Here is a 144,179-nt window from a genome sequence, read left to right as displayed (position 1 = left end):
AGACTCCAAACAGAAAAATGGCACTTCCTGAGAACTACAACACAGAATATCAGTAGGACACTCCATAAATTGAATTAGGCTTATTAAGTAAGTCAGCAACGTCAAACCCTGATTACTTCAGAGTCCACATTTCCTTCCTGTCCACCCTACAGAGCGTGGTACAGTAAAGCTCTCTGAGAGGGATGTGATGCGCTCAGGCTTCACCACCGTGGGACCAGAGCAGCCTTTAGTGCCTAATGACCTGTCTGTATGGCAGAGATAGAAAAGGAGAGCCACAACAGGCACCCGCTGCTGCGATTCATCTTCATTTTAATTGGGAACATTTTGTTGCTCTCTTCTCTACATTAATAAACCAGGACCCCGCAGCAGTTTCTTTAAAACTCATTAATGTGCAAGAAGCAGTCCAATCCGCAGGTGCTCCTGAACAGAGGGCACATCAGAAAAGCCATTTTCCTCCTTCTCCGTTTTATTTGCTGTCAGATTTTCGTTTCACAATCAGAAATGCCATAATTTTTCTCTCGTCGTTTCCATTTCTGCTGCTGCACCGTTAGCTGCGCTGACACGTGAAGAGACAATTTACTTTGGACGTTATTACCGAGTAAAAAAAAGTCTTGTTAATGACTTCTGAGAAACAATCAAATACTCCTTTTCAGATCAGGTTAAGCTCTTGCAGGATTTATTGACATACAGTATCCACTCAATAAATTTCTCCCCCAGAGCTGAGCAATGGGTGTGTGAAGCGGCACACAGTGAGGGAGAAGCAACCGACAAAGGGTCAGCTGCTGCTGCAAACGCTGGTGCTGCTTTGGGAAAGCGAGTAGTGATTCATGCTGGCAAATTGATTCATTTCTTGTGCTGATAAGCACCTTTTTTTTTTCTTTGTACCCTCATGCTGCAACAGCTTTGAAAAGAGCCGCTGAGAAACACGTCTCCATCGCCACAGCGTAAAGGAACAGGGTGGGCACACAATGACAGCAACATCTTACAATGTGCAGTGGTGCAGTCCAGGTCAACGTCACAAACTACAGCTTCGACAGTCGGCGTTTGGTACGAACTGCACCTTTCTGAATGCTGGAAACTTTGCTGCAGAGCTTTTTGTGTTGGGCTTTCACTGTGTTCTACATCTATTTACATTGTAGTTTCTATTTTATGCCGTGATCTCAGCAGTTTATTGCTGTGATTGCAGCTGCATGACAATCTGTGCGTGCACCTGTGTGTGTGTGTGCAGCAAGTACACAGCAGGTATGTCTCTGCTTTGAGGAAATGGAAGCTTTGACCAGCCCTTATCAGTACTAAGCAGTCCATAGCAACAAACCAGGCAGCAAAATCCATCCTACGAGAGCCCACTGGACAGCCAGCACTACACATCTTAGCTCTGCTTCTCCGCAGGAGATCACCTGTGATGCAAGCAGCTGGACTTCTCACCCAGCGCTCAGCATCAGAGGTAGGCGAGCACATGTCAGCCGACACAGGGAGTTAGATCAGCGCAGCAGTGGTATGTCTGTGGGAGCAACTGAAGGCAGATATAGACAGGTAATATATCAAAGGGCAAATCTGTACCCTTGATCGCTGCAGTGAGAGGAGCCCTTTTATGCAATGGAGTGGGAAGGGTGCCTTGCAAATCAATACAAAGTTATTTTGTTTAGACTTTTTCTATAATGAAGCATCCTAATAGGAATGGTCTCTTTCAGGACATCCATACAGCACGAGGGGTCAATAAATGATTTGATGAATGTAAATGAAATCGAGTCATATACTTCAAATCAAATTCAAATTCAAATTTTATTTGTCACACACACACAACCATACACAGTATGACATGGGGGTGAAATGCTTGTAGCTGTACAATGCCCGACCATTAAATGACAGAAAAAAAGTTTTACAATATTTACAATTTACTACAAAAATTTACAAATTAACTTAGGAATTTACAATAAAGAATGTGCAAATAGCAGAAGAGATTATAAAGATAAGGATTATAAATTATAGGAATTATAGGATTATAGGAAATGTGTGGTGGTGCGTGTGGTGACGTGTGTGAGAGTCCAGTCTTATAGTGACGTGTTTGGGAGAGTCCAGTCCTACACCTGGTTCAGGGCCCGAATAGCCTGGGGGAAGAAGCTCCTCCTCATTCTCTCTGTTTTGGCCTTAAGGGAGCGGAAGCGCTTCCCAGACTTCAACAGTGAGAAGAGTCCATTGTTGGGATGGGAGAGGTCCATCATAATCTTCCTAGCTTTGGACTTGCACCGCTTGGTGTAGATGGACAGCAGGTCAGGGAGCTCTGATTGAATGATGCGTTCTGCCGAGCGCACCAAGCAGGACAGATCTCGTCTGTCCTGCTTGGTGCTGTTCCCAAACCAGGTGCAGATGTTTGCCGTCAGGACGCTCTCGATGGTGCAGGAGTAGAAGTTCTTGAGCACCTTCAGTGGCAGATGGAAGTCTCTAAGTCTTCTGAGGAAGAAGAGACGCTGACGGGCTTTCTTAACCAGGGTGTTGATGTGACAGGACCATGACAGGTCCTGAGTGATGTGGACACCCAGGTATCGGAAACTGTCCACTCTCTCCACTGGCGTGCCACTGATGATGAGGGGTTTGTAATTCCTCGCCTGCTTTGTAGTGAAGTCCACGATCAGCTCCTTAGTCTTGCTGATGTTTAGGAGGAGGTTATTCTCCTGGCACCAGGTCTCCAGGTTCCTAATCTCCTCCAGGTAGGCCGTCTCGATGTTGTCAGAGATCAGGCCCACAACAGCAGTGTCGTCAGCAAACTTGACAATGGAGGTGGTGTCGGATGTGGCTACACAGTCATAAGTGTACAGTGAGTACAGCAGGGGGATTAAAACACAGCCCTGAGGCACTCCAGTGCTGAGTGAGATGGAGGGGGAGACTTGTTTTCCTACCCTCACTGATTGGGGTCTGTCTGTGAGGAAGTTGAGGATCCACTGACACAGTGATGAGCTGAGTCCTAGATCCGTCAACCTCTCCAACTAAAAGATTCCAACCAAGTTGGATATATACAGTTTGTTTTTTACCTGTTTACTGAAACAGATTCCTGTTATAGTTATATAATAAGCTTGGACATAATGTGTAGACTCTCAGCTTTCATTTGAGGGTATCCACATTCAAATTAAAAGAAGGGTTTAGGAGTTTCAGCTCCTTAGCATGTGCCACCCTCTTTTTAAAGGGTTCAAAAGTAATTGGAAAATTGACTCAAAGGCTATTTCATGGGCAGGTGTAGGTAATTCATTTGTTACAATTAAGCAGATAAAAGCCCTGGAGCTCATTTAAGGTGTGGTGCTTGCATGTGGAAGATTTTGCTGTGAATAGGCAACATGCAGTCAAAGGAGCTCTTCATGCAGATGAAACGAGCCATCCTTAATCTGTGAAAACAGAAAAAAAAAACATCTGAGAAAATACTACAATATTAGGGGTGGCAAAATTTACAGTTTGTTACATCCCAAGAAAGAAAGAAAGCACTGGTGGACTCAACTGAAGACAACAGTGGTGGATGATCGCAGAATCATTTCCATAGTGATGAGAAACCCCTTCACAACAGCCAAAGTGAACGACACTCTCCAGGAGGTAGATGTATCCATATCCAAGTCTACCATAAAGAGAAGACTGCATGAAAGTAAATACAAAGAGTTGACTGCAAGATGCAAGCAATGCATAAGCCTCAAGAATAGAAAGGCTAGATTGGACTAAAAAAAAAATCTTTAAAAAAAAAAGCCAGCACAGTTCTGGAAAAACATTTTGGACAGATGAAACCAAGATCAACCTCCACCAGAACGATGACAAGAAAAAAGTATGGAGAAGTCGTGGAACAGCTCATGATCCAAAGCATGCCACATCATCTGTAAAACACGGTGGAGGCAGTGCGATGGCTTGAGCATGCATGGCTGCAGGTGGCGCTGGGACACTAGTGTTTACTGATGATGTGACACAGGACAGAAGCAGCCGAGTGAACTCTGAGGTGTTCAGAGACATACTGTCTGCTCAAATGCAGTCAAACTGATTGGGCGGCGTTTCATAATACAGATGGACAACGACCCAAAACATGCAGCCATAGAAACCAAGGAGTTTATTAAAGCAAAGAAGTTGAATATTATTGAACGGCCAAGTGAGTCACCTGATCTTAACCCAACTGAGCATGCATTTCACTTGTCGAAGACTAAACTTTGGACAGAAAGGCCCACAAACAAACAGCAACGGAAAGCTGCCGCAGTAGAGGCCTGTCAGAGTAATGAAAAGGAGCAAACTCAGCATCTGGTGAAGTCCATGAGTTCAAGACTTCAGGCTGTCATTGCCAGCAAAGAGTTTTCAACCAAGTATTGGAGATGAACATTTTATTTTCACTTATTTAATTTGTCCAATTACCACTGAGCCCCTGAAATGAAGGGATTGTGGGGTTTTTTAAATGCTTTTCCCCCTCACCTTTTATGCAATCTTTTTGTTCAACCCACTGAGTTAAAGCTGAAAGTCTGCACTTTAACTTCATTTGAGTTGTTTCATTTAAAATTCATTGTAGTAATGTATGAAAACAAATATTTATGGACCTAGCAGTATGAGGTATTTTTACCTCACTACCACACTATCATCAAAACTCTAAATAGGAAAAAGAATGGGGTTACGTACCACCAATACATTTCCACAAACTTGTAGAATCAATGCCAAGGTGCACTGAAGTAGTTCTGGTGGGACATAGTAGCCCAACACCTTACTAAGACATTTAGGTTGTGTTTTTTCTTTTTCCTTTGCCTCCTGTCTGTTTGCCACCTGAGATTTACATACACAAATCCTTCATTATGAGTAAAGGGTGTAAGGTCCTGGCTTCCCCCCTGTTGTTATATCCTTCATTTCTCAGCAAGGCCAACTTTTGGAAGCTTCGCCCACACACTCCCACAGGAATCAGTTTTAAATGTCAGCCATGTAAAATTGGTTCTGTCCCAAAAATTGGACCTCATTCTGTGAGCTCATGTGATGGATTCAAGTCAGTCATTGCAGCTTGCTGAGGTAGGAATAAAGTTCATTTTTTCCTTTTTTAAAAGACTTACTAAGATAAAAGGTAGAATAACTGCCTAAGGCCAACAGAAGCCTTTCTTCAAGTCCTGCAGAGCCGCTGCAAAGTTCCCATCAATCCTGCACACTGACTGTAAAATGCATGTAGAGGATAAGAAAAGCACAGTGTTGTAATAATGTGGTATAGTGTGTTTTCTGACTTCAACACTGGTCGTTTGGCAATTAAATATTTGTATAAATTATTACATTAATTTAGAAAGTCGTTTTCTTGTACTAACACGTCTGAAAATGCTCATCACATGGGCACTCACATACACTGGGAATCCCTTGCCCCTGTCCTGGAGTTTTCAAACTACGAGAGTCTATGTGCGACCTGAAAGGCTGTACTCACATAACAGTTTCTCTCACAGTAGCCTTTCAGTTTTATGCAGGGTGCCGGTGGTTTCAGTGTCTCACTTTTTTAGGGTTTAGAGGTCTGATGGAATTGAACCTAACATTTTCATCCCTAACACAATGGCAGTGCTTTTAACAGACAGGTTCACTATTTACCATCACAACTAAGTGTTTAAACTGCTTTAGTTTAATCCTAACCCTAGCTCCAAAATCTCCTCAAACTGGTTCTCAGAAAGCCAGGCACAGAGGTTGTCTGCAGATATACTGACACACAGATGCACAAGCACATGCGCACCCAGACATACCCCGCCTACCCCGCCCGTCTCACATACGCACGCTTGAAAATGTCAAGCCGTCTGGATGAAACAGTCACCTGAGCCACAGCACCGGTCTCACCCTCCTTTGGACAGCCATTATCAGGCGCAGTGCGAGGTTGTGTGTGCATCCCCATTTGTGTGTGTTAGAATTACATTTCTCTTAAATGTGCTCCAATGTATCCCTTTTTGTTAAATATGTATGCTGCGTGTACAGTTTAGTGGAGAAATGGTGACTGAATGTTTGTGGATGCGGGCTGTCACGGACTAATAAGGAGCTGCTTTGGTTGTGGCAGTCAGATGGACAGATGAGGCGACTATGATCTAACCATGTGAAGCCTGATCTACTGTCAGCTGTCGAATCTGCATTTTCAGAAGGACAACAGGTGAACGTTTGGTCCTTTGTTGATGTGACACCAGTGTTCACAAAGGAATTTTTGCAGTCTGTTTCTTAGACACACACAAACTCAGACACACACGCTGCTCGGTGAAAATGAGCGGTGTGTGTGCCAATCCAATGCAAATCCTGCAGGTTTTTTTCTGCAGGTAACAGCAGACGTGTGATTGACGCCTGTGAGACCTTATTTGTCTTGGTGACAGAGCCTCACAACGCTGCACGGAGAAAACGCATCACGCAGACAGACACGGCGGCTCACTCTGGACATATCTGTGAAGGTCCCTGTTATAGTTGCTGGTTCTCTTGTGCTTCTCTGTGTTTCTAGTTCCTCCTGCCCAGCTCTGCTGTCATGCTATTGTTACTCTTCATGTTTCAGGATTAGTTACATGTCTTTTGGTTGCTTTCTGTCTTATTTTGAAGGTTTATTTTCTTACACCTGTTGTAGTTTATTTCTAGATGTCGGCTTTTGGTCTATCTTTTTGTAACTGAGCTTTGTGTCTGCATTCGGGTCCTTACTCATGTCCATGAGTCCACTCTGGTCAAAGAGTGTCATGATCCTGAGTCTTTGAACCCATATTTTGAGTTTTGTGTTCTTTATCCTATGTTTTATGTTATTATGTTTTGGATTTTGTGTGGGGTTACAGTTTCTGGATAGGTTATGTCGGTCCATGAGCTGGTTTCCCCTGTGTCTAGTTGTTAAGTCCCCATTAGTGTTCGTCAGTTTCATGTTTTATTTTTTCCCTGTTTTATTTCACCAGTCATTCGTTTTGTGTGCTTTTGATCACTTTTGTGTCTCATTAGTATTATGTTCAGCTGTCTCATTTTCCCCCAGCTGTGTCTGCTTTCCCTAATGTGTGTATTTAAACCCTGTTTCCTAGGGTTGATACTTTGTTTCTATTGCGCTAGTATCAATCTGAAACCAATATCATCATTGGTATCCATTCTATCGATATTTAGATCCACCGATCTCTAATACTGGGTGCAAAACCTGCCTGCTGCACAGTGAATAGTGACCCAAAGAAAGAAGGAAGAACAGGAATGTGTGTTTAGAGGTTTTTTAATATTAACTATAAAAAAAAGTCCACTTCCTCCACCAGATTCTACATAAAATAATTCACTGTCACCAAATTAGAGGTTTCACAATTCTGAAAAATAGTTACCTACCACACACAGTAGCTCAAACACACAGTTTACATCCTGTTGGTCAACAATGTTTAAAAAAAATACAGCAGTAACACGGAAGTTATCATGTACAGTAGAATTACTTTTCTTTGAGGGCATCATCAAAGATGTAAAAATATAGCTGCCACATCTGAAAAATGTAGCAGAGTCAAGATCAAAACACTTTATATACAGTCAACAAAAAAGCAGCTGGAACCACCACTGTGAGCTGATATTAGCTTCAAAGTCATTAAAGTCACGGGCATTTTCCACTCGTCATAAAATGAGGCACACAGAGCAGAACTCAAACACACGATTAATATCATAAAAGGTTGGTTTAATATTCTTTTCCACACGGCTTTGTTTGGTGTCAGTAATTCTCACAGACTGTAGATAAAAGAAGGACGTAGTGAAGTCATCCATTGGTTTCTGGACTTCAAATGGATCCTATATTGGTCGGGTTTATTACCATTTACTCGCTTTTAGAGCCTCAAGTGGCTGTTAGAGAAACTGCAGTTTAAAGCACTTGCATGTTGGATAAACTTCTTCGGACGGCTGTTTGGATTACAACGATGTTGTGGAAACACAATAATCGTGTTTCCACAACATGCTATCACAATAACCATTACATATTATAAGAATTAAGTATCTCCAAAGACAAGAATTACCAGCTTGGATAATACTTTATTTTTTAATTATGCAAATTATATAAATTGTATAAATTGACTGTTAATGTAGTGAAATTACTGAATATTTTTTTAGTTTCTCCCAAATCCAAATTTTTCAAAATATACAAGGCAAAAATATAAAAACAGAGAGTTGTTTTGCTAATACATAAAAGCCAACAAAGGACTTAATGTGGTTCCAGCTGACTTGCACTGACACACAGTTTTGTCAAAATGAGGCATCACCTGCTGAGTTTATTCATTTATTTATTTTTACCTTTTACCATCTTTAACTTTATAAAATAAGTTCACAAAACAATCAACTCTCTGAGTGGTGATGATTTTAACACAGAGCATGAATTGTGTTTGGAGTTGACAGAAATATTGAGCAGAGTTGGAAGAAACTGGTGTTTGACAACTTCAAGTACAGAAACCTGCTTTTCTCTAGCTTACCGTATGCGAACTGGACATTTAAAAGTCAAGCTAAGAGAGCTATCTCCTGCTGTGTTTTTGAAAAAAAACCGAACGATACACATTAACATGGGACGTGACATTTATTTTTCAGGTCTTTGTCTTTACTCTGGAGCGCTCCTCCTCTCAGTGAGCCCACTCTGTTTTGCTGGCTAGCTTCCAGTAGCTGGCAGCTCTGGAGGCTAAAACAACAATAGCATTTCGCATCCTGTTCTTTGCGCAATATGTTAACTCCTTAAATACATTCATCTGCCAAAAGCCCAGTGAACAAAAACCACAGAAATGATGGATGTCTGTGGCCTTGTCTGAACAATTCGACAGCAAGTAGAGGTAATTTGTTGCCAGTGGCACGACGAAGCTTGTGAGGGAGCATTTTTGAATCACAAAGTCCAAGATGTCCTCTTTAAGTACCTAAACCAGCTTTAGCAGATTCTTTTGGACGCTCTGGGCATAATATTAAGCAAACAGTTGGCTATTTTTGCATCATAAGAGCACAATAGGAGCCGGTCAGGATTTAGAGTCTCTGACAGATGGATTCCCAACGCGAAACTGCTTTACAGAAAACACTTTAATTAGTGTTTGACTAAAAAACTGCAAGTTTGTTAGTTAAAAGAGAAGATGAGAAGTTAAAAAAAACTGAAAAAAGTGAATCTAAACAAACCTCAATACTTTTAAACTTTCCTTCATCTGGTTTTTGGAGTTTATACAGTTTATACAATTTTTACTTCAGTCCAGATTCACTCCAACATATAGTCTGTAGTTTCTTTCCACATTTATATCATTTAATGATTTAAATGATGGGGCGATCGTGGCTCAAGAGTTGGGCGTTCGTCTTGTAATCGGAAGGTTGCTGGTTCGAGCCCCGGCTCCGACAGTCTCGGTCGTTGTGTCCTTGGGCGAGACACTTCACCCGTTGCCTACTGGTGGTGGTCAGAGGGCCCGGTGGCGCCAGTGTCCGGCAGCCTCGCCTCTGTCAGTGCGCCCCAGGGTGGCTGTGGCTACATGTAGCTTGCCATCACCAGTGTGTGAATGGGTGGATGATTGTGTATAGTGTAAAGCGCTTTGGGGTCCTTAGGACCAAGTAAAGCGCTATACAAATACAGACCATTTACCATTTAAGAGCAACTTACGGCCACTAAAGTCAAAAGTACGTCTATATTGCTGTCACGGCTGACTCAACAGGTGGCAGTTGCAGATTTGATGGCAACTGTGCTGAACAGATGTGTTGAATACAGATAACATGAAAGAAATACTGGCAGTGAAAGATAACTGTAATCAATAGGGATTTTGGCACGCCGGCGGATGTTTTTCAGAAACAATGAAGGACAGCGCTGTGACAACAATCGCCCACATTCAGGGCATCTAATAAAAAAAAGAGTGCAGTAGTTCGTAACTCATATTGCCCATACAGCTCATAACAGTAACGCTTTGTGTTTACAGTTTGCGTTGGAGTGTGCATTGGCTTCTACGGTGCCTGAATGGGACTGGAAGATACACATAAAGCCCTTAAAATGTGTGACAGTGGTGTTGCATTCGTGTGTGGCCCCATCTCCACTTGTAAAAGTCATTACTCTGTTAATGGCGGCACAGCACTTCATAGCATCTCTGCTCCCGCTTCAATTATGGCTCAATTCAGTCGCGGCATGACCCGAACGCCTCTTCATCTTAGAAAAAGAAACATCAAATTGGGCAAAAAAGCTGCAAGCTGAGAGAAAGGAGAGAGTTTACTGGCTCCTCGTCATGTGTTTCAAATACTTCCTGAACAGAAGAAGGGGATGAGAGTAAAGTTGTGATAGTCGTGGTGATGAAAGGAAAGTGCTTTCAATCTCCACTTGCGCCTTAATTAAAATGAAGAATGAGAGGAGGACGAGGGGCACAAAAATATTAAGCCTGATGTTCTGACTTCTGCAATTTAGAAGGAATTTTATGTGGAAAAGAGAAATCCCATTTTGGCTTTCACTCATACAAGTAAAATGTCCACAAAGAGACACGAACCATCTTTCCTCCTGGCTTTCATTGCCTGGTAAAAGTTCAGATGATCCCATAGTCCCTTAGAGACTTGAGCAGCACGGTGTCCTTCACGTCGCTGAAGACCCTGCGGATGTTGTTGGTGTCCGTGGCACAGGTGAAGTGGGGGTACAGAGTCTTCCACGTCTCCCGGTTGTTGTGGGTGACGGCCTGCTGCTCGTACATCTTGCGGATAAACTTCATAGCGTCTTCGGGGTCATGTTTCCTGCCTGTTGAAAAGTGGAGGTGAAAGATGGAAGTGGACAACAAAGAGATGAATTTGGGTGGAATAAACCGACTGATGGAGAAGAACAAAGACATCAGAGAATTTTAGATTTACTTGTCACTAAGCATGAGATGGAAATTAGATTAATCAACATGGCAAAACATTTTCAATTTCGAATTTAGAGGTGGCTAAAGTTGCATAGAAGGATATCAGCAGAGCGATCACAATGGCATGCAGAGCTTGACTCCAAGGTCTGCCTGAACTAACACTATGTTCGACTTTATTCTATCAGCAGATGAAAAAACCTCCCTGCAAATAATATATTTGAAAAACCGTAAACGGCGATCATTTAGAATACTTTCTTGATGATAATAATACCATTTCTAAACATTTCACTGCAAGTTCAAATCAGCTTTAAAAACAGTAGAAGACTGCAGGGATTATTAACAGGTATAGCCTTCAGAAGTAGTCACTGTAGCAGTAATAAGGACCACACAGTGCCTGCACTGGAACACAGCCACATTAGCGGCAAATAGCAGCCAGTGCTAGGAGCTGTTCACAGTTGTCATTAAGGTTAAATTGACATCAAAGAGCTTGACCCTGTGTGAGTCATTATTTTACCTCGCTAATGCTAGTGGTAAAACAAAGTGTGTGCACCGCACATACACATGTGCAAATTTTCACTTTCAGTCACTCATTTCAATCTTCCACACACACACACACTTGTACACCTGGGGGTATTCAGGTGGGGGTGCAGGAAGGCCAGTATCTGTCTGTGGTTGCCGTTGGTTACAGAGAGAGAGCGGAGGTGTGTGGGGGTGAGGGGGGCACCCTACTGCCTCTAACAGCAGCAGAGTTAAAGGCTGCAACCTCGTCATTAAGCACAGAGTACCTGAAGTGACTCATCTACAAGAAAGACATAAAGAAGGAAGGAAGGAAGGAAGAAGAGACGGAAGAAGTAGGAAGAATGGACGGAAAGATAGAAGGAAAGAAGCAAGGATGAGGGCAAAGATGGTGAGCAATAAGGAAGGGGGGCATGAAGAGGGTAAAGATGGGAGAAAAAAAAGGAAGAGGCCAAGGAAGAAAGAAAGGAAGACAGGAAGAGGGTAAAGATATCCGAAAGGGGGAGGAAGAGGAGAAAGATGGTGAGAAAGGAGGGAGAAAGGAAGAAAGAACAGAAGGAACAGAATAAAGAAAGCAACAAGGAAATGCGAAAGACTGCAAAGATGCTAAGAAGGAAGGAACGAATGAAGTAAGTAAAGAAAGAAGATGATAAGAAAGTAGAAAGGGAAGGAGCAGTGAAAGAAAAGAAAAAAGCAAGAAGATGTCTGGTGGCCGTGGTGAGGGCGACAGAGGGAGAGACTTTCAAGCTTGGAATTAGAAAATGAAATCACTTTGCACACACGTTTTTGGAAATGACACATTTTGTGCCAGGTGTAGAAGGGCGTGATGAAATTGTTGCATGCTCAAAGCAAATTGGCTGAAGCAAAATAACATCACAGCCCTCGTGTCTCGGACATGATTGTGTCCACGCTGCGATGGGAATAAACGCTTGCAAACAATGAGCTGCAATTGTAATTGTTGATGGCAGTGAAATCTGGCTGCTGACTTGGCTCAGTCTGCATTCGATGCTGCTGTGATTTCTTATTTGAATGTCTGAAACCTCCACGTTGAGGCTGAGTGTCGGACTGATTCACAAATATCAAACCCTTGGTGCTCTCAGTGCTCCCCGCCATTATTAAATCCACCGCAACTTCAGCACAGGCACTCGCAGACATCTTACAGTCTGACCAAATCTTCACAAAAAGCCTTCAAATCACCTAAAATACTTGGAATATGGTTTTTTCTTTCTTTTTTTACAAATTGTTTGATCAGTTGTCCGATAGTTGCTAGCAAAACTACAACACACCCTCACCCTAAATGCAAACAAACAGAAGACCAGCTGACCTGTGAAACCGGGGAAGTATTTCTGCAGGTCTGATGTTTTCATTTTATCAGTCAGGATGTCAGTCTTGTTGAGGAAGAGGATGATGGAGGTGTTGAGGAACCACTGGGAGTGAATGGTGGTGTAGAACAGAGCCAGACTCTCTTGCATGCGGTTCTGGGGAGGACACAGAGCATTATCACAGAGGCAGGGAGAAAACAGTCCTTCAAAGAGAGGAAATAGGTTGTTTATGGGCAGCATATGGACCACAGTGGAGGTTAATAAATGCGATGGCAGACCAGAAAGTGTCTGGGAGAGATAAACGGATCAGTGACAGGATGGGAGGGAAGAAGAAGGCGATAGGGGGCTGCAGAGGCTGAGAGGAGATAAGAGAGAGGCTTTGTTGTACAAGAGCGAGACCTGCTGGTGAAACGATGGAATGACTGTAGTGAGAGACACATTTATGACTCTGGTACATATATATATACTTTGTTCTTTATTAACAAATTACAAAACCTCCAAACATAAGCTAAACAACCCAGTGTATGCTGTGTGTAAATGTACATGTGCTGTGTATTTTGCACAATCTATGTCCAGAGTGAACGGCCATCTTTAAACTGAGGTGGTGTCTGCCACCTACAGTGCAGGCTTGAGATCCCTTCAACCTCCGATCAGACCTTGCCTCAGGGGACCACAATAGGTCACATGATGGGTTGGGGCAAGGTCTCTCTGTGCTTTCACCCTTAAGCCGTTTTTTTGTTTTTTTTGGCTGAGCAGAAGTCTGCCTGCAGTGAGCTCTGATGTCAGATGGAGGCAGTGTACAAAGCATGTGGTACAACCGGTCTGTGGGCCACTGTTGCTTGTGTTTTTGTTGGGTCACCAGCCAGCCGAGGAGAAGAGCGACGTTACAACATATAAGGAGCTAAAGTGAAAACAGAGTGTTGCAAACTCCCAAGTTCTGACTCAGGTAACCGAAACACGGCATTGCGACACCATCCGTCAGCCACCTACAACGCAGCCTCGATAACCCTTTCCAGGACCTTCAACCCCCGATCACACCTCGACTCAGGTGACCTCGATAGGTCACATGGTGCGCTGGAGCAAAGTCTACGAGTGTTTTCAACCTTCAACATTCTCATTGAAGGTAATAACCCACGCCTTTTTTTTTCATGTGATGCTACAGATGATCAATCGTGGGTCAACAACCCTCAGAAGACAACCCCTCATAAGGCTAAATACTTGGAACTCCTCTCTTAAATACCTGGGATGAGAGGTGAAGCATCTTTGCAAACCTAAAGAAGTCCTGTTACCTGGATGGCTGAGCACCTACATATAAATATTCCAAGCACCTTAGAATAGCTGGTAAACTATCCGGTAGATAAATCTGCACAGATCCTATGATTGTGTTCATTTTCTGCAGCTGTACACTGAATGAGAGTCACAGGAGTTCTTACAGTCGTGTCTTTCTCCTCCAGGACTTGGTCATACTCGCTGAGCGACGCAAGGAAGATGAGGGAGGTGACGTTTTCAAAGCAGTGGATCCACTTCCGCCGCTCCGACTTCTGACCGCCAACGTCCACAATCCTATCAAGGATCAGAGGAAGGAAACGTGTAAAAGAACAAACAAACGACAAATTGCCAAATGACCGTGAGCTGCTGAAGCGGCAAACGCGAGATCGAGCAGGGATGTGCTTACTTCTCCTGCCCAACAAAGTAACACTGTAATGCCAACAATGATAGTGATCGAGACAGTGAGGCATCTGGCACACCTAGGAAAAATGCAAAAACTATGACAGAACCCTGCACGAGCAAATCACACAAGAGGCATTCATTAACGTGCAGGTTTTCCTGTGTCCCTGCGTACTTGATGTGAGCTAATTCCTTTGTTAATATTAAATCAATTAAGTACTAAAATTAGCAAATGAAGCAAATGAATATAACAAGTATCCACATTGGAACAGGTCCCTGCGAGAGGTGAAGTATGGCATCCAATTTATTCAACAAAGATGTTCACTGCATAAAATAGTATTCATTATTACAGCATGTCTTAATGGATACTAATTTATTTAATCAGGCCTTTTTATAACTAGCCATTTTGTGTCCACCTTTTGAAAAACTACGTCACACCTAGCAACGGGGTCAGCCACACCTCGTCACTGAGCTCAAGGTTCCCTTCCATTGCTCCGAGCATTTCCCAAACCACTTACAGCTGTACCCAAGATGCACTACAAATTAAGAAAACCTTCGTGAACGCCAATGTGCTTATGTACAAATGCACGAAAAACAAGCCCTTCCCACCATTTCAGTGCTTACACGGTGCCCTCACATCAGTAATGTGCTAATAAGCTGCGATGTGAAGTGGAGATGTCCTTCTTAGAACATGACGCACTTTATTAAAGGACAAAAATGCCTCTTTGCCTTTCATTCACTTTTTTATTTTGCCATTAATTTATCCAGATGTATTTTCTCTTTAGTTTAAAGTGCATCATTATTTTCATTTCCAGCTCCATATTTGTATTCTTAGAGTCTAGCAGAAGAGCTCTGCATGATTCACAGTTTTAAATAAAGCTTATTTTGGTCACCTGCTTGTTGGGATTGCTGTGCTGAAAGCCAAGGATGCCCTCCCTCTGTGACATCATAAAGATTCAAGAGTAAAAATAACTGCCTGACACAAAGTGTGTGATCTTTTGGCTCATAGGGATTACTTGTACACGCACAGTGAAACTTTGGCCATGTTTAATATCAGCACTCCCCCTCTGTAACAGTATACATGTGAAAGAAAGTGAAGAAAGGCTTTTACTAGGTCAACTTTAAATGCTTTTAAGAGTTATTATTTTAAGATAATATGTTGGAACACAATGTCCTTTAGAAATAAGCTTTGGATCTGTTGTCAAAGCTTAGTCTGACTGCCTACACATTTTCAAAATAAAACCCACATGAAGTCTGCACAGAGGCAATCAGAAATGCGATCCTATTGCGTCCAAGCAGGCGTGAGCAGACAAAGCCTCTGCAAGAGTCAATAGTATTTTTTTCACAGTGCAGTGAATAGTGAAGGTATTGGATTTGCCCCTGTGAGAGGTTAGAAATCCGAGGATTGGTCACCTTAGTGTGATGGTATTGACGGTAAAGGAGTAGTCGTGGATGCCCGTGGTGGGGAATCGAACTCTCAGCACGTCCTGTTCCGTGGGGATGTAGTCCTGGGAGGTGATGCGGTCCAGATTATTCATGTAGCTGAAAGAGAGACGCGATGGGGCCGAAGAGAGAAAAAATATTACAACGGCAAAAAAAAAAAATCTGTTTCTCACACTAGAGGATATTTCTACTGAAACATATTGCCTCTGTTTACTTTGCATCCGGCAATGACAGGTGAACCGGTGATGACAGAAAAGAAAAAAACTGATTAAAAATGCAAGAAGGGAATGGAGCAAGTCCACATCAACCTGTGTACAGACCACAGCTTTATGGCTCATGTTGATACAAGCTGTCATTAGCTAATGTTGACTGCCTGTCCCTTATCAAGCACGCACCGCGATGACTGAACTGCCGGGTAAACACAGACCAGAACAGCAGTATAAAAGAGAGAAAACATGCAGGCTGAGCCCACACTTTGTTCTGTGACACTTGAGATACTTTTAGCGTAAGGCTCACACCTACTGTGTCTTTCCCCATTGATAATAAAAAGCCTGTCTGAGGTTAGCTCTACACTGTGGCTTAAAATGGTTTTTGTGATGTAGCTATAAAACCTGAAGACTCCTCCGTGAGCGCGACGTACAATTTCAGTGAGTAAAGCAGAGGTGGAAAATGGAAAAAATGACACAGTTAGGGCATAAATCTGAAGGGATCCTAGAACTTATCAAACTGGAAAAAGTTGGTCGATAAAATATCCAAAAATGCTCGAGACATTGTCCGTGAAGGTTCTCAGTCATCCAGGTCATCATAGTCTAAGGAGCTTGGAAAGAAAAGCGTCTGGACTCCTTTAAGTTGCTTGAAGACGTTTAACCTCTCATCCGAGAACTGAAATAGCTTCTCGGATGAGAGGTGAAACGTCTTCAAGCAACTTAAAGAAGTCCAGACGCTTTTCTTTTCTTTCCAAGCTCCTTAGACTGCTCAACTCATTGTTTTAGCCAACATAAAAACCTTCAAATAACATCTTTGGTATTTAAATGAATACCAAAGATGTTATTATATCGTGACAACGTTAAAAAAACAGCAAAAATGGAAACCCCAAACAGCGTAGAAGGAGCACTTTAATCTCTTCCTGTCTAAATGTAGCACATTCACTGAAGAGGACAGCTGTTATTAGTATGACTACAACGGATGACGGGTTTGTTGTGCTCATCTTTTGTTGCATCATTTGTGTAACAGCTTTAACAGAATCAGCATCACCGACTCTGTTTTGTGGGTGTGATGTTACACCTTTATGTATTACTTATTTATTAAGACTTTTTCAGACTGATAATAAGCAACGGCACACTGACTGAATGCCATGCCGTGTCTCTTGTTGAAAGAAATGAAGGTTGTTCATTTTGAACTGAAGGTTTTGTAGCCATTTCTGTTTTAAGTTGGATTTTTTTCCCCAAACAACAGCCTAAAATAAGGAGTTCGAATTATTTACTTTGTGATTTGAGTGTTTTTCTTGGCTCTGGGATGTTAAAAAATTAGCAGCTCGATCAATAATGATGATAACAAAATCTGAATAGTTACAAAATTACCAGGCTACCTACACATTACACCAACAGGACCTGCTCAGCCATTGAAACCATGCTATGAAGCTCCAGGCACACAGTTTTTGTCCATTACATGGTTTGAGACTTTATGGCTGAGTTGCTCTGGTTCCTAAATGCTTCCACGCTGCCACTTACAGTGGATCGTGGAATATGCACAAGGGAAAAAACTTCACAGACTGACTTGTTGCAGTGGTGGCATCCTATCCGGTCGTTCAGTCTGACGTCACTAGCCGTGTCTGGGCCTAAACTCCGCTGCAGGTCCATATATCAAACGATCACTGTGGCATTACTGAGAGTTGAAAAACTGTCTAAAGTCTTTCATCTTTAATAAAATTATCAGCGTTCTGCTCTACCAGGTGTAACAATTGTGTTTAACATCCAGGCATCCATGAAAACGGAATTTATGACATTTAACGGAGTTAGAAGTTAGCAGGGAGTTAGCTCGCTAGCTTCAATCTAAATACAATATAGCATGTCCTGACTGCGGGGTTTTGGAAACAAATTTAAACGTACAGCTCTGTTATCACTTCCAACATAAATGAAGACAGAAAACTAAACAGCAGCGACGTTTGTAGGGTTACTGAAGTTGGGCTAGCTGGTTTAAAATGATGTGCTACGTGACCGCTAGCGACACAGCTATGTTAGCATAATATAAACAAGCTAACTTTTTTTCCACTCGATAAAAGTTAACGTGAGTGTTCTCGGTGGTCAGGAACAAATGTAATCGCATGGCAGGATGCTGTAAAAGGACCAAACTTCAGCCAGGAGAACAACTGAGATAATCCATCCACAATACGAGGTTAGTCATTCATATACTGCTGCATGGGCTGGGCTGTAGTTACATCCTAAGGTTTTAAAAACTGAGCTTAAATAAACGATTAGTGGTAATAAAAGCCGAGGGAGGTCAACAGTGATCACTGACTGTTTTAGGAGCTTTTTGAGATCAAATAGAAGAAAATACAAAACATTAAACATGTTAACAACACAAAAGCCATATTAAACGCAGACTACTTTAGGCCCGGAAGTAGGATTGGTCACGTCATCACTTAACGACCGGATTAAAACACCACGCTTGGATTCGGTAAGCTCTTAAGAACGACCAGTTCCTTCACAAATGTTTATAAAGGCTGACTTCAAGCCTACTGTAGGTGCCTGATTTTATGCCCTTGTGGCAATGAGGCTAAAAGCACCTGAATTCAAAGATTAAGAGGAGGTGGCGGCCACTACGTTTTGTCTATATATGGTTATCCCCTTTTCCCCACAGATATCGACGTGCACTTTCTTCCAAACTTGCCGTCTATCATCATTTCCCATATCCTGATATTGTTGTTGGTGCTTTGTTGTGACAGCATTTCATCATGTGATACTGCGTCCCAGCCCTCACAGAGGGTGTGGTGCAGCTTTGACTTCTAGCAAAGCACAGCTACTCACTACTCTGTAGAGTCCAGGAGTTGGTACTCGCAGCGGCGGCTGTAACAGGCACGTATTCCCGAGTCTGCCCAGAGGCGGCGGATTGCGTCAACATGGCCCCGTTCCAGTTGGGTGACCTGTACTATGCTCACGTCCTCCAGCCTCTTGGCGTAAATCTGGAGGACAGCACAAGATTCTCAGTGTGAGGAGATTTCATGATGAATGCTTAAAAAACATTGAATACAAAGCTTTTTAACATCCTGTGTAATTAATCCTTCAACAGATGCTTTGCACCAAGGATTTGTGCATGTTTATAGTAAAACCACCAGCTATTTATAGGCTGCAGAACGCTATGCACGTATATTGGTGTCAGCGTGTTTCATGCTTCTTCTTCAATGTGGGCGTAATCCCACAAATCCTGGGAGTGCACTTCTGGTCAGACGCCTGCACACCTGCGCTGGCGCCCGTGTTTATGAATAAGCGTTGATGTGTAACTGGGTGTGTCCGTGTGTGTTTATGCTGCATCTACCTCGTTCTGTGGGTTGGAGTAGGGAATTCTGAGCGTGGCCATCGCTCCTGTCATTGCAGTCATGGCAGTTAAGATATTCTGGTAGATGCATTTGGCGAAAGCCTTCCTCTCCTCCTCTGAGTAGCCTCGTCCGTGAATGATCCTCATCTGTCGGATGAAGGTGGTTTTTCCACTCTCCCCAGTCCCTGAGGCAGCAAACAGAACAGCTAATAATTTACATTTAAAGCAGAAATCCTTCATTCAGGTTTCCTCAGAGCAAAGATGAGATCGAGTTAACTGAAAATAACGGTGCTTTAAAAATGGCCAGATATGCACTGCATTCCCATGGAAAAAAATGGAGACGCTGTAATTGTGAGAGAAGGTTAAAGCACTTATCTGTGAGCAGTATATTTAAGAGGATGGGACGATGGTGCTACCTGAGTTAATGTAATTCATACATTCATACATGAACACAACTCCCGTTCATTTCCAAGAATACTTCAGCACCTTTCAGACAAAAAAGGCTGCAGAGCTCTTCTCCCTCAGACTGATATAAAACCACATAATAACTCCTCGTTCTGTGACAGGTGAACACACCTGTCAGGCATAAGATTCTACAAATACTTCTGTATTGCACCTCCACGCAAATGTTGTTCTTAGATTTAGAGTGTACATGTTATTTATTAATGGAACGTGCACTACTCTTACACAACGTCAGTCTCACTTTTACAGTTTACAGTTACAAAGTTTTTTCTTTGTTTTTTATCACTGTTGCATGTGTATATTTTTGCAGGCTCTCATAGTGTTTTTGCAATATCTGTGCTTACTAAACATTTAACACAACATCTTTAAAAGGTATGCTGGTGTTTGCATCATATTCTACTATCCTTAAGCCCTTCCCACACACACACAGGTATTTTGGAAAACAGTTTTTTATATCGGTTTTTGGCCTTTTGTCCACAACCATGTTTTAGGTCACTGAAAAGAAGTCTTGATGCATATGCTCAATCATCCAGGTAAAGAAATCTCAAGAAGCTACGTCCACATGAACAGAATCAACTTTTTAGGGTCACTGAAAAGCGTGGATGTTTCATGTGGATGGGATGGTCTCTTAAAACAAAAGCAGAAGCTCCTAGTTTAAAAAAATATTCTCATAGATGTGGGTGTAGATGTGGTCAGAAAAGCAGCTTTAAAACAACACGTAATCATTCTCTTTTGCATCCAAGGCTATGGTAAGTTCCTCCTGTAGCCTCAGGGAGATCAAAGTGTTAACCTTAAGCTTTTTTGTGAATATAAACTATAAAGTAGCGTGATGAGGAGACTTTATTCCACAGGAAGCTGAAAAACGAGCACTCAATTCAAAACACAAAAGGCCTGATATACAGCTTGCAGGTACCTTCTCTGCAGACTAGAATCAAAGATACTCTGTTAAAGATACACCGAACGAGAGGGGGAAAAGTTGATTTATGTTCTGTTACACCTCGGTTTATTGTTAACATTTTATGCCCCTCTTGTTTTATTGTTTTGTATCCACATCATTCTGTGTGGTGACTGTATTTCATAACGAGCGCCCTGGATTTACGCTGCTTCTCACACGGTTACAGTCCCAGGGTTTTAAGTCGTGTTTATTATTTTAGGGTTCTGTTTGCTTTCGCTGATGTTTTAGTGCTCTGTGTGTTTTGTATTACTGTTGGTTGAGTTCTTCATTCCTATTTTTCATTTCTTTATTATTTCAGTCTCAGTTCTTATTTTATTCTAGTGCTGAATGCGTTGATTTTTAATAGTTTTATTTCTGTTCCTCCCCTCATATCTTGTTGTTCTCACCTGTGCTAAGCGCGCTAACCTGTGCCTTGTTTCCCACCTGTTTCCTGTGTAATCAACCCTCTGTGTATAAATAGTTCTGTCTTTTCCTCTGTCTAATTTTCAGGTATCTGTTATGGTTCCTGTGTTGCCTCTGTGATTGCATTTATACTTTTTTATGGCCTAAATCTTTTAAGTCTGCATCCTGCACTCAGACAAGGAGTGCAGAGGACTGAACAGACTTCAGTAAACGCTCCTGAAATCCTAACTTAACCACTCAGACGAAAGAGTGAGTGGTCTTTGGATGTATTTGTTTTATTCAGTTGTCAGCTAGAGGAAACGAAACTCTTGAAACTTTTTATTCTGGGAATCAAGACGACTTTTGAAGGAAAATCATAAAGCAGCGTTTGTGTGAGACGTGCTGAAGATGTTTTCCTGACAGTCCAGTTTTTGCAAAACAGAAATTTTTGTACAAGACGTAAGAAAAACTGGCCCCCGTGTATCACGTCTCATTATCGTCTTAGTCTGCTGAAAACATCCCAAAAAACGACACGCTCATTTACTGTGTGTTATTTACTGGGTATCTGCTGCTCTTTCACAGTGCCACAAAGCAGCAGCATAGCTATCATAAAAGATACTGTGGTTCACGCATAGCTGCAGAGACAGATAGTTGATTAACTAATACAGTATTAGACATTTTTAGAAAAATTGGATTTGGTTTTGTGTTATTCTTTTGGTTCTGATGCAAAAAAGACGCAGACCTACAGCCAGTTAACCAAACACAGGTCTCTGAACTCCACGAGGGACCCGGGAGTACCGAGAGAGAACCCACAAAGATACAAGGAGAACATGCAAACTTGACACAGAAAGGCCCCAGCATGGAGCGACAGCGCTAACTCCTGCAACACTGCACTGCCCACTTATTCAATATATGTCAATAAAGTGGACCTATGATGTTCTACCTCATGTTTCAATCGTATATGTATATTACGAGAAATGAACGTCCAAGCATTCTCCGGCGAGGGATCTCTTGTTTATGATCTTTTGATTCATCATAAACTTGATTTTCTGTTTAACGGAGACCTGGCAGCGGCCCAGTGACTTCTTCGAATTTGTTTACACCTGTCAAGCCCGCGTATCTAGATGTGAGGGTGGCGCCGTCTGTTCCTACCCATTCAAAATATGAAATCACGATGATACAAATCAATGGACTAATTCCCACAACCTCAGCTGCTTTTTACTGCTTTGCTAACCCTAACCCTACCTAAGCCCAACGCTGACCTTTTAAATGATTTTTCTGATTAGAAAATCGTGGGCGTTTATATTAAATATGACCAAAGATTCAAATAATGAGGACATTGTATGTAAAGTAATTCCTGTGAGCTCTGTCTTCAATCTGCTCTACAGATTAGGTTAATTATGAACCATGACTAAGACTCTATTAAAGTACAAGCATGAAAGTATGGATCTGAAAAGAGGATCATGCATTGATAATTACAAGGGTGTCAACCTTTCTGGTCTTTGTGTTATAGTGGTTGCTGTTTGACACAAGCACTAAAAAGAAAAGTGTATATATTCAAATGACTTGGTTTTGTCTAACAAACAGCAGAGAAGCTGCAGAAACGAGACAAAATAAAGTCAGCACATAGAGATATTCAAATTCAAACGATTGAAAAATCAACTTGTCAGTTGAGTTTCTGTCAGCTAGACTATTTATCATGTAAATATTTCACCTATGACACCAGCCCAGGGTATCTCTGCCAGGAAGGTGAAATTATCTTAAAATCAGATAATCCGAAACTTGTCAGACTAACTGTAAGAAAACCCAAACAAAGCTGGGCTTGTATGTTTCTGGGCCGTGTGCCACAGGTGGTTTTCAGGTGGCATAACCAATCCCTACTTTCATCGTTCATTCTTCACATACTCACATGGTGACACATGCCTTACATAGCTTATACACTCATGTGCAGAGGCCACCAAACAGTCTTGATTTGTATGCAGGGTGTACCTTAGGGTATCTTGTCAAATTTTAAATGCAGTTTAATGTCTGTTTAGCCTGTTTTTTGTGGGGGGGGGTTTATTTTGTTGCATGAACCAACAGGTGTGTGTGGTGCTCTACTGACCCAGCAAAAGGATTTTAATCTCCCTCCTCTCCTTCTTCTTCTGTTGCTTCAGGATCCTCTTGATCTCTTTGTCCACAGCAATGGTGTTCTTCTCCTCCTCGGACAGACAGCACACGCAGGTGCTGTAGCACCACCGCCCGCAGCCGGCCATGGCCAAAAACACTGAAATCAAACTGTTAATGCATTATTAAGTAGCCAAGCACCCGCAATAATAAACTCACTGTTAGGCAGCTTGATGTCTGTTTGCTCTTCAGTGGTTTTTACTTGCTCACTGACACGCCAGTGGTCTTTATTTGCAAGTATGCCGACCGAAGGTTAACTTTAAAGGGTGTTTCATACTTTTATGTACGCTTCATTTAACCACCTTTATGAAACTCGCCGGTCAGTTCGGTGAGTAAACACTACAGCACCTTTGTCACTAAGAACTTTTCCTTTTCGTCTTTTACAAGAGAAACAAAATTAATCTCTCACCTCCAATCAGTCTGTCACACTCCCTGAAGACGAGCAGGTACAGGTTCAGATTTCTTTTCCCGGGCCATTTTTCCCCTCCCTCAGCTCTGCACCTGCTGACAGCGGCTAACAGCTGCCGTGGCCCACCAGCAGCTTCATTAGCTCCCACTGACTTTAAACGCCTTTTTTTCCAGCCCACACGGAACAACGTCCAGTTCGGGAAAGTCCACCGCGCCTACGCAGGAATGTGCCGCCTCCCCGAGCCGCTCCAAACACCGCGACTGGAATGCTGCCCGAACGACGCCGCCACAAGACAGCGGCAAACGACGGCAGAAGCGCCGGAAGATAGAGGTTTGGACGTACAAAATAAAAGCATGTCGTCACAAGTTGCATTCAAACGTGAAAGATTAAATTGAAACCCGAATTTTTTTTATATTTTCCTGCTTCATGCATGTGATTTCTTCTTCACTCATCTTTTTTTTCCACTCATTTTACCAGTACACTACTCTGCATTTAATAATTAGTTATTGCTAACGTCTGACTCTTTTGTCTGTCTGCCAAAGGTCTCTTCCTGTTAGAAGTAAGTTTTTCCTTCCGACTGTCGTCGAGTGCTTTCTCATAGGAGGTCATTTGATTGTTGGGGGTTCTTTACCTTATAATGTAAAGTCACCCAAGTAGACTGTTGTTGTGATTTGGCGCTATATACATAAAATTGAATTGAACTGATTCCAGTGTTATTCATTTGTTTTGTAGCTGTTACAATTATGTGTGATTAATACTGAAGAAAGATCTGTAAAAACTACATATGTGAAATATTTGGGAGTTTGTAACACCATTACCACCATGGTCTCCTGAGATGCATCACATTTTGATATTTCGCATACAACATATGCATCGTCACTGGGTACAGTGTAAAAATGATGTTTGCACATTAATGCATTAATACTAATAATAACACTAACATTATACATAATAATACAGCTTTGAACATTTTCTACATTTAATGCATTTAATGATATGTAATGTCTGCAGTTAATAATTGATTGGTGTCTATTGTTAAAAAATAAAAACAAAAAAGTATTCTTGTATTCTTAGCTCCTCACTGGATTTCCAAACTTCTCACCTGATTAGTAAATCCATCCACCCTGCAAAGGAAACTTCTGGTCATTAGACAAATTTCACAACCACAGGTAAATGCAGGAATGTAGGCTGACTGGTATATCAAGAGTTTTACCTTTGCCTGGCTCTCTTATCATGTCCAAGGTATTGTAGAGTGACTTTGCAGTGGATTTCATGGTCGCTTTGTTACTCATAAAAAGTACCATGAAGTACTTGAACTCCTTCTCTTCTCCTTCATGGAGCAAGCCGTTGTTTTCCAGAGGAGCAGAGTGACCTAAGATTTAGGGATGCTGCTCAGCATTCCAGCTGCAATCCCAAAAATCACGTTCATAATTCACGTTCAGTTCCAAGATCAGGACCCATGTTAAACATCTGTCCACAACACCTGTGGTTGTGGTGACAACACTGATGACCATGAAATTGTGAGCTTGGGATGCTGACTCCACACATGGCAAAACAGCCAAACTTATTCTGTGCTCTGCTTCACCTGATTCATTGCTGATACTGACCACTCCTTGGGTATATTGTTCTAGAGTAAACAACTTTGTCACGAGCCTCACAGTTTGGATCATGCATGACATTTACACCTGTGACAGAGTACACAGTATGACAAATGCTTCCAAAAACCAATGCATGTGATAACAAAGAAGTGCAATGTAAAAATGTTTGCCTATCGTTTAATTACACCAGCTGAGGTTGATTTAATGTTCTTTTAATGCAGGCATAAAAATGCTTTGCGTGAAAAATACCCCACACACTGATATTCTTACTCTTTTATTTTTACTCTATTTACTCTATTTCTTTTATGTGTATTTATTATAATTTTATTTTTACAGTGTAGTATGGTTTCATGTAATTGAAAGTTGTAAATCTTCTCTATGCAATGTGGATTTAAAAGCCCAGCAAGGGACAAGGGTTTGAAATAAGCAATGGCTATAAACTCTGGCAGCACATCCTTATCATGCTCCATATAGGAACTATGCTAAACTGCATTGCCCCTTTTGAATATATAAACTGAAATAGAACTTTAGAAAAGCAGGATGAGGAATGGGCTAACAGTTATAAACAATAAAATTCTTTTTTTTAAATTTTTTATTCGACATTTTTATTTAAAACTGCAGGAGAACCTTTGAGCTTGTTGTGCAGACGCTATTATTATGAAAATACATAACCGGAAGTTAGCTCTTCTTTTTCATGTCTGTTTTGACTGTTTTCAAAGAGTCCGCGGATAAAGTTTCAGCTACCGCAGAGGCTCCACGGCTTCATGTTTCACCTGAGCTGGGGGCAATCACTGACTCACAGACTTTTACTTTTTACTCATTTATTTTTAATAACCAGATGTTATATTTTTTTTAAAAAAAAGCTTGTTTTACACTTCTACATTTCAAAATGATTTAGAGAACTTTTCATTAAATTCATTCATTAAAACAACCAAATCCAAGCATTTTCTTTTTATCAGGTTATGAAAAAACGAGAATATTATTGTGAAAATTTAACATCTAAATTATGACATGTAATAAAATGGTTACAGGTCTAGTACAATACAAAAGCACACACCCAAAGTACTCCAACCGTCAGGAATCCGTGTAAGGCTCAGTGATTCAGTGATTTTTCACCGTGCAAAGGTTTTTCAGAGTAAAGATGAAGAGGGCAGCAGGTTTGTCACTCCTCTTCTTGGCTGCTGTTTGGATGTCCAACTTTTGTCTCACCTGGCAGAACCGGTTTGTCCAGCTTTCACGGTTTCATATATTGAGATCACCTGAGCCCCACGTTGCCATGGCAACGAGGTGAGGCGAATATTGGGTCTTTAGTGTATATGTGTGTGCGTGTGTTTTCAATTACAGCAAGTAATTAAAGCTTTAATATATGTAATGCATTTTATTTGCTTCTAATAGGCTGGACTTCTACAGAGGTGTTACTCTGTAAACAAAGCCCTGCCATACTTGTCATCTTTTGTGTGTATTGTGCGACTGTGTTGTAGCTCTTCTTCTTGACATTTGTGTGTTTATTAAGATGATGGAGCAAATATTGTGTTTTGAAGAACGCCTTTCGTAGGCTTTTCCCCCCCTTTTCATTCCCCTTCCTTTATATAATTCTCTAAAATCTTTGCCAACAAAGATGTGTTTAGTGAGAATTTAGGGAGAGAAAAAAAAGGAAAGGAAGACAGAACAGAGGAGCAAGGAACAAGAGAGAGAGAACACAAGAGAAATGAGGAAAGAAAGCGGAAAAGGTAAAACCGTGGGGAATCATGCGCAAAAAGTGGGCGTTGAATGACAGTAACAGGAAAACAAAACAAAAAAACCCTTCCTCGTGCTTCCCGTTACAGGGATTTAGACATCTGTAGTGTTTACCTGCTGGCAGAGATGGATCCAGATCTCTTAGTACAATGGAACACTTTGTGTAGAACCTGTATTATTTATGTGCTTGCTTGTTTGTTGTACATGCAGCGGCAGTAACACAGACTCTATCCCCATGTCACCGGCTGCTGAGGGAAACACGAGATGATCAATGATTAATCTGACAGCATCTATCAGACAGTGTGTCACACCAGAAACAATAGAGCACCGCAGGCAGCTTCTCATCAGGTTAACATCACTCCAAACAGGAGTCTCTGCACACAGCGTGGCGTATTATTGTTTATGGGGTTAAAAAAAGCTTATCTTCATTGGTTCCCTATAAAATACAGTGTGAAGTTTTAAATCCATCCACATACAAACTTTTGAATAATTAGGTCCTGTCATATTTTAAAGACCTCATGGTTATCCTAACAGGCCACTTTCCTCTCAGACTGCAAGCTTACTTGTGGTATTTGAGGCTTCAACTGTCATCAGACTCCTCTTCTGTAAAACCAGCTCCCAGTTTGGATTTAAGAGACAGTCACCCCCTCTACTTTTAAGATTAGGCTTAAAACCTTTTGGTAAAACATATGGTTCAGGCTGGATCAGGAGACCCTGAACCATGCTGCTAGGAGACTTCCCATTATGCACACCGATCTCTTCATCTCCACTCCCTTCTATTCACTTTTATTTTATTTGCCACTGCACGTCATTAACTCTTGTCTTCTTCCTTCCATAGTTTGTGTTTTGTCCTTTGTCTTTCTGTGTTCTCCTTTTTTCTCTTCTCTTTCCCTTCACTTCCAGTCAGCTGTGGCAGATGGCCGCCCCTCCCTGAGCCTCGTTCTGCTGGAGGTCTTTACTTGCTAAATGGGAGTTTTTCCTCCAAGTGCTGCTCATGGGGGATTTTCTGATTGTTGGGGCTTTCTCTCTAATGTTGTAAAGTTTTTACCTTGCAGTATAAACCACTTCAAGGGGACGCTTGTTGTGATGTAGCGCTATGGAAATAAAGCTGAACTGAATATTTTTTATATTTAATATACTTTATTTATTATGTCTTACACTCCTACTGAACATCATGCAGATTTTTTTAAGGATGGTGCAAATATATACTAATTTCTGGGACTACATATTTACTCCTTCAGTCTGCATGCTAAAGTATCCTTGGGCAAGTTAGTTACTCGTGTGTGTGTGTGTGCGCGTGTGTGTGTGTGTGTGTGTGTGTGTGTGTGTGTGTGTGTGTGTGTGTGTGTGATTATGTAATAAGACAGTCAGCTGAATAGAAAGGCACTATAGTACCAGACCATTCACCCTCAATAGAGATGAAGCAATGATTTTAAGTTAAATAACCTTAAATGTTATTAGTAAAAGTCAGGAATTTGGGCATATTTTTTTAAGGTACTATTTGCAAGAGTAATGAAGATAAAGATTTTTTTTCACACTGAGATGAAAAGTATGTGCTGTCCTTATATGCTCCTACCCCTCATACACAATAATAGCCAACCACAAACTGATAATGAAACGGCAAACAGTATTTCACAATAAAATGAATGTCAAATAAATGAAATAACTACGTATTTCCTAATTTAAAAAAATATTCAGAGTTGACTTAAGTGCCACATAACAGAATGAAAAGCTGTGTAGTGGAATAATAATAATTGCTTTCTTTTCTAATTGAAATATTTGGTTGGTGATTATTTTCTCCTCATTCTTCTGCTCCGTCAGTCAAGTGTGGGACAATGAGAGAGCAATGCCGTGTATAAAGAGAATCCAGACTTAATTATCTTTGGCTTTGTGGAATAATGTGATCATCTTGGAAAAATTTTTAATGTGTTTTTTAAAGAACAAACAAACAAACAAAAAATACCCAGTGCATTACTGGTGAAAATGACCCTAAATTGGTGAACGGCTGTAATTATCTGACTGAGTTCATAGTGAATGAACAGGGTTGGTAGTAATTTCAGTAGGTGGAGGATTTTGGCAGGAGGCACAGCTCATTAAAGATGTGGGCGGCCAGGTCGGGCTGTAATGTCATGAGTCACGTCTGAAGATTTTCCTGATAATACTGGGCATACCAAGTGTGCTGATATCCCACACATTTCATTCTTTAGTCTTAGATCAGAACATCAGATTTGCCATCTTTCTCGGCACGAAGCTTGCCGTACACAACATGCAATTAGTCACCCAGGTTAAAGATAGTTGTTGAATTTTTAAGGGATAGCTTCTCATCTGTAGTCATACCCAATGTCTATGACTCAGATTTCAGTGTCATTGGCCTCTTAATTTATTCTCTCTGTCAAAGTTAGATTAAACCTAACAAGGTCTAAAGAGGTTAAACATGTCGAACCCACAGTCGGAAGAAATGAAAAATACTGCTGCGTTATGTGAAATGAGTTTGAAAGTTGTTGACTCTTGCAAATACATCTAATGTCCACAAGATGTCACTTGGCTCTAGAAAATTGTCTGTCAGCTCATTGCTTGTTGCAGCTGAGCAGGTGACGACTCTAAGCAGTGAAGAAGGATTGTTCTTTGTTTCAGTGTCCTCATCCCGGCACACCCAGTATTACCCGAAACAGAAACAACAAAAATGGCTAAAACAAAGGTGTTTCCCTTTGGGATACATTTATCAAAGTAAACTTGATTTAATTGACAACAAAACCTCTACATTGTAGACAAGCATAACTGTTTTTTCCCCATCTTCATATGAGTATTTCACAAAATTTTGGAGTTGCTTTCCTTTATTAGCCCAGACATCTATTTTAAGATAAAGTTGGAATGAAGATCTTATACACCTGTGGTATATTTAAAAGATTAAATAATTGACTATTATTATTTAAAGTTAGTTTAACTAGAAGTTCATATATATAGATATATATACACGTTTCATTAACATCTATTTTTTTTGTTACAAACTAGGAGAACCGTAATATTATAATATATTCAGTATATTATTATATTCATTTAATATCAATTCAACTCAGTTTTATTTGTCTAGCACTCTTTCATACCTCTGGGAAGTCCCCCAGCAGCCTGAGCCTGTCCCAGCATAACTAAAGGATGGTTTAGGGTCACCTGATCCAGCCCTAACTGTAAGCTTAGTCAAATACGTTTTATGCTTAATCTTCAAAGCAGAGAGGGTGTCTATGTCTCGAATCCAAACAGGGAGCTGGTTTAATGATGTGATGTGAATACTTCTCCACCTTTACTGCAATGAACTGACTCTTTAATTTAAGTTGTGGCATTCTTACTGTTACTTAAGTTTGCTCCATTGTTGGTCTGTATGGAACATATAGATGTGGACAAAATCACACCAGCTAAAACAGTCTGTCACACACTGGGCATGTTGTGTTGTGGAAATGCAAACCTGTGAAACTCACAACGAAGTAAATAATGAGGTTATTTCTGCTACATTGTCCCAGATTTTGTCGCAATTTCATGACTTTTAGAGGAAAATATTGCACATTTCACTCAAATATAGTTCTTTTTCATATGTTTTGTAATTATTAGCAATAACTGAAATTTATTTGTGATCAGTCGTAACAGCACATATAAGACAACATTAGAATATAAGCCTTTAAAATGAGAAAACAAACCTGTGTTTTGACATTTGACTCTTTCATAACATTAGTTTTGTTTACTTGCTTTAATTTTGACAAACTATTGTCACCATTTTTTGTAAGACCTTGAGTATTTTTTTTAATCTCTCACACTCATAAACTCAAGTACAAAACTTAACACGTTAATAACCGTTCTAAGAGGCAAGTATACCGACAGTGAGTCAGGGGTTTGAAAAGCAAAGTGAATATGTGATTATGAATAGATTCCCACAGCTGGTACTCGATGACTCAGAGTCAATTTGTTCTGTTAATTTGTATGTGATGTGCAAGTTGCTGAACTTGGCCTTGTACATGTGTCACTTTCTTAAGTATATGTGAAACTTTGTTTTATAATTCCTGTATGACTTGTTTGTTTCCTTTGTTTGTTGGCATGATAGTACATGCAGCTGATTTTGCAAACAGGATGGAAATGGCTGGTAAACATGCACTTTAAGAAGGGGGAGGAGCATAGGGTAATCTATGAGAGGGGAGGGAGGTACAGTCTGACAGAGCAAGGAGACTGAAAGGGGGTGGCAGGAGAGAATGTAGCTCAGCAGCTTTAGATGGTAATCTGCAGGATGACTCTGGATGTCAAGAAGAGGAAGCGTGTGCAGAGAGAGGGGAGGATTAAATGGTGGAAGTTGAACAATTAAGAATATTCAGAGTTCAGTGAAGAGTTGAGACAAGCTGTGAGTGGGATGGAAGAGTCACTAGATGTTTGGGAAAGTACAGCTGTGGTGCTGCAGGAAAGTGCCAATAAGGGGTTTGCTGTATCCTCTGGACAGAGGAAAGGGGACAGGGAGACTTGGTGGTAGAATGAGGAAGTACAGGAAGGCATTCAAAGCAAGTTTAGTCCAGATACCTGTGCAGGCGTGGAGATGTTTTATTTAACTTGGATTTCATTTACAGGTAGTCCCACTGAGTCCCATTGTCTCCTTTACAACAGAGACCTGTTTCGTATAAGTGTAATAAAATCAGAACGATAAAATAGTGAATAAATTTCCAAGTCATTAAAAACAAGAAAAAGTTTCAAATGACGGTTTCACAAAATCGTTTATATGTCCTTTTGAAGCCTATGAGCGAAATGAGTCACGTCAGAAGGAGCTGCACTGTGTCTTGTTTGCAATGTGATGGACAGGTTGAAAGATGGAGTCAGGCAGGAGTTTTTGTGGACTATGATGTTTGCAAATGGAATAATGATCTGTAATGACAGTAGGCAGAAGGTGGAAGAGACACTGGAAAGGTGGAGGTATGCTCTGGAGAAAAGACAAATGAAAGTCAGGATAAGCAAGACAGAATACATGGGCGCGAATGAGAGGGAGTCAGGTGGAAAGGTGAGCGTGCAGAGAAGGTAAATGGAGAGAAGGTGGAGATGAGTGTCAGGGGTGATTTGTGACAGAGGGATGGCAGGATGGCTGAAAGGGAAGACAAAGTTAGAGAGAAATGTGCAGAGGAAAGATGGTGGATATACTGGATAATAATACTGAGTATGGAGCTGTAATGCAGGAGGAAAAGATGAAGACCACAGTGAAGATTCATGGATCTAATGAAGTAGGGCATGCAGAGGGTTGGTGTGACAGCGGAGGATGCCAGGGATAGGCTGGAGGAAGTGGCAAGTCTTGCATTCAATATCACACAAATGTTAAACTTCAAATATCAGATAAATGAGATATTATAAAGTTTCAAGCTGGGAAAGGGGGTTGTTATACAGAATGTGAGCGGCATATATTACATCTTATTGGGAAGGTAGTAGTACTAATGAAAAGTGCTTTAGAACGAAAGTGCAAGGAGAAGTAGCTCATCTCAAAACTGCACAGCACTCAGTTACTGCACTTAAATAGAAGGCCGCTTAGTTTATTTCCACTGCCTGCAGCTCGTTGTTTGAGTAGTCTCGGAAATGACCTGGTGAAACTCTTGTAGTGGACTGCACAACACAGACAGGCTGTATGTGAGTGCGCTGCTCTTTGACAGGAGATGGGCGTTGCCCATCCAGTCAAATGTCAGTCGCTTCCTCCGACACGCCTCCAAAGAGGATGACTTTTTCCTCTCAAGCAAACTTGGGAAGTTAACCGTGCTGGAAAGACCCGCCTGAAACACCCACACGCCTCGTGTTGATTCGCTCTTCCTCTTATCAATCACTTATATCCCAAGTGACGAAATCGACAGCGCCACACCGGAGCTGAGGAGTGGGTGATGAGGAGCGATCAGCACCACCAGGAAAAGGAAAAAAAAAAAATACCAGGAGCGATAAAATGCACGGAGGACAAGGGTCAATTTGACTGCCAGTAAGACGTTTTGGCACTTTGGGGAGGGGGGTTTGGTGTTTGCGAGTTTATTTTGGGGAACGCTAGTTTAATGCAGTCAGGATTCTCTGTCAGTAGGAGTTGGCTGTTTTTTGGGCTGCAATTCCAGGGAAGGCTCTCTGAGCTAACCTAGCTAGCTAACAATTAGCCTTCCCATTTAGCCCCCTATCCTGGTTACTTGGTGCCTCCGCCTGCGAGACATACCTGCTCTGAGCGCGCACTTTCTCTGATCGGCACAGGTGCATGCGGTTCGTGGAGGACTCGAGGCAGTAAACCAACCTTTCTGGATGGACAGACTGGGGCTCGTTGTCACTGCGCGGGCGTAACTTGGAGCGCTGATTTCGGGGCGGCTAGGCTTGCACTCGGCCGGGCAGCCAGCAGAGGGGATTGGACAAATGTGGTGGCCGCGCCAGGCAGTTGTGTCCCGCTGTGTGTGGGACCGTAGTAGTTTAGTATAAGAAAAATATATATGTCTATATATTTTTAAATTGACTGGGCTAAGCAAGAAAACAAAGTGCGCTGAAGATAAAATTCAACCTGTTAGCTTGGTTATAACGTTAGCAGCGTTTAGCTTTCAGGCTAGTTAACAAACTAATACCGGTCCATGAAATCAAAATGGTTATTCGCACCCTCGGTAGTTCCTCGGGATATTTGCAGACATGTTTAGTTTCTTTTTTTCTGATGAGCTCACAGTCACTGTAGCCTGAGGTTTTACTGGAGACTTTGACTAACGTTAAGCTGTCAAATATTTAACACTTGACAGCAGCTTTGCCATCAACAAGGGAGGCCAGAGTCTGCACCAAGCAACGAGACTATCGAGCTCCATTATCAGTGTCTGGATATAACCTGTTGGGATCGGACTGTTGTGCACACAGGAGGCCTTCTTCTTCTTTCTTTTTTTTTTATCTGGTACTTTGTGTGAGGTGTAAGCCCGACACCTCTCCTCAAACGGGCTTTCTTCCCCCCCGCTCATGCGGTGATGACTTTAGACTCCATGATGGCTTGTTGCCTGAGTGAGGAGGCGAAGGAGTCCAAACGAATCAACGCTGAGATCGAGAAGCAGCTCCGACGAGACAAGAGAGATGCGAGAAGGGAGCTGAAGCTGCTCCTGCTGGGTAAGTCTGCAGGTTCCTGTCTCACACTGCTTTGCTTCGGGATGCACCCACACTACACACAAACCATCTGGCTCGAAAAACCACTGGTGTGATTGTGTTGTTTTACAGCAATCGCATGCAAAACTACACCCACGATTGCTCGAGCTAAATTGCTCCGATCACCACAGGATTTGCGTGTGATGTGATATGCAAAGCAAAATGCACTCGTGTGGTTCAGGTTGTGTTTTTAGTCTAACGGTGGAATAGCTGGAAGCAGCCACTCACCCAGGAATTTAAACCAGCGACTGAATTAAAATCCGCAGTCTGTAATCTTTACTGTGTTTCTTCAAAGCTTCCGTAGTCTTGCATCTTTGGCCACAAGGATTCATGAGAAACGTCTCCCCTGCTGATTTTCTTTTTGTTAGAAGACCACCCATAAGACAGCAGAGGGAGGAGACTGGCCAAGGTCGGTGGATGTAAGCAGTTCTGGGTTGTAAATGATGGAGGAGGTTATTTGAGAATTAAATCTTGCCAGCGAGCTTCTCTCTTGCCCTTCACACAGACTCTTGAAAGTGAATGGCCAGTATTACTTGAACTACAGTCAGAAACTGGAACGCTTCCACTACTAAATATTTTGTCCCTGAGTAGATTCTGCCTGTTCCTGTGCACACACACCTCGGAGTGAAGTGTGGCTTCAGTGATGAGCAAGGGCTGCATTTTAATTAAGTCTAGAAAAGGCCTGCACTGAGGTGGCTTGCTGTGGGAAATGAGTCCTCTCCAGAGAGCTGGAAATGCTATTCAGGTGTGCGTTAAAGGTAGATTAGCAGAGCCATTATGCCTTTGAATGCCATTTGGTGTTTGTGTCTTGCGTTGTAACCTGAAATAGAGTTTAAGTAAACTTCACAGTAAGTCGCACAAATTCATTGACATGCCAGAGGATATTTGAGAGACTGTGTAGTTTGTCACAGGTAACTGAATCCTGACTTCCTGATGCTAAAGGTGTTCTCACAAACCGCCGCATCAGCATCTAACACTAAAAATAAGCGGATTAAAAAGTAACTGTTTTCTTGTGGTATCAAAAATGACTAGATTGTAAGAAAGATCGTGTGTAATTTATACAGTTTAAAATAATTTTTTTGTTAATCAAATGTTCTTGTAGAGAACTATTCTGAGTGCCTTTTTTCTTTTTAATGCTCCCAAAAATGTCAAGTTCCTAACCTTGGATGAGATTTCCAAGTTCTAAAAAGGACATGGCAAAATGCCTTTCTATAATAATCAAATACTGAGATGCAGCCCTACTAGAACCAACAATTGTTTTTTCTTTTCTCCTCCTCTCTTTATATTCGGATGCTAAAACTGATACCTGTGTCACTCTGATCTACTGGAGTCGATGCTTCATGGTAACCAGAAGTAAATGGGGGTTGGGAGGAAGGAAAACAGAAAATGGTGAAAAAGAGCTAATTAAAGGATTATTATTGTGTATTGCACAGACATCATGAAATTTCATAGATGCTTGTCTTCCAGTATAAAGACTGCATAAATCCCTCACCTCCCAGTGTAATAAGCTCAACTGAAACAAAATGGCAATGGTGTAATTGGGTATCTACTCAAAAATATATATATTTTTTTGTACAAGATGGTCAGAAATAATTGTATGAAATAAGTGTGGTGATTTCTGTTAATTAGGGTAACACGGACTCATTGCCTTCTACTGTATGCAGCCTGATCGTGCTCGCTGTTATAAAGGCCCTCTCAGAACAAGAAATGGCCTGTTTACTTAAGCCTATGTGAAAAAGACCCAAGCGCTATCTAGCTACAGCGTCGGTTTTAGCTCCGTCTGGTTGTCTCTCTTCATGTGGAGCCTATTATGGACCTCTTTCATCCCTTTTATAGATTGTCATGCTTAGTGTAGCTTTTATTATGTTTTTGACTGCATGTATAATAGCCCTTAGATCTTTTATCTCCACTGGCTTGTAACCTCTTAGATTTGCTGTTAGATTTGGGATTTTTGTGACTTATAAGAAGGAAGAAAGTGACACTTGGAATTTGCTTGCTTTTGCTTGAACGTTTGTGCCAAATTGAATATGAAGCTCAAAAGTAGTTAATCGTACAGTATGCTTATAGTTCTCCTAAGTTGGGTTTGATATAGCGGTAAAATGGCTGTTGCCTTTTAGTGTTGCTGTTTTATTGAAAGGCAATTATTCCAGCTGTTTATCAGCAACAGGCCTGATTTCTTCTGTAAGTACACGGTGTAAAAGTCAGGGTCAGAGGAGTGCTCGCTGCCTGCTCTGTAGCTAATGAAAGTCACAAGTAATTAAATGTGTACAGTTTGTTTGCTCTCCTTACTGAATACAGAGTTTTAGTACAAATGCTTGTGATAATTATAAGTGATATACAGGCTGTGATTAATTGGCTTCCCGAACAATGATGAAGCTTTGACAGATATTGGTAATAGGGTGGATAATTTTCCTTTCATTTTAAATTTGAAAGTAAATGTGAAGTTGCGTTCAGAAATATAACAATAAATCATGAGCAGAGAGTTGCGTTGTGATGGGTTAAGTAACAGTGTCCTTTAGCAGTGAACATAAGAAAAGGCAGTTTAGGATATGCATCACTGCAGTGTGCAAACAATAACTGGAGACATTCAGGCATTTATGTTGATCGACTGTTGACTCAAGGTTAAATGAGTCATGTGACTGAAAAACTTGCCTATAAACCTACCTGTTTTCTCATGCAATACTGCTCATATTGTGCAAACGTCTTTAAAACGGTCAAAACTGCTTGCATCCGTTTTTGTTCGTGTTTAAGAAATAGAAAACCAAACGTTTTCATACTGCTGAAGTGTTTTTGTAATGGTCTTACACACTTGGTAGCCTGCTTAATATAAGCCCAGGGCTTTATTTAATTTTTTGTATGACAAAAGCAGCAACCATCAGTTTAGTTAATGTATGTCAGCAGCCGACTCTGCTGTCCTTGAAAGAGTTAGAACTATACGGAAGCCACAGAGATAAAATTCTGCATGTGGGAAATAAACGCATGTTTTTTGCTTGGCGCTCCCATAACTTCTCATTCATCTATGTAGAACTGCTGTTTTGTCTTACTGCACCGTTGTAATATATAAATAGTGCTACAGGAATAAAGTACAACAGTAAATTGTACTAAACTAAACTTCTTTTATTGCTCCTAATTATCCTTTAACACCACAGGAGTCAAAAGTTTGCTTATCTCTAAAATAAATCCTACGTGTTTAACTTTAAACACTCTTTGAAATATTTTGATAAGTTGGTTTCTGACTTCCTGGGGTTAAAATGTCTTTTACTGATTGACTTTGTGGTGATGGGTTTTTATAGTGACTGTTGGCTTAGGCAGCAATAATTATTACAATTGTTTTGATCGATATTGTGATCTTGAATATTAAACATTATGGGGCTGAGTATTCATACACCTATAGATGAGGCAGTTTTTGAAGTTTTCATAGGGTATTCTCTATTACTTTAAATCTAATTCAGAGGGAAGGCAAATTAATAAAGTGTTGGCCATTGTATGGGACACTGGGTCATCCTGTAGAGAGCGGATTCATAATTAGAACTTGCAAGTCCTGCAAAGAAATGCTGACCTGCTCTTAGCCTGCATCCTAAACTGTGGGAAGTCTGCACATGTGGATGTGGGCAAAAAGAAGCCCAGGCAGCACTGAACTTGCATGCCTTGGCCATACTTTCAGAGTAGCCACAGGGCAAGCAGCACCACCGTGATCCAACTGCTGCTCACTGCAGAAAGTGGACCGCGTGAGAAATCCCAAGCAATTGTCAGACCAAAGCGGCTGCAGACATATTAGTTAGTGGTCATGCTATCAGCTCACCTACTGAAAGCCTGTTTTCTTCCTTTAGATGGCTCGTGTTTACTAAGGGCTTCCTTTTAATCACGTTGGCTCAAGTTGCATAAACGGCAAGTGAGCTTGAACTTTTCGGGAAAGGTGAAAATGCGCTGCTGCAAAGAAAATGAATGTACTTCATTTAGAAAACAAGAAAACAGTGCTTATTAGCAGAAGTGCAAAAAAAGTATCCTTATTTTAATTTTCATTAGTATTAAAATGCGATCAATCAAGCCCTGCCGTCGGCTATGTAAAGTTCTTATGACTGCTTTGGCAACAATGGCAAACGTATTTTGAACCATTCCTCTTGTTTTGTCACTATCCCAGCTATGTTTGCTCTGCAACTCTCCTGCAAACACACAGTGCCCCACTGTAGCACATCAGCATAAATCATGGGAAACACAACTCTTATAAAAGCATTTTTTTTATAATAACCATAACATTCAGAGTAAGATGACAAGCTACCACATTTCTAGTATTGGTAGACCCTGCAGTAAAACGCTCAGCTCATCGGCTAGTCCTTAACGGCTTGTGGCTGTTGTTTGGTGTTGAGATCGTATTCAGTGAAACCTGGATAATAAAGCACATTTTGTACGCTCAAACGCTAAGGCCCCGATACTCACCTGAACACTTACCTGAAATGGGATTCAGGACACTTTATGTATGCATGTATGCACATACACTGAACACACACTTCATCTGTCAATGCACGCACTGCACAAACAGGTTGGTAGTATCTGGGTTAATGAGTATTTGTTTTTTGGCAACACCCAAGGATGTTTCATGTATACAGCCTACCTACGCCTATTATGGTTTCTCTTAGTAAGGCTTACAGTAAGCCAAGCAGATAAGCCCTTTGTTAGCCATATTTATTTGTATCCCTGTTAGCTGCTGCCAAGGTAACGGCTGGCATGGCTGGGTTTGGTAGAAATAACAAAACTGCAGACAGTACAGATGAACAACCCACACACAGGATAAAATGACCCAAAAGAGAGATCTGTGTGTTTATACAGTTGTGGGCCATGGTAGGGGATGCCCTCTGGTTTATCAGCTATAGTCAAAGCCATAATAGCATTGCTGAAGGCAGTGTTTCCTTCCTGGATTCTCAAATACTGCAAATGTATGTCTAGCAGTACTGAATGGTGGTTAAGTCATCCGTATCAGCTTAATTTCTGGAAATGTGGCATAACAGTATCAACTACCAGTCATTCTTTTGTTTGTTTTTAACATTCACCCACCTAGAATTTGGATCTACTTACAGTTCACTTGCACTTGGCAGTCAGCTGTGATAAAACCAGCTTCCCTGACAGCATGTCACAGCTGTTAGCAGGATATAGACAGTTGTTACAGCGAGGACTTGTATGTGGAGCTGAGTATTCAGATACTCGTACTGGTTAATCAGTTTTGAGTTTGTCTTTGAATTGTGGAAATGTAAACAGCAGTGGTCACACTGCAGTAAACCTCATTTTTATCAACTTTGAATTAAGATGAAAGTAAATGATTTTGGTTGCAACTTACTCTTTTAATTTTTGATGAATTTGCAGTGCTTAATTCACTGCTGAGACAATGAAATGTTAAGAAATGTACTTTTGGCCGACTATAAGGGCATTCATTTGTGTTTTTGTTTTTTGTTTTTAATAAAAACCAAAAGTTCTAAACCCCAACTATGTTTTCCAAGTTTTACATTGCCATTTTTACTTGGTGCATGTGTGCATTAGCATTTTGATCAAAATGCTGAGCCAAGTGTCTCTTTGCTCATCTCATTATCACATTGTCAGATTATTATCTTCTCTGTTGTCATAAAGGGAGAACGTATTGGGAAAGCAAAGCTCCTGATACTGGTTGATCTACATTCCCACCCTCAACTATGGTGTTGAGTTGTAGGTAGCTCATTATGTGGGAGTAATTTGAAGTATAGCCTCTACTGATCTGCACTGAAGGGATGCAGTGAAATCTCATATCCCGATTTTAAACATTTATCGTTCCGACAGCGATATATATCACAAACATTTTACATTCTCAGTAAATTCTGTGAATCTCAGGCAACTTGACTTGCGTGAAGTGTTTTCAGCTGGTCGTCGTGTACCTGGAGTAACGTGTTTTGACCGTTGCGTGAAACTATACACTTTTAGACACAAGTTGTAATGGCTGCCATTTTCTTTATTTGTATTTATTACATGGCGTGCTGCGGGGAAAAGCCTAAGGTTTATTTGTTTCCAGCACCTGACGGCTCTCTTTTGCTTCTCATCCGTAAACTCTCCCCGTACTCTCACGTGATTCTTGCGTAGGTAGCAGAAGAGGTTTGTCGTGTTTGAGTCTGAGGTGGGGACCGGTTTCCTGCATAATTTGCATAGTACAGTTTTCTGGTCCGTGTCAGACTTTTCATAACCAACCATGTCCATGCTAGCCCCTCGTTTAGAAATAAGGTCCTCGATTTTCTTTGACTGGTCCTTCTGTTTGTCATCATTTCAGTTTATTTTGAAAAATCTCAACAGGATCTTCAGCTTTATTTTGAAAGGTTTATGTGGAAAATAAACAAGCGGACGGCAGAGCCACATGCTGGGTTTACCGTCGCTGTTTCTAACGACAGCACGTAAAAACAGTCGCTGGTCCATCTGATATCACTCCTTATTTGCTTGGACTAGTTCCTCACACTCTGGACTCTTGACTCAGTTCTGCCATGGTTCCCCCGCTGCTCTGTACAGCCAGCAACCCTCCCAGTTTTCCATTTGATCACAGTCTGAGCTGCCACAGTTTGATATTCCATCCATGACTATAGTCTGCCGACCGCTGCGTTAATGATAACTGGTGGCTAATGTAGCCAATGGGTCATTGGTAACTATTAGCAATTACCCTGCTAACTATGTGTGTTGGCCAGGTTAACATTTATAAACTGTTTATTACTTCAATGTTGTTGAAATAAGAACTTTACTGATCTCTTAAAATTTCTCTTAAAGTAGTGTTCATTGTGATGAACATTGAGTGTTTTGGTTGTTGGTGAGAGGAAGGTCTGCCATGGTACAGTGTAGTGGTGCAACGGATCACGGTTGATCCGTAATCCGAACCGATCCCACTCCACGGTTCGGCACGCACGTGATTCGAAGATTCAAAAAAGAAGGGAAAAAAGTGTGTGTATGGTGCGCGTGGTAGGTCTGTCAAGCGATAGTTATGGTCAGCGCTAGCGATCCAAGTGGAGGAGCAGAGGAGTTTGCGGTATTTAAGCAGCCCTTTGCTGCCCAGTCCGACCGGGCTAAAGCTATTACAAAAGCTACTGGGGTGTTTAGCTGCAGACGGGAGGCCGTATTTCCTTGTGCAAAACAAGGGATTTAAACTGTGATGAACGTGCTTGAGCCACGCTATGGTATCCTGTTGCGCGTCCACTTCAGTGACAAGATCGTTCCAAGCATATATGAGCAGGAAAAGTTATGGCTGAACTGTCCCAGGCATCTTTTGTTGCCCAACTACAAACGGGTGGACCTCCAGGTCAGCGGAAAGCTGCGTGACTGCTCATTATATCACAGCGGAGTGGTAGATACAAAGCCCTGTACTGCCCTATATTGCACCTTAATTTGTTTTTATATAATTGGGTGGAATGAGTCTTGAGTTGAATGTTTTTAATAGGCAAAACATACTTAAGTTGTCTGTCTTTTTTTTTCTTTTTTGCTGATCCGAAAATTGATCCGATTCATGACTTAAAACCGTGATCCGGTCCGAACCATTAGATTTTTGATTCGTTGCACCACTAGTACCGTGTAAAATTATGTGCCACCTGGCAAAGAGAGCACTGTTTGTATCACTATTGTTGAACATTTTTTAGTATTAATATCTTAGGGTTTTTCTTTCTGGCAACTCTACCCAGGACACACTGGAGAGATTGTGTCTTTGTGAAAACTGCAGTCCAGTAGATGAGGTTAAATCCATACTTGAAAGCTATTTAAACCATTGATCACATTCTTTAATCAAATTGTATTTCAAATTTTGCTTGAATCTGTCGTACTTTGCGTTAGGGCAGGGCCATATTATATAGTTCACGGTAATACCGGTATAATGTTAGGCAATGATAAGAAAATGAAATATCGCGATAGAATGTGGGTAAAACGCGCATGCGCAGTGCCTTATCGCAAATTTTCAAATGTATATCGTGATAAATATTTTTGGCCATATTGCGCTGCCCTACTTTGCATACATAATGTCCGATTTGTTTGCTGAGTGTTGTCAACATTATCAGTGCTTGTGCCAGCAGGTTAACGTCCACACACCTGTGCAGAAAGTGGTTGCACATTGCTCCGGTCAAATGGCTATGCTCCAGTTTACTTGGACACAACAAAATACAGGAGAGAACTGCAGATTTCCATCGCTGTCACTGGACGATCTTATTTAGATCTTGCCATCATAGAAGTAAGGAAGAGTGCTCCCATCTGCTGGGAGAACACTGCTAAGATTTGGCTGTGTAATATCATAGACCCAACAGTTACCTGGCCCTCTGCTTAGTAAAATTTGAATAATTACTTTAACAAGCATTTCTAGGCTGGACCTTTTGGTAAGCAGCGTCTGTAGTCCGTCACAGACGACCATAATAGACCCAATGATCCATGTGTTCTGTTGTAAAAGGATTTATTAGTCCACTTTATGTCATGAGTGCTGCTATGCCTGTACTTCATCAGCCATCCTGCTTAGCTTTTTTCCCCCAGATGTGTACATATGCAGTCCTAAGCTCTTGTACCTGGTAGAAGGAAGCTTGAGTTTCACAGTGTAGTTCAAAGACACAACAGGTAGGTGTTAGTAGTTCTGCACTGTTTGTCTGGCAGCTTTGTTAGTTTAGCAAACTGATGTTGGCACACCCAGAGTTTCGGCAGTTATGTGGCATTCAGGCCTGTGAAAGACCGCCCAGTCCTTCTGGCCCCGCCTACCTGCCTTATAGAACCATTAAATTATGTCAGACACATAGCAATCAAAATATTGATCATTTTCAATAGAGCACATCATTGTTGGGCACGGTTATGAATGGTTTGTATTTCATGAGCAGCTGTGGCACTTACACAAAGAACTAGTTTCAGTTTGCTGACGTTCTTGAGAAATCACTAGAATTAAGTAAATATCTGTAGGTAGCACTTTCTACATAACTACCTCCTTGTTCCTTTTGGTATTTATGCACACATGTAATGCTTGTGCAGCTACTTAAAAAGACAAGCTTTTTTTGCATGTTTACACAGCAACAAATTTGCTGTAGACAAGTTCCTGACAAAGTCTTGGCCTAGGAAGAAGGAAGTGAAGTTGAAGATGAATCACAATTACTTGAGTGATTGTGAACTACGAAACCTCTGTCTAGTGAGAAATGCTGCTCTTCCAGTACAACAAGTGTTTTGATTAAATGGGAACCAAAATAGGCAGAATGATTAAATTGACATGCAAGTCCTTTAGAAGGAAAAGTATGCCAGGAATTTTCTCAAAACTGGAATAGAGATCCTGAGCTTGCTGCCCCTCTCCTTTTCTGTCTCTTTCTCATTCTTTCTCTCAGCGAAGATCTTGATGTGCTTTTACAGTCCACTTGTTTTATGCAGACACATTTCAACCCTACAAACGGAGGACGGGAGACTCGGGTTCCCTTTCCCCTTACCCATTCCTTCCAGTCAGCCTCTTATTTGGAAGGCATGTGAAAAATGACGGTCACTGGAACAGTCTTTGAAGTACACATGTAGCTGTAAATGTATTAGCAGTTGGTTAGAGGAATGGCCTGGCAGGTGTCTGGTATGTGGTGCCCACAAGTCTGTCTGCATTTTTAACTAGGGCATGGTGGGTTTATTTATTTTTCCTATTATTATTATTATTTTTTTTTTTTAAAGTGTAAGGAAAATTTAAGGTTGTTTCTTCTTCTTTCCTGTGGTTAATGAGATGTGACACACCAGAGGCAGAACATATGCATGCTTACATTGCTTTTTGTTTTTATTGTTAGTGGAAGCAAACAACTGGTTTCTGAGTTCTAGATGTGCAAAACTCCAGGTGCACTGCTGTCACTCACTGTGCAATGCTGCTATCTAAAACTACAGAGCCACAGTATCTGTTTGATTTGGACTGGCGCTAAAATCAGCTCTGGACTGGACACGAGCAGCATCATCATGAACTTCAGATAATTCCTTATTTATTTTGTACTCATCCTTGATGCAGCGCCTCAGTTTATCCATTGTTTGAAATGAACCATTTTAGCTATGGCAACTCGGATACTGTAGTGACACCTTAAGTCAGCCGGCTAAAGTTGGGTAAATGGTATTTTATTGTGTAAATTCTGAATCAGCTCGTGTTTCAGTTAAACTTATACTTGTAGCAATGCATTCTCAAGATGTAAAAATGATTTGGTACATTTTATTTATTGCTGTCACAACTCAAGAATCAAATCAAATCACTTTTATTGTCACATCACATGTGCAGGTACATTGGTACAGCACATGTGAGTGAAATTCTTGTGTGCGAGCTTCACAAGCAACAGAGTTGTGCAATCAAGTTAATTAAGAAAGGATTAGCAGCCTTGTCTTCTGAGTATTTTATGTGCACCTGCAAGGGCAATGCACCTGTTCACTTTAGGATCTACTGTACTCTCCCTTTAACGGTCTACCTAACTGCATTCAATCAGAACAAGTTATAGGGAAACATCTGGATATTTCAGTTGGGAAGTTATATTGGTCAATATTAGCCATTTGTCACTCTTTTAGTATTGACATTTATGACTGTAGGGCTGCAACTAAAGATTATTTCGATCGTTTCAGTAACATTTATCTGTTTCCTGTGGGCAAACCTCCTGTTTTAGGCTCAATTCTGCCCACCTGTGAATATTGCCCTGTTTTCTCGTCCCACAGCAAATTACAGTAATTACCCAGGAAGTGTATGAATTTGAAAATATCAAATGTATTTTTAACATTGCTCAATAGGACCGTCAGAATAAAAAATGTAATGTATAAAAATATTAAGTAATATTGGGTAAGTGCTAGAATTGTTTTAAATGAGAAAATAATGTGCAAATAGGAAACTAAAAATGGCTTCTGTCCATAAGTTCAACTAAAGCTGAATTTTTATTTATTTATTTTTTTTTATTCCCCCCCCCCCCCCCCCCCCCCCAAGTCCAAAATAAGAAGTTTATAGATGATTCAGTTCATGAATTCACGATTACAGTGAACATCCTCTGAAGTGAGGCTCGCTCTCATCTTTGAGATGATGCTCCTAGCTTCTGATAACCATGCTAAAGATGCTCACTGTCATGACTTTATCCATTTGAGAGGTGCAAGAGTCTCTTTTCAGGACAAACTCACTGATATGCCTACTAGTTAAACAGAACAAAACAGAATTGGAAACGATGTAGCATTCACTATATATTAGTCCCACCCAGATTAACTACCTAATATTAACTATTAGTTAGCTACTTCTGTTTAATGTTTTACTGTCACATTTCAGCTAATGAAACTGAAATGGTGTTAGCTTAGCAAGCATCACCCTGAGACGTTTGACAGGTAAGCTAACATAAACATTACTGTACAAATGCAAACATTAACATTGCTGTTCAAACATTACCGTAGAAACACAAACATTACTATACTAACATAAACAAGATATCAATGCGACGCACAAACTCCCTAAAAGTGACCCATTGAGAATTGATGTCACAACAATAAAATTCTGCGTAATCATAGTCAACGTCATCGACTGTGTCGAAGAATCGTTGCAGCCCTAAATGACTCATACATGGAGATTTTTTTTTCTTTAATTATTATTATTTATTTATTTATTTTTTTAGAGTAAAGATGGGATAAACGTCCCTCAGTATATGAGGGATGTTGAATAGTTTGTTCACCAGTGAGTGCTCTGTGCAGCCATGATGTAAGAAACTCTCCTAGTTTGTCCAGATTAAAGCTTGGTGTATGGTTGAAATGTTGTGGGTGTTTCAGTCTTCGGTCACGTTAAATGAAGTGTGTCATGTGCTGCCCAACTGAATTGTGTATCTGTTGCTCTGCTTTGCGCTGCCAAGTTCAACTTTGCAAGCACCGATGCACGAGTCAGCCAGTCGAATTTTGTTTTATTCATATTGCTCCAGCATGGCTGCTACCACATTATAAAAAATATCCTGGGAACAGTGTTGGTGTCTGTGCAGTTTAATCTCAAACTGAAGATGATCACTGAGTAATCTGTTTACAGTGTACAGGCATTAAGCTGGCTAATGCTAACTGTTAGTTGTGTTAAATGTAATGAATGAATGTTGTCAGTGTGATGATCGCACCAACAGTGATCCCCGACCACTGTCTAGCATTGAAGCAATATCTGTGTGAATCTTGCCTAAGAGGTATGGGGTAACAAAATATAAATTCTCAAGTAAATATGAGTACTTTTTGCTCTTGTATTTTAATGAATGGTGACCTTAACTAGACTGCCTTTTGACTCTACAGGAGGAAAAAGCCAAAACATGGCTGCACTGGTCATCAGGTTAGGTTCTTAAATTCCTTCAAGGTGAATACGGCCACTTGACAGTTACTCATTCAGTTCCTGTACAGTAACTACAGCCTCCAGCGTTTTAGTCTTTCCCAGCACTGAGCTTAAGTGGATATAGCTTCCTTTTTGATGTGCTCAGAGAAATTTTAAGGAATCATTTACTCTGCATGCACTTGGCACATCTTGTCTTTTTGACTAAATGCAAAGCTGTTAGTTAATGCAAGGTAAAGCCTTGCATTCAACTAAATAAGATGGATCAGTAGCTACTCCACCCCCCACCTCTCTCATGTTCCTTGTGAGTTAATGGTTATTTGGCTAAATGACTAATACCTTGGTTAGAGCATGTTGTTGGCAGAGTGAGATGGTTCTGCTTCAGTTAACGATCAAAAGTGAGTTACTGGGCTTTTCCACTCTGGTTTTGCTGTGTTGGGGGTTTCAAAATTGTTAAAGGTCACCAGTGCATTCATTTTTGCATACAAAACCTTTACTTTTGGACCTTATTAGAATATAGCAAGTCAAATTTTGCAGAAAGCAACAAAGGGCAACTTGCAAATACACAATCTTATAGTCTCTACACAGTTTTCCTGCTGAAGTCTACTTATCTGTTTAATAACTCAAATTCTAAGGATGCACTGCCTGTAAAAGGACAGATGTGGATCAAGTGTTTTTGTATTTTGTTTCACATTTTGTCATTTAAAAAAAACAACAACGAAGTCTTCATGAAAAAGTGGATGGGTAGGTCTTTCATAGGGCTGGGCCATATTATACCGTTCGCGGTAATACCGGTATAATGTTGGGCAACGATAAGAAAATGAAATATAGCGATAGAATATGGGTAAAACGCGCATGCGCAGTGCCTTTGTTTTCATACGCACATGGCAGAAAAAGCATGGCAGAGAATGTCAGCAAGGAATTTTCATTGTTACATTTTTATATAACTTTAATACACATAAAAAAACAGCTGCTTGTTTAAGTGAAAATACATTGATTTTTTGTTTTTTTGCACTAATAAAGTTGTGCATCGGTCACAGCCTTCAGTGAAATGGGTACAACCAAATTCTTTGGCCAGTTCAGTGTAATTATAATACAAAATTAAAATATTACAGCTCTACTCTGCCATTTCTATAGTATAGACTTTCAATAATTTGAACCCCACAAATTTAAAAAAAGAAAAAAAAAAAGAGAGAGAAACAAACAAACTTGACATTCAGCAAGCTGTGGGCTGCTTATGGCGAAATGGGGGGAAATGGATGAAGAAAAAATAAGTTAAAAACACTAGAAGTGAAGTAGTGTCTCAATGAAGTGAGGCTCGTCTGAATCCAATGTGACTTGACCTCAAATTGATGCGGTAGTTAAGTGTTACACTGTCTCTATTCACTCTGTGTAGATGGGAAAGTGCCGTCTGAGAGAAATGTATATGGACAGAATTGGTAATGAGGGTGAGCTACGTTAATCCGCTACTTAAGTCTGACATTTTGACTGTGCTTGCTGGCAGAATTCCTTTTCTTTTCTACACTGTCCTCGTGTTTTGAGCCTTGGGCTGTGTGCATTGGTGTGTTATGTTCAGTAAGGCTACTCAACATTTTGGTCATTTTGTCACTGATCTCAGTCGCGCCCGTAACGTGCTGGTGCGTATGGTGCAGTAGCCCAGACATTAGCACGTGCCCTGCTAGCTCTCCCTCATATACTCTGTGCGAGAACCTAACCCAACGTGGCTCCAGCTATAATCCAACCGCACGATTGGTTTGGCACAACGCTACTATTGTCTTTTGGTTTTTATGGTGTCTGTTAAAATATGGATGGTGTGAGTTCTATTGACTCACACAGTCTCATTTCTAATGAAGTTATTTAGCACCAATTATCTTTTTCATTTCGTTGCCAAGCCCTAGCTGTAAGATTAGAAAAAATGTTTTAAAGTTGCATGTTTGACTGGGCTCTCTGAATACACACTGAAGCCTATCAGCTGCTGTTTTCAGCCGTGTATTTAGAGGTCCAGTGTAGGAGTTGCCATGGGAACTAGCATTACCCCTCAGGAGTAGCTCCAGTGAGTGTACAGTTGCTTGTCCGTGAGAAACGCTTCGGCTGGGTTTTCCAGTTAAGCGGGAGAACAGTAGGAACTGTTGAATTAAGCTGATCATGCCTGCAAGACATGCTTTTCTCCTCTGGCTGTTTGGGAAAGGCAAATACGCTGGAACACACACACACACCAAATTCATAGGATAGCTGCACCTTTTCTCAGCTGTTGCTTTTAAACTTACCGTATTGCTGGTTAGGAGGTAAGAAAGAAAATGTGTACAGTACTGTCCCTCACAACCCACCAACACACTTCCCTTCTGTTCAACTCTTCAGTCAATAGGAGAGTGAACTCTCCAGGGCTGTCTTAACAATTGCTATTTATGTCCCTCTCTCAAAGACTTACTCTGTCTGAAGGGGAAACTCCAATGTTGCCTGACCTGTTTTCTGCAGTGAAAGATCCTCTCTGGTTAGAAGGCAGGCAGTGCTCAGGGCACTCCTTCGCTGTACGCGCGACTGTGCTCTTCATTCAGCGAGAGCAAAACTTGTCTCTCGGCATCCTTGGAAGGCATTTCAGCTACTATGTCTTGGGAATACGAGCTGTGCCTCAAAACGCAAAGTGCTTTCCATTATCTAATCAGCAACTACAGTTATGATTCAACATTGTAGCTGTAAATATCAATGTAGGCCTTTACACACAGCCTGCCTTCAGCCACTTGTGCTGAATGGTAGTGTAATTGTTAAGTTCTACTTTGACCCCATATTGAAATATTTTAACAGCTATCAAACTTTCTATTTGATCTTGTCATTTATGGCTTTAAGTTGAATGTTTTATTAAACTAACAATATTCCGGTACTGTGAAAATAAAGGTCACCTTACAGCCTGCTCTCTTGAGTTGTAGCTTTCCTTTACAGAAATCTGTAAATTAACTATAATGACGTAAGCTCAGAAATGTACAATATATCTTATAGCTGAAGCCCTTTGGAATAGGAGGATAAAGACGGACCATGCAGTGTCGCGATTTGTGCACATCGTAACTGTAACAACATCTGGTTAAGCAGACTTGTGGACAAACCTGTAAAATTCTATAAGCTAAAGACTTGGTTAACACATGCTATCAGTTGCAGCTTTAGTTGAGATAAAGCAAAAATGAGACTGAAAGGTAGAGACCTGATAGAGCGTGTGCAGCTAAAACTGCAGTGACTCAGACTTGAGTGCTGGGAGAAGTGAGATGGAGAGATGAGCGGTGGAGATCTCCATCAGGGTTGTAGAGGAAGAAAATAGATGGTGGAATGGGGGTGGAAGAGACGATTGCGCTGGAGAAAGCGCTGCATGGTAATACTGGAGGGTTAGTTTCGGTTAGGCTGCTAACTGCCTTGTCTTTTTAAATCGTACTCTTTGGGTTATGTCCGCAGCATACAAACCCTGATGCTTTCAGTCTGACTCCAAGCCCAGAGTGGTAGTTTGCTCACAGAATATGTCCATATAAAGATACAGAACCTGCTGTGGACGGTCTTGTGGGGAAGTTAAAGTGTGTGTGTGTGAGTGAGTGAGAGAGGGGGATCTGTGGGGTTATGTGTAGTTCCTTCTCTGCATGTGCAAGCAGGTTTTCTTGTCTGTGACTTGGTCTTTTTGTGTGTTTATGCACATGTGCATATGCATGATGAGTGATACAAAATTGGAGAAGTGAACTCGCTGTACCCAGCTCTTTGTTGAGCTGAGGTGAGCCATGCAGCCCTCGTGTGGTCAGTCGGGCCTTTTTGGGAACCACTGCCAAAACAACCATTGCACTGCATTGTTACATTGCACATTTCTGGACTGGAGGGAAGAAGACAATAGCTTGACCATAATTAACCCCAGAAACTTCTATGTAGTTTAAGCTTTGTTTTTTTAGAGCTGGAGAGTTATTTACAGTGAGTTATATAATGCTCAAATATCTCACCAGAAATGCATACACCCTGAACTGGTGAAGCAGAGAAGGGCTTGACATTGAGGTCTGGATTATTGCCTGTGGACACGATGGTGCACATTTCTTCTTGACCTCATGCATCAATGCTAAGATGTAGGTGGACAGACGAGGCCAGCCTGTTGCAGAGACAGACCAATTTATTGCCACAGAAACGAGTTATATTAAAAAAGGCTACTTTTAAACTAGTTTCTGGAATGCTTGGTTGACCTGTTGAAAACTGATTTGTACCCACAAGTCTTTTATTTTACTTCTTGCTTAGTTTGCTCTCGGCAAAAATACATTTTCAGGCTACATTACTATAAAATGGCAAGTGCAGAAGTGTTACATGGATGGGTTACAAATCATGTGTTATGGTTGATATTTGTATTTATTTGAATGGTTGCTTCCTCTAGATTTCAATTTGTGTAAATTAACGACTATCTCATTTGAATCTGTCTTTTCTTTTTTTTCTTCTTCTTTTGTTAAATGTTTGCAAGAAAATAATAATGCTGCTGTAACTTTTGTTCCTAGAGCACACACGGCACACTGAAAGATACCTTTTACACCAGTTTGTCCATTCATAACAGTTGCTTTCAGCAGTTTGCTTACTGCTCCCATCTATTTTCCAGGTACTGGAGAAAGTGGAAAGAGCACTTTCATCAAGCAGATGAGAATAATCCATGGCTCAGGCTATACAGATGAAGACAAGAAGGGCTTCACCAAACTGGTCTACCAGAACATCTTCACCTCGATGCAGGCCATGATCCGTGCAACTGAGAACCTTAAGATCCCCTTCAAGTATGAACAGAACAAGGTGTGTATTATTAGGAGGCAGAAATGTATTGTTATAGCATTTGGATGGCATCGGTGCATCAAGTACTTGTACTGGCTAATTTGCTGGGAACATGTGTGGGAAGATCTTAGTGTACATCAAATATTGTGTATAACAGTTAATGTACCCATTAGTTTGTGAACACCTTTTGACGTTAAAGCCTCTGTTAGCTTTATTCTTTATTTATATATATTTTTTGAAATGGCATTTTATAGTATGTCATACCATGTCATCAATAATGTTAGCTAGCTTCATTAGCAAGCTGCATCCATAAACTGTGTGGCTGCATCACGCAGATACCTGCTAAGAAGTAATGACTAAGAAAATACTAGGTTTTCACTCAGGAAAACTGCAGCAGAGACTTCTTGGGTGGGGTTTTACCACACAGCAAGCCATATTATTTGGAAATGGACTGGTATTTTATATAGCACTTTTGTAGTCTTACTGACCAGTCAAAGGGCTTTTACACTGCAAGCCACAGTTAGTCATACATTCCATCTCATATCCACGGCCAATTTAGAATAAACACTAAACCCAACATGCTCCGTCTAAGCTGCGCGCGTGCGCAATTGCGCACTGCTGGGACGGTCTCTGCGCACAAAGTCTGTGTTGCGCACAAATAAATCTAACCTGAATTTAAATTAAAATAAATACATTAACAATTCTGTTTTGTAGTGTTAGTCAGTAAGTGGCTGGCTGCTCCAGTATGGGATTATAACGATGCCACCTTATCCCATAGTCCAGCCAATAATGCGATTCACATATACGGCTGATGTGGAGTGAAGCCACGTTAATGACAACGTGTACAACCACTGGAGATGTGAACAGGACAGACGGAACAATTGATGGAAAAAGTGTGGACCAGTTTTTAAATGTGTTGATAGGCCACGTAAAACCAGTTATAATTAAAAAAATATATGCAATGTTTTGGGGTTTTTTTTCCTGATTACTATAGTTGTTCATATTTACTGCGGGAAGAAACGGTAAAAACTGTGTTTTCTAAGGAAAGTGCTGGAAAGCGCTCTCCACCTGTGAGTAAAAACAACATTTTAATAAACCATGTAACTTGGATGGATTCGATGCTGGCGTGACCACAGTGCACACGTCTGCTGTTGCTCACAGTGGTCTAAGGGACCGCTCAGGGAGTTTGTGTGTTCGCTCCGACACTTAAAAAATTACAGGGAACATTGCCAAGATGTCTTTGGACTGTGGGAAGAAGCCAGGGCATGCAGAGGAAAGCCATACAGGCGCAGTAAGAACATGCAAATGCCACACAGAAGGCCAGCGAGACCATTTAAATCGGGAACCTTTTTGCTGTAAAGCAACATTGCTAACAATCCAAGAGCTAATTCCATCCTGCATTTATTTGGCAAATAATGGCGTTGAAATTGCTCCAGAACACACAAACGCCACGAAGTGGCGAGGCCCAGTTAAGTGTCTCAGATCAGCCTAGTGGACGGATCAGCTACAGTTATCTGTGTCTGCTTAATAGGCCATGCTGTAAGCCTTTATAAAAACCCAGATGGGTTTAAAAAATTCAACCTCTGTATAGTGATGAGAGGAGGAATGGGCTGAAACCAAAACGCTTTTTGTACCAGGCTCTAAACATGCTAATATCATTCTTAAAGTTGAGCATTTTACCATGGAAGCCTGTAGGGATGGACCTACTTATGGTGCCAGTCTTAGGTGGCCATTTAACGAACTTCAGGTTTTGGTGTTGTGTTGGCTTAAGAGTTTTCCAGCGGTGGAAAATAAATCCACAGTATTCTCCTGTCTGTTAACTCCACATGTGTTTAGGTACTTCAAATCATGAACTTTAATATGAAATAATTATTAGAACTGCTGTGAAGCATTGCTTAAACGTCTTTTTGTATGTTTTTGTTTTGTTCTTCCAGAACAATGCCCTGGTGGTGCGTGACGTGGACGTAGAGAAGGTTGCATCGTTCGAGCAGCCGTACATTAGCGCGATAAAGATGCTGTGGGCTGACCCTGGCATCCAGGAAGCGTATGATCGCAGGAGAGAGTACCAGCTCTCTGACTCGACCAAGTAGTACGTCTGACATTTCATAATTTACTGAATGACTATTTGCCTTATGTTTAAGCAGTGTGTAAGAATGCATGTTAGAATTTATATTTTTGTTTTCTAAAAATGACACAAAAGTATTGGGGGGGCAGACGGACGACATCCATTCGGTTGAAGCAAGAGAACAGAATTCAGCAGATGGCATGAGGAGCTCTTGGCAGGTTTATAAATGACGGTAGTAATATATATAGAGCCAATTCCAACCTGCATTAATCTATTTGAGCCAAATGTGGCTCCTTTGAACAGTTGAAGATTGGGATGAAACTGAAGCTTTGCATGATGCATTTATAGTGTAAGTGTTTTGTTAAGAAACAAACTTGTCATCCCCTTTCAGGGTTTCCATATTTTATGTTTCGGACTCATCTTAATATGGATTCTATTCATTTTTACACATGAATCAACACAAATGGGCAAAACAAAAGGTTTCTTTACACTTAATAAAACCGAAATGTCAATTTGCATGCATACTTGGAGCATTTGCTATGGCAGGGGTCTACCTGTGGCTACTTCATTTCATTGGATAATTGTTTTAAAGTTTTAAAGAACTGTGTAGACCTGTAAGAAATGATTGTCAGAGTACAGTTCTGGACAATGAAAATCAAGAAAATTGTAAATGTCAAAGAGCAAAGTAACCTTTGGAAACCAGTCACTTAGTTGGGCCACTCGCTCAAGCTGAGGAGTCTGGGACAAAGAACTATCTTTACTAGCTTCTTTGTACATGTACAACCATCACTTTAGTGTTTTACCACGCAGGCCTTTATGGTACAACGGCCAGATCAAAGCTACTCATCTTTAGAAAGATGCTGGACTGTAGGAACTGAAACCTGTGGACACAAATGGGGTCATAAGGACGTGGGTTCAGACCTGAAGCTAAATGCTTAAAAGGATGAAAACATCTTCTAAATGCGCGCTAAGCTTGGACAATCTAAGTGAGAGATCTGTACTGGAACAAAGGGGAAATGTGTATATTTTTTTTTTTTAATTAAATGGCAAGGTTAAATTTACTGCATTTATATCGTGTTACTTTCATGTGCACATCTACCCAGCACTTTAAGTGCTTTGGTGCGTGAATGTGCATAACAACGTATGCATTGGTCCCAGGTGGAGCTCAGCATGCTGGATGCTTCGCTCTGCACCTCAGAAAAACAAGAACAAAAGAATTATTGAATCCATTTTAAAATGAATTGAGCAACTTGACAATGAAAGCACTGTTCATGTGCATGTTGTCTTTTACTTGACAGTTGTGTCTCTGTGCATACATGTGCATCTGTTATGTTCCCTCCCCCTTCGCAGCTACCTTAACTATTTAGAACGAATATCAACACCAGGGTATGTACCCACTCAGCAAGATGTGCTGCGGGTCCGAGTGCCCACCACCGGCATCATTGAGTACCCATTTAACCTGGAGAATATTATATTCAGGTACTGGTGTCTAGTGCTCCTGCTGGTGTTACTGGTTGGCTAGCAGCAGAAAAGTTGGTCAGCCAGTTGGAAACCGTCGATGCCGCTATCTCAATCTACACTGTGTTGCACAGCAAGGCTCAGCACATTCCTGATGGTACACTCTCAAAGACTAGTCTTGAGTTTAAGCCTTAAGCTACAAGACTTTACACACATTTGTTTTTAATTTAACTTTAGAGGATACTGCTTATCTTTTTAGAAACCTACAAGCCTTCACTTTGAGCTCTTTGACAGTGCGAAAAGTTAAAACTGACAATTATGTCTTTTAGAGCTGCCATCACGGATATAGCTCAATTTCATTTGGAGGGGCGCTAGCGTGAAATGTCCCCCATCCACGCCTTCCCCTCGGAAATCTTTGGTTGCATCTGGACTGATGCACTTGCTTTTGGATGGAATATGCTTTATCTGCTGTATGCTTCACTTTCTTTCCTCCCTCTGTCTTTTGTTGTCCTTCTTGTCTCTAGCTATCTAAGTGATCTGGATCGTATTGCTGACCCGTCCTATCTACCAACCCAACAGGATGTGCTTAGGGTTCGAATCCCAACCACTGGGATCATAGAATACCCTTTCGACTTGCAAAGCATCATTTTCAGGTAGAAGACGACATCCATTATCTTGACACAGATTTTAAAGGGATTGGGTATACACAATTTGGGTTAAAGTGTTTTGTCTCTATTTGTAAGTTGGCGCTCAAAGTTGGATTATAACCATGATCTATCCTACGGTGCATTATCCTGATATCATTATCAATTAATAAGTCAACAGAAACTTGATCTGCTAGTATATCTACAGCTGATGATCTAAAGATTTAGTCGTTATGGTAAAGTTTATTTTGCAACATTTAATATTAAGTCAAAAATTGTACACTTTCTATCATATCATTAGCAATCCCAGTCTACTTTCATACTATCCATGTGTGGAAATGTGTGATCAGAACCAACTGGACCACCTGCAGCTGACTGATCTGCTTCAGGGTGCAGTTTCTGGTGCATGTCAAGGATAATCGCAGATAATTTGAGCTTCATCTAAACAGCTTTCTCTCCATGACCTCTCGCTCATTGTAAATGTGAAAGTATTCAGTGCGGGATTTCCATCTGCAGTCTAAAGTAAAGGATCACAAGAAGATGTCATCGAACGGGACTGATTCTAAATCGTTGTTTCTATCACTTGCTGTATGTGCTCCATCGTTTCATTACTTCCTTGAGAAATCCTCATGCACTGAAAGACCAGTGCTGAAGATCCTCTTTCAGTTAACAGTCACATTCTCTAACCTCCATGACAAGCATTTTACATTTACTGCAGCTTCTTTACAGTAAAAGGCACGCAATCTCAAATCGAATATTTTAAACACAAAGAAACAACAATAAAAAGTTGTTTGTATGCAGTTTAAAATTGTGATTTCTGGATTGTATGCATACAATAACTTTGCATACGTTATTAATGCTTTTTATTTAAATAAGACTTCAGAGTGGAGATGGAAAGGAAATGGGAAACGGGCATGTAGCAAACTGGCTGGCTGGTAGTGGGACTGGGTACTTGGTTGTTGAGAGCATTTAAGCCTAACTAAATGAAGTATAATTTGTAATAAAAATGGCTCGAGATAAATGAGTCACAGGGAAAAAAATGCTGACAAATGACATTTCTCTAGCTGTTTTTTTTTTTTTTTTTTTTTTAAACGTCTCAGGCTCCAAGGCTGTATTTTTACATCTTAGTCCTCTTCTGTTTCTCTGTAGTCCTGACGTGGAACCTGGAAAACAGGACATAAAAACTAAATGTCTTAGGACCTGCCACCAATACGTACAAGCGCTTCCCTTCCTCCTCCTGTTAAAAAAGGATGAGCAGATTGATGGACCCAGGAAACGCAAGTGATTACAGAAGAGTGCAAATCGATAGGAAGCCATCATGTCAGCCCCCTCCTACGCTTGGCAAGGCTAGAAATAACTCTGCTTGCAATGAGGCTGTGTTGAAGAGGTTCCCAGCAGCCCTATTGCAGATAGCCAATAGGCTCTACTCTGCTTGGCTGTGCTGATGATGGTGAATCACTGCATGTTCTCAGTGACATCAGGTTTTTTGCTGAGATTGAAGAAGCATATTAAAAATATATATATATATATATATATGCATAAGAAAAATGCATGTGAAGAGGCAATAAATGTCAGGTTTTAATGGAAGAATAATGCAATAACAAATTGCTAATTTGGTGATTTCTGCAGTGGAGCATGCAGCGCACTTGATGCAAGACAAGTTCCTCAGCTCAGTTTGTTGTAAATGTGATTATATTCTTCACACCTGTGTGTGGAGGTCTGCTTTTGTCCAAGTGATGAATTCTCTCATCAGTGGGTGAATAGGAGGCTCACTGAAGACGCAGCGTGCCCCTCAACGTTACACAACAATGCAACAGTTATGTCACCAGGTGGACTCTAAGCTGACTTGCTGCTTGGGAGGACTAACTACTCATCCATAGTGCTCACATGTGCATCTGTAAGCAATAATCGCACGTAGGACTCCAAGGATACTTGCAGCTGACAGGGGTGCTGCTGCAACAAGGAGTGCTTTCATGATGGACCTCTCCATGAGGCCCGTTTCTTTTCTTTTTTTTCATCATAATTGGCTTTTGAAGTAATATCCAGCATAGGAGAGCTTATGGAACTAAGTAGGTCACTCATCCTTGCTAGAGGAAAACAAAGGAGGTCATTTAATATAAAGGAGTTTTATTTTAGGCTTGCTTTTGGAGGGCCCCATTTATCAATGCCGTCATTTCTTCTGGCAGACTTGCTCAGTTCACCTTTGTCTCATCAAACTTTCACTGTGTCATATGTTATTTAAATGGAGCTGAGACTTAACTTTCTGGCCCACTTTCATTCTTACAGTGCCGGTCAAAAGTTTGGACACACCCACCCATTCTTGTGTGTCCAAACTTTTGACCGGCACTGTATCGAGCACCAAAGGTTCTTCAGTGTTTCTACATTTTCATTTTCTTGATTTTTATTTATTTATTTTTTGGACGAGCCCAGAGCCAAACAGAAGTGCTTTTTAATCCATGATCCAGATCTCCTGACCTTAGATTTAAAGCCAACACGATGAGCCTTAAAGAAATTTCCTCCATCTTCTTACTTTTTCCCCTTCCTGATTATTTAAAATAATTATTTCCTAATTCTGCATTCTTGTTCCTCCCCACTCTCTGTGCTCCTCTTATATGCCTTCACATTTAGCACCTTATTGGCAGCACAACTTTAGTTATACTGCATGGATTCTATTGCATTGCGCTTTTCAGAGGAAGATGGTGTTGTTTGTATGTGTGCATAAACTTCCCTATGCTTCTTTTGGTTCACCTTGGAACATTTCCCCTGTCATTAGACAGTGCAAATTCATTTCTTTTTATATTGGGTTGCTTGGCTTGAAATGCATTACTACAATTTTTATTTTGAAATAGGCTTCCGTTGTAACCACCTGACCACACAGTCCTTGAAATCTATTGACTGGCCACTGAAAATGACAAATTAAGAATCCTCTTTGCACAGATCCATTTTCTGAAATGTATTTCTGTCCTGACGTGCTTCAGATCTGTGTCTTGTTCCTGGCTGAATCACTTCAGGATTGAATATTAATATTTAATTTATTTGTAACGCATGTGCTGAACACGTTTTCAGGGCATGCGTACCCCTGGCGTTCTGTGGTTCAGGTCTTATTTGATTAAAGTAGCTCAAAGATTTAACGAATGTTAAAGTGGATGCTGAGTATAATATTTAGTGAGTTAGAAAACTTTACCCAGTAAAGACTCGCAGCTAATTAAAGTTTTTCTTTCCCCTCTGCCCTTCATCCCATCATGTTCCAATCAGGATGGTGGATGTTGGGGGTCAGAGGTCGGAGAGGAGGAAGTGGATCCACTGCTTTGAGAACGTCACCTCCATCATGTTTTTGGTTGCTCTCAGCGAATATGACCAGGTCCTGGTGGAGTCGGACAATGAGGTGAGACAGAGACTTGTAATTTCACACAACAGTTTGATGCTGTGCTCTTAATAAACTTTAAAGTTCGTTTTGATATCAACATATTTCCAGAATTTTGCAATTGTGAGCAAGCTCGGGTTTGTGTACTTAAATTATTAGGGTGCTTGAATAGTAAGCAGAGCGTATAGTCTTACTTTAAAGTCCACTGAGGTGCCAGTGATGCGAATTTCATCATCAGAAGTTAGTGCGAGAGTTCATGTGGACATCACGTGCCTGTCCATTTTTGTCCCCGCACACACTCGTCCAGAGAAATTATTAGTTATTATTTAATTAAATAAACATGCTCCCTAGGCAGTGTGCCTCAAGCGCATACATAAGGCTGCTTTTATGCTTACCCCTGTCGAAAACACGGAGTTGCGCATGCTGAAAATTGCAATTTCTCTTTCTAACCTGCGGCGTTACGCTGCGGCCGCTGCCGCAGCTGGGTTGAAGCCACCATCCGCCATTCTAATGATATTGGTAGACAAGCTCAAAGTCAGAGTAGACAGAGGGAGATGTTACAAAAATGAGACTTTGTGAGGTTCCAGTTTTGACTTCTTCCAATATCATGTGGCGGTTATTGTCCGAGTAGTGAAACCTGTTGTTCAGGAGAACATTGGAGCCACCTGTGGCTTAATAGCAGGCATAAATAGAACTGACTGTGTGATGTTGTGACTGTGCATGAAGTGACAAATACTGAGGGTATACTGGCACCTTAAGTATAACAAGAATGACTTTTTAGCCATCGGGTCTCCAGCTGTGCATGTCCACGATGGAGTGCAAGTGCATTTATTTAGATTTTTGCAGCTCACAGCTGTAGGTTTAACTTTTTTGTTTACTCCTGCTGCACTCATCAACTGCTTTCCAGTAAAACACCTCTGCAGCTGTACTATGCAGCGCCAGTTAGCTTGTTTTAACAGCAATAGTTGAGCAGTAACAATGCAAATGAACAATTATTCAATGACTCCTTTTGAATTGGAGAAAGTTTAGTAGGTAGTGGCTCCATCGTGTTGTGGTTAATACATTTACCTAATGTGCAAAGCTTCAGGAAGGGCATCTTTTGTTTAAAAGAAGAAAAACTATCAAATCAAACATCTTCTGTGGTGACACCATATGAACATGGGAGCAATCAAAGAAGCTTTCGAGAGAGCACTAAGCAGGTCATCAGACTAACGTCGTATGTCCGCATGAATGAGACACAATTTATCAAATCTCTCACAACAAACTGGACGCAGGTCTTCTGTTTATTTCAGGGATATTTTGCCCGTGTCGTCAGCTTTGGCTTCTGACTGTTCAGATAGAATTATCGCTAATAAAGCTAATGTGATCAGCCTCTGTGTGCCCTCTGCTCCTCTCTGACAACAAACCCTTTCTCTGACCTGGTCATATGATAAACCAAACCCAGCTGCCAGCTGTGACGCTGTACATCAGTACAGCAGCTGCTGCAAGTCAAGTATCGCAGGGTCCAGTCGTCTGGCTGCTCTGTTACCAGTTTAACTGCACACGCGTATGGTGCCAGCTCAGGCACCTCGCTGGACAGACGGATCTGGTTTAATTTTTACAGTCATTTTTCCCCCCTTTAATGTTCAGACTCTAAGAGGTAATAGCAAACACCAGACAATCATGATGCTATTGTTAAACTCGTTTAATGAAAGGTTACCAGCTAAGACAAAGCTTGGCAGACTTCAGTGTGCAGAGATTATCCTGCTGTGATGACAAGCTCAAGACTGAGACTTTGACCCTTGTGGACCAGTTCAAGCCTGACGGGAGTTTTCTTTGCCTTTGATTTCATCAAGTCTGTCCAGGATTGTCTCGCCATGATGTAATGAATGACCCCGCATGAGTAACGCTGGCAAGGATTTTTAAATTTAAAGTTTTGTTGTTGTTTTTTTGTTGGTTTGTTTTTAATCTGAGAGAGCCAGACGATGTCTAATTTTTCGTGTGTGTGCTTCCACCAGTATTACCAATTTGAAAGGATCTTGAGAAAGTGTGGAGAACGTTATGCTGCCTGTAACATTGATCAGCATGGCTGGTTTAGTGGTGGGAGATGATCTGGGGAGGCACATCCATAGAGGGGTGTACACACCTCTGCAGTCTAGTCATCTGCACCCCGACTGCCATTAGGTATCAGCATGAAATCTTTGGACCTACTGTCAGATCCTATGCTGGTGAAGTGGCTCCTGGGTTCCTCCTGGTGCACGACAGTAGCTGGCCCTGTGTGGAGAGACTAAGCAGGCAGTTCCTGGAAGATGAAGGATTTGATACCGCTGGCCTGCCCCCACACTCGCCTGCTTTGAATCCCACAGAACTCCTCTGGGACATTGTGTTTCGATCCGTCTGACTCTGTCAAGTCGCCACGATGTTGTCAGGCATGCATACAAGAATGTGAGGGCCATACAAACTGCTGAGTACCGTTTTTGAGTTGATGCGTCAGGCTAGTGCATTTTACCAAAATTTCATTGCAGCATTTTTACTCCTTAGGCATGAAAGACTGATGTAGGGTATTGTTGTCACCTGGTTGGCTGGACAGCACGGACGCTGAATTTTGAGCACAAGAACTCAAACAAATTGATGTAGGATTTTCAAGTTGATACCATGAGTACATCTGCTAAACTCAAAGCAAGTTCAAATATTGGTGAAGGTCAGAGGTCACCGTAAATATTCTGTCTCTAGCTCTAAAGATGAGACCTGTTTTTCAATTGAAATAATAAGTGCATCTACTAAAAATCTCAGATTACAAAGCCACTGTTGCCAAAAGCACTTGCAAGTTACACTGTCATCGTTACTGACCTGTATTAGAAAGAAACAGAAATGCCATATAATTGCAGGTTTTGGATAAATGGTCTGCTTTACAATTTGGTTGCTTTCAGTGTCGAGTGAAGCTGAAAGTGAAGCGTTCTGAACACATCGCTCTCTTTAACGTCCTTGTTTCGTTGTTAGAACCGCATGGAGGAGAGTAAAGCTCTGTTCAGGACCATCATCACATATCCCTGGTTCCAGAACTCCTCTGTGATCCTGTTCCTTAACAAGAAGGACCTGCTGGAAGAGAAGATCATGTATTCTCACCTGGTTGATTACTTCCCAGAGTTTGATGGTAAGGAGTTGACTTGTAAACAAGAGTGTTTCAAAGAGTGAAGGATGTGATGTGCACGCTTGAGGTTTTTTTTACTTTATATAGGAACCTTGCTTTTGCAGTTGTTGTTTTTTGTTTTTTTTATTGTAGACTGACACCTTATGGCCATGATGCTGTACTACAATACAAACTAATATATTCCTGTAAAATGTCACATCGCTCTCTTATTGAGCAACCTGTCACCCAAGTGTCTTTTATTTTTGTTTTAGTGAATCCTTTCCTCCTCGCTCATTCATAGCGAATACATTTAACTACACCACTCTGTCCTCCTTCCAGGTCCTCAGCGGGACGCGCAGGCAGGTCGGGAGTTCATCTTGAAGATGTTTGTGGACTTGAACCCAGATAGTGACAAGATAATCTACTCCCATTTCACGTGCGCCACCGACACGGAGAACATCCGTTTCGTCTTTGCGGCCGTCAAAGACACCATCCTGCAGCTCAACCTCAAAGAATACAACCTGGTGTGAAGGAAAATTGGAAAGACAGATGGTTAGAGTGCAAGCAAGACACCCACAGCCCCCACACTCAATGCAGTGTCCACATCTGCATGAAATGCACTCGTAAAGAGATGAGCATTGCTTTGTGCTTTTACCAGACCAACACTATCCATATTCTGCCCTCTCTTCACTCAGACCCTTGGTTGCTGTTTTGCCCAGTTTTAAGGACTCTGTTTTTTTTTTTTGGTTTTATTAACTGCTTGTCTTGCACAATCACACATGAAACACATTCAGATATAACACTCCCTCCATTTGTCACCTCTTGGGAGGTTGTTCTCTACTCCGGCGCTCCTCGTTCGGCTCTTGCCGTGGCTCACGTTTTTCTTTCTCTACACTACAGTCTCACTTGCGCTCGTGTGGGTAGAGGACCATCTCCCGGTAGACTAAGCTTTTACGGACAAAGGGCTCTCTCCCATAGTTATTTAACCCATGCATGCTATACACTACAGCCTGAGGGCTTGAGGCCAGGTGGCACACACTGGACTCTGCTCATCTGCAGAGGGTAACGAATTAATCAGACAGTGCTGGGGTGCAGAGAGGTACTTGGTTCTCCTGGGTCTTGAATTGTCCATGATGTGTTCTTTTAACTCTTTCTGGGGGGTTACGTGCCCTAAATGAGAGCATAGAAGCTCTGTTGAATGTAAATAAAGTTTTCATGCTGCTCACACAGAGTGAGGGCTACACAGAGATGACTACATGTTCTCTTTTGACTTTCAATATTTTCATCTATATTAACGTCATTAATTCTTCTGTTGTTCGCTAATTAAACCGATCGACGGCGACTACTCAAAGGAACCCTTTCAGGAGTGGTCAGGTTCTGTTTATTATTCAGTGCCCCTGATTTTATACTGAGACAACACTACCAGTATTTTACGTACTGTACACCAGCTCCCCTGTAATTCTCTATCACTTTGCTAAATTAAAACCACCTACATTTTTCTGTAAATACAGTAACATTGCCAGTATCGTTTTAATCCCTTAACTAGTTCAGATACTAAGAAACATATTTGGGAGCTGGTTTTTGCCAAAAACTAAGTGAAGGTTTTCTCCCGAGTTGGATCGTTCCAGATGTTTAACAGCGTAACACCTCACTTTGTGTGGCATTTCTTTATGTTGTCTCAATCACACGTGTAACAGTACTGTGATTTTTATTTGTGTGAGGATAACTTTCTTGTGCACAATGTGTGAATGATGGCATCAGATTAAACTGGTGCAGCAGTCATGTTTTGGATGAAATAAAGCTTTTGCGCTGCCAGTTTGCTTCAGTCACAACTTTGGTTATGATCATGCAAATGGCTTTTTCCTCTCCTGTAATCGCCTTCATTTTTACCATATTAATCAGCCAACATTTGATTAAACTGTCACAATCATAAATTTTTCTTCTTTTTTTTTTTTTTGTATGTCTAATTTATCAATTGGATCTATTTGTTATTGATATAGTAAATGAGACGTTGTCCCTAGTTTCAGCTCAAGTTTTGTTTTTTCAACATCAAAGTTGGGAGTAGATTTTATACTGCTGTAAAATATCAAACTATTTTATGGTCAAGTGTTCTGTTTCTAATGATACTTCATATATTTAGTTGTTGCAGTTCTGTTTTTGAAGTGCTTGACATAGGAAAAAGGAAAAAAAAAAAGGTTTCTGTGTCAGGTTTGTGCTTTATGCAAATAGGAAAATGAAAAACAGACAAAAAATTACTTGGTGGTTAAATATTTACTGTTCAGAGATGCTTGTACTTTTTGTAATCTTTAAGGATATGCGTTTGCTCTTGGTACCAATCCCATATTGTGCGTCTTGCCCGATAGTAGTTTAAATATTCCATTAAGCCGAGAGTTGATATGTGGCTTTTTTGTTTTTGTCTTCACTATGTAATTCAGGTAATTTTTCATGACTTTCTCATCACAAGGGCTACTCTTAGCAGCTTTGGTAGAAATGAAAGGAATCTGAATGGTGTAGCGCAAAAGGCGCAATTAATTAGCCTCGGGAGGGTGCCTGAATCAGGAGCGTGTTGACATCCTTTTGAGAGCAGCAGTCCACAGAAGCCTGATAGACGGCTGGTGGCCGTTTAGGTACCCCCCGCCCTCCCCCTGTTTTTTTTTTTTTTTGTTTTTTTGTTTTTTTTGTTTTTTTACCTTCAAGAGAATAACTAAAGGAAGTTGGGTTTCTTAAGTTGCAATAGGATGTTTTTAGTGTCTTTTCTATTCGACCTTATCACCCAGGTGATCCCATTATGAATTATGTGCTGAAATCAGCGATGCAAAGTTTTCCTCTGTGCTTTTACATATTTGCCTCTTCATTGGTAGTGTTTTCATGCTTGACTTTGACACTGGCTGCATGGGGACGGGAGGGGGAGAGAGAATGCTGGGATATTTTGACCTTAAGTGCACATTGAACGAGGCGGCAGGGTCAGATTAAACTTACCCTGCTGGACTGTAATCTTTACTTTGTTTTAGATGGTAAATGGTTAATCTTTGGTGCTTCACGAAACATTTCAAAGCCTTTATTTTTGACCCACTTGCCCATGTGATGCTGACTGACTGAAGCTGGCCTTTTGGATGCCACAGAAAGGCACGTTCAGGAAACGCTGTTCCCTTGAGCCGTGGCTTGCAACCTTGAGAAAATACTGTCCTGCAGACGGTAAAAACACAAAACAAAGGTTGCGTTCAGCCTCTGGTGTCAGCACGGTGGCGTCGGTTTCCACTCGCTGACGACGTGGATTTTTACGCTAACACAGAGTCCCATGGTTACACTACCAATGACCAGAGCCGTCAGAAAAGCCGGTTCGGTTATTTTTAATAATCCTTTTCTTTTATATCTACTTTGCTTCATTCTACACACAATGCATTTTAACAAAGACTCACATGACAATCCAGTACAAAATGGTGTGCCAAGCAAATTCTGTGTTAAGCAAAGGCTTCAAAAACCTGTTTAACTTGACCCAGGCCTGTGCAGTGAAAGTTATTGCAGCATTTAATTGAGTCTTACTTGTGGTTTTAGTTTGCAAATGAAGCTTGCATGTTGAGCCTCATTTCTTTCTTTCTTTTTTTTTTTTTTTTTTTTTTTTCCTTTTTAAATTGTATTTATTGAAAAACTTGCCAAATGAAGGTACTGAAATGGCCATTGTGTTTTTGGTGGTTGAATATGCTGCGTGTTTACATCTGCCATTCTGCGCTCTCTCTTATCTCCTTTATTTGATTGGACTGTCTATTGTTTCCCTGGGTCAAAGGCACTGAAAATACACCGCTGCAATGGGCCTGCGTTCATGCAACTTGTCCATTCAAGCACGCTCGTTGGTACTCTGAGGTGTGTGTGTGTGTGTGTGTGAGTGTGTGTGTGTGTGAGAGAGAGAGAGAACACTTTGATGGGTGTTGCTTATGCTTGAGGTCCATTCTGGTTTCAGGGATGGATATAGTGATATTAAAAAGCTCTTTGCATCTTTTTTTTTTTCTCCCCTTTTGTAAGGTTGACACACCGTATTTAGGACCACTTGACATGATTTTTCTTTTCAGACAATTCAAATTTTGTGTAGTGGTGTACAAATTGAAAGTAATGTATTTTTTTTTTTTTTTTTTTTTTTTTTTGTTTTAAAGTATACCAAATGTAAATTCTGTACAATGAGTGTGCCAATCCCCTTTTCTTTGTAAAGCCAGACTCTTAACAAGTGCCAATGTTGTGGAAAAAATTCAGAGGACCTGTGGATTTCGTGGTCCAGTTTTTAAAGCAAACACTAAGTGTGTGATTAATTAACAAAAAGGACAGTTTTATTCTATATTTAAGATTAATGATGAACTGCTGTTTTTAAAAATAAGTGTCATTTTAACTGCATGCGTTTTGTCAGGTTGGGGGAGGGAGTGGGGGGTGAGATACTCTATTCATGCAACGCCCTCGAGAAAAGGGTCCTAATGGTTATTGATTTACAGTATTTTAGCCATATTTCTCTATTTGTATGTTTCATTTCAACCACTGTTGCCTGAACCTCATTCATACATGATGATTTTTACATAGCCTTCTCCTTTAAATGTTTTAAATTGGAATAAAATATGTTCCTATACTCTCTTCTTGCATCCCTGTACTTTTATTCAAGTATTTTTTTTATTTTTATTTATTTTTTTATAAATAGTGACTTGAAGATTCCACCATTTAAGGTCATGTGTAATTTCTGAATGCATTTTATCCACATGGATTGGAAAATGATTTGTTGTATAAATACTGCTGCCCTTTGGAAAGCAGCGACCTCTCTCTGCAGTCTTAAGGTAGGATACTGTTTAGTGAAAATGGATATTAACAAACAAGTGCTCAAGTGACTGGGTAACAAATCATTTTGACTCTTGAAGGTAATCGCACACTACTTTTCACAAAACTATTTTGATAACGCAGCGCACATATTTATTTTTTACTTTTAGCGCCTTTTAAATCTGAGATTAAGACGTCCTAAAATGGGTTTTGAAGTATGGAAATCCCAACTTGTGAAATGCATATAAATATATACATTCAGTATGTGGTTCAGCCTCATTTACCGTGAGTTACCCCAAATTGATGCAGTGGATATGATCAGCATGTGCCGCTGCGGAGGTGTTGCTGAACCAAAGTTAGATTTTTCTTATCCTCCTCTCTGTGGGGTTTGAGTCAGGTGTGTGAGCTGGCCAATCAAGTACAGTAACAAGATGGTCAGCAAACCATTTGGTGGTGGTTTTAGCACTGCGGGCAGGTGCTGTGTCCTGCAAAAAAGGAATTTAGCATCACCGTAAAGTGCTCTAAAATATTGTCATACGCTGTGTTGACTTTGGACTTGGTAAAATGCAGCAAGCGCCAACACAAGCAGATGGCATGACACCTCAAATCATCAGACTGGAAAACGTTCACTGGACTTCAGACACTTGGATTCTGAGCCTCGCCTTTATTTTCCAAGAGACAATGTGCTAACTGAACAGTTCTTGTTGTCTTTAGCCCAGGTGAGATGCTGTATAGACGCTGTCACTGGCTCAGGCGTGGTTTGATATTAGGAAAGTACATGAACGAGGTGCTTGATGCTTATTTTGTTTCTAAGGAGCCAGACTTTATTGTAATTTTTAAAGTGGTCTTGAACAGTTTCTACAGCTGATCTAAGAGTTTTTCAAATTTTTTCTTTAGGCATCGGATGCTTTTTCAGTCTTGTCCTTGACCATTTTCAGAGGAATATTATTTTTTGTTTTGTTATGCCACTTAACACTGACCTATGAATCATTCAAGCATACAAAAGGCCCCTAACTGAAGACACAGTTGTCTACACATAACAGACAACTTGGCAAATAATCAGTTTTAAAGTGTATCTTTGAGCACTTTGTTGCCACCAGTCTGACGCAAAAACAAATAAACTGTTTGAATTTTAAGATGACAGTTTGACAGCTATAAGTGTTTTGCCCTAAAAGGTGATTCAAAGAAAGCCAAAGAGGCTTCACACTGTTGAAGAACAAAGGTGGTCAAACTACAGACTGAATTTCAAGCATCCAGACTGTTTTTGCCTCACATACGGTATTTCCATGCATGTTTCCACTTCGGTGCAGTCATTTATTGAATTGTCCCATTTTTCCTAACAAAACTAAGCAACGAGGGGTGATTCAGAACTTTTGCATCTTACCGTAGAGTTAAGGAATTTTCATAACTTCACTCTTAAAAGTATAAAACACTCACTGTGGTTCTATTAAGTTCTATGCCCATAACTGTGAATTTAAAGGTAAATAACAGTCATTTGCTCCCAGTAGAGTAGAGAGTTCACATAAAAGATTTCTTCAGTTCAGCTCTCTACAACAGGGATGTCCATTTTACATCGTTTACTTTGATATTAAGTGGGCCGAACCAGTGAAACTTCTGTTTCTGTCAGTGCAAAGCAGTTTAACTACACATTTAATCCCTGAGATATCTTAATTTAAGAAAAAGAAGTGCAATTTAAGCACTTAAAATTCTCAGCTTTTCTAACTCTGTCAAGTATGACTGCTTGATGTATGAATTGTAAGTGTGGACCTACTTTTAAAAAAGTTTCTGTAGTAGTTTAAAAAAAAAAAAAGAAATTTCAGTTACGTTATTGTCTGTGTACTTTGGTGTAGTGCGAGCAGTTCTGTAAGTCTAAATTTGATTCCCTCATTCAAATGTTTCAAAGCCATTGATGGGCTGGATTAGTGGTTCTCGGACTGATTCTGATGTTTGTCTAACAACTAAAACCTATTTTTAAAATATATATTTTTAATGTATTAATATTATATTTTTTTAATGTAATAATTACTCGTTATTCTTGGCGATAAACTATGGCACACAAACCTCCAGTGGTGAGTGGGGAGAGCCTGTGTGTGCTGACCTGTCCGCATGAGGCGCTGCTTGCTCAGACTTGGGCCTGCTGCTGTAGATCCGCGGGGTGTAGAGCTGCTCTCCGCGCATCTATCCGTGGTGTTTCTGTGTGGGGCGTTCAGCCCAGCAGCGTCGCCTTTGCCTACCCACCAGCTTCGGGAAGGGGCTGACTTTCTGGCTCCGCTGCCGATCCTCCCGCACTCCCTCCGTTCAAGAGGGGATAAACACAGAGTTAAAGTCCAAGCCGGGCAGCGTTGCAGTTTCAGCGTTAGCGGCGATTTTAATTTATTTTTTATCCCCCCTATCTCTCTGGCTCCCTCCACTCACGCGACTCAATTGTTGCCGTTGGACCAAACGGGATTGAACTTGAAACGAACCCGCAGACATTTTGTTATTTCTGAGATTTCTTCTTCACTTTTTTCATCCCTGTGGCGGCTGCGGGGAGCGAGCCGCGAGCTGTAAGGGGGCCAACGGCACGAGGCGAAACACGGTCGGCGTTCACCTTCCGCTCCGCTCGCGGGCTGCATCCAAACATTTAGTGCACGCACGGCGTTATTAATTTACCTGCGCTGAGCTCGCGACGCTGCCGCTCGTGCGCTAAAGCGGAAAGCTTACGACGGCGATGAATCATTTTGACTGACAGCTTTTGAAGAATTAGCTAGCTTTAGCCAGCACTGATGGTGCTTTCCTGCTCACGCTAAAGCAGTAAATACGGGGTCGGGACAACCCAGATAGGACACAGACTCTTTTGCCTCTCTAACGGCCGCAAAGTGCATCACTTATAATCGGCTTAATTTTATATTTATTTATTTTGTTTAAAAGAGGTGGTGGGGTGGGGGGAGTCCCCTAGCTACTGTTAGCTAGTCATCCTGCTAACGCTGGACAGCTCCTGTGTACGGCTGGGCTAGCTTTGGACAAAAGAAAGAGCAACGCAAGGGGAAATATAAACATCGTGTTTGGGAAGGAGAGCAACAAACAAGGAACTGACATGATGTTTCCACAATCAAGGCACTCAGTAAGTGGCTTTTCATTTCAGCACTGTTGTCTGCTACGTGTTTACGCATGCAGGTTGAGTCGGGGAGAGAGGAGATTACGCATGTGACTTGTTTCTTGGCTGCAATTAAACAGAGTTGCGTTTTTGTTTTGTTTTTTAGTAAGAAGAAGCAGTGTTTGTGGGGCAGTAGCACAGTGTTGGTTTCTAACTGGCACCGTTTAGTTCTGTAGAGGACGTGTGGACTCGACATGGCAGTATTTGTAATATTTGCATTGAAAAGCTGTTAAACTTTTTTTTTTCTCCCAGATGATTGCACTGAAAATCATCCAAATCAAACCTCAGTTGAATGCTGTCACGTTTCATAACCACACGCTGCTTTCACTCCCTTGTGCCGTTTAGTTTCATTCTCCAAAATGCCAAAAAGCAGGCATTTAGGCAAATTGAGCTGTGCACTGTTACATGCAGGTGGGTGATTTTTTTTTTCCTATTTTATTTATTTATTTATTTATTTTTATGAGTGGAAAATGCACATCTCTGTTCTCCTAAATTCCAAGTTTCCATGGTAACAGATACTAGTCCAGGGCATGCATTCATCAGTGAGGAAGACTCTCAGCCCTTTGGTCAAACATTTATGTTTAGTGACTGGCAGAACTGTGTCACCTGTCACTGCATGGCTTTAGAGCCCTGATTCTATTAGCTAGAAAATTAAATTAAATAAGTATGTTTTTTCAATCTTTCTGGGCTTACATGTGACTTAAAATTACATTGGAAACCTTCTCCATTGTGTTATGAGAAACCTTTTGATGGCCTCCAGTTTTTGCCCTCTGCAAAGGTGAAAGTAACAGAGTGATAGATCCAGGTAAACACAACAAACCGCAAAAAGACTTTTGCTTTGCTGTTATGAATCATGCCCTCTGTTTTTCTCTGGCAACATTTTGTTGCCACCGCTAGTTCTCTTACTGTTGAAAGGGTAAGGGTTGTTTGCTGAAGCCGAAACCAGAATGTCTTCTGACACGAATGCTTTGCCCTTTGGCAGTCTGTGTGGCAGCCTGATTATGCTGCACTGTGCTGCTGCTGCCACTGATGTGAGTCTTCAGAAGTAGGATGGAAGGATTTGGGAACCTCTGGTTGCAGTCTGGCTTGTCAAATCGGTGAAACCCTTCATAAGCACAGAGTCCCAAGAAACCTCAGCTAAATTATGTTATTTTCAATGCCATCTGCAAATCCGAGAATACATAAGTCTCTGTTTATCCTTATGAATATCTCCTAAAGTAGAGAGTTTATCAGAGGTATGAAAGCAAGAGGAAAAAAATTTATTTGTCTACAACCATTTTATTAGCATAATAACCAAATCAGATACAATTACAGCCTCTTACATTTTGTTTGTCTTTGTGCTAATTAATATGCTTCAGTTACAAACAGACCTTTCACAGTTGTTGAGGTTTGTGTAGCTACAACGTGTAGTTACATATTTTGGAAAGTGCAGGTCCAGCATGGCGTATGGAGCTCTCTGAGGTCTACCCTGTAGATTAAACACAGTACTACAAATCAAACATTAGACAGGACACAAATCCGTTATTCTTTATGTGTATTTAAAACTGCTGAATTTCATGTGAGAGAAAGCAGATTTGAATTATTGCTTCACTAACAAACTGCAGTTCAAGGTGGCTCTCATGAGCTTGGGAGACCACTCCCCCTTTCCCTCGTAATCCATTCCCAAACCCTGCATTTATTGCAGATGTACTAAATTGAACCCTAATGCATAGAAAACACCTTGTTCTTAGTAGCAGAGCAATCCAGTTTAAACAGTTACGCAACTTTAGAGCCAGTGTAATCTACACCAATACTTGCATCAAACAGAAAACCGATAGCTGCCAAGAGGCTCGATGGATTCAAATGCAGTGTAGCGCTACTCCTGTTCTGACAAGATGTTTTGGACTTCCTCTTCATAACGTGCACTGTCAAGCGGCAAGAATGGGTTGACATTAAAGTTCTGCCTGCATATGAGGATTTCCTCGGGTCACAGGGTGGCAGCGTACTTGACTGCTTGCTTTAAATGTGTTCACTGAACTGATCATGGTGATTTTATCTTTATCCTCACCCCGCAGTTCTAAATTAAATTCATCGAGCAGGCCGGTCAGATCTGTCAGGAACGCTAAGTCCAAAAGCTACTGGCAGTCCTCTAGTTTTGCATGTTTTCAAGCTTCAGAAAACCAACTCTTTTAGGTTGTGTTCATACCTCTGAAAATTTCCTTAGTAAGAACAAATGGGCTTAGAATTTGACAACGTTTGCATACAAGTACTTTTGTGCCATCTGGTTACAATTTAGTTATTTCCTTACTGTGAAAAATTGCAAGTGTGTATGTGAGAGACACTGGGGAGTTTTTATTTGTCACTTTCACCATGAAGACAGTAACATGTTGAACTTGTTTACAGATAGAGATGAATACTTGAGTCTACCTTGATTAGAGGACAGAAGTGGATAGATATCAGGTACAGAAACAGGAAAAACTGTAAAGTCATAACATTTAGTAGCATTTAAAAAAAAATACTGAAAGTTAATGTTAAGTGTTTGTTCTGTGTAACAGTCAATTGAGTCTGTTAGGTTACCTAATTTTTGTAGTGGCTGTCTAAAAGAAAACAAGTACCACCTGTGCATAGTCCCAGCAGTGTTGCAACTTGAGTCTCCTGATAGAAAAGAACATTTAGTCATTATAGTTATTCATATAAACACTGGTGTACATTTTTGTGTAAGGTGTGTTGTGTAAACCACAACACTGTGGAGCTACTGCAATAACGCAGCTGCCAGCACCTTGTTTACTTAGTTGTTTACTTGCACTTACTGCAAGCATCAATAAAACATTGTTCGGTACTTTTTTTTTTTTTTTGCATTGTCATTTACGCAAATTTTATTGAAAAATTGTGATGTCATTTTGAGGCTATATCGCCCACTCCTAATTGTGCATGACTATCTCTGGAAGAGAAAGTTATTATTGTAGCTTTTGTCTTTGTCTTTGCCAGAGTGCTGGTTACCACAACACTGTGTATATCCTCCCAGATACTCTTAACATTTGAGTGAATAACAACCTCTGCATTTTGTTTGCTTCCAGTGGATCTCTGTGGATCCTAAAGAAAACCTTTTATCAGAGAGTACAGTAAAGGTACTTATGTCAGACAGTTGTTTTTATTGTATTATTAATATTAAAACCTGCACCTCACATTGGGTAATTACTGGGACGAGATGCCATCTTCGGTCTTCTCTCGTCTCTGGTTGAAGTTATAAACCAGTCACCTCCTGATGGAGTGAGTCCTCAGTCACCTTTTCCAAGGTGAGAGCAGCTGGGCCACTCCACTCCTGCCTGTCTACTTATCTAGGAGGTTATTTTTCTAATCCAATTGAGTGCTCTTTACGCTTTATTGGAGTATTAAGACCAAACTCACAGGATTAGACGTGGGGTTTGGGAATTTAACGTCTTTTCACCGGAGCTGCAGCTGGTTCAGTCTTAACCGACTACAGTCGGTCACGCCTAACCTTTCACATACACACCGCCCTCCACTGTGATTTTTCACATAAATAAACTGTACAAACACACACATTCCCTGTTCAGATCCTCTCTTCAGTTGCTGCTGTTGTCATAAAGGTTCAGGGATGGGAAGTATATGTGACACCCATATAGATATGAGTGTCACCGATAAGGACCTGGCGGATGAGAGAAGTGGCACCGCGATATAGCAAACTGATGGGTCTCGCAAACAAATTTAGTTACATACACATTCAACAATCCTCTCATGTCAGATTTTCAGGGGAAGCTTTTATTGGTTGGGATGGTTATTAAAATATTTAGGTATTTTTTAAAGCTGTTGACTTTACTGAGACACTTGAGGCACATTTCCTCAATGCAAAGTGTATCTAAAAGACATATTTGCAGAGGCCGGTAGGCTTTTAGCTGTTTCATAATTGTACACAAGTGACAGATTTTCCCGTCTCCGTACTTTTTGCTGTTTGGATAGTTGCTTCTTTCCACGGATATCTGAACCCATGGACCATATCAGCTAAGTCCGATAACATTACAATTTTAGCAAACATTTAAGTGCAATTTATTTGCTTCATTGTATTTTCAGTCCACTCTACCTTTGTTGAGGCTACAGATTTAAATATACTGATTCTAATTTTTTTTTATAGGTTTCATATACACTGAAGCAAACGCTATCATATTGTCTGACGCTGGGAATACAACGGGCAGCTGGGTCTTGGAAGCAGTTTTGTTCCATACTTGGCATGGCTTTAGATCAGACTGGGAGCATTTCAGAAGCAGTGTTCAGTCTGTATAAGGTCTTTTAATTTGAAAATTGATTAGATTCTCTTTGCTATTCCTGTGGCTTGATTTCCTGCCCTCCTCAAGTGTTCTGTGCAACTTGACTGCTTCGGTTAAAAGCAGCACAGAGTGGAGAACTGCTGCAGGAACGCTTCTGAAATATCTGCTGGAATTACAAGTTGTTTTAGGTGAGAATAAAAAATGTGACCTCAATGACAAAGAAGAGGCTATCTTCAGCTGCTCTGTTATTCACAAGGGGTCTTCACAGTAGGTAGCTCGGCATGTTTGATTTGGCAGAGTTTTTACGCTGGATGCCCTTCCTGATGCAACCCAATAAGGACTTGTGTCTCCTCCGGGATCCACTCGGGACACGATCAGTTGGCGAATATGTAAACACTGAACTCGACCTTGACCTTAAGCACAGTTTGGGTGAACACCCATTAGTTTATCAGTAATATTTTAGGAAAAATAGAGATTCTTGTGAATTTTGGTCAGTGCATCCCTTGCTGTGAGCTTATTGGTCATTTTACCGTTTAAGCTATTCATACATGATTTTTGTTAAGTGAGTAGGCCAGTTCATTGCATGCTGCTTGGTTATTACATTTGTTTGCTATACTATGAAGCACTTTGAAAACAGCCACAGCAGATAGAACATGCTGTTGAAAAAGTGAGTAATTACGTTGAAAATGATAAAAGTCCAAAAACAACAAAAGTAAGAACAACTATAATACAATAAAAACAAATAAGATCACTGTTTCTGTATAAATTGGCATTGCTAGTCAGATGACTGGTGAGCTAGTGTAACAGTAATCGAGCCAAGACTATAATAAATGCATTTATTACTGTCTAAATTCTGCCTATGGAGGAAAGGTTTCACCATTGCCAATTACCTTAAATGAAAGAAGCTAGATTTCACTAGTGCACCAATTTAACTGGCCATCTAAGCGATGATGCCACCAAATACTTACAAAAGCAGGAGATAGAGTTGACTATCATCAGCATACCAGTGAAAGGAGGTTCCAATTTTTTTGAACGGATCCCAGTGGAAGCCCTTAAATTGAGCCCTGTGGAACTCCGCATTGCAGGGATCAGAATCAGTGAGACAGAAAATAGTTGGAAAATATACCTAAAGAAGTGCCACAAGATGCTGTAAACAACTTATTAGGATATCATAGTCGACTCTATCAAAAGCAGCGGTTAGATCAAGCAGAAGAAGAATTACATAGTCACCAGAATCTGTACTAGGAAGGGTTTTAAATGTGGATTGAAAAAACTCCCAGATATCATGCTTTTCCAAAAAAGGTAAGTTGAAAATTGGTTGCTAGTAGAGCAGGGCAATATGACCAAAAATATTTATCACGATATACATTTGAAAATTGGCGATAACGATATAACTGACGATATAACTGACACTAGACAAAATACTTTGCAACTCCACAACTTTATTAGTGCAAAAAAAAAAAAATCTATGTATTTTCACTTAAACAAGCAGCTGTTTTTTTTGTTTTTTTTTTAAATATGCATTAGTTATATAACAATTTAACAGTGCAAATGCAAATTCCTTGCTGACAGTTTAACCAAAAGGCATTTCCAGTGGAAACTGGCCGACATATCCTCAGCACAACCATGTAGAATATCCACAAAACTTAAAAAGAGGTTATACACACACAATACGGTAATATTATGTTGAAGCACAGTACGTATCACTCCGCGAGGCTCCTGCCTACGATAGCCGTAATGCTCCGACAATCCATCAAGCGGTGCGGCTTCGTAGCTTAGCAAAGTCGTACTAAAACATTTGACAGATTTTCGAGCGCCGTGTACCACATAAAATCGTTTTGAGGTCAGTAAACACAACCAGAATTCATACATAAGGCACACAGGATTATAAGGGGCTCTGTCGATTTTCAGAAAAATCAAAGGATTGATTTTAAGTGTGCTGTATTTTCCAAAAAACACGGTAATAACGACGGCCCACTAGCATGCGCTACCAAAAATAGTGCTTTGTTGTGTATCTGACGGACGAAAGCCAAACCAGTTCAAACCCACTGAAGTTGCAGCATTTTTGCAAACCAGTTCTGGTTCATCTGTTTCATTCAACGATCCACTTTCGCCCTTCTTATTCTGCGTCGCCGCCATGCTTTTTCCGCCATGTGTGTATGAAAACAAAGGCACTACACATGCGTGTTTTACCCATATTCTATCGCCATATTTCATTTTCTTGTCGTTGCCCAACATTATACCGGTATTACCGTGAATGGTATGATATAGCCCAGCCCTAGTTGCTAGTGGACATTTTAACCTCCAGTTGCCAAGGTAACCCTGTAATGTAATTGCCACCCACTCATATGTCAAAGAGCCCCGCAGATGCTGGTCTAAAATGTCCTTCAGTGAGTTATCTGATGTTCATATATCAGCTAAGGAATCAAATATTTTACACTTGTAGTTAAAAAAGAATTGGAGTAATCTCAGCGGACTGACACATTTCTAAGGTTTTTAAACATCTGGCACAGTGCTCATCGCTTTGGTTTCTAAGTTCCTTGGTTTATAGTGGAAAGTTGGAAATTTCAAATTGTACTGTAACTTTCACATAATTTATTACAGCGTTAAAAAGAAGTAAATATACACAATTAACTTTCACATTGTGTTTGTGTTATTAGTTGGTGCTTTATGGCATCGGAATAATTGTTTTTCCATAGAACTTTCGAGAAAGTTGAACGTGCACTCCTCAGCTGGCAGTGATGGAGGAGGATATCCAGCCCAAAGAGCTGCAGCATGGCTCTGACTCTACTGTTAGAACCAGTGGGAGAGTTTGGTACAACCCAGCTGTGGACAATAACTTGTGCTGAGCGCTGAGCAGAGAATCCAGGTCTTGTTAAAACCACGCGGCTTAGCTGGCTTATCCAGTGCCTGTGCAAAATATTGCGGCTGTGGACAGAGCAGAGTTGACTGCTCCTGTTGTAAGACAGAGATGTTGTATTTAAGCTGATGCACTGCTGGCTCAGCGGTTGAATTGATATTTTTTGTTTGCGCTTCTTTTCATGTTGACACTAGTGATCTTTATTTGGCGCTGGAAGGGCGCCAGATTTTCTCCATGCAAGAAAAACCCTCATGTCTGAGTGTCAGAATCCTTTAATATATTGATACAGCCAGCAACGTTGCATATTCCATGTCTGAAAAGGGCTTTAGAAACAAAGAAGACTAAGGTTTCTGAGGTTTAACGGGGATTCACTTGTCATTTTATGTCAGTGGGCACGTTTTAATCCCCCGTTGCAGGTTACGGGCACAGTTCATTGGTTTAAGAGGGAAAAGCCTCATTTGATCGTGGCACAGTGCCTGACCCAGTTGACAGCATTTGCCATATTGTTTGGGTGTTGATTAATCCTAATGCAGCTTCAACAAAGCTGGCAGTGGCGTGAAAGTGGAGCAACCGAGAGGCCTGGTGCCAAATCCAGAGAGTAGCGCAAGTAATATGGGAGGCAAAATCTCACAAGTCCCCTGAGCATGTGCTCGACTGTAGAGATGGCCACAGGTTGCACACACACACACACACACACACACACACACACACACACACACACACACACACACACACACAGACTCTTGCACACAGCATACACACTTCCACCTCCTCTTGTCTGTCTCCCTTTATCATGTGTTTCCTCCCAGATCTAATGTAGTGGTGGGAGGGTCAGGGGCAGAGGGTGCACAGGCATTATTAAGCCCACTTGAATTAACAGAACAGCCCCCAGCCTTTCCTCTAAAGCCTCCAGCTGGGGAGAGCTTAATCCCCATGGTCCCCTGTCTCGCCCATTAAACAAACTCCCCCCGCCCCTGCTCCATTGCTCTGCTGCACACACAGTGTGTCTGTGTGTGTGTATGAGAGAGAGCAACAAGCTTAACTATGTGTGTCCGATGATTGGCGAGGGGGGGGGGGTACTGGACATTAGTGCGTGCACAGAGGCGAGCATAAAAACGCACAAACATGCACGTTGGCTTTATTTTCTGGTAATTATTGCTCTAGTACATGCATAGAAATAAAAGGATTTTTCCCTTTCAACGTCAATAAGAGCCCCCTCCCCCTCTCTCTCTCTCTCTCACACACACACACACACACACACACACACATTCTTACCAGCCTCAAGGGTCTTATCTGCTTTTTGTATCTGGGGAAAAAATTGAATGTGGGGCTTGACACACGCAGGCCAGCAGATGTCTGGGTCATTGAGGTTAGGCCAGCTGATTAGCATGACAAACACAGCCCTGCATGTGCCCCCCACCTACCAACCCACCCAAACATCACCAACCTGCAGGAGGCCCCTCATTTAAGTGGCCGAGTAGAGGCCATGGGTCACAGGTGATGTTGATTTTGGTGAAAGGCCACGGTGGATGATTGTCAGAGTGCTTTGGGGTTTGGCTAAAATGGAGGGGTGTAGATTGGTACAGCCCTTCTCTTGTTGAGCATACACACATACTGACTTAGACTCAAGTAGGCAGAAAAGATGCGAGTACAGATTCAGACACTGACTTATACCTCCTGCTGGTGGCTGGCTTCCCAAACTCTGCAAATGCACATTGGACGACAGTGAGCTGAGTCTGTTCCTTTTTCTTCTTTGTTTCTAAACACAGAAAGCCCAGCTAAAAATGAGAAAACACTGCAGTGCCAGCATAATTTTCATGGTTTCTTTTTCTTCAACAACCCATTTATGTGTTTGGTTGTAGAAGGAACCGTTTCTGCTCACCTATAGAGTAGATCAGATGTGGGAACATGCTATGTAGTCAAAACAATAGATGGATGTAGTCATTCATGTATTGTGCATATTGAAGCCTTGCCATGTTCTTTTTTTTGAGCAAGAAATTATTATATTTGGATTAGAGATTCACCAGTTGACTGTCCAGAGACAAGAATTGGTCTGTTTCCACTGCTCTCCGCTCATATGACCATTAAAGCGCTAGTCTGTGTTATGCCACAAAGCCGCACAGGCAAATAGTTGGACACACACTTAAAGCCACTTACTTTGTTGTTAGCTTGGAACTGAGTGAAGACTCAGACATTTCACTAAAGTAAACAGCAGAGAAAACCGCATAAATGTTCGTGACATCAAACCTAATGAGTCACTTAAACATGGACATTTTATAGAAATTAACAAAGAAAAAGTGGCTTAAACTAGAGCTATCCAGAACTCTGAGCCAGCCACAAACTAACAGCCTCAGTCTGAGCAAAGGATAAAAACAGTTATGAGAAAAATTATGGAGCCGCATGAATCCGAGAGAAAGGTTTAATGTCCTGTTATTTAGTGAAGTTATAAAGTATATGTGTTGTATAGGCTGTCAGTTTTAGTTCTTAGAAAGAATAAGAATAATTGGCAGATAGCAAATAATCAGAAATCATAATTTGCTGAGGAAATTGCAATCGGTGCTGCTCTAATTTGCACAAGAAGTAAAGTGCTTCAGACCTGTCATAGTTTCTGTATCTGCAAACCTGCTAGAGTGTGCTTGGGTGACATAAATTTTGTCCACATACTGTGTGTGCGAGGCTCCGTGCACACGTCTGCGTTCCTGTAAATTTTATATGATCACACAGACTGAGAAACTGCACTGCAGTGTATCAATTATACACATGGACCCTTCAGGCAGACTTCCAGCAGAATTCCCAGAAGTAGAACAAGAGTGACGATCGGTCCATGGTGTTTGAACTGCCGAGGGGCGCAATGCAAAGACACATCTGATTAATCTAATTACAATTTCACTGACCAAAACTTCTTGGATGAACTTTACACAAGAAGCTATATTATTAGTTATATAGCTGCATTAAAAATGCTCAAAAAGGCATCAACAGCACAAACAAAGTTAATAGATCAGTGGCTTCACTTAATTGATTTGTATTTGGGTTTGCCTTGATGATAGCATAGGGGTAACTGGGGTTCTGTGGTTCATGATTGCCATTTTAACCCCTTACCTTGCAGTTCCCCGCATGTATGCCTTCTTTGTGTTTGACTCCATAAATAAGTTGTCTTTTGCACGTCATCAGTTTGACAAGTTACTAGAAAAATATGACCATGTTTTTGTGAAATGGGGTGAAGAAAAGGCAGATTAATGTAAATTTTAATTCACTACTGTTGGGAAAATATTAAGAGTTGAGTGCATTAAGATAAATTGAGACTGAAAAAGATGACGTTATAAACAACATGGTAATGGACTGGCTTGCATATAGGGGCTTTTCTGGAGTTGCTGACCACTCTAAGCACTTTCAACTTCAACCCACATTTATACATTCACACATTGCTTCATTCTATACACTTAAAGCACTTTGTCTGCCACTCATCACTGGCTATTTTAGAAGCACGAGTTAACCTAACATGGATTTAACCTGAGCACTCAGAGGAAACCCATGCATGCAAAGGGAGAACATGCGAAACCCCAGTCTGGATTAAAAGTCGAAATCTTCTTGCTGTGGAATGACAGTGCTGAAAACGTCATCACTGTACTGTTTATAGTTTTTCATGTAATAATTGTTGACGGTTAGCGTTTTCTCATCATACAAATATCGATGCTATTTTAGTTTGCTGCTGCTTCAGTTGAGCAGACGCTGTAGTGTTCGGTGATTCAGATTCTTCACCCACATCACGATTTATGCTCTGAGTCAGTTTCAGCCTCTTTTGGCTTTTATCAATATTGTTTCCACTGCAGTTTAGCTAAAGCATACTGTACATTAGTTAATTTGAACTTTTAAAAAAGTTATTGACGTTTCCATGCAGTTGTTTTTTTTTTTTTAAATGCGATAAAGGATTCATAAGTATGTCTGCAAAGAGGAATATTTTTTAAGTATATTATGTATAACAACAAACGCACAAGCACCTTGGAGTTTATGGCACCCCAGAGAAGCATATGGCTTGAACAAAGTACTGAATCAAGAGGACTGAAAACGTGTCACCGCTCTATAAATGATGCACTTCCCTGCTGGGCCAATCAGTTACAAAACTCTCACCTTGTGGTGATTTTATAAATAAATAAATAAAGAGAAATTAACATGATTATCCACCGATTCTGAGGAAAGAAATAAACAACTAATGGCGTATTTTTAAGTTACAAGCAAGGCTAAACCTTTATGAGAGAGCTCGTAAATGCTTATGTGCTGTATGTGTTACAGTTACTGTCATTAAAAAATAAAATAATTGTAATTTTAAAATGAAAATATATTTCATAATAATTATTTTCATTTTAGCTCCTCCCCTAAACTTCTTTAGTGGCGAGGAGTCAATTATCCATCTCTTATCTGTCTATTTGTCCATCTATCTGACTCCAATTCACAAGATTCAGTATTCCTCCTTGAAACTTGAACACACTGATCACAAAATGATGATAAATGTCTTTATCCAAAATGTGCTCAAGGTCATATTTGTCTTTTTTCGATCACTTTTCCATTTTATAGGAGTACTGGTCAGATTTTGTGAGCCTATTTAGCTTCTCAGTGTCTTTTCTTACTGTCACTTAGTCCAATACAGGTAACCAATGAAAACAAAACTTTCCTTATGTATTTCACACATTGCAGTAACCTATGAATTGTGATGGATCACAAGCCAGATGAGGGACTGCGTCATTGACATTCTGGTTCTGTATGATTATAATACAGAAACTAAAGGATCCGCAGAAGCATGAGACTTGCCAGTTGAGTTGTCGGTGCATCACTTTGTCAGCTCGGGCTGCTTTGCTTTACACAAAGTACCACAGCAAATTTACCAGAAAGAATGTGACCATAAACAAAAACAGATGTCCTGTTGTTGGTTTCGCTCAAACCTGCGGGAGACACTGATGTGTGTGTTTCTGAGTGTGCATGCGTGTATTTCTGCTGCATTGCCTTCACGGACGAGGCCTGCATGTCAAGGTTACAAATTCACAAGTAATAGACGGCTTTGTTGACGTGGGATGTCCTTTTATTGTCTGTATACATTCTTCTCTTTTAGCATGTGTACAAATTGTGTGTGCGTGCGTGCGTTTCCACACAAAAAAATGTGGTAATGACTTTGTGCGTGTGTGTCTTTGCATGCATCTTCGCAAGTTCCTCTTAAAGTGCGTGTGTGGTTTTCTCGTGTGGGAGTTAATGTTGGGGGGATGTAGTGAGGAACTGCATCAGTATTCAGCAGTTGCTTCCTAGGAGGAGAGTGTGGGAGGTGGGAAGAAAGGAGGGTGGCGGTGGGTGGGGTAAACCTTCCCCAGAGCAGAACGGTGCGATGGGCTGGAACAAAGCGGCTCGACGGGAGGCGGCTTGATTGCCCCTGCCTGGCCACAGCCCGCAGATCTGCCAATGTGCAAAGGAGAATTAGCTGTTCTGTTTGTGTGCCTAACAGCGGTAAGGCCATGACTGAAACAATATGCTACCACATCCCCACCAACAGCCTTTTCATTCAAGAGCAGGGCAATGAGAACCTCCCTTGTTCAGTCTGTCCTGGTCCCATTACTATAAAAAACTAATTTGCATGCTGTTGGCGTAAACATGAAATCAAATAGAGCTCATCAGCATACACTTGAAATTGCAATACTCTGATAGAAATCAATATGTGCCAAAGAACTTTGGAGTTCCCCCGGTGTTGCCCAAATGTCAGAGCTCCAGCTTTCTCCTTTCATTGTTAACTTGTTGCAAATTTATCTAATCTTCCCTTCTTCGTTCCTGTTTTTTTTCTCCTCCTTTGGCTGTTGTAAGTAATAACCTTGGTTTTTACAAGCAGGCATCAATCATCTACACAGCCGTACTGGGTGTAATCTTAAAGCCCCCCTTCTGCGAGTCTGGCTTTAATCTCAGCCATGGTTTCCAAACCCACAGTACTGTCGGCCTCACCACTTTCCCCACTTTTGACAAATTGCCCATTTCCCTTGGCTTTGCAATCTCTGCAGTCTTTTCCTGTGGTGTGTGTGTGTGTGTGTGTTACACTATGCCTCCCCCACCTTATGTTAGGTCTTATTGTGTACAAGCCTGCGTGCGTGTGGGTATAGTGTACTATATTTTTGTACACAGGTGCATCTGTGTTTGCAGGGCAGTGTGCTATAACTGTCGTGTTTGTATGTGTTTGTACTGTGTACTTGTCTGGCCTTGCCAGGGGGGGTCAAGATAGTTCAGAATGGGGAGGGAAGGTAAGACATGCCAAGCCTATGTTTGCAAGGGCACTTCTCTCGAAGTGATAAAAGTAGAATAATCCCCTTTAAAGCGTCTTAACGAGGTCAAATCTGTTGGGCTGCAAGAGGGAGGTGTGTGTGTATGTGTGCTTGTGTGTTGTGGGGATAATGCTGCAGAAATGGGGGTAAGCCTCTGCTTGGTTTGTGAGAGATAATAATCAAAATCAAATTCCTGGCCGAAACAGGATTAGGCTCTCCCCGTGCTCTAAAGCCCCTGTCCAGAGCGGCTGAAGACACAATCCTATTCCTCAGCCTCTCCTCTCTGATACACATACACACACTTAGCCGCTAACATAGCGAGGCTTCTTTTTGGCCCAGACAGAGTTGGCTGGGGGTGAGCTTGGATGTGGGCCAGTTAGCCCTGTCCCTCTCTCAGATCACTGGGCTCATATGCTTTAGTCCAAACACTAATCCGGGATATTTAGATGGAATTGTTTGGTTGGAGCTATTCTTAGATGGAGGATGTGATCTTGTTTGCTGCTCGTGTATTAGCAAAAAGCTTAAGCCCTCAAAGGCTCTGTGAATCATGTCAGGATGGATTTTTGCTGAAACGTTTGCCCAAATAAACGCACACACCATGCGTTCGTTTCACCAGTACAAAGAGACGGGATGATGCTGAAAGTGGAATGACTGCAGTCGTGCTCAGACAAATGGGCGATGGATTGCATGTATATTTATAAATGCAGACAGACATTGTTTACAGCACATGTTGGAATCAGTCTGAGTCGATGAGTGAAACTCATCTGCGATGTGTGCCTTTGCCATAAGGTCAGGTGGCTGTCAGCCTGTTATATTCCTATGTAAAAGCAAGGTTTTTTGCAGTTAAATCGGCATACTGCAGCAACTTCATCACTAAAGGCGGAGGATTTTCTTACTTTCTGTTTCAGTTCTGTGCATTAGGGCTGGGCTATATCATACCGTTCACGGTAATACTGGTGTAATGTTGGGCAACAATAAGAAAATGAAATATCGCGATAGAATATGGGTAAAACGCGCATGCACAGTGCCTTTGTTTACATACGGACATGGCGGCGACGCAGAATAAGAAGGGCGAAAGTGGATCGTTAAATGAAACAGATGAACCAGAACTGGTTTGTAAAAATGCTGCAACTTCAGTGGTGTGGAACTGGTTTGGCTTTCGTCCGTCAGATACACAACAAAGCACTATTTTTGGTAGAGCATGCTAGTGGGCCGTCGTTATTACTGTGTTTTTTGGAAAATACGGCACACTTAAAATCAATCCTTTGATTTTTCTGAAAATCGACAGTGCCCCTTATAATCCCGTGTGCCTTATGTATGAACTCTGGTTGTGTTTACTGACCTCGAAACAATTTTATGTACACGGCGCTCGAAAATCTGTCAAATGTTTCAGTACGATTTTGCTACGAACCCGCACCGCTTGATGGATTGTTGGAGCATTACGGCTATCGTAGTCAGGCGCCTCACTGTGCTTCAACATAATATTACCGTATTGTATGTGTATAAGCTCTTTTTAAGTTTTGTGGATATTATACATGGTTATGCTGAGGATATGTCGGCCAGTTTCCACTGGAAACGCCTTTTGGTTAAACTGTCAGCGAGGAATTTGCATTTGCACTGTTAATTTTTTTTATATAACTTTAATGCATATAAAACAGCTGCTTGTTTAAGTGAAAATACATTGATGATTTTCTTTGCACTAATAAAGTTGAGTAGTTGTAAAGTATTTTGTCTAGTGTCAGTTATATCATCAGTTATATCGTTATCGCAAATTTTCAAATGTATATCGTGATAAATATTTTTGGTCATATCGCCCTGCTCTACCGTGCATTACTGGCTGGACTCCAAATGCAAGTAGTTAATGTGAATTTCTCTGTTGAAAGCCACAGGTTTGCAGATTTTTTTTAAAATCACAAACAGATTGCACTTAACTGCCAACTTCTCCCCATTAAATCATAGACTGACTCCATCTTTGAAACGGCTATTTCAAAGACGGTGCGTTTGCAAATTATTTTTTCACACCGTTGCAATACTTTTGTTGTTCTGCGGTCTCCGACTGCTGCTTTCTCTGGTGTGACTGTAGCATTATAAAGCAGCTGTACACACAGGTTTGACATGCTATCTAAATTGAGTTAAATTTCAGTGAATACTAGTGCATAAAAACTGCTTGTATAAAATCATCAAATTTAATAAAAGCTGCCAGAAAGTTTACAGACTTTGACTCCACACACTCTTCCAGCTGGAAGTTATACTTATGTCACCGTCTTTGCTCTTGAGGAAATCTCCCATTGATTTTAAATCATGACAGCGCACAGAATGGATGCACCAACACCGCATTTCTACTGCAGTCAGTGAACGTGGCTGTAGCAGGTGTGAGAGTAGTACACAGGTGGTGCATATCAGTTTTATAGTCATGAAGTGTTTGTATTTAAAAAAAAGCACTGAGTTTTATTGTTGTATTTCCTGTGTATTATCTATTTGTCTTTACTTATTCCTGTTGCATAAAGTCAGTAAAATACATGGCAGGTATATGTGCTGGTTTCAGAATCATACAGCGCCTACAGATTCAGATTCATGACGAGTATTTGGTGTACATTATCACTGGATTTTTAGGGTGCTTCTCACTTTTATGGTTGAAAATCTGCATTATTATTATTGAGTCCTTGGTATTAAGATATGTCTAAATGTAAGCACTTGTACTTGGTGTGAAAGTAAGTTGAACTGGGGCATCGCCCACATGCATACTGCCAGCAGTAAATTACCCATAAAATGTATAATCTCATTCAGACTCAGCTAAAAAAAGAATACTCTTTATTTTTTGCTTTCAGCAGAAAAAAAAAATCAGATGGAAACACTTGTTCTTTTCAGTCACGTAGAAAAAAACGTCACGCCTGAAGAATAATAATATGCCTATACTCCACACTCAGATGGGCAGTGGGAATCTGTGATGGACAGAAAAGCCGGATGGCTCAAATGGCATCCTTGAGACTGTTGCTATGGAGCAAACACATCCTGGCATTGAAAAATAGGCCAACTGTTCGTCAGTGTGGATCTTCTGCATTCATTTAAAAGTGGGAGTGAGATAACATCCAGTCATTAGTGAGTGATTACAATGCCAAGGTTTCATCCCTGCCCCCAGCACACACATACATGCACGCAAACACACACGCACACACGCAAACACACACACACACACACACACAGAAACACACTCCGGCTGAGATGTAAACAGTTAGGCAGTGCTCCAGGAAATACAATCCCCACACTGCTGCTACCCTCAGGCAGGATTTATACTGAGGAGGATGTTTTCCAATGTATCCTGCTGTTATTGTGTGTGTGTGTGTGTGTGTGTGTGTGTGTGTGTGTGTGTGTGTTTGTGTGCGTGCGTGCGTGCGTGCGTCACTGTGTGTGTGTGTGTGTGGATACATGCTGCTGTCTCCGCTCTGTTGGTGTGTCTAAATGCTCCACTGTATTCTTGTATTGTTGGTGTGTCTAATCACTGTAGTGTGATCTATGTGTGTGTGCGTAAAGCTGAGTGCCCTCTGTAATCTCCATCCTTTGCCATCGCTTTTGTCGACTGATCCGTGGAGCAGAAACGGCCTTTGCCTGATTCTTATTTAAAATAGACATTATGGTTCACAGTAGACTTCACATGGATTGGACCAGATGATGAGGCCAGGAAGGGTGGGTGCGTGGGGAGGGGCGGGGGTGTGCGATGAGTGTGCTTAGGGTTGGTGGGTGGGGGATGGAGGTGGGGCAGCAATTTCCTGAAACGATGAATCCCATTTATTCGCTGAAGACTGTCTCAATTGCCTCACCAGCGCACAAAGCTTTTTAATGCTTTAATTACGTCTCAAAGGAGCAGGGCAGAATCAAATTAGAGATTGTCCTACATTTAGGTGCTGTGCGCACGTGTGTGTGTGTGTATTATGCAAATTTGTGTGTGTGTGGGCTGTTTTATCCTTGTGTATGATTCATGGCAGTGAATATTTGTTCCTCTGGCAGCCAAGCACCATATATAGAGGCTTATCACACCCCACACACAGATGTGCACACACACATCTTCTCAACCGTTTACGCTGTCTAGGCTATCCCTCTGCAACACAAACAAAATGATACACACGCACGCGCACACACACACATGCATTAGCCCAGCTCTCTCTTGGACAAACACATCCACTTCACGCAGCATGCAAGCACCTTTTTTTTTGTCACCGCAGATGGCATGTGTCACAATATTACGGCAGTATTTCATTAACATTATGGGCATCCATCTGTTGTGTGCTCTCAGGTCCCCATAGAGCACCTTGTTTTAGTCACTGACAGAGAAAGAGATAATAAACATGGTTAACAATGTATGTTTCATGGCGCTCGGATAGCCCTACATACTCTGGTTGTAGAGTGGTAAAAATCTCTCACTAGCACTGTGAGAACTGTGCTCATAGCTCTTGTACTTTGCTGGATGTCTTATCAGAAAAAGGGTTTGATTTTGCTGTAGAGTTTTAAAATATATTTAAAACTGTGAAGCATTTTTTTTCTTTTAAAGCTATATTGGCTTATGCAGCCACTTGTTGACAGCTGCCAACCACTCAGTCTATCTACCTTCCTACATACGACACAGTTTGCATTTCACCATCACCATGTCCTTTTATGCAATACAAATAAAAGTAAAGTCTATATCTCCCCGCCTTAAAGGCTTTAGATCACGCCACCTTTTTCCTCCTGCAGGCACATGAACTGAAATAAGCTGATTGACGTTTTTTTTTTTACATTTCTGGAGAAACTGAAGAGACTTTGCAATGCATTTAACTAATTAGTAACTAAATTTACTAATAATTGTAACTGAAAATTAATTACTGAATTTAGTACAGTAATGCATTACTGAAAAAGGTAATGTGATTACAATATTTACACCCAGCGCTGCAAGTAATATAGTCAAATCTCTTTCCCTTAGGGTCATATGATGCACTGGGGTAAATGACAGTGTTGCCATTGCTGCACAAATAAATGAAATAAAATGAAAAATATCAAGCTGAAAGTAGAGAGTGTAGAATAATTACTCAAGAAGCAGAGTTATCAATCAGATGTGAAAATGTCATCAGTGATTTGGAGTCAAAGTAGATAAGTTAGTAAGCGTCAGGTTCGTGCAGGCTGCAGATGTTGTCATTCAGGCTGTGGCTGCTGTAAATGTGGAGGAGCAATATTTGTCAGACACTGTTTGTTTGTCATTTTTGGTGAAACTGAGCCACTTGTCCTCAGCGACTTCAGTGTGCTGTGTGTGATGTACTAAACTAAAAATGACTTTTTTAATGTGACATTTTCATTATCTTGCCTGATACGTCACGCAGATCTATCATCGCTGTTTCTTTATCCAGTTTAGTTTATTAATTGACATGTTATAACTATGGCAGCCAAAAGCTGATTTTTTTTATTTTTTATTTCATGCTGGTAGGCTGTTATAGAATGTGAATCTTTTGCTGTTGCATCCAACATTTCTCACCTGTTTCACAAGATAGTGATGGGAAGGTGAGACAGAAAAGCTGTTATTGCCATAAAAGCCCTAATCTGGCCCTTGTGAGTCTTGGTGTTTGGTTTTATGGTGTGTTTGTTAGGCTATGTCCACATTAGCCCGGATAGATTTGAAGTCGTTTTCACAGAGGCGTGCATCCACATTGAAACGACCGAAAACGCTTACGTTCCAGTCCTGCGCATGCGCGAAAGCGAGTGAGAATTAAAGGATTTGAAGAAAAGCTATCTGGAGCATGTACAAACTGATATTAATCTTTTTTTTTTTTTTTAGGGCTGTCAAAATTGAGAGCAATCATAACAACTGCTTTATAATGCACTCAACTAGCTTTGTTTAATTGGTCACATGACTAAAATGCGGCATTGTTTTAGAAAGTCTGTGTTTTCGAGCGTCCACACTGCGACGGGGCAGCTCCATTTTGAAATGAATGCGTTTTTGAGAGCGTTTCCAAAACGCTGCATTTTTTTCCTTGAGGAAAACGTCGTCTCAGTGTGAACGGGAGGCCAAAACGGAGAGAAAACGACGCGTTTTCGTTTGAAAACGCATTAGTGTGGACGTAGCCTTAGAAAGTTCTTGCTCCTTTTCTTGCTTTTTCTGTTTCTTATTTTTCCTCCTCCTGCCTCCACTTCTTTTCTCTTCTTCAGCTACCTGGGGCAGCTGACTCTTTGGCATGTTAAACGCTTGCATATTACAGTTCACATTGAGGAAATCGGATCTTGAGCAACAGCTCTGCCCTCTGGCACAGGGGGCAACCTGTACATAGACACACAAGCATGGACACACAGTGCAGTGTGAGCTTCACGGCTGCCTCTAGCCAAGTGCCTTGTGTTGACACAGGCTCTGTGTGGCACAGGCCCATATAGCTGAGCTGTTGTTTGCTGAGCTTGGTCCATGCCGTACTGGCTAGAGAGATAATGGAAAAGGTTATTCTTCTTTACAGTCGAAGCCTCTGTCTCCAAGCAGCAGACTGGTTTGTTTGGGATTGGGGTTTTTTTTGTGTCTGTAGGCAGAATTATAATGTCAGGGCTTCTCGTACCATTTGGATGTGTAATGGCCGAGGTCACTGTCAGAGTTTTACAGGACTGCACGTTTTATGTTTTTCTAAATAAAAGTCTTAAGTGCCTGGGCCTCTTCCGACCTTAGCGCTTCTGAATTTCCAAATGTTTTGCGGCCATAGTACGAAACGCATTTCATGCATGTACAGGATACCAAATGTTGTTACCCTGAAAGAATGCCTTCCCTACTTAAAACCATGGTAGAGTACTCGCTACCGAGCCATTAACAAAAAAAGAGAAACAAAAAAACTTTATCCTGTGAATCAAATAGATCTGCTCTTACAACCTGAAGCTATCTTGTTGCTTCGTATAGTCTCAGTCTATTGTTCTATGAATGCAGAGGAGGCTATTTGCAGTTAAAAATGAGACTGAGCGGCATGTCGTGGTGAGCGGGGTACAAAGCGACAGGTCATTCCTAACAATGTCGGGCTAGCTTCCCGTAAGTGCGGCAATCAGAATTCTGATGGTTTTTTGTAACTGCTCGATCGCAGTGTGGAAAATGTCTTTTTTTCTTTTTTTTTCTCCCCCCCCACATGACCCATTATGCAGCCTGCTGAGAAATAATGAGATTTTGTCCCTATTTGGGTTTGATGCTCTCTGTGCTCCAACACACAACCAGTGCATCCACTGCTGCCCGGGGAATGTAGTGTGGAGAGAATTACAATAAGGGCTAATGGCAACATCCAGGCTAGGCAAAAGATGTTGTTTGCTAAAAATCCCAATGTGTCTTTGACATGACATGGTTGTCATTTGAATCACAGTATATCTAAAACGCTCTGTTTTTTGTTTTTTGTTTTTTCTGTGTGGCAGGTTAATTGTGAATGCACAGGCCACTCTGGGCATTAAAACATGGCTTTGAGTTAAACCACTTTAAAGTAACACAAACTTTTAAATAGGTAGCCTTACTGTCTTTTATCTGTTTCACTGTTAAAAGACGATTATCAACCCATGTAACCTTTGCCTCCCAAGAAATGAACTTTTAAGATTCTTTTTAAAGGCATCAGTGGCGGCAAAATATCTCAGAGATGAGCTGACACTGCTTATGCTGAAGGCTGCTGCAGGAGCTTGGGTTTGAATCTGCCTCAGACCATTTCCTGTGTGTCATTCCCCCCTCCCTGCTTTCCTGTCTGCTTTCGGTGCTTTCCTATCAATAAAGGCAGAATGCCAGAAATGAATCTTAAAAAAGACAACAGTGAAACACAAATAATGGTCCTCGTCACCATAACCAAATCTGTTATTTTTTTGTATTAATGTGGTGAAAAAACAACCTTGTCAGGTGATTCTCCAAATTAGCTCCAAACAGACAGTGTCATTGTGTTATTTTATGTATGCTAATTTAACATGACTTTGGCTACAACATAAAAAAACAGCGACTGAAGCAAATTCAAATGAAGTCATCTGAAGGGAAACCCTGAGTAGTGGAATTTAATGTGATTTTTACCTTGAAACATACCACCCATCTTAAACTTTTTGGAAACCAAGGAAGCACCCACAAGACAGCGCTTCCAGCCAGAATCCTCAGGAATGACTTGAGGAGAGTTAAAGGCACAGATCCCAACATCACTGAGCATCCAAAGTACACGTCGGAGCAAGCCTGCCCCATGGAAACCCTGCCCACAGCACTCAAAGTATCCGCTTCCAATATCCTCTTTCCAAGACAGCACAGGGGAAATTCTCAGAAATCCTGTGTCTGTGCCCTACTATGTCATACCTGTTTTGTTAGCATATGGGTAAGTTACAACATAGTCTCTGTAGTTATTCATAACAGTACTTGCTGTCTTGGCTGAAACACCTTTTAGTGAAGGTTACGAATGATCTTCTTACTGCCTCTGACAGCGGACTCGTCTATGTGCTTGTCCTGCTAGATCTCAGTGCAGCTTTCAGTACTGTTGATCATCACATTTTATTACAGCGATTAGAGCACGCTGTAGTTATTAAAAGTACTGTGCTACAGTGGTTTATATCATGTCTATCTAACAGACTCCAATTTGTTCATGTAAATGGAGAGTCCTCTTCACACACTACGGTTAATTATGGAGTTCCACAGGGTTCCATGTTAGGACAAATTCTGTTTACATTATACATGCTTCCCTTAGGCAGTATCATCAGAAGGCATAGCATACATTTTCACTGCTATGCTGATGACACCCAGCTTTATCCATGAAGCCCGATAACACACCAAGTAGTTAAACGGCAAGAATGTCTTAAAGACATAAAGACCTGGATGACCTCAAATTTTCTGATTCTAACTTCAGATAAAACTGAGGTTATTGTACAGAGCCTTCACCTCTCAGGCCCCTCTTCTGTGGAACCAGCTTTCGGTTTGGATTCTGGAGACAGGCACCCACTCTACTTTCAAGAGTAGGAACCAGCAGCAATAGATCTAGGGTCCTGGGGCAGTCCAGTGAGTGTCCAGCATGGAGTGTTTCTCCTTCAGTAACCTTTTTCACTCGCAATGTGTTTATACACCGCTCTGCATTTAATTATTATTTGCTATTATTATCTCTGGCACTCTTCCATAGCATATCTTTGTCCTGTCTTCATCCACTCACCCCGAACCGGTCATGGAAGATGGCTGCCACTCCTTTAGCCTGGTTCTGCTGGAGGTTTCTTCCTGTTAAAAGGGAGTTTTTCCTTTCCCATGTCGCCAAACTGTTTGCTCATAGGGGTTCATATGATTTCTGGAGTTTTCTCTTTTGTCTTATTGTAGGGTCTTTACCTTACAATATAAAGTGCCTTGAAGCAGCTGTTGTTGGGATTTCCAAACACTGCAAGTACTGTTACAGTGTGGCAGAGAGACACATAACGTCAGCATTGGAATTTAAATTCCCCATAAAGATACTTTTATAAAGTATCTTCATAAAAGTATCATTAGTTATACAAGAAGCAGGCCTAAATGTTTACTCACTGTCACTCAAAGTGAATGCTGGAATAACAAAAAGGAATGTTAAGATAATCATTACCCACTTTGTATTACCATTGTACCTCATGCATCATCAATCAATAGGATGTTATGGCTCACAGCATGGCTGTTTTTCATCACGGCCCTGGCTAATAACTCATAAGGTTGCTTCAGCACTGTAAAGAAGCAGTGTGTGCCAAACCAAGGACAGACTGAGTCTGGGTTATGTCTATTGAAGGTTAAGTAGGGGTGTGTTTTAATCTATTTATGGCTAATTATATCTCTGTGTGGGTCAGGTTTGTGTGCGGGTGTGTAAGAGAACAGTTCGTTTGCAGGGGTTTAAAAAGCTGGCAGGAACGTTAAGTTTAGATGTTTCTGTTTTTGAGCATGCACATAGTTTCGGGGGTTTTCATTTGGCCCGTCGCACTTGGAAACATGCTTGGCAACCAATTTCTTCGTAATGCTTTGCTCGTTGGACTGTGGCAAATTGAAAACTGTTTGATTTCATGTTCGTGTTTTTAATTATTTCTCCACGTTGGTCTCTTGCTTCTCTTGCCTTCACTCACCTATCCTGCTTTTTTTGTTTCCTCTTTCAACATGGTTCTCAGTAGCTCTTCTCTAACGTTTTTCTCTCTATGTTTTTGCAGGCCTCATCGCAGCAGCTGAAATTCACGACCTCTGATTCCTGTGACAGGATCAAGGATGAGTTCCAGTTTCTTCAAGCACAATACCACAGGTGAAAACACTGCTGCATGCAAACAAAATTGAAAAGCTGTACATATGACAGCCTGTTAAGTGCAGCTCTTTTTAATAAGGAATATATCCCCAGGCTGTACATGTGTATTTTCAGGATTTCTGTTTATTGAACATACTGTGTTTGTGTACCAGTAGCCGGTATGTTAAACATAAACTGAGCTGTGTTGTGGCAACAAAAACCTACCATTTCTTGGTCAGAATGGCTTTTAATGCGGATGTATGTCCTTTTTTCTTTTTTTAAACACTTTGTTTTACATCAATAATCACTAACAGTAACACTTGGAAACTGCCTGACTCTACAGCTAGCTAAAACTCAGGGACAGCGAAGTAGTTTATATTTGTGAGCATATTCAGACAACATTTACTGTCTTAATATTAAATAAATTCAGATAATAATAGTGATAATTAATTTTATAGGAATTGTAAAGAAGTAGCAAACAGAGGGTTTGCTGATGGTTCACGTCCTCTTAATTAAATTTAATCGAATACAAAGAAGAGAGTCTTGAGTTCAATTCCACCATCAGGCCGGGGTCTTTCTGTGTGGAGTTTGCATGTTCTCCCCGTGTTTGCGTGGGTTCTCTCCGGGTACTCCGGCTTCCTCCCACCGTCCAAAGACATGCAGCTTGTGGGGATAGGTTAATTGGATAATCCAAATTGCCACTAGGTGTGAATGTGCGAGTGAATGTGAGTGCGAATGGTTGTCTGTCCCTGTGTGTGTTGGCCCTGCGACAGACTGGCGACCTGTCCAGGGTGTACCCCGCCTCTCGCCCCATGACAGCTGGGATAGGCTCCAGCGCCCCCCGCGACCCTGAAAAGGATAAGCGGAAGCGAATGGATGGATGGATGAATACAAAGAATTAACAAAATATGATAACAGTGCCAGGGTTAAGTCTGTATTTTCACTTTAAAAAAACAACAAATGGTATCATTGTTTGCAGGATACCTTCAAGAATTTAAATAAAAATCATTAGACTTTTAAGATGAATGTTTGCAGCCAAGCACAGTGTGAACTCGAAGAGAACTGTTCTGTGGTAAGAAAAAAATGGAGATGTGTGCCTTTGTTTCAGTAGTATCTCAGCTCTATTGCCATACTGCACACTAAGGAAGCCTTTATTGACTCATACCTAAATCAATCTCGTTTACCCTCGGCTATTGATCTTCCTTTACTGCTTAAATACCGCTACAGCTCCAGAAGTCTGAGGTGCTTCCAAATTCCGACCTTCACTGATCTGTTTGATAGCTGTTGTAAAGAGGAGGGATGCCACGGGGTCTGCATCAAGAAATCCACTCTTTGTGCGAGTGGAGTCTTTGAAGCCTGTCTTCCTTCCTGAGGAGGTTGGTTTGTTCCTCTGTACCTGTACTCCCAGAACCTTCCAGAGGCTTGCCTCAGCCGGTTACAGACACAGGCAAAGGCAGATGAAAGAGTAACACATTGTGTGTAAAATCCTTGCTCTGGTCTGATCGCTTTTGTTTGTAGGGGATTCTAAAGCTGCAGTAATGCCCTGTGCGTCTTTTTCCTCGACTTTGGTTTTTGTAATTCCCACAACAGTGAGCAGCACCATTTAACCCCCTTCAGAGAGTCACGGCGCAGTTGAAAGAATGCCTTTTTTGTCTGAGCATACAGAACATGCATACAGTTCCTATTGACTCAGGAGGGGAGCTAGGATTGGGTGGGGGGGCTTGGGAGCCATAGACGAGGCTTTGTAGTATTCTGCTGAGCTGCGTGTGTCTGTTGCTGAAGACTTTAAAAGGCAAATGTACCGCAGGCATTCCCCCGGGTATAGTACCGAGCATTGTAGCTGTCGCTGTCTTCTTCTTCCCACCCGACAGCCCACCCTCCTTCCCCCGTCTCTTCTCCCCTCCCCTCGTTCACATGCATAAATAGATCAGGGAATACATAAATCAAAATAAAGATGACAGCAGGAGCGATTTAGAGGCGGAAGAATCGGCAATAAAACTCCATCAAAGTGTCGTTTGAGAACAGTGGCGCAGGCCCGGGGGCTGCTGAGCACCAATCAGAGGAGGCACGGAGCCAATCCCAGGTAGGCTGGCAGCGGGGACGCCTGTTGTCATGACAACCCACCATACAGCCTACGCATGTACACAGGGATGGTGCTAAGGGTTTTATGTAAGTGGGAAGGGGAACATTTTGGGCGAGTGGAGGCTGCTCGTACGAAAACAGGATTAAGGATTAAAATCACCAGCCCAAAGAAAAAAACTCTTCACACATGTCAGTGTTATCAGGTTGGACATCTGTTGCTTACCAAGGTGTGAGAAGTCATAACCAGATATCCTTAGCTTGGAGCAGCCAACAAGTGCACATCTTTATTTTGCTTGGTTGCATTTTGGCTGCAACTGTTCTCAATTTCTTCGTATCGATAAAAAGAGTTGGATGGTTGATACGATAAATGTTGAGTGTTATTGCTGCAGAGTGGATTTTCTTTTAAAGCGGGTCACTGTTTACTTGTTTTATACACGTGTGGATTCTTGAGAAACATTGTCATGCACGAAGATGACATCCTTGTTTTCAGCAGCAAGAACCAATCATTACATGAGTTTAAATATTATGGCAAATAAATAATAAAAATAAAGGGCATTAAAAATGTTACTGATATGAAGACCTCAAAGCTGATACTGGGAGGCTGGTTGGATTTTTTTTTTAAAAAAGGAAACCTCAGGCATGACAAATGTCAAACTAAAGGTAATAAATGGAAGAACGAAGAAGTAGCCAAAAGGAGAAGCTAAAACTTCAGAACAACACAGAGACGTGGAGAAAGACAGAGGCAGTAACCCAGACAGGAAAACAGCCAAGCAACTCAGATGAACTGACAAGTAAAGGAGGAAGAGACCATCTATAAATACACAGAGAAGACTAATTGGGAAAGAAGACTCAGGTGAATCTAATGAGGGCAGAGCAGACGAGGGGAAAATGCTAACACAGTAAGGCAAACCAGCACACAAGACACACAAGGTGACTTATTAACAAAAAAGCAGGAAGTAACAGGGTTACAGAGTTGTTAACAGAGTTCAGAGTGACAGAAAATACACATATAAAAGGAAGGGAGACAGAAAAGGAAACACAGGAGACAGAGCGGGGGAAAAAAGGTAAACTGTTTGGCTGTTAGCGTTTACATTAGGAACAGCTGCTGTGAGAGCACCGTGAGAGCTGAGATAAGACAGAAGAGGATGTTTCTATCTACTTACAAACACAGATATCCCATCATCAGTTACAATTGTGCGAAAAAAACTAAATAAAAATTTTCATTCCAGAAGGTAAACTTTAATATTTTTTTTTTAACGTTTTAGTTTTGATGATTATGTTCTTATAGCTCATGAAAATGAGAAATCCAGTTGAATAATGTTCAATTTCACTTATACACTCAGTACTTGGGGGTCCTTTACTGCAAATTATTGCATTAATGCGGCTTGGCGTGGAGGTGGTCAGCTTGTGGCACTGCCAAACTTTTATAGAAGCTTTGATAGTAGCCTTCATCTCATCTGTATTCTTGGATCAATTGTTTCTAGTTTTCCTCTTGACAATGGATTTTCAATGTGCTTCAGGTCAGCGGACATGGCTAGCCAATCACAAACCTCTGCAAAATAATGTTTGCTGACCATTAATAATATGTTCAGCAAATGTTTTGGCATGGATGCAGTTGCTAAGGTCTGCTGAAAAAGAAAAGCAGCATCTTCATAACGTTTGCCAACACATGGAAGGATAAAGTGCTTTGAAATCTCCTAGTAGATGGCTGTATTGACTTTGGATTTGATAAAACACAGTGAGCCAATCACCAGCAGATGACATGGCATCTTAAATTTTCACAGACTGTGGAAACATCACACTGGACATCAAAATCCAACCTTACTTTCTGTGCCTCTGCACTCTTTTTCTATTCCTTATGACCTTGATTTCCAATGAAATGATACATTGGATCTGTCCAGTTCCTTTTCTCCTTAGCCCAGATAAGAACTTGCAACATTGCATCTGGTTCAGGAGTGGCTTGATATTAGAAATGTACTAGTTGAAGTTCCTTTCCTGAACATTTCTGTGGGTGGTGGCTGATGATGCAATGACACCCGCCTCAGGTACTCCTTGTGAAACTCTTACAAGTTCTTGAATCAACTTTCCTTCACAGTCCACTCAAGGTTGCAGCCGTCCTTGTTTCTTTTTCTGCTTTGCTTTTCCTTTCTAGTCAGCTCTCCATTAACATGCTTAAATCCACTTTTCAGTAATGACCTTCTGTGGCTGTGGGATTCACGATTGTCATCTGGATAAGAGTCAAGTCAGCAGTTTTTTTCCGCAATTGTGGTTGTGTTTAATGAACTAGACTGAAGGGGCCTCTTCCAGTGCTGCTTTTATCTGAACAATGTGTTTGTTTTTGTTCACCCTGGCCTTTTGTAAATTGTACCTACTGGTAGGATGTTTTTTTGGTGCACGTTTTTTCTTCTGTCTGCCAATGGTGGATGGATCAGCATTGGTCTTATTCGCCTTTCCTTAACACCTCTGTCTTCTGCTGCCTGAGGCACTCTCACTGCTTAGCAGCAATCCTTGCAGTTCACTCTAGGAGGGCATCTTACTATTCATGACTGCTCCACACGTCCTGGATAGCGGTATAGACATGAATCTTTGTTCCCTCTTCTGGGTTTTTTTTCTGGAAGATCCTTGGAGTCTTGGACTTTGGGTGAATTCCATAGAATTGAGAAAGCTTCTCAGCACCTGTTTCATCCACTGAGTTTGTGGCTTTCCTTGCCTTGTCATCAAGCCTTATTTGTTTAGTCTTTTTACAATTGTGCAGTCATGAAATTCAATCTGAGGACTCTGGAGACTGAGATGTAGCTCTTGGTTGATGAGTTAATAAATTTATTTTGATTAGCAGCACCTGGCTGCTACTTAACCTCCTACTTCCTATAGAAGCAGTAAGGAGTTCACAGCCCTGCATAGTACTGTGAAAACTTGCTTTTTCTATTGCCAAAAGCATTCACTTTTCTGCTTTCACGCATATGAACTTCAGTGACATCCCGTTTTTTAATCCATAGGATTTAATATGATGTCAGCCCACCCTTTGGAACTATAACAGCTTCTGCTCTTCTGGGAAGGCTTTCCACAAGGTTTAGAATTGCGTTTATGGGAATTTCTTTTCTTTTTTTTTAACCATTCTTCCAGTAACGCATTTATGAGGTCAGACACTGATGTTGGGCGAGAAGGCCTGGCTCACAGTCTCTGCTCTAAATCATCCAAATCAGGTTTCGTACTCTGTGAAGATCAGTCAAGTTCTTCCAAGCCAAACTCGCTCAACCATGTCTTCATGGATCTTGCCTTGTGCGCTCGTCTGCAGCCACGTTGGAACAATAAAGGGGCATCCCCAAACTGTTCCCACGAAGTTGGAAGCATGAAATTGTCCAAAATGTCTTGGGATGCTGAAGCATTAAGAGTTCCTTTTATTAATTAAGGGGTTGAGCCCACCTCCTGAAATACAACCCCTTCCATAATCCCCTCAGCTGCTGTGGAAATCCGTTCCATGAAACTCCCTGCGAACTGTTCTTGAGCTAATCTGAAGGCCGCGTAAAGTTTAGAGGTCTGTAGCGATTGACTCTCCAGAAAGTTGGCGTGCACTGTGCACTGTGCTGTGCCCAGCATCTGCTGACCCCGCTCTGTAACTTTACATGGACCTTCCACTTCATGTCTGAGTTGCTGTCATTCCCAGTCGCATTCACTTTGTTATAATACCTCTAACGGCTGACTGTAGAATATTTAGTACCATGGAAATTTCTTGACTGGATTTGTGGTGGCATCCTATCACAAACCAGTCTTGAATACTTTTTTCATTATATTGTGGTTTTTGTATTTAAAGTCAGGGCAAGGGTGGAGGCTCTAGCTGCAGTCTACACTGCAGTAGCTACAGAAAGTATAGAAAAAGCAGCACAATTCTGTGTGTATGAGTAAGCTTACATTATTGCCTGTGTGTAACACTGTGTTCAGTCTGCCAGTTAAGACTAACAGCGGCAAAGACTGAGCCATCGCTCGCTATAATCGAGCTGTCATTCCTGCAGACAGCTGCGAAGAACAACCCTGCATAAATATACACACACCATCAAACAGGTTACAGACTTATCCTAAATCTGAACCTATCTAGCATGTGTGTCTGCATATTTTGATGAGTCTTACCCACGCTTCACATCGGATGATTCCGCCTGTGACTGACACGCTATAAAAGGCTGCTTCAATCAAAATCACAGAGGGGCTCTTTTTTTTCCACCTCTGTCGTTTTTATTTGACAATCAGGCTGACTTGTTGATGCATCCTCCTTTGTCCTGTCGCCTCGCGTGACATCAACGCTGACATGATTACAGCTAATGGCTGTCGCAGGGAAAGGGTCGCAGAGAACGCGTCAACACTATATTTAGACTTTTTGCTTCGCTGCCTCTTCTTTGATTTAGTGAGCAGACATTTTGGCTCGGCTCGTCTCTGGAGTTCAGAGGGAGTTTGACCTGCTCCTGTCAATCGACACATGTCAGGTGTGGCGAACACGCTGCCACTGACCTAATAAAGGCGAGGATGATGATGATGATGGTGCTAATGATGATGATGCAGTTGGCAGCGATGATATAGATGAAAATGGTGGCGGGGGATGATGAGAACGGAGGTGGTGCTGCTGCTGCTGATGATGATGATGGTGGCGGTTGAAGCAATGATGACAGTGCTGCCGGTGAAAGTGGAGGTAATGATGATGAAGGGGGGTAGAAGTCACCTGGTGTCAGCACTTTTAGAAGGAAGACTGTCGAGCTGAATAACAAGGTCTGACTCTGTCCTCCTCTCCCCTCCCTCTCTCTCCAGTTTGAAGCTCGAGTGTGACAAGTTGGCCAGTGAGAAGTCAGAGATGCAGCGCCATTATATCATGGTGAGTTAAGCTGTGTGTGCTGCGCGTCAGAGCTGATGGTTGACACAAAATGCCATCTTTTCACTGTTTTTAACTAATGTAGATTTTTGTTGTTGTGCAACTTCTTTGTATTTTCACTCTACCTCCTCCATACCCTTCATCATCTTCCCTTTTGCACAGCAAGTCATTTTCATAGATTTTCTTAAAATTGCTTGCAAATGATTTCAGTTAGCAAAGAAGTGACGCCGTCGTTGTGCTTCTCTTGAAAAATGTTTCCTTTGTTTGGGAATCTGACAGTTACATTATTAATTTTCCAAACTCATCTAAACAGTCTAACAACTCCCTTAATTAGATTCTTCTTCGAAGAAAACGGACGGCATCAGTTGTTTCAGCAAATGCCCTGAAAAAGCATGCCTTAATGATCAAGCAACATGTCCCTTTAGTGTTTGCTGGAACAAAGGCTGTTGTCTGTCAGCGAACAAAGAAGGAAGTTGGGTGATGTTATTACAGAGCCGCGAAGCCTGCAGCAGGAGGAGATTGGACTAAGTGAGCAAACAAAACTTTTGCCGTGCTAATGGATCGTAAAATGTAATTTTTTCCAGCCGTGATTTGCACAATTTTGGCACAGACAGATAACGCCATCCTTCAAATTAGGATATCATATCTGGAAAAAACATTTTCTTTTAGTTCAGTTTGAAGGACATGTTGGTGAAACCCTAAAGTGCGCAGTGCAATCAAATCCAGTTGCTGACTGGTGTTGATTGTAGCCCCGTTAGACTTGAAATCTCAACACGTAACATGATTGAAATGATGGTATCATGTTCCCTAAAAACAAAACCTGAACTGAAATAAACCAGAATTTTTCATGCTTTGTTCCCTTTTGCTTCTGTAGTTAATGTATGTGTTACTCGCCTCCCCCAGCCCCCTTCATTTCCTCTTTTTCCCCCCCATCTCTCTGTCTCTGTCCACACATTCACATCCATACACAAACATGCACACACAGATGTGGTTGCCTGCTCTCTGCTCCACCTCGGGGCTAATCTCATTGTTGCTGGCCGTAGCTGTGTAGCCGTCTGATGTTTTGCCTCTAATTGATCCTCTGACTGGCTTTAATCTCATCTCATCTGCGCTGCCGCACTGCTCTCTCCACCATCAGCAGGGCAGCAGACACATACAAACACACAATTCCTCTGTGTATCTTTCAGGCAGACATGTGTACACACAGTTTCACACACACACACTCGGGCATTGTCGTCCTTGTGCACATAAGCACACACCCACTGAAACAAGAGCACAGTCGTGTAAAACAGATTTAATGAAAAACCGATGCCACGAATTTCAGAAATAAATGGAAACTCTTACTAAAGTGTGTTGCAGAACCCAGCAAATTCTGATTTGTGTGTTTTTTCTTTGTGTAATTGCAGTGATTTATCCAGATTATAGGTAATAGTTGATTTAAGCATTTAAATGTTTTGAAGAAACGCAGCTGCACAAATTGATGACTTTTATAGTCAGAAAAATGTTCTACAGACTGTTTAGTAGCCTGCAGGCTGATATTATCAGCACAAAGTTTTCATTAGGGTTTGGTATTTTTCTGATCAGCTTGTGAGGCACTACAAAGTGATATACAACTTTCAGCTGCTCTGTTTTTTGGCAACGTTAACCAAAGCATCTCTTTTTTTCTTTTTAAGAGTGCTCCTTTGCCTCCAGTTCACTCAGTGACTCTGTGATGCATGTGCTAAATCAATTTAAGGGACACTTTAAAAGACAGAAACCAGACAAGGCTGCATACATGCAATGGGTAATTCAAAGGCTGATGGAGGCAAAGCTCAGTTTGAGTGTTCTGTGTAGTTTCTATCCCCTTAAATGTTGTGGTCCTGCTTTTAAATGACTAAGGGACAGATCATTATCTCTTAGGACCACTTCAAAGTCCTATATTGTACCAAGTTTTAACAAGATAATGTAAGTCTTTAATGTCCCAGCATTGTGTCTATTTCTAAACAGATGGTTGTTCCTGCTTTTACTGAAGTTACTGAACCTTTCTTGCTTAACAACAGTCAGCTTTGGTACAAGTTAGCAGCTTGGTGCTACATTACATTACATAGCCAGGCTTGAAAACCCCTAAAACTCTAGTTTAAGAAAATGGGTATCACAGCAGTGGTTATCAGCTTCCATTGTTAAGCTAGACTTTCTTTATCAGATTCTGTCTGCAATATAATAGTATCAGAGTGTATATTTGACTCTTCTGCACAAAATTGATTAACTGAGTGCTTCTTACATTTGTTAAGAAGACCAGATCATATGTTTCTTATATGTTGAATATAAGCACAAGGGAACACTGGTGCTACAAGAAAGGAAAGCTAGCAGAAAGTTTAGCTTTCTGTCTTTCATTTTTTCTAATGTGATAGCTGCACTTTGGACATCTTAAATCTTAAAACAGAAACACACTGATTCAGGATACTCGAGTGGGTTGGTCTTTACTGCAGTTTCAATGATATATCAGTGCAGGAGCTCAGAGATTCCCAGATTACACATCAAGAGATGTCAGACGTTCTGAAGCAAACTTTGCTTCCCATTTCCACATCTTCTACTTCTTCTGACTTGATGCATCTATCGTTCAGAACAATACTGCAGCCAGGAGGGAAAACTGGGCTGGAGCCAGTCCCAGCAGACACTGGTCAAAAGGCAAGGTTCACTCTGGATGGTTTGCAACCACATGAACTTCCCTATCTTACATGTGGCGAATCAAGAATCAACAGGAAACTTAACATTCCTGCCTTTGGATCGGGTGAAGACGCCAACAAGTTACTCAGGTGAAGCTGCTAAAATTGGCCAAAACAAAACTGATAAATTGGTTTGCTTAGATTTGGTAATAGGTGGTGCTTTTCCCCATTTTGATGTTACAAGAGGGGAATGATCTTTTCTCTATTTGGTAGGTAGGGCTGTGCGATATGACCAAAATCTCATATCCCGATATAAGAATTCTATCGTCCTGATAACGATATAAATAACAAAATTTTAACATTTTCTGTAAATTCTGTGAATCTCGGGCAGCTCGACTTGCGGGAAGTGTTTCCAGCTGCGCGTCATGTAGCTGGAGTCGAGTGTTTTAACCGATGCATGAAACGATACATTTTTAGACATAAGTTGTAACGGCCGCCGTTTTCTTTGTGAGTATTTATTACACTGCGTGCTGCGGGGGAAAGCCTGTTCTAACGTTTGAGTCTAAGGTTTATTTTTTAGCACCTGGCGGCTCTTTTTTTTTAATTCTCATCCATAAATAATCTGCTCTTTCACGTGATTTAGTTTATTTTGAAAAGTCTCAACAGGATCTTGAGCTTTATTGTGAAAGGTTTATGTGGAACATAAACAAGCGGACACGCGATGCTGTTACCGTCGTTGTTGCTAACCACAACGCATAAAAACAGGCGCTTGTCCGTCCATAGTGTGGTTATATTAAATATAAGAGAAAGAGAGAACTTTAAGAAATTAATATAAACACTACAGTGACCAAAACAATGAAAAAATATTGCAGTAAACAATGAATTTTGCGACACCACGAAACAAACAATAGCGTAAAATGTTTATATCAAACAGCCCTATTGGTAGGTGTAATTATTTTGCAAAAGCCATGGAAGCATTGATTTTGCAAAATAAGCCCCATTTAAAACTTTGCAGTGATGTTATGTGATACTATGTAAAAACTGGGATAAGACTTTCCAGGGAAACATTGGAAAAATAGAACAAATAGTTGAGTAAGATCCCTGGCTTCTCTCTCTCACCTCTGCAAGGCATGAAGCGGGTGTGAATGTCTGCTTTAGAACATTAAAGAGTGTGTGTGTGTGTGTGTGTGTGTGTGTGTGTGTGTGTGTGTGTGTGTGTGTGTGTGTGTGTGTGTGTCACCCACTATCAAATGTCAGGAAGGATGCGGGTGAAAGGGGTTTCTAACGCTATCTGACCATCAGACATGCAATTCAGACAGAGCGTAAATCCTGCTTAACCTCACATGTCTAACTTTAGTGAGGAGGAGAATATGAGGCAGCTTTTTCTTCAGCCTGCATCTTATAGCTATCGTGCTGGAAAACAGTGAGACAGGAAATGCGCAGCTGAATGAAACATGGACACTTTTAAGAGAAAATGCCAGACAAGTAGCACTTTGCAGTGTTTCCAGAGTCTGCTGAGGAGTTCTGATTCTTCGTTACAAGGTCTTTCATTTTTATTTGAAACTCAAGCTTCATATATAAAATGTGAGGGGCATAAAAGTGCAATCTGCTTGAATCTGAGCAGTTTAAAACCATATATAACAGTGAACGCACCAGTTGTTTTATAAACATGTAATTGGGTCTGGGAAATAAAACAACATTTAAAAAAAAAAAAAAAAAAGGCAGCCAGCAAATAAATAAATAGTTTGCGTCCAACCCTGTTACAGATTTAAAAGAAGAAATAAAATGTTGTCTAGAGATCTGTGACAGTTTTAAAAAAGCCACAGTATTGAGGCTAGCAGGTAGGCCAACTTATCTGCAATCCCAGCTGATCATCTCACACATTCAATTCCACCTCAGCTCCTTCTTTGCTGCATCTAAATTAATCAATATTATATGTGTTCTCCCTATAGATTAAATCCGATCTGTGCCATTTTCCTGCACTTCACTCAGGCAGCAGCCTCATTTCCAGAAGTGAGAACATGGATCACTTTCGCCAGCTGTGCTTTAGACTGGCAGCCACGTTTAATTTCAGTTCAGTTTAATTTAATTTAGAGAGGGCAAAATCAGAAGTCGTCTCAAGGTGTTTCATATTGTAAGGTAAAGATCCTACAGCAATAGAGAGAAAACCCCAACAATCAGCTGACACTTGGTGACAGTGGGAAGGAAAAACACCCTTTTAATGGAAGAAACCTCCGGCGAGCTCAGGCAGGGACAGCCACCTTTAAATACAAAGTGGTGTGCAACACATATTTATAAGAGGTGTGTTTAGAAGAAATAAGCCATCATAGGAAATGTGATGAAAGTTGAAGGCTCCCATTCTACTTATAAGTACCCTCAAAACCACAAGTAAACCAGCAGGCTGAGACTGAAGTGCTATATTGGGGTGATATGGCACTATGAGGTCTTTAAGATAAGATGGGGACTGATTATCCAAAATGTGAGGAGAAGAATTTAAAATTTGACTTTGGATTTAACAATGAAGAAAATCCAATATGGGAGAAATATGCTCCTTCTTCCTAGTCCCTGCCAGTACTCTCGCTTCAGCATTTTAAATGAACTGGAGGTTTCTTAAGGATGTTTTAGGACAACCTGATAATAATGAATTACAATAGTCCAGCCAATAAACTCTAAACTAGTTTTTCACATCACTCTTACACAGGATTGTTCTGCACAAATGCAAGAAAGCAGTCAAGCTAACATGGATGTCTTTGAGAGGAAGCACATACAGGGTTTACACGCAAACTTCACACAGGATCGTCTTACTCTGAGGTGACAGTGCTAACCGCTGCACCATCGATACATGTGAGAAAGGAGAGCAGATGATGCCCTGACCTGATTCTGCCAAAAGTTTCAGAGTTTTTATGTGAAAACGGCTTTAGTGAGGAGTGGGACTACCACGTGCTGCCAGAACAGCTTTGGAGTGTCTTGGCATTTATTTCACAAGCCTCTGGATCTCTACTGGAGGGAAGTAATCATGCTTTTCCAAAAGAATCACATTTTCTTAATTATTTAAAGCATTCTTTACCTTTTTTTAACTCTTTCCCCCATGACTGCTTTATATCAAAATAACTGGTTGTGCATCAAAAGTTAGTTAGTGAGAGTGATCTCTGCCTGTATAGCTTACTGGAGCAACCCTTGGAAAAAAGGTTTTTATGGGGAAAGAGTTGATGAAGAATTGGCATCACTTGCCAAGACACCACTCCCATCAGTATGGAAAATTTTCATTATAGGATAAAGGTGATGCCTCAGAAGGGATTTGTATTGATTTGCAGTTGCTCTTTCCTCCAAGGGGACACCTGCCCCAAAATAATTACTGGATCTCCTCGTTTGTAGAGGTCAAGTGTTGAGATATTTCCTTCACTTTATCACCCCTCTGTAGATCCGCTGTATTGGATTAACTGAGATAAATTACACGTTTGTTACCATTTGCTTACCATTTGTCTTTTTTAATATGTGCACAGCCCTTATTGGATACATGCTGATGTAATTGTGCAGCCATCTTCACATTCAGCTGAAATAAAACCTGTAAAATTGAATTGTGAATGCAGTATTGCCAAAACAGCCTCCTTCGCCCACTCTGACTCGAACGCACACACAGTCAGCCACGCACACACATACGCGCACTTTCAATCGCACTTCCACTCCATCAGTGGCAGGCCGAGTCTTGTATCCCCACTACGACCTCCCCACTCCTCCTCTAATAGCATATCAGGTTGCCCCACTCCCCCAGCCAGCGGCAGCACCTCCATTTCCCCAGCGCTGTAATTACTTTAGGGAGCTTCCGCGTGGGCACAAGCAGCTACGGAGCTATGTTTTAGTGCGCGTGCATGTGCGTGCGTGCACGTGCATTCACTTACAAGAGAGAGCCAGTGTGAAATTGAACACAAACAACTGTGTGTGCGTGCATATGTGCGTGTGTGTTTGTGTGTGAGTGACAACAAGCGAGAGACAAAAATGTGTGTGTGAGTGAGAGATCTGTGTGTTGTTTGTTTTCCAGTGACAGAGCCAGTCCCCCTGCAGACAGAGTGGGTGATTAACAGGGTTGACGCCTAGAAGGTGGCCCTCTCATTAACACTGAACACACACACACACACAGACACACAACAGAAGCCGTTTCTCTTCTGTCTCTCCTTTTCTCTCGCAGTCTCTCTTCCTCTTTGTGTCTTCTCTTTGCATGTGTGTGTGTGAACATGTCTGAAGTGTAGAAGTAAGTAAAGGGACTGTTACCGATCACATCGACTTGTCTGGATAATTAATAATTCTAAATAATAAATGAGGCAGCGTCTCTTGTTCCACGTGCGCACACATGTGGATCCTGCTGCTGTGTGATGATTGCAGAGATTAATGAAACTCATCCTGCACACAAACAGCTGTAAGCGACAAACAGAACTTCAGTACGCCCTTTAAATTAAGCAACTGTTTATATTCTCTGGCAGTTCATACATGCAAATTTCATTTGTATGAGGGAGCTGGCGTGTACATGAGAAGGAGGATAAAATGACAAACTGGCAGATTAATTATGCAAATCAGTTGATCGGTTTATTTTTATGTGCCGTCGTAGCTTCGGTTTCAGCAGCTCATCATTTTACATCAAATAACATCGAACAAAGAACATTGGAGGTTGTTATTAAGCTGTTTACTTAAAAACAAAGGCAAAAATGAAAAGGCGAATAAAGTCTTCCGCAGTGTTTCAAGATTACTGTACCCATGTGAATTCTTGTTCTTATTAATCTGCAGTGTAATGATGCCTTTCGGGAATCATCTCTTGGATTTAAGAAGGCCCGTATAATGTTTTTTATGATCATATTAGCATTCGTTGCTTTTGGTGGAAAAAAGCAACGAAGCAAACTGAAGATGCTTCGAGTGTTCCAGCTGAGAAACAGAATTTTTGTGCGATTTCCGATTGTGGTGCAATCAAAATGCACATTAGCTTCAAACGTGATTTGTCACATGCAGTCAGTTGAGCATGATAAATTGTTAGCATGGAGCTCCTGCACAGACAATTTCTCTGGCAACAGTTCGGTGCCTGTGTTTTTATAGCTTTTTCTTCTTCTTCTTCTCCTCTTCTTTGTGTAGTACTATGAGATGTCCTACGGGCTCAACATTGAGATGCACAAACAGGTAAGTCTGTATTTAGTCTCCTTAAAGTTCGCTCTTTTATTCCCATCACATAGGATGTAAAACTGTTGTATGATCATAAACAGAAGATTGCTTTTGTGAAGAAAATTGAAACACAGGAGGATGCCTTTTCTGCTTGCAGGATGTGATGGATTCAAACTGAGGGGCATGCATGTTTATCAAGTTTCTATTGTACCTCCTGTGTGTATTATGTTGCTTAAGGCTTCCTTTCTAACATGCTTCTATAAACTGAGGTGTCTCCATCGTCATGCAACTACTGCCGAGGGTTATCAGTCTAATGTTTTGTTATTGCTTTTACCAATGTTTAGAATTTTTCTTCCTGTCAGTTAGCTTTGACATGTGGATTTAAATACTACAGGAAAAAATCCAAAAAAGCCAAATCTGAGTGAAAAATGCTTTTGTGCTGTCAGCAGGAAGTAGCTACATTCCTCTGCATAAATGAATTATTTTATAAACCTGGCTAGCAGCTGTCTGACAGGCAGTGCTCTCTCTATACGTGTTATGGATAAACCTGCGAGAGCCACAAATAAAAGTTGTAGTAATTTCAGAGCAATTTGTTTTAATATTTACAGATGAATCATACATTTACCAATAATCTAGCGTCATTTTGTACTCTGTGATTGAAAAATGTCTCAAGGACTCGCTGTCCTGTATCGTTGCTTGTTGTTCATACTGACGATTCAGCTGGGAGAATTTCCTGGACTTTGAGGTGCCAGTTGGCTAACCTCATCAATGCAGATAAAAAGACTTTTAATACTTACTGAACCTTGAATTATGCACTTCATTACAGGGTTCTTTTTTTCTTTAACCTGGCTCAGATGCATTGGTTGCCAGGGTTGGGAATGTCTCCATAAGTTACCTGTTGCATGTGCCTCACTGATGTTTGACTGGCAGATCCACATTGCTGTATTGTGGTAGCCTTATTATGCTACAGACATGGATACTCAGAGAGCAGCTTAGTGTTTTTTTTTTTTTTTTTGATGGGACGGGTGAGTAAACAGTGACAGGTACAAAGATTTACCATAGACAGTATAAAAGATGGACTTTGTGCCAACATCTGAAAGTGAAGCTAATGTGGAAGTACTTTAAACTTGCATTTTTTTAATGGCCAGCAGGGGGCGACTCCTTTCCTAACAAAAGTATGTCTGGTAGTATAGATGTCTATGGGGCAATGGCCCTTGGCTACCTAGCTGTCTGACATCAGATCACCTTCCTGATGAGTTCATGGGCTCAGTCACTAGTTTCAGGTCACTGATTAAAACACGAAGTTCAGTTTGGCAATTATGGTCATTACTAGAATAAGTCCAGTAATTTTTGTAAAAAGGATTTTTTAGGATTTCCGTTCATGGTCTCAGGAGTCTCATCTCTGCTTTTGGCGGATGGTGTGGTTCCTTTGGACTCATCAACCTTGTTCCGGAAGCCGAGTGTGAAGCAGCTGGGGTGAGAATTTAGCACCTGAAACTCCGAAGCCACGGTTCTTAGTCAGAAAAGGGCAGCGTGTCCACTGCAGGGTGCAGGAGCGAGCTGCTACCTCAAGTGGATGATATCTTAGGGTCTTGTTTACAAGTGAGGGAAGAGGAAAGCAGGAGGCTGACAGATAGATGAATGCGGTGTCAACAGTGATGCAGACGCAGTACTGGGCTGTTGTGGTGAAGATAAAGTATGAAAGTACATCTATGATGTACCTTCTTACCCTCACCTTTGGCCCAGCAGTTTTTGATTTAGTTGTAGCCATAGTCTTTTGATTAAAAAAACGTTTAGTTTTATTCCTAATTAGGACTAAATCCTTTTAGTTTTAGTCAACTAAATATCATAGGATTGTAGCAGACGAAGTCTAAAATTGATTCAGTTGAATAAAATACAAAGTGTCAAAGGAGCTGTGCATTCCTCGTGATGCACCGACAGCTTATTGAACTGTTGGTGTGATTATTAAACATAATCTCTGTTTCCTTTGGGGATCTCATTTGAGTGAGGTCACCTAATTCTGTGTGTAAATCCAGTTGTTGTTGATTTTTTTTGTTGTTTTTAGTAATTTTGAGCATCACGCAGTCATTTCATGTGGATGTAGGTCTTGGCAAAATGGCATTATATTTACATCCAGTGAAAACGGTGCTGTAAGAACTAGTAAGGTATTTTGAAATGGAGGAGAAAAAAAGGCCCTCAATCAGGCAGGGCGTGGGTGAGGGAGTGGTCCATACATCAGTTTGTGTTGCTGCAGCAGGGGGAGTAATTTATGCTCAGCCTGCAGGAGGAGAGAGCGATGGGCCTCCAAGGGGCCAACCCTTATCGATGACCTCGTCTGGTATTGCCCATCCACACTCACAAACGCACACGCACGCTGTCGTATGATTGACGGCGTGCGCTGACAGCCATATTGGAAGAAGGGAGCATGCTTTGACGAATGGAGACACACATGAAAGTAGCAGCTTCCATGATTTAAAGACCTTCACTTGTATGCACCCGCACAAACTCTGAGGTTGGAAGCACAAGACGGGCACCGCGATGCATGCTGAGCAAACGCACACACCTTTCTCCTTTATCTCATAGGGATTAAATTCATAGGCACAAATGGAGTTGTGTGTTTGTGTGTGTACCCAGCAATCTTCGTACGTGCGTGTGTGGACATTAGCTCATGTACTTTCCCATTGGCTGTCTGCAATCTTTTAGAAATGTCAGTGTGTGGGTAGAGCCAGCGTGAGCTTCGGTGTGTTAGCGTGCACGCTCCTGAGCCCCTCCAGTCACTCCATCACCGCATGTGCCTGCGTTTTTTTGTGTGTGCGCGTATGTTACCAGCGCATGTTCATAAACGTTTGTGTCTCTCTGCTTGTGTGTGCTGCTGTTACTGTGTGTGCGCACACGCCCGTCCTTTGTGCACAGTGTGAGTGGGTGCCGAGAATCGCTAGTTCCATTAGAGAGTTGAAATTGAAGGGGATGTGTGGAAACGAGTGTCGAGGAGCATTCATGTCTAGGCCTATTGTGCAGAGCCACACTCCCCTCTCTGCTCCTCCTCCTCCTCCTCTGTCTGTTTCCCTGTTTTTTTCTTTCTTTCTTTCTTTCTCTCTCTCACACTCACACATTCAATTGCTCCCTCTTGATCACTCTGTCCTACTCAATTCAAAAAATGCCTCTCCACTCTGTGCAGTCTGTCTCTTTGCTCTCTGCATCTCTGTTTTGTCTTAGTGAGGAAAAGCAAGGTTGAGTTGCGGATCGAACTGGGAGTGTGTTGAATGAAGCTGTATCGTTTATCTGTTTTTCCTCGTTTTCTCTTCCTGACAGCATTTGTGTTTTGTTTGTGTTGTGTATAGTATATATGTTCTCATTGTGCTCATCACATAAACCAAACTATGAAGGCAATTCTGAGTATATTCATCTGTATGTGAGCTGCATCTGCAGGAATAGTTGTTCGTGTTCGGCATGGTGGAAACTCTTTGTTAAGCAGAAGTGGCGACACTGAAAAGGCTGTGATTCAGTTATCCAGTCCTAGTTTTAGGAAATTTCAAAACAAAAATGCCAATTATTTTGACCTCGTTTCGTGAGCATTACTTCTTTTTTTTTTTTTTAATTCTTTTTATCTGATAACAAACTGAAGATATATATGGAAACTGGAGCAAAAGTCCTTTTGATTAGTCATGTAACTGGTCACATTTGTGTACATGAAAATAATATTTTCAACCTTTTAAAGGGAGAAAAAGTATAAATTTAGAGGACAGAGGGGCAATTTGACTTCATTTTCCACTCATACCAGAGGCCATTTTTTGGGGTCTGGAAAAAAAGCAAGGTTGAGTCGAGGATTAAACTTGGAATATGGCTAATAAAGCTGTATTCTGTTTCTGCCTTCCTGTCGACCTGTTTTTCTACTTAGTTAGGGTTAAGCAGTCAAAACTGCTTGGGTAGGTTTAGATAATGTGGACTACTTTGCTAGGTTTGCACAGTCTTGACCTTTCAATTAGGTTTGGACAATTCAGACTAGTCGGTTAGGTTTAGACCAGGGGTCCCCAATCCCAGTCCTCGAGGGCCGGTGTCCCTGCAGGTTTTAGATGTGTCCTTGATCCATCACAGCTGATTTAAATGGATAAATGACCTTCTCAACATGTCTTGAAGTTCTCCAGAGGCCTGGTAATGAACTAATCGTGTGATTCAGGTGTGTTGACCCAGGGTGAGATCTAAAACCTGCAGGGACACCGGCCCTCGTGGACTGGGATTAGGGACCCCTGGTTTAGATAATCTAGACCAAGAGTGTCAAACTCCAGGCCTCGAGGGCCGGTGTCCCTGCAGGTTTTAGATGTGTCCTTGATCCATCACAGCTGATTTAAATGGCTAAATGGCCTCCTCAACATGTCTTGAAGTTCTCCAGAGACCTGGTAACTAATCATTTGATTCGGGTGTGTTGACCCAGGGTGAGATCTAAAACCTGCAGGACACCGGCCCTCGAGGCCTGGAGTTTGATACCCCTGATCTAGACTATTTGATTAGGTTTAAACAATCTGGACTACTTGGTTAGATTTAGCTAATCAAACCTGCTACCACAAGTTTAGATCATAAATCTTCTTGATAAAAAACTACTCAGGGCAGATTTAGGTGTTAAAACTATTTAGCTAGGTTCTGAAAAAGGTCGTGGTTTGGGTTGAAGTACAACAGATGGCACTTTGATAAGAGCCACCTGCAGCATGTTATCATGTGTGTGCTGCAGGCATAAAAACTATTACTTTTCCTCTTTGTATTGAAATATATTTCAAAGTCACGCTTACAAAAAACAGGACAGCTTGCTTTCATAAACGAGAAAAAAATCTCAGTATTTCACATTTTGCCATGAGACCCTGTGACTATAGGGGAGCCCACGCAGTGACAAAGCCAGTACACTCTAAGGAAGTCTGTGTAACGTTAGGTTTGTTTACTCTGCCTTCCATACTTCCTTGAAACAGAATTTCGTCAGTGAAAAGTGCTCCAATAGCATTTTAGGAAAGCCAGAATGAAGCAGAGTGAAATGTAAAGTGAGGACACGAGAGAGGAGGCTGCATTCAGAACGAAAAATCTGAGGGAGAAGAGAAGGTGATGGAGAGCAGGGATAACAGAATAGACAAAAGCTGGGTTGGAAAAAAACAAGATAGACAGAATAAAGGGCACTGAAAAAGAGGCAGAGCCATAGTTAGCGTGGAGCGAGTCCCGCAGAGACATTTTAGAGATGTCAGGGAGATTGTATGTGTAATGATGAGCAGATAGGAGTGAAGCGCTTGATGGGAACTGTGCTCTGCATGCCTAATGTCTGTTAGAAGAGCCTCTCTCTCCTCATCGCGCCTCGAATTAGGCTCTAACACAATTACTGCTGCTTTGCATATCTCTTATGGATTGGATGATTACCAACCAAATGTGATAATAGACCTGCACGTGAGAAAGATAGGGAATGTGCATGATGTGAAAGAGAACACGGCGTGTGCATGCGTGTATGGGAGATTATTACTGTGTGTGCGTGGGTGTGTGTGTGTGTGTGTCCGTCCAAGTGTTTTTAGAAGCGTATTAAGTACAAGCAACTAAATTAATGAGGTGAATAAAGGGATTCTGACACATCTGATATATGTGCATGTGTGTGAGATATATTTGCTCCAGTTTGGGAAGGTCATAGCAGATGTTTCCCATACTGATGAGTGTGGCTTAAATTCGCTGAATGACGATTCACATTTAACAAGGGTTTAAAGGATAAGTGTGGTGATACTCTTTATTTTGAGCTGTCATTAAATCCCATGAAAAGATTAAAATGAGCCGTGAGCTGCTATCACATTTTATCTGTGTAGCCTGAGGCTATTATGCTGAATTCTTCTGTTCCATAGAGTTGTTGTCCTCGACACTTTGCCCTGGCATGGTTTTTGTTCACCTCTTCTGGCTTTGGTTGTTCTGTGTTATCATCTCTGACTTTATTCATTCATTCGTTCATGAAATCTTCTCCATGGATCTCACAGGCATTAGTACCCAGTGAGGTGCAGTAACATTTTTTACATTCAGCAAATCCACATCTATGTGCTAAAGACACCACCACCCTACGTTTAGTTGCTCAACAGCCTCAGACAGAAGCAAAGCTGGTATGAGCTTCCTTCTGTTAGTGTATCCCCTCATGACCGAGCATTACTTAGGTGACTTAATCTAATAGAAAAGTAAGAATATCCTTCCCCTCTGTCCCCTGCACCATTAATTCTTGACTATAGACAGTATAAATATGGACGTAGGCGCCCCCATGTTGTCTGTCTTAAACCTCCATTCTCTTTAATGGCCACCAGGGGGAGACACCTGTGGTGGCTAAAAATAAAAATAAAAAAATCTGCAAGCACTATCCCGCTGAGTTTATGGGCTCAGTCACTCATTTCATACTGTATAAAACAGTGGTGGTGTGGTGTAGTTTTGCAGTTTGAGGTGTACTCCTAATGCTCCAAACCTGGATAAATGCGAGGGTTGCATCTGGAACAGCATCGAGCATAAAACCCGGTCATTAATCCCAATCTGTGCGCTGCGGTGAACTCAATAAACCATAAAGTCCGTTTTGTAAATTTTGATCATTGTAAGATTCAGAAAGGCGAATAACCCAGGATCTGAGCCTACATTTCACAGTCAGATCCGCCCCTTACTTCATTATGAACACACCCAGTGTGTTTTATTTTGAGATACTCATACATGCAACGTTCTATTCTAACCACTGAATATACAATTATCCCTGTTTATTACAACAACTATCAGTTTTTAGGAAACAGTGGAAAGTTTTTTTTATATTTATGACCATTTTTAAGGTTAAAATTATTAAGCTTTGATGCTGACAGGGTGGGGAAGATGGAAAATAACCATTTGAGTTACATATTTTTTCACTGGGTTTGTTGGGAGTGATAAAAATATGGAATACTATAAACCACTATGCTCTCCTTCAACAGGCTGAGATAGTCAAGAGATTGAATGGGATCTGCGCACAGGTCCTCCCCTACCTGTCTCAGGAGGTAAGCGCGTGCACACGCACACACGCACGCACACTCTGGCACAGAGCCGTCAATAACCCTCTGACCCTCAGCACTATTCCTTACATCCTGGAATGAGATCACCCTCATTCCCACCTCATTACCTCTCCACCTCCGTGACCTCAAGCTCAGCATCCCTCTTCTCTCCTCCCATCATTCATCATCACTTGCTTCCTGTGTTTCTTTCCACCTCAATTTCCATTTCACCCTGCCCCCACCTCGATTCTGCCATATTCAATCTGTCCCATCCTCACGGTTGTCCCTTCCCCCCCTCCCCTTTTGACCTCTTCCTTCACTCCCCTCTTTCCCTCCATTTTTCCCTCCTTTGCCTCCTCCTACTCCATCCAACTCTTCTCTTGCTTAATACATGTGTGTGTTTGTGTCAGTGTAATAAATGGCTGTGCGATTCAGATAAGCCATGCTCTTATCTGCCCACCAGGGGGTTGACCTCCACCCATTACAGCACACCAGCCGACCATCCATTCCCGGGTGTCACACAAGGCGTGTGTGTGTGTGTGTGTGTAACTGGATGAATAGCAAAATGGTCAGAGGGGGAGGCGCAACACCAGAGAGGGTTGTCGGGTCTCTGTTGGGACTATTGATATTGATCTAACCTCTCCACCCCCCCCAACTCTCCTCCCCATGTTTCTATCTCGCTTTTGTCTTTCTCACTTTCCTCCTCTTGTCTTTACCCCCTGCCTCCCCCCTGTCTCCCACCCACCATCTCCAGCACCAGCAGCAGGTCCTGGCAGCCATAGAGAGGGCCAAGCAGGTCACCCCCCCGGAGATGAACTCCATCATAAGGGTACGTTGTTGCAACCCTAACCCTGCCTGAAAAAGTGCAAATATTGACCAACCCGATCAATTCTATTGTTTTCTTTTACATCTTGCATTTATTGACTTATTGTTTGTGAGGATAAAAACCTTTGTGTGTCATCGCAGGGTTTTTCTCAAAAACCTAAAATGTTTTTTTAATGCTTTTTTTATATCGTGTGAAATGAAAAACCCTAAACCTCAAAGGTTTCCTGCCCCGATCTGTTTCCTCCTAAACAGAGCATTATAAAAATAAATAAGCATTTATTAGCTCCAGTTGCTAATGAAAAACGTTAAAATGACCCATAAATCATGATTATATTCAAGCGCTGGTAATGTATGCCTGCACAGTAAAATAAACATTTATAATTGTTCCCACTGTTTTGTTTAAGCAGCTCTGGGAACAATTAATTTTTAAAGGGTTTCTTTAGAGTTATATTGATGAAGTCCAAGAGAAACTTTTAAAGCACAGACTTTCTTTTTTTTTTCTGATGCACCAAAAGTTGGAATATAAGAAATTAACTTTTCTAGAAGTGGCTAAGCTCCAAAGAAATGCTGGATTCTTCTGTTAAAGCCTCCATGCCTTGAAATGTTTTTGTTTAGGTTTCATGTTAAATGTGCAGATTTAAGTAGAGATAACCTCGGGGCATTATTAGGGTTAAAATCTCTTCTACACTTACGTCTTAGGAGTGTGTAGTACTCTTCATCACGAGTAAACTACTTTTTGTGTCTTTTTAAAGTGGTGGTATCCATCCCATCGAGGGGATAAATTTGATTAAGCCACAATCCTGTCCATTGAAACAATTACAGCACAGTTATCTCGCTAGCTAAAATACCAAATCTGTACAAACCAGGCCAGCTCGTTAGCCTGCTATGCGCAGATATTCTTTATATCGGCAGCTTTAACTACTTCAGCTACGCTTCATCATTATCAGCCTCGTGTTAGCTATCCTAGCTCCTCCATCATTTCACTATTGTCTAGTGTTCGCTAGCCCAGCCACTCCATCACTGTGATAGATGATTCACGGTGGTGCGTTGCTTTTGTCTTTGTGTCTGCGACTTGTGATAAAGAAGGTGGCGCTCTGCGTTGGCGTTTGTGGTAGGGCGTTCTGTTGTCGGTGGATCTTTTGCTTTCAAAGGAGCTTGTAAAGAAAAGCGTCTGGACTTCTTTAAGTTGCTTGAAGACGCTTGAAGTCCAGATGCTTTTCTTTACAAGCTCCTTCGACTACGATGACCTGGATGACTGAGAACCTTCACAGACATCTTTTGCTTTGACTTTAGTCGCATCATGTAGAAAGTTAGAGGATCAGCGGGGGCAGTTATGTGTCGATTATAAGAGGTCAGAGGGAGCTGCCGTAAAAATGAACTCACTTTTGGGTGTGTGTAAAAGAGAAGCGTGGCAGTAACAATGTATCTCTCTGTACTTTAAAATCAAAGGCATGTCGATCCCATGATATTGTTTTTTCCAGTTCTGTGCTCAGATACCTCTTTGTCTGCACTTGTTTCTTAGGCTTTTATACATCTTAAAAACTGCATCTATTATAAATAAGCTATGTGTATCTTCTACTGAGCATGTGCTATGATACGTGCGTTCCATCTATCCTGTTGTCTGTAAACTATTAGCGCTGTGCCTCAAGGGTTATATATTAAACATGACCTGTGGTTCTATAATAGGTCTGTCCTGTGTTTTGCAGTGATTTGTGCGCTTGATCTATCCTACTGTCTCTAAGTTGCGTCTGATTCTTTTCCATGCAGCAGCAGCTCCAGGCTCACCAGCTGTCTCAGCTTCAGGGCCTGGCCCTGCCCATGACTCCGCTGCCGCTGAGCCTGAGCCAGCCGACCCTCCCTGCCGTCACCACCTCCTCTGGTCTCTTCTCCCTCTCTTCCCTGCTGGCCTCTCAAGCCCAGCTGGCCAAGGAGGAGAAAGCATCGCGGGATGGAGTCGACAGCCACCGTGAGGAGGATGGAGACAAGTCTGATTAGATGGTGTTTCAGCCCTATTCAGCTCTGTTTTTATCCAGAGACCTGAATCCCTAGATTCAAGCCCACTTGGCCTATAGCCTCTCCCCCAGGTCTCCCTCTCTTTGACACTACCTAACATGGGCTTCAATTTCATCTCTTCCAACCCCCTAGCCAACCCCATTATTGGGAGGTCTTTGGCACATACCACCTTATATCCTGGTATTCACCATAGTTGGGTTGTTTCTATATCTTTTTTTTTTTTTTTTTTAAGCCATGAGACTGTCGCTTTCTTATGTATCTTGTATTTTCAAGTGCTCTCTCTCTCTCTCTCTTTTTTGCATGTGATTAAGCCACATTTATCCCTTTTTAAAAAAAAAGAAAATCAGGACTACTTTCTATTTCAGTTTCTTCCTGCCTCCCTCTTGCTTTTTCTCTCTCTTCTGATTCCTGTTGAGTTTCCGTGTTTTCCTTTCTTCTCCATGCCTCTCTCTTCCTCCCTGTCTTCCTCCCACCTCTTGCCTCTTCCTCTTTCATAGGTCCTTGTTAGACAGGACTGATCCGTCAGACTGAATGCACTGTTCCGTAGGTGTTAACAGAAAAACTGTTAAACACTTGGATTTGCTGGCAAGCTGTAAAACTTGTCAGATGCAACACAGGATTCCTAAAAACTTCATTTTCCCAACATAAAGGTCTCACCGAAATCAGCAGTGTTGATATTTCATGGTGTTTCACCTCGCGTGTATTCATTCTAAGATAAAAGTGGGCTCAAAGTTTAAATGTTGGATTGATAAAAGATCAGAGAATTGTTTAAAAAATGCCCCGGCTAAAGACAGAAGCGTGCTTAAAAGCTATACTCACTTTCTAATCAAAAACCTCTGCCTTCAAAAGAGAATCGGTGTTATGAAAAGACATATCCGGGCAAATTAGAGATTTTGCGAGTAATCCTAATTTTATATAAAATAAAAGCATCTTAGATCCGACTTAATGCTGAGAGCCGTCAGAGTAGATAACAGACCCACCTTGATAAGTAATCCCCCCGACGTTTGATCCTTGCCCGACCCTGTGAGGTGCGTTGGATAAATCCACCCAGCACCGTAACTGAAAGGCATCATTAAACGGAGCTGAGGTAGCACAACGTGCAGCAAAGAGAAGTAATGCCACTTCACGTCCACACCTTCCCACCATCTTTTTCCTCTTTAATGTGCACTAATATCAGAGCAGACACTGAGGGGAGAAAGAGTGCATGTTGTGTGTTTGACAGCAGAGGGCAGCGTGTGTCTTTGAACCATCCTCCTCGCTTGTGCAGAACAAGGACAATGACAGAGTGCAGACTGTGTCACAAAGGGAATGGCTTATTTATCCAGTCTGAGTGTGCAAACTTAACGCACAGTAGACACTAGACCGGTGGCATCAATTACTGCAGTGATGCAGGTCTCGAAAAGTTGTCTGCTTTGGTTTATTTTGGTCTCTAAATGGAACGACTCCATCCTAGCATGAAACAAAAACACGGGCTCTCTGTAAATTCACTTTTAAATACCCTACGATTCACTGCACATAAAGATCTTTCACATATCAGATTAATCCTGCATTATACAGTTGATTTAATGCCTACATGGGGCACTGAGTATGATTGAATATAGTTACATTACTGTAATTCACACAAATGAAGCACAAGTGCATTCTACAGCTGCTGCTATGAATCCAAACTAAACAAAAACACCCCCTTCAAACAGAAAGGTCCTGTACGCTCTTGGTTGTTTTCAGATTAGACCTCGAGTCTGCTGGAAGCTGGGCGAAACTATGCCAGCCCACCACAACATTGATGATCTCATTGCAATACAAAGTTCAGCTGCGGAATCTTCTGGTTTGACTTTCCTTTAGATGTTATTACGAGCAACGGCACCTCTGCCACATTGCTGAAGGTCTTTATCCGGTCAGAGGATCTACTACCACCGTCCTGGTGCCAGACGCCAAAGGACAATTCCCAGATGTCTCGTTTCCATGCACCAACCTGTTGGAGCTTTTTTGGAGGTGCAAGGTAACATACTCAGTGTTAGGCAGATGGCTTTAAAGTTGTGGTTGATTATTTTATTAAAATACCCACTGCATCTTTTACCAAATTCTTAGGAAAAAAAAGTTCTGCTCCATGTGGGGGTCTGCAAAAAATGTAGTAGTTGACATTGCATAGTTTGTCCAACAGAGGGCACTCTGCAACACACGTGATTTGAATGCCACGCAGCAAACGCAGCAACCAGCCGGTCACTAATCTGGGAACCAGGTTTACTAAAGTCAGACTCTAACTGTAAACTGAGCAGATCAGCAACTCTGAGTTGGTATCTTCATGGAGGCTGGTCAGAGTAGGCAGCCATTTTTAATGATGCTGTCTGAAACAGAGGTCGCTTGTGACATATTGAGTCTCATAAAGGTTAAATAAATAAAACTAAAATTAAGTTGGGCCGCTCTATATAATCGTAGAAAAAAGTTTGTACCATAGGCCTGCCATCGGATCAGAATTGAATCCGATCATTTCCTATCTGATTTCTCAGGATTAACAAACTCTGAATTTTAGCTAAACCTGCTTCCTGGAATAGGGTTGTGATCTGAGAGGAGCATAATATAATATCACCAAATACTGTTTGTTTTTTGTTTTTTAAAATTAAAGAGTGTCTTTTGCATTACATACAGTTCCTTACTGTGATCTAAAATTGGTCTTTACAGGAAATGAAGACACATCTGCAGCTCTTTAATAAACTCTTCTGTTTATTTATTTTTTAAACCAGCATGGCAAGAATTCATGTTATTAGTAAGGAGAATAATCAGTGATCGCTTTTAGAAGCATCTGAAAGTCTTATGTTGCATTTAATTAAGAACATTTGTATAATGATAGCATTACAGTCCAAATTCTCAGTCAGTTAGGAGACTATTATTTGTAAAGTAGTATAGAGCCAGTTTGACAGTATCTTTTGTTCGGTGGTTTTCACTTCAGACATTTTGACATGTCCCAGTAAGGTAAGGTGTAAATAGTAGAATTAATGACTTCCATTGAGCTGTTAAGTACTGTTCATGCTATCATACTGTCATTGCTTAGTGGGAAATTTAAATTGACCAGAGCTGTAATTTATATCAGTAACACAGATATTCTACCTGTTAGTACAAGTCAAAATCTCTGCTGTGAAAAGTATCAGTGCAAATTAATAAATAGTGGAAGTAGACCAATTTTTATACCCAGTGCGCATTTATAACACCAAAAAAAATGCAAAATAGGACTGAAAATTTGTCTATAGTTAAAAAACAAAAAAGAATAGAGACTACATCGCGTTCTTCATCATGTTTGGGTTGAATTTGTTTGCTTTTTGGATATATTGGAGTTTCTTTTTACTGTCCCGGGGATTTGTCAGGCAACAGAAGTGCGAATGGGCGAAATGTCTGCTTTCAAAAAGATGACATGCAATTTGAGAGGTACCACGTATACTTTGAAAATGTCGAACCACACTTAAAAGCACGTACACCTGTCTTGACCTCCTCTCTTTTCATCTCTGAATGGCTTCATTGAGTGTAGCCATCTCGAGCTGTATATGTATTTTTAAAAAAAAACCTGCTCCTTTCATTTGGGGGAAAATAAGCTCAGAATGGTCTCCGGTTTGATGATAAAGCACATTTTTATTCCAGAAGTACCCTTCAAAGAGATCGGCGAACGTGCACGTTTGATATCCAAAAGTGAAAATACATATGGGGGACTTTCAGAATAAAAGCCTCCGTCTTCTAAAGGTTCAGGTGATAAACTGTTGATGGCATTTGCTGGAGGACTCTTTCAATGATCCCCATTGTTGTGTATGTATGTGAATACATAAAACAAGGTGTGTATAAACACTTGTACAGATCCCGTAGTCGATGCTAAACCAGATGAAATGCGTTGCTGTTCTTACAACTAAAGCTAACATGCTACCTTGCTTGTGAATTAAGCTCGCGGCACGTCGTCCTCCCATCTAGCTGCATACTGTATGTATCTAGTTGCATACATACTGTACTTGTTGTAGTGAAATGCAGAGCGTGTAGACAAAGCAGAACACACACACACATCAATGCATGTCTGCGGGGGAACTGAGATTGATTTCTTTCTAGTGGAGACATTTTTTTTTTCTTTTTAAAGAATGTTTGATCCAAACTTTCTGTGATCAATGCACTCGTTCCTTTCCTCCCCCCTTTTCTTCGTTTTTAAATATTAATCGATATGAACTAGAGGGAGATTTGCAAGGCTGACGTTTTAGACGTACAAATGAAATTCTATGTATTTGTTGAAGTAGTTGGAGGTGCTCGCCTCTGTATACAGTTATACATAGAAAGCTTTATGTGTATATGGCTGCATCTTCTCTTGTCTGTCCTGGATGATTCTTGTGCTATTGTGTTACAAAACTGATGTGACACCAGGGGGGAGGGAAACTGCAGTATGCTGACCTTTTCACCCTTTGATCCCCCTTTCCTTTTCTCCCCCCTCCCACCACCCTAACACTCCCTCCCTCCCACCCACTCCCCTTGACTCCTGTGCCGCCTCTTTGCCCTCATAGCGTGAAGCATTGTAAGCGTTTTGAGCTTTGTAAAGGTCTTTTTTTAAATACTTATTTTGTGTATAATGTAAAACCTAAAAGTGTGTAATTTGGCAAAAAAAAAAATGTTTTGTGTCTGAAATCATAGCTTCATTTAAACAAACGAAAAAGAAACTCTAAAAAAAAACGTACAGCAAACATTTACTATAAATAAAATGAAATGTTCTGCAGTAAGGAAGGACTTCTGGTGCCTTACAAATAAAGTCAATCAAATCATAAACAAGTCTCGCTCGTCTTTGACTTGATGCACACCGTCTCCTGACTGGGAAGAGTGGCTCTTGTGGGCTTCCAACATTTTATTGTCCTTTTTCTGCTTATTGCTGGCAGGATGGAAGAATCGTTGCTTCCCGGTTATCTCAGCGTTCGAGTGTGAACTTGCAAACTGAAAAATTTGCAATCAACATTAACAATAACCAGTCCCTAGCTTGGCTGGCTGCTGCACCACTCACACCCCAAAAAGTTACAAAGAAAATGTTATTGCAGGGTAAGTGAGGTTCTTCAGGTATGCCCCACTGTGAGGGGAACCCTAGGGTGGATCCAGGACATGTTTCTTCTCTTGGCTGACCTGGGACCACCTTAGTACCCCCACAAAGAGCTAGAGGCCTGAGAGAGGGAGGTCTGATAATCTCTGTTCAGGCTCGTGACTGGATAAGGACAAATGGAGGGATGGATTGATTATTAGGAAATATGCACGTTGTGATCAGGTGAATACCGTTGCTTTTCCAAGTGTGCAGGTTTAGCAACACTGACTCCTAAAAATAAGAATAACCCAAAACCCCCTTTCTAGATTTATGCCACTTTAGACAGGTGACAGTGAAAGTCTTATTTATTTTAAGGTAACACAAACCTAACAATTTTTAATTTCAGCTCTAAAAAAAATCACGATTGTGATCTCTGCCAATAGATCCCACTCGATCCTACTTTAATTACAGCATACGCCCATGAAGCACACTTCACAAGGTAACATATTATTTGGAACATGGGCAACTTATTTTTTTTTAATTGGATGAAAGATGCAGAGCCAGTGATATATTTTTAAATCAGTTTCACTTCATGATACTGAAGTGCTCTTTTGCCACCATTCAGAGAGACCGATTAAAAACCCAAACGCTGGCATGGCTGATTAATGTGCAGATTAATCAAATCTCTCTCGAGTGTTTCAGCTTAAACTTGAGCTTGTGCGTGTCTTTGGGAAACTGTTACTCATCACGCCAGCGCAGATGTTCTTTATAGTGGCACTAAAAAACTCAACATACGAGTGAATCACCCATCTTTTAAATTTTAGGGTCTAACTCCAAAGCTTAGATAAGAGAGCACTCAGTGTTTTAACATCAGCGATGTTTGAGGTTTTTTCCAGACCCGGAATTATTCATTTAAACGTGTCCTGATGTCTTCTGACCGCCCTAGGGTGGCTGTAGTTCACGTCAGATCCACCAGGAGGAAGTGTTGATTTACGTTTACCAGTCCTTTTCCCACTGAGGTGAACCCGGCAGGTAATTGCTCTGAGGTATTCTCACATGCGCTCCTGTGTTTGTGTGTCACATAGGAGGGGAAGCTTCCTGTTCTTAAGACTGCAATGATGAGATTTTATCTATTCTGCACTGTGTGTGTCCAGATTTGATGTTACATCTCGAAGGCAGCGGATCACAACCCCGCTTGGCGCCTGTACAATATCCCCATTTGGATGCTCTGTTTATCAGGTTTGAGCCCTAACTTGGTTTGCTGCATTCACCACTCCTCCTGGTCCATTCAGGTGGATGCACATCCAGTGGATTTTTGTTTTTCTTTGTGCAAAATTACATTGGTTTCTTTCTCATTTCCTCCTCAGTCTGTTTTCTCTTTTTCCTCCCTGTCACCGTCTCCCTCTGGTTGCCTTCCTCACTGTGTGTGTGTGTGTGTGTGTGTGTGTGTGTGTGTGTGTGTGTGTGTGTGTGTGTGTGTTTTCAGAGATGAGGGAGAGGAAGGCTTGTGAGCCCTCTGAGTTCCTGTGGTTGCAGCCCTTCCTCCCCTCTTCCTCCCTTTCCTCTTATTCTGTCTCCCTGCAGACGGCTCTGGATCTGACACTTAAATAAATATGAAAGTGCCCTATTTTTTCCTCTTTCTGTCTGAGGATTCACACATTCCTCACAAGAAGCTACACAGGCAGCAGAGGAGGCGCGCATCTCTCTCATCCAGTGTTTTTTTTTTTATTATTTCTTCCCCTCCCCTCCCCTTTCTAAACCCCATTGGAAAAAAAGTGCCACATTCTTACTTAGGTTGTTTAATTACTGGCACTTTAAAGGATAAAGTTGGTGTCATATTATGTGAACAAATCCCATGAAAAGATCCCTATTGTAGCATATTCCTCAGTGCTATCTCAGGACGACAAAAGCAAACAAAACATGCCATTAAAAAAAAAAACTTTAAGATTTTAGCAGTCCATGCTGGAGAAAGTCAGTCTTTGGTCCCCTATAGCTCCTCTCCTCACTAGCACACATAAAAGACTCAGAGCTAGGACAGCAATATGCTGCTATTTGTTGTTAATGGTGCTTGGCGATGCAGGCCAGTGCCGGCCGCTGAGCTACATTTATTTAAAGGTGCCCAGCCCGGCAATGTATCGAGGCTGCGGGAGGGTTAGGAGTGCAGGGTTGGGGGTGGTTTGAGATACATTATACTTTGTATAAATGAGAGAGTCACAACCAGACAAAAGCCGCTCACATTTGTTGTGATGCTGAGATGTAACCAACATGAATTTTTAAAGGCACACTTGTTATGCTTGTCCTTAAATTCTGCCACATATATATTGTGGTATCCGATCTTGAAAGTCAGGCTTTGTGCAGCACATGAGTCAAACACAGCCCAGTATAATATTAGTAAGAGCGTATATACTCAACATAGGAATCTCGCTCACACTGCTCCACCCACTTCCTGTTTATACCTTTTGCTTGCAAGCGGCGGCCAATCAGAAAGAAGTTGGCTTAAAAATGTAATAGAAGGGAAATTGTGAGTCATACAAAGCAACTCCAGTAGAATCCATCAATAAAAACACGGAGCAGGAAATGAGCATAACTGAGACTCATTATTTATTTCTGCTGCTATTTGTTGAAACGGTTAAAATCTGACATGGTGCTCTCACTGCTGCATAAACAAATGAACCTCTTTCATTACAGCTGCGCTCAGAGCCCGTCAGTTCTCTGCTTGCTCTTTTCCCACCGGGCACTTTCCACCATTCAGCTGAGAGCTCTGCTTATATCCGTGCCCGCTCTTCATATAGCACACAAATGTAAGTTAGTATTGTCACTGCCCACTTGCTGCTTGTGTTGAGCTTGATGCTGTTGACAGAGTCGGAGTGGAAAAGTCAAATCTGTAGATCATGTGCATTTATATTTTAATCCATTCCACGTGCGTGACTCAAAGCTGCACGAGCCAACAGGTTTGGAACGGACACGTTTGAAGATGCCGGCTGTGGACCTGCAAACTGAATGAAAGCACCGACTCTGTATGCAGTTCTGATGGGAATGCACAGGGCCTGCACTGGAAAACAAGCGTCTGTGTGTGCGTGTGTGTGCGCGTGTATATGATGATGATGATGAGTGCAAGCAAAAAGAAAGAGGGAGAGAGCGGCGGAGAGCAAGAAGCGTCTTGATTAATCATGATTGACTCATTCAGAGCCCACTCGTCTTTTCCCCCTCGCTCCCTCGCTCCAGCTCTCCTTTATGGCTTGATTACGGAGACGTACTCTATCTCTCATTACCTCCCCTCCTCCGTCTCTCACTTCTTTTCTTCATCTTTTCTCTCTTCCTCTGACAACCCCCCCACCACCAATACTACTCCCCCCCCCCCCCCCCCCCCCCCCCCTCAACGCCTACCCAACTGCGCCACTTTATTCATCCCTCCCCGGAAAGGAGGCTGTCAATCTCCACGTCTGCCGTGTCTCCATCCTCTAACCCGCCGCCGCACTAGCCCTCCATCCATTCATCCCCGGCCCATCCATCAGTCATTCTTTTCCCTCTCTCCTTCCTTTTTCCCTCCCTGCCTCACTCATTCCTGCCACTTTGTGACTCTTTTATATATAAAATTTCCCCTCTTTCTCCGTTCAAAGCTTTCCTCTATTTATCTTCATCCCCCTTTTTCCTCCCTCTACTGCATTCAGTGATCAGTGTCTGCGTGTCTGTCAGGCACGCTCGGAAATGGAAAGAAGCAAACACACAAAGCAAAAACCCTCTCTCTCTCTCATTCTCAGCCTTTCTCTGTGTCTCTCTTCCTTTTCTCGCGGCCTCAGCTGGAGGAGCTGAGTGTTGACACAGCCTGGTCTAATACAGATGCTTCCAGAGATGCATCCTGGGAAAGCATCTCTTGGCCTGCTTTTCTAATCTTGTCTTCTCTCTGTACAGTTCCCGAACGCATGCACACGCACAGTTCATGCATGCTTTTATGTGTGTGCTGCATCTGATCTTTTCTGTGTGTGTGTGTGTGTGTGTGTGTGTGTGTGTGTGTGTGTGTGTGTGTGTGTGTGTGTGTGTGTGTGTGTGTGTGGCTGGTTTTCGAATGCAGAAAGAGAGATGAGAGACTATTCAAACTTTAATGCACTCATACGAGATACAAACGACCTTTCTCTCACTCCTTCATGCTCTGCCCTCTCCTTTACTCACCTTCCTCATCTCTTCTTTCCTTTTCTCTCATTCTTCACTTTGATATCTTCAACTTAAAAAAAGAACAACCCAAATTTTACTAACCCTTTGTCTTTCCGCTCTCTGTTCTCTCCTCTCTTTGCTCACCTCCTCTTTCCTCCTTGCTCATTCTCCATTCTCTTCATCATCTCACCCCATTTCATTCACTTCTCTTTTTCAGTTTTGTCTTTCATCTCTCACCCCGTCCTCGTGTTTGACTCATAACCACTCTCACCTTATCTCTATTACTCAGCATCTATCTCTGCTGCTTTTTTCCTGCCTGAGCCGCCTCTCTTGTTCTGCTGCCTAACGGCTGCCGTCTTCAACCAAGGCCTTTTTTTCCCCCTTTGGACATTTTTCGAATCTTTGTTGATAAAATTGTCAACACTGTCTTTTTTTTTTTTTAACAGTTGTTGATTTACTGTGAAGATAATCACAGAAATATTGTTATTAGAGTTTTTACACTGCTCTGTATCCGTGCTTTAGGTTTACAGCAAGGAGTTTGACTTGTTCAGCAAAACTAAACACTTCTGAGCATGTGACTGATTTAAGAGCTGTTGTGTTTCTGCACAGACCGGGCGTTTCCAGGAAGATTTCAGGTTTAGTCACTGCATGCAGATGTTACTCACCAATGTTAGATGCAGGGTGTAGCTTGCTTAAAGTCACTATTACCACCACAGGCTACATTCACAGACTGACACATTCACAGTTTTCAGACCAAAGTATTTGTATATGAAATTAACATCTTCATATGTATTTCTTGAACAAAACAAACAAGCAAGAGAAACTTTAATTATATTTTCTTTTTGCCTGACATTTGACTTGGTTCTTGGTTGTCTTTGTATGTGGACAAAACACATCATTACTTTTGCAATGTAATCCCATCATGGATTAGGTTCAGGTGGGGCTTTATTGCACGCTAAGCCCACATTAGACTGCATTTGTCTACAGTTGAGCGTGCCTGGTGTTTTTGTTTGTTTTTGTTTGGGATGCTTTTAGGTGATAAGCGTTTGGGCAATGGCACAGTTATCCCAACCTTGCCTCTGTACACGATCACATTAGATGTTAAATCAAATGATTAGATTGAAGTGCAGACTTTCAGCTCTAATTCAAGGGTACTAATTAATTACATTAACAGCTTCTCTGGGAAAAAAAGGAAAGACGGGATATTCTTCAATGGCCGACTTAGTCACCTGATTTCAAGCCAAGAAGGCATTTACTGAAAACAAAACTGAAGGCAGAGAAACCGTGTGGTTGCATGTTTAAAGGCCTGGCACAACACCTCAAGGGAGGAAATGCAGCATTTGGTGGTGTCCATGGGTTCTGCACTTCAGGGAGTCATTGACTGAGCGGTGTGCCTGGTTATGTCCAGTGTTGTAAACCTTGCGCCCTGCTGTGTCAGCCTGCGTCTGGTGCATCTCCATCCATTTATTCCTTCCGGCTCTTCATCCATCCAACCCATCCCTCTTTTCTCTCTTTCTTTCCTCTTCCCTCTCTGTTTCACTCATTCCCGAAGTTCCTTCTCTGCTGACTTTGCACAGTCGTTTCTCTATTTGTTGCTCGCACGCTTATTAACTCGCAATCACTGAAACAACCTCGAACGTTAGAGGGAATGAAAATCCCACCATCGCTCATCAAAACATTACCTCACGCTTCTGCCAGGGGTCAGATAGTCCTCGTGGTATTATCTGCCACCGATGTCATTCTTTCCATCTAGTTCTTGAAAATAAAGCAAAGAAGCTCCGAAACAGCTGTTCCCAAAACAAATTCTCCTCTGTGCTCTTTCCATTTGATTTTCATCTCTGCCCCCTAAAACCTCCCCACATCTCCCTCTGTAGTCTCTCTGGCCCCACTGGTTGTGTTGTTCAGTGTGGAGCCCTCCCCTGTGTGGTTAGTGGGCTGTTACCCAGCTGCCTCTGATACTTCCTGCCTGTCACTTCCAATCCCAGTGACAGTGTGTGTGTAGAACGTGCGCACACACACACACACTCCTCGTTTTTTTCCGACACACCATAGTTTAGGAACATTATTTAGCCGCCTGTCCAAAAGATATGCACAAACACGCACACGGATGTTTTTTGCACACAAATCTGCAGAACAATTTGCGTATTAAGATGCACAGAGACAGCCATGCAGAGGCACACACACACACAGAAACCATTGCTGGCAGTCATACATGTGTTTATATGAGGATATGAACATACAAGCACATGTGCCTACACACACACACACACACACACACACACACACACACACACACAGGCACACACATTACTGGCGCAGCAGTGGAGTAGACTCCCCATCGCTGAAAGCCAAATTCATTTAGCAAGTGCCCTCTCCCTCTCTCCCTCTCTCCAGCTCTATTTGCAGCCTGCCACGCTGCTCCTCCTCCTCTTTGTCTCCTGGCTGCCAGAGGAGAAACCAGGTCTTCTTTTTCTCTTCCTCTACCTTCTGTCTTCCCATCTTTTTTCTGCCTTCCATATTTGTCAGCAACTCGCTCTCCTTCTGTTTTTATATTTGCTTCGAGCCTTTGTCTGTCTGCATTTCTCACAGTTTTAACAGAACAACACTTACTCTGCACGCAGACTACTGTGCATTCACAAACTCTGCGTGTAAATAGATTCATACATTTACGTTGTGTACATAAGTAGCTTGGGAAAATTGGGGCTACTGTGCAGACGTTGTGAAACGTTTCAGAATGATGAAGGTCCTGGTGCCACGTTTCCACCTGTGAATGCACTTCATCTCAGTGGAAGTGCTCAGAGTGGTTATGATCAGGTTCAGTGGTTTGAAGTGGACTGATTCTGTGCACCGTAGAGATTTACGTATTCAGGATACCTGTGACATTTAAACAAACTCGGCACGCTCCCATCTTACTGCAACAAATGCTGCCATTCAGTCAAAGCCTCTGATGCATCCACGTCACTCACAAGGTGTCCTCTGGTACTCGATGCACCGGCCACGGCAGCACTGGATGCTGCATCAAAAACCACATTAGTGGGTTGGAGTGGCAGCAGTTTGCATCCCATTCGGACCTTTGTTTTCACTTCCTCCATCATTTTATTTTGGTTTTAAGTTGCTCCTCCACAGCAGCAATGGCACATTTCATTATATGTAAACCTGTGTAGGATTTCAGTACATTGAGGCAGTGAAAACAGCAAAATGAAACATCAAAGCTATTAAGTGTAAATCTGTGTTGAGTCTCTTTTTGAATGCACAAGTGTATTTGACCTCAGGTCAGCAGTAACTGAAAGCACCTTCAGCACACTTAGATCTGATTCTAGGCTTGTAAACAGTGAGCAAGTCAGAAATGTACTGAGGAACCAAACCATTGAGGTACTTCTATAGTTCCCTGGGAACCAGTGAAGTGACTTCAGTGCTGGGGTGATGTGGTCAAATGTCAGCGTACCTGTAATTGTCCTGCAAATAGAGCATTTCAGTAATTGAAGCTACTTGAAATGAAAGCCTGGAGCAATTTGTCAGAGTCAGTTTGAACTCTTCTGCTTCGATGTGCAGTGTACTCCATGCACTTATTTTAACTTTGAATCCCTTGCGAGCATCCTTATGTGATCACATGGTAGCAGAGACACGTCAAAGGCATGAATGGGACACTTTAAGTGAGTTTGATGAAACTGCATTAATCGATGCTCTGGGAATGAGAGCAGGCCGGATGAGTCGTACGCTCCCTGATTATAATGGGTGATGAGGGCTTGGCACAGCGCTGTGTGTTTGCTTATAGGCGTCTGATTAAATTGTTTTCACAGTTACTAAAAGTTAATGCAACTAATCAGGATCCAGAATTATTCCTGATCTTACATTTATTTATGTGCTAAAACAAACATCGGACTTCACATGTTTCCTTTGGCTGTTTGTTTGCGGTTTAGGCTGAGACTCACAGGAGCCTTAAATATTATACTGTTACAATGTTACTGTACTTATTACATACTGTAAAGGGGTTTAAAATGCACGTCTGCTACTCCATATAAGGCAACATACATGCCATAATTCTACGTTATTGTATACAGCATAAATTAGTCATATATGTTTGTATATTTTTGTCATTTCATTTCAAAGTGTTTTATTTTTTGAAGTAAGCTCCTTGTTGCAGAGAAGGCCAAGTGTAATCACAAATATTTCTGCCTTCCCAACTCTTCTTTTGTAATGTTTGCAGATATTAGGCCAACATAAGTTTCCTTATTTGCATGTCTCCCGAGTGCCTGCCGGGAGGTTTGAGAGGAAGTTTAGTTCCATTCGTTTTAGATATAAACAGAAGACGTTATGCTGTTTTGATCATAATGGAGAACAAGGAAAAAGACCGTATTTATCATATGGATACAAATCTATGCAGATGAGGTGAATAAACCTGTTTATGCAGACTAGAAAATCAGCACAAGCGCACGCATGTTTAATAAAACACAGGTTTTGACGACTGTGGCTTTAACGTTACAACATTTTCTTAACTTTACTAATATATGTTTCATATAAGCTCTGTTTGGTCTTTGGTGTTATGAATAAATTACATCCCTCCTGAAACTCTCATGCAGAGGTTTTCTTTTTTCTTTTTCTTTGTTTGACCTCCGTTTTGTCTTACCTGTTTTTTGGCTTCCTTGCTGTTTCCACCTTTTCTGCTTTTATCTTCAAGGGAGTGCTGTTACGCTCCAAGTGCATCTAGTTCATCAAAGCCTGGCTAATTTCTCAGCTTGTTTGATTTACTGTTAATTGTTGCTAAAATGCCAGCATTGAGCTGTGAACTTTGGAGGAAAATCTTTGAGCGGATGAGAAAAGAAAAGGAAAAAAAACAAGACTACGAAAACTAAAATGAGATAACACTCACACTGACAGGTCTGCAGATTGCACTGAAGCTCGGCTGGCATGTGTGATACGTGTTGACAGTTCGTGGGTTCATGGCCAGCCCGTCCCGTCTATCACTCCGGCCTCACACCCTGGGCCTACCTGTCCCATGTGTCCCGGCTCTGTCTGGTCAGGCCTGTTGTTTCTGGAAAGCACTTTCATCCTGATCCTCATCACTAATTCATCCGCTTACGACCTCCATCCATCAGTGCTAGCTCAAGTATGAAAACACCTCAGGCTAACTCGCTACAATAGCGGTCTGGCTTCCTCCTTGCACCATGAAACCTGCTCTGCTTCTTTCTCTTTTTCTACCTGAGAAAAACACCATCTTTCTCCCAGTTTGGCTTTTCTTCTTCGATTTCTCTCTTCTATTAGTTACTGTCAGAGGTTTTTGTTTTGTGCCTCTTGTATTCTCTGTTTATTCTATTCTTTTACCATTTATTTCTCCCCTCTCTCTGTTTCTTACTGCGTTTATCCCTTAGATGGAAGCACTGCAGTGAGAGCCACTGACAAGATAATTGCCTTCCTCTAGTTAGTCTCCTAAACACAGTAATGCTAATGTTAGATCCTCTCTGATCTCTGTTGTCATTAGTTTCAGGAGTGCAGTTCAAGTTAACACAATGACAGTGTCGTGGTCCTGGAATTGTTTACCCTGCGTTTGACTATTTGGACGTTTTAATTTTATAGTTATTATACGAGATCCCAGCATTGTGTAATGCTTGTATTACTTATTGTATTCCTCCTCTCACTGTAAGTTTGATGTTCCTCCCCCCTGTTACAAGTCTCTTATATTGAGTTCCTTGGTGTGTCTGTGCCGTCCCCATTTAGTTATCACTACCTGTTGTACTTTGAGTCTTTGTGGTCCTGGTGTTTTGCTTTTAGTTCCCATCCTTTGTCTCGTCTGCTGTGATTTGGTTCACCTGTGTATTACTCTCCCCAGCTCTGTACGCTCTGCTAAATGACCCCTCTGTGTATATATTGTTATCTCATCATCACAGCATCTGCTCTTCTTCCTCACTGAATCCGAGCCCTGGGATGTTTTCTAGTTTTCTCCTGTTATGTTCCAGCAGTCGTTATTTTCGGTTCACTTGTGGACTTTTACTTTTGTACCACATTCAGAAGAATAAATGGCTCGCTCTTCGTTAAATGTTGCCTGCCTGAGAGTCTGCACTTGGGTCCTCAGAGAAAGTTTATGTCAATATTATATCTAAAAATTTTAATGTGGTATTTATTTATTTATTTATTTATGTAAGAAAATATAAAGATATTTGGGACCTGAAATTCCTGTCATAAAGTTGGAGTTTTTTTTAAAAGAAAATCTGTGAAGGTCTGGGAGGAGGGGGCATCCTTCTTCCTCTTCCATCTCAGGGCAACATGTGTCACCAAAGCAAATATGAGGTAACGCCACGAGTGTAGGAATGTTGGAGCTCTCTTTAGTCCATTCACTTAGAGCCCATTCATTTGGTAAATTGTGCTCACATTTTAAACATCAAATACGATCGCTTCTCTAGTTTGAATTTGCCGTGCCTGCAGCCAGTCGACCACGTGTTATCATCAAACAAGAACGCCTTTCAGTGCTGGAAATTCCACACTACTTTCCTCCTGACATCTGAGAAAGGCTCCAACAAACTGTGCAAAGTAATGCGTGATCTCTACTTAAGGAAACATCTGCCGCCTCTAGATATCCTTTCTGCTTTATTGCATGCTTTAAAACATTTGATGTAAGAGTAATCAAAAAGAAACCAAATGGATTAAATTGCATTTCTTTGACAAAATAATTAAAATAGTTACATTTGTCTTAAAAAGTGAAAGATCCCTGGTTTGATCCCAGGAGGAGGCACAAAAATCCCTTTGTAGTTGCATCAGGAAGGAAACAAATGTATCCAGTTACATTCTCACCTTGGAATTTAACTGGCTGCAGATCCACAGCGATGAGTGACGGTGAAAGGCTCATTTAAACCACTCATTTTTGATTTTTCAGCATCTTTGTCTCTTTGAATGTGAGAGTGAATCTGAAAGGGAGCGTCAGTGTGCTGCCAGGTAACACGCTCCTGTAGCTCGCTATCTCAGGTTACCTGTGCAATATAACGTTAAGGATTGCATGCAGGTGGTTATTAAGGGAAATTGTTTCTCCATGGTGACGTTGCTCGGCTGTCGGTAAATATAGCGGGCTTAACGCAGACAGGATGAGGATGGAAAAATTGCTCAAACTGGCTTCTTAGTCCCTATAAATGTCTTCTTCCTTCATCTCTGTGTTTCTGCTCCGTTTTTCCTCCCCTGACAGTCTGTTCCTGCCTTCTTAACAGCACTTCATTCCTCTTGCTAACTCTCCTCCTGTTGTCCTTCCTCCCTGACTCTTACTCCTGCCCTTCCTGCTCCACTTTTCTTCCTTCATCCTTTGACACTGCCATCACACCTGTCCTTCCTGCCATCACTCTTCTTCCTTTGTGTTTTTTTTATATGACTTTCTGTCTTTTTCTTTGCTGCTTTTCCTTCCCTCCTCCTTCCTCTCCCTCCCTGCACACAGCCATATGCAGCTCTGTAAATGGCAGGATGCTGTGTGGCTGTGATGTGGTCTGGCTGTGGTCTGTTTGCACTGCCACTGTGGTTCATTCTGCTTACCAGCCTGCTGCTTCACCCTGTCTGGACCCGGCCGGCTGCCTGCCTGCCTCCCTGGCTGGCTGGCTGGTCGGTCGTCCGATTGACTGACTGCTGCGTAATTGAGGCGGTAGATGCACACACATAGATGCTACCACTGTCGCAAGCCTGTCACAAACCATTACAAACTATCCCGTCGCTGCAGAGACGCAGGCCAGCCATCAGAGTCGCATTTACTGCTCTGTTTTCAACTTAATGCCCCCGTCGTCTAAATTTTCTGACAATACCACCAAATGGCATTTATCATCCAATAATTGCAGCCTGCAGAAAACTGGTCAGTGAGAATGATTAACGCGATGACTCATGGGCTGTGTTAGCCCACCTGATGGGAGCGGTGATATATTATGTGGAGCAGAGGACGGAGTCTGTATCCGAATGTGGGTAAAAAGTGTGTGCCGTCTGTGTGTTTTGGCACATACAGTGGAGCAGTTACATTAAACAGTTATATCCAGAGAGACACAAATTGAAAAGGTGACCATTTTGGAGTAAGTGCAGTAATAAGGTAATGTGGTAAAGGGAGACTTTCCATATGTGTGTGTTTCGCTGTCTGTGTGAGAGAGAGAAACTGAGTCAGACAGAGAGCGAGAGAGGAAGAGGAAACAGGAGGAGGGATGCTGCCAGAGGGTGAATGTTGGAACATAGAGCATGCTGTGTTGATTTGATTAAATTCAGTTCTGTTCTATTTGCAGTAGGCCTAGTTACTCAGCTATATTTGTACAGTGCTGTCTGCAGAGTTTTAACAACACTGACACAGATCCGAGTGAGAGCGGGAGGCCTGGGATTAGGCTGCAAAATACACTTTTGAAAAGGATACGCCAAGTTTTGGGGGAGATTAGCTCCGTTTGTACGGTTTATTTAAATTAAACCATGTGTCCCCCGTTTGGACCTGCTCTCAGTGCTAACACTTTAACAATTTATCGTACAAAAACTACAAAAAACGTGGAGTGAGGACTAGCATTATCGCAAATTTAAAAAAAGATGAAAGAATAGACCTTGAAGCGGTGCTATAAATAAACACCCAGCAGCGTTGTGTACAGTACTTCTTTATTTTGAATACAAAAGACTATAATTGCATCTGCATGGCTAAACATTGCCATTTATTCATGTATTCATTCTATTTTTATTTATCTTTTAAAGTGTCCCTTGTAGTGGATGTGCATGACATCAGAGGAAAAGCTTAATCAGCAGCCCTCACTTACATCCTTCTTGTTTAAGAGCCAAAAAAGACCCCACCCAGGTTTTCTACTGGTTTTCTACTGGGCAGGAGATTGACTGGCTTTAAACCACAGTGGAGCTTCCATGGAACTGTAGGTATGCGAATGGCTGTTTTGTATCCTTGCACATGTATGAATGGTTGTTGTGTTTATTGATTTTTGTTTGTCTGTAACATATTCTGTGAATGAAACGAGCCGAAACACTGGTTGTATTCTGGTTACTTTGATATATTAAAGTAAGCAAGCAAACTACGTCACTATTTGTGGAGGAATTTCAGTGAGGTTGTGTGAATTTAGATTGCTACAGACAGTGATGGGAAGGTTATTTTTTAAAATGTATTCCACTACAGATTACAGATACAAAATACATTTTGGGGCATGTAACGTATTCCGTTACGTTACTCTCATTGAGTAACGTAACGGAATACTTTGGATTACCTATTATATTATCATGCTTTTTACAACTACATGAATGTACTATTGCTGTGTGAATTGTTACTTTTACTGAAGGTTACTCGCCATACCAATACCGACTAGATGTTTAAATCTTAATATAAATGAGTAACAGTAGGTGGACATTAGGTAAGGCTGCACGTTTTGCAGCGATCTCGTATAGAAAACAGTTTCACGCGTATATAAAACAGGACCGCGGCTCCGAACCGTAGTAAAGGGGCCTCTGGCTAATACGTCAGGTTCATGTCGGGCTCGTAGCCGAAAACTAGCTTTACTTTGTTGTGTGGGTCAACTTTGCTAGCGAGAGACAGAGAGAGGCGTTGAAAGGCTGCTCCAACGGAACTTATTGTTTCGGAGGAAAACACCAACACAGCGTACAGTCGAGTCTTAAGAGCATACTTACAACTGGGCTCGCCAGGCACTTTTTTTGGTTGCAGTGGTTATTATTATATTTACATGCTTCCAGAGTCCGCTTCTATGGAAGCCCGTTTCCACCACAAAAAAAAGGATCCATAACTCGAAATTTCAACTTATTAACTCAAAATTTCGACGTATTTTTGAGTTAATAAGTTGAAATTTCGAGTTAGCACTGCCAATCAGTAGTCTACGTGGATGACGTCATTTCCTTGTTACCCGGAAGCTGAAACCCTCAGGTACAAATGCTACAGCTAAGCTACCGGTATTACATCCAGTCATGAATGCACAGATTGCTGAGTATTTTCAGCATGGCTTCAAAAAAGGTGAAGTCCTTGTGTTATTAGCTGAATCACACGGCGTTACTATCAGCAAATGTACTCGCGAGGGCGGCAATTTGTTGCGATCTGGTTTTGAGTGGGCGTTACTCTGCGCCATATGCTTCCGGGTAACAAGAAAGTGACCTCATTCACGTAGATTACTGACTGGCAGAGTTAACTCAAAATTTTGAGTTAAAGTAACTCGAAATATCAAGAAAATAACTCGAAATTTCGAGTTATGGTTACTTGTTTTTTTTTTTTGTTTGTTTGTTTTTAGTGGCGGAAATGGGCTTCCATACGCTTCTGGTCGGTGACAGCTCGTACTTTTCCACTCTCCTTTTTCTCCCTCCCTCGCTCACAAACACATAACGGTACGGCAGTCCATTCTCCCTGCAGCACGGACTACACTGCCCATGAAGCTACATTCTTTAGGGCTACGCCTGCAACACTCTGCCTATTGCCTTCATATTAAATCATTTTTGTGAATAATTTTTTAAAAATATTTCTTCACATCATTATGCGAACCGCAAGTAGGGGTGACATTGGCCGCGAGATGTTGTACTTCACTGAAAATCCTAAGAAAGAAGTTAGCATGTAGCTTTGGAACAAATAGTTTTCCCAGGGAAAATCCAATGCATTTGATAGTGAGGCTAGTATTTGAGACTTTCCTGTTGACAGGATGGTGTTTTATATGTGTAATCTTTGTACAATTTTGAATTTTTAGGCATTAGTTTGATGTTATTCTTTGACAGCAGCTGTGTCTTTCAAATGACGGGAAGGTTCGGTCTGCTCTGAAGCCTGGAAACAAACAATCGGTGTTAAGTGAAAGCTTCCCTGGTCTTGTTTTGCTCCTGCACTTTCATTTGAATGTGTATAACTTTCAAGCCTTTCGAGTGACAAACTACCCAAAACTCTGAGTGATATTTATGATTTTAGTTTAATTAAGATAAATCATCTTGATGAGAGTTTAGAATAAAGCTTAAACTTTGGAAGCATTTGGCTCCGGCTTATCCTTTGTACTTTTTACCGCGTGATTATTAATACAGTTATAACTTTTTGCTCTCATCGGCTAAGTGGCTGCTAAGTTTGACAGGCTTATATACAATGTGTGATGTGACCGCTCAGACTAACCGGAGCTGTTTGTGGAGCCAGTAAAACAAATACAAGCTGAAAACTGTGCATCACCACCTCAACCCCTGCGAACGAATCAGATGTGCAGCCTATTATTTTATATTACACTGAATATTTGTTTATTTATTTTACGATTTTGAGCAAATCTTCAGTCCACCACAAAATAATCATTTTGTCATCAGGGGTAAATGACCACATCTGCTTCTTCTTCCTGCTTTTCCTGTCCAGTAGCACCTCTTCTCAAAAGCATGCTGGGCGCACTGTTAGTTGTTCTGACCTCTTTTTAAGCATCAAAGCATTTTGTTGTCCTAACAGCGCATGACGTTCCCTCCACCTGCAACTTTTTTGTTTCTAACAGGCTCTCAACATTTCTGAAACTGTCAGTTTTCAATGAGAAATGCTTTTTCAGAGAAGGCAGTTTGATACGGCCGGTAAGAGGGTCGGGTGCACTTTTTCCTTTTAGACACCGTTTGACAAAATGGACAGAATGAAGTTGTTTCAAGCACTTTAAATCCCCACACAATCCAACAAGCAATCTGCATAAAGTAAGTCTGAGTTACTCTCAGAATTGGTGGTCACATGTAGGAGGCAGAAAGGGGCCCGTGGTCCAGTTAGAAGCCGGTTCATCTCTCATATCCTGAAATCATTCAGCACTGCAGACAGAAAAACAGCAGCGATGCTGTGGCCTGAATGCACGGTGCTGCCAGCGAAATCATTGAAGCCTTAACAGGACGAAATGTATCCTGATAGAGAGTTCGATAGGGAAATACTTCCTGAAAACAAATCCAATTCCAGGTGTAACAAAAAGGGAGAGATCTGAAAAGTAACGCTTTCAGTGTGAAGCTGAAATCGTTAGATTCGGCGTGGAACTCAGAGTTTCTCCGAGTGTGTTTTTGAATGTGATGGATGGATCGAGTCGATGTGTCGATGGTGAGTGTATAGGTGCCTGAGTCAATGTCTGGTGACAGCTTGGGAACAGTCAGCCAGCTCCAGTCCCAGGGGACACTCGGAGTAGGTCGCGCGCACACACACACACACACACACGGCCCAGACCGGGTTGATGCTCACTCAATGTCACTCTGACATTTACTCTCTGAGGGAACGCTGCTGTCACTGAGGACGATGTGTCATGAGATGGAGGCAAATTTTTTTTACAGCCTTACTCTGCAGTAAACACGTACAGTAATAATACAGGGGTGGATTTTTTTGTTTCGTTTTCGGAAGTGAAATCCTGAGTTTACGTTTCTTTTGAGATCCGTTTTGATGAATTAGTTTCCCTTTCAGAGCTCGATGCGGAACACATTACAGGTTTTTGTTGTTTTGATTTTAGGTGGATGCCCCGCTACTGCTGCATGAAACCCATCTGACCAGACACACAGCTTCACTTTCTGCTCAACAGACACACACACAGATGTACTTTACCTAAACTCTATAGCTTTCTCTCCTCCTGGTCTACAGCTACTCTTGCATACATAGCACCATTTTCAGTACACACACACACACACACACACACACACACACACACACACACTCCCTGGTCCCAGCTTCCTGCCAGATGGTGTCATTTGGCCAGACAAGGTTGCTCTGCCCCAGTTGCTGACAGAAATGTCAACTCTAGCAACTTGTTTATAGTTTCACTTCACCTCATATATATATATATATATATATATATATATATATATATATATATATATATATATATAAACAAAAAAAAAAACACCCAGCACGCCCCTGCGGGCGGTTTATCCTTCAAGCTCGGGTCCTCTACCAGAGGCCTGGGAGCTTGAGGGTCCTGCGCAGTATCTTAGCTGTTCCCAGGACTGCGCTCTTCTGGACAGAGATCTCCGATGTTGTTCCTGGGATCTGCTGGAGCCACTCGCCTAGCTTGGGAGTCACCGCACCTAGTGCTCCGATTACCACGGGGACCACCGTTACCTTCACCCTCCACATCCTCTCGAGCTCTTCTCTGAGCCCTTGGTATTTCTCCAGCTTCTCGTGTTCCTTCTTCCTGATATTGCTGTCATTCGGAACCGCTACATCGATCACTACGGCCATCTTCTTCTGTTTGTCTACCACCACTATGTCCGGTTGGTTAGCCACCACCATTTTGTCCGTCTGTATCTGGAAGTCCCACAGGATCTTAGCTCGGTCATTCTCCACCACCCTTGGGGGCATCTCCCATTTTGACCTCGGGACTTCCAGGTTATACTCGGCACAGATGTTCCTGTACACTATGCCGGCCACTTGGTTATGGCGTTCCATGTATGCCTTGCCTGCTAGCATCTTGCACCCTGCTGTTATGTGCTGGATTGTCTCTGGGGCATCTTTACACAGCCTGCACCTGGGGTCTTGCCTGGTGTGATAGACCCCAGCCTCTATGGATCTTGTGCTCAGAGCTTGTTCTTGTGCTGCCATGATTAGTGCCTCTGTGCTGTCTTTCAGTCCAGCTTTGTCCAGCCACTGGTAGGATTTCTGGATATCAGCCACCTCCTCTATCTGCCGGTGGTACATACCGTGCAGGGGCCTGTCCTTCCATGATGGTTCCTCGTCTCCCTCCTCTTTCTTGGGTTTCTGCTGCCTGAGGTATTCACTGAGCACTCGGTCAGTTGGGGCCATCTTCCTAATGTATTCTTGGATGTTCGTTGTCTCATCCTGGACTGTGGTGCTGACACTCACCAGTCCCCGGCCCCCTTCCTTCCGCTTAGCGTACAGCCTCAGGGTGCTGGATTTGGGGTGAAACCCTCCATGCATGGTAAGGAGCTTTCTTGTCTTTATGTCAGTGGCTTCTATCTCCTCCTTTGGCCAGCCTATTACCCCAGCAGGGTACCTGATCACGGGCAGGGCGTACGTGTTGATGGCCCGGATCTTGTTCTTACCATTCAGCTGACTCCTCAGGACTTGCCTGACCCTCTGCAGGTACTTGGTGGTTGCAGCTTTTCTAGCGGCCTCTTCATGGTTCCCATTCGCCTGTGGGATCCCCAAGTACTTGTAACTGTCCTCTATGTCTGCAATGTTGCCTTCTGGTAGTTCAATCCCCTCAGTTCTGACTACCTTCCCTCTCTTTGTTACCATCCGACTACACTTCTCCAGTCCGAACGACATTCCAATGTCATTGCTGTATAGCCTGGTAGTGTGGATCAGTGAATCGATGTCTCGTTCACTCTTGGCATACAGCTTGATGTCATCCATGTACAGGAGGTGGCTGACAACTGCTCCGTTCTGTAGTCGGTATCCGTAGCCAGTCTTGTTAATGATCTCACTGAGGGGGTTCAGGCCTATGCAGAACAGCAGTGGGGACAGAGCATCTCCTTGGTAGATCCCGCACTTGATGGTGACTTGTGCTATGGGCTTGGAGTTGGCCTCTAGTGTTGTACGCCACATCCCCATTGAGTTCCTGATGAAGGCTCTTAGGGTCCCATTGATCTTGTACAATTCTAGGCATTCCAGTATCCAGCTGTGGGGCATTGAGTCATAGGCCTTCTTGTAATCAATCCAGGCAGTGCACAGGTTGGTCAGTCTGGTCTTGCAGTCTCGGCTGATTGTTCTGTCTACCAGTAGCTGGTGTTTTGCGCCTCTGGTATTCTTGCCAATTCCTTTCTGTGTCCCGCTCATGTATTGACCCATGTGCCTGTTCATCTTAGCCGATATGATGCCTGACAGGAGCTTCCATGTAGTACTGAGGCAGGTTATACTGTATATATATACACTGTATATATATATATATATATATATATATGTATATATATATATATATATATATGTATATATATATATATATATATGTATATATATATATATATATGTATATATATATATATATGTATATATATATATATATATGTATATATATATATATATGTATATATATATATATATATGTATATATATATATATATATGTATATGTGTATATATGTATATGTGTATATATATATATGTATATATATATGTGTATATATATATATATATATATACAGTGTGTGTGTATATATATATATATATATATATATATATATATATATATATATATATATATATATATATATATATATATATATATACTGTATAAATATATACAATAAACTTTTCCACTTTTCATTAGTGATGCCTAACTGTATATTTTCATTTGTTTACTTTTTTTTTTTAATTTCCTATTTGTCTCCATTCTTGCATGATGTACACAAACGGAGGATTGTTTTTGGCTCTTGGAGCTTTGGAATAAACAGTCACACACCTTCGCACAAACAATATCACCGTCACTCTGGATAATCCGTAGAGCTCACCTCACTGACAGTTGACTGAAAAGTGTAGCAGACTTCTCTTGGCCTTAAGACTGAACGCACAACTCGGTGCTTCCTTCCAATCCTCCAACATCCTTTGACTCCTGCGCTTTCCTTCGCACCGTCCCTGCCTTCACTGTATCCTCGTTTCCCGTGTTACCTCAGACAACCTCACGCTTCCACCTGTGTTCACATCCCATTACTTTTATATCTGTCAGCTCCCAAAGATGCCATTTCCTTGTTTAACTTCCCCCCATCACTGAACACAAAACTGGGTTAATTTTTATGGCAGATGCTCGGAAGTAAGTTTGCATGCCAGGGCTTTGTCTCACTCTTCTTGAATTGTGTGTGAGGCTCTGCAAATGTGTGTATTTCACTCTCACTTCAGTCCAGGGTTAATGCTGTGGATTGCTGGTAGAGTCTGACTCTAATTAGCATGATATAACCCGGGCATGGTGCCAAGCTCCGTTTGCGCGTGCTCATGTGTGCGATGGGGACGTGCATCGTGTCTTATTGTCTGTGTGTGCACACATGGTTGTGCTTCTGTTTCAAAAAATATCTCAAAATAAATTTGTGTGTGTAGATATGATCATTTAGGCACATGCAAAAGACGTTGCGTGCAAATACGTAGCTCGTTTATGTGTTATTATGTGCGCAGACATGCGGCGCAGGTGCCGCAAAGCAGGAGCAATATTTCATGTCATGTAGCAAAAGTAAGAAAAATGCATTTACTAACCAAAGCTTACAAGGTGAAGCCATCCAAGATTTTAAACTGAAACCTAAACCTGACCTGAAGCCAGTGCAGTGGAGTGATATGAGGCTGAGTTAATCGACTTACAGCAGCATCTTCGGGCAGACTGAAGGTGATTAAAAGATGCTTTAGACAGATGAGAAAAGCTGAACGAATATCTCTAGTTCACAACCCTGAGTTTAGCAATATTTCTCAAAAGACAAAAAAATCTCTGAAAGTATTTAGTTAAAATAGTTTCTTCAAATTCATGCAAATTTCTTTTCACTGCAATAGACTATGTGCACGTTAGCATATGCTACTTCCGGTGCGGAAACTCCTGTGGGGAGCTTTGTTTCCGGTGTCCTGTTCGCGCCTTGTTTACGGTCCAAAACAAGTTACGCAAATGAATGAATCAAGCGGCGATTTACATTTCTATAGATGTCTTGAGCATTTACCCAATATATCTGTAAATGATGTTCATCGACTTGTTGATATTTTTCCCCGGCGCCTCAGAGCAAAAGAGAAAAGGGATTCAAATGTTATATTTCTCAGCTATCCCTCGTTTATCGCGGGTGTTATGTTCAAAAAATGACCAGCGATAGGTGAAATCAAGTAGCCAATTTTATTTTTTGACGGTGCAAAACGTTTTGTCGACATACAGCACTGCACTTCAGAGTCACACTGCTAGCGATCGATGCAGCGATTCTGTACTGTACAGGAGAGACGGAGGAGATCGTCTGCAGCGATCAGGACGCAGGACACAATGTGACGTAAAAAAAATAAGCACGCAAATTTGCATTAAAAAATCCGAGAAACAGCGAGGTGAAAGGTGAACCGCGTTATAGCGAGGGATCGCTGTAATTTTGAAGGTAAGTCACAACATAGTACCCTCATAAATACTAATGTATAGAAACCGTTACCAGCAATCATTCATTTTTTGTGTGGCTTTTTTCACGGTTTGTTAACATGCTGTGTAGGTGTGTACTTGACTAGCTGATATCGACATAACGGGGAAACATCTGGTTTGACTATT

At 41.5% G+C, this 144,179-nt stretch overlaps 3 protein-coding genes across 9 annotated transcripts; 2 read left to right on the top strand and 1 right to left on the bottom strand.

The window, feature by feature from the left end:
* Positions 1–7,161: 7,161 nt before the first annotated feature.
* LOC147301019 (guanine nucleotide-binding protein subunit alpha-14-like) lies at positions 7,162–23,892 on the bottom strand. Of its 2 annotated transcripts, none has more exons than XM_086281558.1 (8): positions 23,614–23,892; positions 23,143–23,315; positions 19,241–19,425; positions 18,733–18,887; positions 15,677–15,805; positions 14,029–14,158; positions 12,598–12,751; positions 7,162–10,654 (listed from the first exon to the last, which is right to left on the bottom strand). In XM_086281558.1, exons 2-8 carry the CDS (start codon positions 23,291–23,293, stop codon positions 10,449–10,451), a joined length of 1,110 nt encoding a protein of 369 aa, XP_086137684.1. In that variant the 5' UTR covers positions 23,294–23,315; positions 23,614–23,892; the 3' UTR covers positions 7,162–10,448. The 2 variants fall into 2 exon arrangements, with proteins under 2 accessions (XP_086137684.1, XP_086137685.1); XM_086281559.1 differs by having other exon boundaries at positions 23,143–23,304.
* An 8,817-nt stretch (positions 23,893–32,709) lies between these two features.
* Positions 32,710–66,403, top strand: LOC147301018 (guanine nucleotide-binding protein G(q) subunit alpha-like). 5 transcript variants are annotated; one of them, XM_086283009.1, is made up of 8 exons: positions 32,710–34,058; positions 50,972–51,156; positions 53,070–53,224; positions 54,551–54,679; positions 55,183–55,311; positions 58,558–58,687; positions 61,646–61,799; positions 62,115–66,403. In XM_086283009.1, the coding sequence occupies exons 1-8, from the start codon at positions 33,923–33,925 to the stop codon at positions 62,303–62,305; spliced, it is 1,209 nt and encodes a 402-aa protein (XP_086139135.1). In that variant the 5' UTR covers positions 32,710–33,922; the 3' UTR covers positions 62,306–66,403. The 5 variants fall into 5 exon arrangements, with proteins under 5 accessions (XP_086139135.1, XP_086139133.1, XP_086139132.1 ...); XM_086283007.1 differs by lacking the exon at positions 54,551–54,679 and having other exon boundaries at positions 32,710–32,925; positions 33,933–34,058; positions 62,115–66,402; XM_086283006.1 differs by lacking the exon at positions 54,551–54,679 and having other exon boundaries at positions 32,710–32,925; positions 33,707–34,058; positions 62,115–66,402.
* A 2,354-nt stretch (positions 66,404–68,757) lies between these two features.
* On the top strand, positions 68,758–122,670 carry tle5 (TLE family member 5, transcriptional modulator). Of its 2 annotated transcripts, none has more exons than XM_086283011.1 (7): positions 68,758–69,669; positions 93,246–93,334; positions 100,190–100,253; positions 108,014–108,058; positions 114,988–115,050; positions 115,799–115,873; positions 117,640–122,670. In XM_086283011.1, the coding sequence occupies exons 1-7, from the start codon at positions 69,643–69,645 to the stop codon at positions 117,862–117,864; spliced, it is 588 nt and encodes a 195-aa protein (XP_086139137.1). In that variant the 5' UTR covers positions 68,758–69,642; the 3' UTR covers positions 117,865–122,670. The 2 variants fall into 2 exon arrangements, with proteins under 2 accessions (XP_086139137.1, XP_086139136.1); XM_086283010.1 differs by having other exon boundaries at positions 68,763–69,669; positions 117,637–122,670.
* The last annotated feature ends 21,509 nt before the right edge of the window (positions 122,671–144,179 follow it).

This window comes from Aulonocara sp. 'chitande type north' Nkhata Bay, linkage group LG23 (genome assembly GCF_057382095.1).
Source record: "Aulonocara sp. 'chitande type north' Nkhata Bay isolate Kocher_YH1m ecotype deep benthic linkage group LG23, A_spYH_male_GT1.1, whole genome shotgun sequence".
NCBI lineage: Eukaryota > Metazoa > Chordata > Actinopteri > Cichliformes > Cichlidae > Aulonocara > Aulonocara sp. 'chitande type north' Nkhata Bay.
This window is presented reverse-complemented; position numbering and strand designations above follow the sequence as displayed.

What these genes read in the sequence shown, in the direction of transcription:
- LOC147301019 (XM_086281558.1), bottom strand. Translation starts at nt 23,293, where the DNA reads ATGGCCGGCTGCGGGCGGTGGTGCTACAGCACCTGCGTGTGCTGTCTG. An exon ending in GATTAAAATCCTTTTGCTGG is followed by an intron (nt 19,426 to 23,142) that starts GTCAGTAGAGCA and finishes TTGCTGCCTCAG; the next exon opens with GGACTGGGGAGAGTGGAAAA. An exon ending in GTCAATACCATCACACTAAG is followed by an intron (nt 14,159 to 15,676) that starts GTGACCAATCCT and finishes GATCCTTGATAG; the next exon opens with GATTGTGGACGTTGGCGGTC.
- LOC147301018 (XM_086283009.1), top strand. Translation starts at nt 33,923, where the DNA reads ATGACTTTAGACTCCATGATGGCTTGTTGCCTGAGTGAGGAGGCGAAG. An exon ending in GCTGAAGCTGCTCCTGCTGG is followed by an intron (nt 34,059 to 50,971) that starts GTAAGTCTGCAG and finishes TCTATTTTCCAG; the next exon opens with GTACTGGAGAAAGTGGAAAG. An exon ending in CTGGAGAATATTATATTCAG is followed by an intron (nt 54,680 to 55,182) that starts GTACTGGTGTCT and finishes TCTTGTCTCTAG; the next exon opens with CTATCTAAGTGATCTGGATC.
- tle5 (XM_086283010.1), top strand. Translation starts at nt 69,643, where the DNA reads ATGATGTTTCCACAATCAAGGCACTCA. An exon ending in TTCCACAATCAAGGCACTCA is followed by an intron (nt 69,670 to 93,245) that starts GTAAGTGGCTTT and finishes ATGTTTTTGCAG; the next exon opens with GCCTCATCGCAGCAGCTGAA. An exon ending in ACATTGAGATGCACAAACAG is followed by an intron (nt 108,059 to 114,987) that starts GTAAGTCTGTAT and finishes CTCCTTCAACAG; the next exon opens with GCTGAGATAGTCAAGAGATT.